A 124,943-nucleotide genomic window follows, 5' to 3' on the forward strand; every position below is an offset into this window, starting at 1 on the left:
TGGGGGTGCAGATATGCAGGTTTGACCTTTAAATATCCTCTTGAAGATAGGAGGAATGACTCAAGAAACCTGACAATATTTCATTCCTCTCAGGTCAACCAGACATCAACCCTTTGTTAAGTAGGGACACAGCCATCAGTAATATACTTTTCACTTATTCACCTGTGCCAAACGATTTGCAACAATGCATTCCACGTGGATTCCGTAATTCATATCTCCATTTGATGCCCTTGCTCCATATGATATCAATGATTTATTGACTCCCTGTTGTGTGGTTGGGCGTCCGCTCTCTGCTTGTCCTCCTGTGGTGCCTTTGAAAATAATCTCTAATAACTGTAAACCTTTCTGAGGTACAGTTTTTAGGAGATGATGATACATTGCAATGTGTGTATCTTTAGAGCTACTCAAACCTCGAGTAATTTCATGCAACTTTCTTTCTGTCATGGTGTTGAATCTAACATTCTGCGTCAAACATGACAATCTCCAATAGTTACTGAGAACCTTCTGCTCCTGTATTCTTCCTGTTGTCATTTGCACCACTACAATGCTCATTTCCTTGTTTATATTGTGCTATATATGTAATGTGAAGGTAGTCATCACACAGGGAGATAAAGCCTGCCATTTCTCTAATGATATAGTCGTGAAAAGCAACCACACCCGGAAAACTGCTCCCTTTTGTCACCCTGTGTGCACAACAAACATACTGTGAGAGCCTGGCCTCAAGGTGAGAGGGAGTCCTTCTGTTCCGGCCTGCACAGATCACTAGTTCCCACATCCGAAACACATCTCTATTCTGATTCACAATAAGTGTGTTCACCACTGATATATGCCGTCTGATGAGAACTCTCCAACCACCTCACCGTTGCACCTCAGTGGCACAAATCTGCATCTTCAGCCCAGTATCTTAGATGATTCAGCCTACAAGAATGTAGCATCTGAATATGAGTTATGTGGTTTTTAGCCTGTTTACAACCACCATACAGCTTCATAACCATAATTTAGTGTAATTTCTCTTGATTATAACAGCTACATATTTCCATTAATTTCTTGAATATAATGCTTTGTATTATTTCTGAGTGAGTCAACTCCCATCAGTTGTATCAAAACAGAAAATTGAGCAAATGTGTCAAACAGCATCGGGCGTCACGCTGTACTAGTGAAGGCACAGAGAGGAGCTGCATCATTTTGTACCAGGACTGTCTTAGTTTTTAACAAACCCTAGGTCAAATCATCCAAATAATATGACGGACGGTGTGATAATCCCACGCAGACAAGTTCTAAAGGCTTCGGAATGTAAGTACATCTGGCAGCTTAATGATTTCCCAAAATTATAAATAGACACATTAATTCCACTGAAATAAAAAGCACGTGATTTGGTCCATGTCTAGAAAAGAAACACAACTACTACTAAAGATTAAAGTAGTCTCTTTGATTATGATTATTTCTGCACTCTATTAGATCACATCATCTCTATTGATTTAACTAAGGAAGTAAACACATTAGCAAGGTCCAATATTGACTTTCATATTTAAAAAAGATATTTCACATCACGTAAAGCATCAGATTCAGTTTTTGTTTGTTTTATCCACACTGCTAAATTATATATTTTCTTTGTTGACTTATTACCGAGTGTAAACCCAGAAAAATACTCAAAGCCATGACCCCATGAGCAGTCAAATTATACATTTGGCATTATGAGCCTAACATGTTGGAAACTGGCTCCCCTCCGAGAAGGTAAGACAGGAGGGGAGGAGTTATACTCCTCCACTAGACACAGGGTTGTAAGAGCCAGCCTATTGTCTTTGTCTGTCAGGGTCAAAAGGGTTAATTACTAATTAACCCTAAAGCCTCGGGTTATAACGCTCTTTATCCAAATATCTTTCTCTCCGCCTCACAGACCAATGAGGGAGCTTCAACAACACACTACTGAGCTCAATACCATATTAAGACATTACTTTGCTTGTTGGTCTCATTTTATGATATAGTTGATTAATAAAGCTATATATACATACAGTATATAAATATATATAGTTAAAGATTTAGAAAATGTTCTTTTACGTCAGTTTTTTTAACCTGACATCATAACTTTAGAGGTGTTGGCAGGGAGTTGTCTACCATTCCATATAACATGAATGCAGTCGAAGAATAGAGCCGAAGCCAACAAGTAGGTAACCTAGCTTAGCATGAACACAGGAAGCAGTTATAACGGCATCCCTCTCTGTCCAAAGTTGAAAAATACACCTTCTAAACCTTTTTAAGCTAAAAAACAAACAAATGCAAAGCTCTACTAATCGGCTTAAACATGACAGTCCCACTCACGTTTCTCCCATTTGGACACATTTATGTTAGCATTAAAAATTGATACTGCCGGTGAAAGTGTGATATTCTAAGACGTGAGCTGCTGCTGAATATTAAGAAAATACATATTTATAATCATGCATATATATATTTTTATTAACTAACAAATAGAGAGGTAGAAGAGTCATTCTAACAAGGATAGAATATACACACAATACAGCAGGACAATCTTTCACGGTAACCAACGTGTCCTTTCCCCGCAGACAAAAGCTCCTGACCTTCACCACTGATGGCACGGTGTACCTTACCGCTGTTTATAGTTGAAACATGCTCCGGAATGCCACAGGGCAGAGGCGTTGCTAACATTCAGAGAAAGGGGGGAGTTGAGCCCTCTTGAGAGTGGTACGTCTGTGTGGCACACCCAAAAATGCAACCACATTGATGGAAATGTAGAATTTAATTTGGTATTCGTTGAAATGTTTAATATTATTTTATTTATTACAACACATTGTAATAATTACAAAATGTCATTTGAACGTGTGAACCGTATGGAGGGACAAGAAAGCGTTGCAATGCCTCAGGAGGAACTATTGACACGGGAGCAGTTGCGCACAGGTTGTTTGGGGCGTGACTCCTGCTCACAACAATATCCGTTGTTTTAGATAACACGAGAGACAGAATTTCAGTGTGAAATTTGACCACTTTGACCAATTTGTAGCCTAGGTCTGACAACAATTCCCTGTACATTTCTACCATAGTAGACCTGTCAATTTGACTCTGTGCATCTTTTACTTTGAGCTAAACTCCTTGTTGTTATGTTAATCCTGGCCGTCATTAAAAAGAAAGACGTTAATTGGTTGAATGAGAAGGCCAGCGCAGCCGGTACTAGTGCCTGGGGTTTCTATTGTTAAGTATTGATGATAGGCTAATGCATGGTACAGATACAAACCAGAACCCACAAATACACATATTTAATGACATTACCAAAAAATAGGCCTATTGATGCCCCTGCCACTGGGCCTCATGTTGGTCCATGATAATTCAGTAGAAGTGCGTAGCTGAGGGATTGGACAAGATGTGGTTTATTTTATGCTCACAAAAACAAGAGAGATTGGAAACATACTATTTTTGACCTTGACAAAACACAATATGTTTATATGGATAGTGTCTTGTAAGCTCTGATGTGGACCTTTATACCCCAGTATGTAACAAACTTCTATGTAACTTCTGATACTCAGCCAAGGTTGAGTTCAAGGTTCAAAAGTTCAATTGACCAGTGCCAGTTGCATGGGTCAGGTTGAGTTGGGTGTCCCTGTAGCTTCCTGCAGCAGTCCCTAGTACACACTTAGCTGCAGCAGCCAGAAGTTCACAGCGATCTGTGATCGGTCTACTGAAGTTCTTTGTAAATACTCTTCCAAGAAATATTGCTTCGCTTTGGATACAGCTAAAGAACAGCTGACATATTGCTGGACAAACGTCACACACCTCAGAAATTGTTTCCACGAGCTTCTACAGATTTTTTCGCCTCTGTAAGTAAAGTAGACAGTAGTCCTGCCAGAACGCCAACTGAACCAAAATGTACCAAAACAAACATTATAGCCACAAGCACGTTGCAATGTTTACAAGATGTGACATTTGGGCTGAAAAGGTTTAAAAATGACACAATTAGATTAGATTAAAAATATATCTAAAAAAACATGGTGTGGTGGTTATCACTGTCGACTCACAGCAAGAAGGTTCTGGGTCCGAAGCCACCCTGTGGCTTTTATCTGTACAGTGTGCAGGGGTTTCTTCCCAGGTAATCTGTGTTCTCAGGGTTAGCTTGAGTAGTGACTCAAAATCGCTTGTAGGTGTGTTATTGTGAGAGTGTCAGCCCTGTCATTAACTGGTGACCAGTCCAGGGTCTATCTCATGTCAGCCCAATGTCAGCTGGGATTGAAATTTGAGGTGCTCACAGTATACATGGATGTTTTGGATGTGTGATTAAACAGTTACAAGATGTGCAGTCAAAGCCAACTCTGTTTATCCCAGAGCTCAGTTGGTGACCTTGACTCTAACCCATTAGCCTGTGGTGATAGGCAGAAGTACAATGGAGCTTCACTTCAAGGCTTTCTACAACCGCTTCTCAGAATTTTAATGTAAATTGTGACCTGCATGGAAACGTCAGCTGGGGCCCCAAGTCACAATGCACGCCCGAGCCACTTCCTCTGACAACAGCAGGACGACCTTCGACCAACAGGCTGTTTGATGCACTATGGAGAGGACATTTTTGAGACCATGGGACGAAGAAAAAGGTCCCACCATGGTCCACCTTGACATTAAGAAACCTCCTTTCTGGAAACCAGCGCTGTGCCAGTGGGGCTTTTATGTGGCGGTGTCCTTCCTAAGCCAGAGAAACTTAGCTGAGAGACCCCGTTGTCTCCATCCCCTGGGAATGACCAGCTGTGAACTACATTGCAACTCTGGAAATGTTGCACATCAGTGAGATACTGGTTTTGCCAAAAGCACCTTAATGCTTGCACCTCCTGGTCCACAACTTGATCCAGAGCTATGCTGGCATAGTCCAATCACAGGTGGATTCTCCGATTATGGTCCGGAAGAGACAGTCTTAAACAAAGTCTTGCTTACTCGATGTACCACATGCTGTACATTGGTTGTAACTTCTTTCAGCTTTATTCCTCTCTGTTAACTTCAGTAACTTCAGTAAATTTCAAGGTTCATATCATTATTTCCTCTTTTGATAATTACTTTATGAGATTCTAGTTCTATTCCTGGTTAAAGGTTCTGATCTCTATTACCTCATTCTTCCTTTTGGAGAACCTGGTGTGACTCTTGTACTATCCTGACTATTAGGTCTCTCCTAAGTGTGTGTAAATGTCACTTGAACTGAAATGTTAATTGGAATACAAACATTTGATTGGCTCAGCTGCATCACATGAGATGATTTACCTGGACCCCTGAACGAGTATGGTTAAGGCTAGAAAAAGATTTTAGGTCCGGGTCCAAATCTGGAATGCGAATCAACTACTAGTGACCTATGCTGTGGATCCGGTGTTGAGGGAGGTGGAGGTTAGTGAACTTTGTAAAAGAAATGTCTCCCTCAGGCCACACAAGTGCACATGTGTGTGTGTGTGTGTGTGTGTGTGTGTGTGTGTGTGTGTGTGTGTGTGTGTGTGTGTGCGTGCGTGTGTGTAGGCAGCCTTTGTTGTCTGTGTGTGCAAATGGAATAGGTGGATAATAGATTAACGAGGAGTCAAAGGAGTCAAAATGCTGCTGTTAATTGTGTACGTTTGGAGTTGCACAAATGTCACAAATTAGCTCACTACTGATTACACATCAATAATATTTTCCCTGCTCCAATTCATTAAAGACACACAAAGGAACCCATTCAACAGTAATGCCCATTAACTGCTTTATATTCTGCCATATTGAATGTCTGAATTCCTTTTCTCAGTCACAACCGAAGGCCGCCCCACAATGCCCCAGAGGTCAATAATTGACAGAGGATCATTATGGAAAGTTGAAATGTCCTTTCTCAGAGGAACTGGTTAATGTGTGTAAGAGGTGCGAAAGAAAGCAGTGGTTTACTTTAACTTGTTCAACCAGCTTCCACCTCCTGAAACCCCCCAGCTCAACAACGTTTGTACTCTTGTGATTTCCATGATGATGTCAATGATCCGTGGCTTTCTTTCTGTTACCTGTGGTCTGCTGGATTCTCTATGGGATCTCACAACAAACCTAGTCATTTGAGTACAGACTGTATCGCCACTCATGTAGGAGGCATACAGGTCTGAATGTCAGGTGAATGTTTGGCCTGATGACGGCACTGAATGAAAAGTCAGAGGTTAACAAAGCAATGGGAAATCCTCCTGTGAATGCCATGAAACAACAAGAAGAGAGCAAAACATTGATGATGTAACAGTAACTCGGCCATGATAATAAATGTTTTCAACATGAGCCATGAACTAGCCCGATTGCATTTTTTCTCAGTCGCTTTCAAAACTACCTGTTCAATATTCACATCATTGTGTCACTTGTGCATATCACAAAAGCAGTTACGCATTTCGTTGAACAAGTTGCAAATGCTTTGGTACAACCATGCAAATGATTATGTATAAATCTCTGCTGTTCCCTACATTATCTATCGCTTATGTCATGTTGATCAAAATGTATTATTATAGTCTCTGTTGAAAAGTCTCACCCCCCACAACATTAGTTCATCCACAAATCTTTTCAATGCAAAATGGTTGCAAAACATTTTGTCATAATTTGTCAAGCATATTTTTATACATTTCCATCAGACTTTGTCTCATCATTCTGATTTTAATGTGGTTTTATCAGTTTTGTTAGGGCTCGACCTGCCAGAGAGTCGCACACCTGACGCCGCTCTGCTCATCGCCACAGCTGCAGCTCGTCAGCTCATCCCACAGGGAGGTTAAGAAGCAGATCTGCCAGTGGCTCGCTGTGAGTTCGTGCTCTGTGTTTCCCCAGAGAGGGTTGATTGTTCTTCCCCTGTGCTCCTCTTGGAAACCCTTCCGGAATTCCCTACGCAGAGTTTTTGTTTTCCCTGTGAGTATCGTGTGAGTTTTCATTTTTTGATTGGACTAAGAGCGCCCACGGACTAGAGAAGTTTTTGGAGTTGCCTTTTTTTTGTTTTTTCTCCCCCCTGCCAATTAAGGAGGCAGTTCTCGTTTTTTGGTTTATTTCTCGTATTTGGTTAATTTGTGAAATAAACTACGCCGTTTTCCGGCTAAACCTAAGCTGTGTCTGGTGTCGTGCACTTGGGGTCAGAGACAATCCATAACAGTACGAACTCACCATGATGACCCCAGCCGACACAGACCGTGGCAGTTTAGAGGCTGCCCTGGAGAGACAGCTTCAGCTGACGGACAATCATACTCACCAGCTGGAGGCGGCCGCCATTGCCGTGCAGAACCTCCAGGCCCAGGTCCAGCCCCTTCAAGCTTCGGTGGAGAGCCTGACTCAGCATCAGGTGGCGTCGGCGGCCCAGCAAGCCGAGATTCTAATACAGCTACGGGCATTGACGGCGGCTCTCACCACCCAGCCGCCGAACCAGCCTCCGCCGGTGAGGGCAGTGATCCCGCCCCCGGGGGATCCCCTCCCAAGTAGCCCTGCGGAACCTGCCTCGTTACCCTGGGAACCCTGCCTTTCCAGCCCACACCCGTTCGGGGGTGACTTCGAGACTTGTGCCACCTTCATAATGCAGTGTGAGTTGGTGTTTACTCACCAACCCAGCCGCTACACCTCCGACGCTGCCCGAGTCGCATATGTGACGAACCTGCTTACCGGCCGGGCCGCCCAGTGGGCTGCCGCTTCCTGGTCCATGGGTGCCAGTTTCCGTCACTCCTACAGGGAGTTCGTGGCCGAGCTCCGCAAGATGTTCCACCATCCAGTAAGGGGTAAGGACCCCGGCGCCCGGTTGGCCAGCATCCAACAAGGCAGCGGCTCGGTGGCGGACTACTCAGTGGATTTTAGACTGGCCGCTGCAGAAAGCGGGTGGAACGACCCAGCCCTTCGGGTTGCCTTCCGAAGGGGACTCTGCGAGGCAGTGAAGGACCAGCTAGCTACACGGGAGGAGCCCGCCTCCCTCGACGACCTCGTCAGTCTCGCCATCCGCATCGATGGACGCCTTAATGAGAGAAGGCGGGAGCGAGTTCCCCGGGGACCCCTCCCTATCCCCCACATCTTCAGCACACGGGAGAGGAACCCGGTCGCCCATTCGACTTCCCCCAGTCCCGTCCGGCCTTCCACGTCACAGACAGCGACCGAGGAGGAGCCCATGCAGCTGGGACGCACGCGCATCAGCCCAGCCGAACGGGAGGCCCGATTCAGGGGAGGGCTGTGTCTCTACTGTGGCCAGAAGGGGCATCGCATCAGCGGCTGTCCCACACGGCCAAAAGATTAGGCTCACCAGGACCCCGGGAGATCCTAGTGAGCCGCCTTTCGTGTTCCCGTAGTCCTGCATCACCTAACCGGCGGGTTAGCGTCACCCTGGCTTGGGCAGATCAACGGATTACGGTAGGGGCCCTCCTCGATTCAGGGGCGGATGACTGTTTCCTGGATTTGGGTTTCGCTGTCCAGGCTAACATTCCAGTGAGGACACTGGAGAAGCCTTTGGAGGCCTTTGCACTGGACGACCGTCATCTAGCCCGCATCACCCAATGCTCCCACCCAGTCTCCCTCACTGTGGCGGGTAACCATGTAGAGACCCGCCAATTCTACCTCATCCAGTCCCCGTTGGCCCCAGTGATTCTCGGGTACCCCTGGTTCGTGCAGCACGAGCCACACATTGCCTGGTCCTCTGGGACTATTCTGGAGTGGAGCGCCTCCTGTCACGCCCAGTGCCTCCAGGCAGCTCCAAGTCCGTCACCCCGCCCGACTCCCCGTGCCCCTTCCCCGGACCTTTCCGCTGTCCCTCGGGAATATCATGATCTGGGAGAGGTTTTTAGCAAGTCTCGGGCTCAGTCTCTACCTCCACATAGGCCATACGACTGTGCAATCGACCTCCGCCCAGGGGCCCCCCTTCCCAGCAGTCGGTTGTACAGCCTGTCCATTCCCGAAAAGGCCGCCATGGATGATTACATCTCGGAGTCAGTGGCAGCAGGGCTCATTCGGCCTTCATCCTCCCCGGTGGCAGCGGGGTTCTTCTTTGTGAAGAAGAAGGATGGGGGTCTCCGACCCTGCATTGACTATCGCCAACTAAATGACATTACGGTCAAGAACCGGTACCCCCTCCCCCTCATGAGCTCCACCCTCGAGCCCCTGACCCAGGCTGCCATCTTTTCCAAGCTGGATCTCCGGAGCGCCTACCACCTGGTCCGGATCAGAGAGGGGGACGAGTGGAAGACCGCCTTCAAGACACCCCGAGGTCATTACGAATACCGCGTAATGCCATTTGGCCTTACCAACGCCCCGGGGGTTTTTCAGGCGCTCATGAACGACGTGCTCCGCGACATGCTGGATGAGTTCGTGGTTGTGTACCTCGATGACATCCTGGTGTTCTCCAGGACTCTCGAGGAGCATGTCCAGCACGTTCGTCGGGTGCTCAAGCGTCTCCTCCAGAACAGACTCTTTGTCAAGGCGGAGAAGTGCCGTTTCCACTCCGCCTCTGTCGACTACTTGGGTTTCATTGTGGAGAGAGGGCAGACGCGGGCCGACCCCCGCAAGATCCAGGCGGTGGTAGACTGGCCGAGCCCTACGTCGCGAAAGAAGTTGCAGAGCTTTCTGGGATTTGCTAACTTCTACAGAAGGTTCATACGGAACTACAGCGTCGTGGCAGAACCCCTCACCAGGCTGACCTCCTCTTCCCAGCCGTTCATCTGGTCCCCGGCCGCCGACGCCGCTTTTCGGTCACTCAAGAGGAGGTTCACTAGCGCCCCAGTGCTGCTCCATCCCGACCCAAAGCGACAGTTCATTGTTGAGGTGGACGCCTCGGACACCGGGCTGGGGGCAGTCCTTTCCCAACGGGCGGTGGGAGATCAGAAGGTGCACCCCTGCGCGTTCTTCTCCCGGCGTTTTATTCCCGCGGAGATGAACTACGACATCGGTAATCGGGAGTTGCTGGCAGTAGTAGCTGCTCTGGGGGAGTGGCGCCATTGGCTGGAGGGGGCAGAGCAGCCATTTACCATTTGGACAGACCACAAGAACCTGACATTCATCCGGGCGGCCAGGCGTCTCAATGGGCGACAGGCTCGTTGGGCCGGTTTCCTCAGTCGGTTCAATTTCTCCCTGACCTATCGTCCCGGTTCCCGCAACATCAAAGCGGATGCCCTGTCCCGACTACATCAGGGGGGGGGACTGGCCACCGAGGAGTCGGCACCCATCGTCCCCGAGACCCGGGTGATCGGCATGGTGGCCTGGGGCATCGAGACTGTCGTGAGGGGGGCGCTGCGCTCCCACCCTGCACCGAGTGGCGTACCCCCACGTAGGCTTTTCGTCCCGGAATCTGTCAGGCCCCGGGTACTTCAGTGGGGCCACGCCAGCCAGTTTGCCTGTCATCCCGGGGTCCACCGCACCTTCACCTTCCTAGCTCGACGTTTCTGGTGGCCCACAATGAGGAACGAGGTGAGGGACTTTGTGTTGGCCTGCCCCGTTTGTGCCCGCAGCAAGGCCTCTCACCAGGCACCTGCCGGGCTGCTGCAACCCCTCCCTGTTCCTAGCCGTCCCTGGTCCCACGTGGCCTTGGACTTTGTGTCTGGATTACCGGCCTCCCAGGGTAGGACGGTGATATTAACAATAGTAGATCGGTTCAGTAAGGGGGTGCACCTGGTGGCCCTCCCCAAACTCCCTTCGGCGTCAGAGACGGCGGACCTCCTGATGAGCCATGTGTTCCGGCTCCATGGCCTCCCCCAGGATGTGCTCTCGGACAGAGGACCTCAGTTCATATCCCAGGTATGGCGGGCATTCTTCAAGGGGTTGGGCGCCTCTGTCAGTCTCTCTTCTGGTTATCACCCACAGACTAACGGGCAGACGGAGAGGATGAACCAGTGTGTGGAGACGGCACTCCGCTGTGTGGCTGCCAAGAACCCGTCCTCCTGGAGTCGGTTCCTCCCATGGGTTGAGTACTCGATTAACTCCCTTGTCAGCTCTGCCACAGGTCTCTCCCCTTTCGAGGTGTCGCTGGGGTACCAGCCACCGCTGTTTTCGGCACAACAACCTGAGGTGGCAGTTCCGTCGGTACAGACTCATCTGGACAGATGTCGTCGCATCTGGGGAGTCGCCAGAGCCGCTCTACTCCAAGCGGCTGAACGTAGTAGCCGGGGGGCCAACCGTCGCCGGAACCCAGCGCCAACATACCACCCCGGGCAGAGAGTTTGGCTGTCCGCCAAGGATCTTCCCCTGCAGTCAACCGCCAAGAAGCTGGACCCCCGTTTCGTGGGCCCCTTTGAGGTCACGAAGGTGCTCAGTCCTGCCGCAGTGAAGCTGAAACTACCGGCTTCTATGCGGATCCATCCTGTGTTCCACGTATCAAGGATTAAGCCCGTCGCCTGCAGTCCTCTGATGCCTCCTGCCCCGGACCCACCTCCACCCACAATCGTGGATGGACACCCTCAGTGGAGGGTTCGCCGACTGTTGGACGTTCGGCGTCGGGGGCGAGGGTACCAGTTCCTGGTGGACTGGAAGGGCTATGGCCCGGAGCACCGTAGCTGGGTATCTCGCCGGCTCATCATGGACCCGGGGCTTCTGACCGCCTTTTATCGAGCCCATCCCGAGAAGCCTGGCAAGTCGCCGGGTGGCTCCCTTGGAGGGGGGGGTAGTGTTAGGGCTCGACCTGCCAGAGAGTCGCACACCTGACGCCGCTCTGCTCATCGCCACAGCTGCAGCTCGTCAGCTCATCCCACAGGGAGGTTAAGAAGCAGATCTGCCAGTGGCTCGCTGTGAGTTCGTGCTCTGTGTTTCCCCAGAGAGGGTTGATTGTTCTTCCCCTGTGCTCCTCTTGGAAACCCTTCCGGAATTCCCTACGCAGAGTTTTTGTTTTCCCTGTGAGTATCGTGTGAGTTTTCATTTTTTGATTGGACTAAGAGCGCCCACGGACTAGAGAAGTTTTTGGAGTTGCCTTTTTTTTGTTTTTTCTCCCCCCTGCCAATTAAGGAGGCAGTTCTCGTTTTTTGGTTTATTTCTCGTATTTGGTTAATTTGTGAAATAAACTACGCCGTTTTCCGGCTAAACCTAAGCTGTGTCTGGTGTCGTGCACTTGGGGTCAGAGACAATCCATAACAAGTTTTGAAAGCAGTGTGTTAGCCTATGAAAAATATCCTGCAAATATACAGTGTTTTGCATTTTGTGGAGTATGAATGACAAAAGTGTTTGTGGATTTTGAAAAATGTGGTGATTGAATTCATTTTGTCTGAAAGCAATGAAATATTATTCACAATTACGCCCGTAAAAGTATACACTTGTGTGTCGCTGAATGTGTGAAGAGTTTTGAAAATGTGGTTTGAGTATTGAACAATGCTTCTTAGCAAAGAGAAAAACACGTTAAAAAGCACCTACATGGCCGCATTCCCCTTTGGTCATGTGCTGTACAGGTATGTTGTATGCTAGGGGTGTCAAACTCATTTCATGTTCGGCCCAGATACTGTCCACTGCGGTCGAACGCAGGCCAGAACATGTAATCATAGGTGAGGAGGTGCCAATGACGATGCGGCCGACGAGGGGGGGGGGCGGACGACATAATGAAGGGGTAACGGCGCGAACGGTGCGTGCAAGGCGAATCGATATGAAAAAAAACAGGCTCTTAGATGCGTGGGGACGTTCTGCAGCGCAACGGGCCGTCCACATTACGGCAGCGGGCCGCTGACACTACAGAGGCGGGCCGCAACGGATGGCCGGTCAGATACCGGCCGCGGGCCGGATGTGGTCCGCGGGCCGCGAGTTTGACATGTGTGTGTTATAAAGCATATACAGAACTGAACCTGATCTGATGACAAAGAGCACTTATCTGAAATGTGGGACCTGTGTCTGCACTTCTGGTTTCTCTGTTTCTGTGTCAACTAACTCAGGTGAATGTTTTTCTTTATAGTCCCCTGTTACCCAATCCCCATGCAGGCAGGCCATAATGTCACTGCAGAGTAAAGGTGGAAAATAGATAGGGCCACTGATATTTCATCAGCTCCTTCACTGTCATTGATATGCAAACTCCCTGCATGTGAAGGAGTATACATAGAGAGATGGATAGATAGATACCTGTGAAGGAAATAAGTATGAAGAATTGTTTATAGCAAGTGGAATCTAGGAGTGAGTTTGCCTACACGATAATTATTAAATTCCAGCAAACAACATACAGTATAGTACAGTCAAAAGTTTGGAAACGTCTTCATAATGAAATGAGTTAGAAGGTGTTCCTAGACTTTTGTCTGGTACTGTAGCTGGATGGTTCAGCTGGAAAGGATGTGCACCTTGTGCGCGTTCTGTCTGAAGTATAAGGTACATCTGATATGAGCAGTGTAATGAACACCGCCTATTAAACTTTCATTGCTTTCCCCTGTGAGCTGTGGACCTGTCTGATTCAGATCACACTTCCACCCGTATTGTGGGGAAACATACCTTCTTGCGAAACTATGGGCTAGTTACAAATTAATCCACATCTCATTCCTGTTTAGCTGCTGCTAAGCTCAGGACAAAGTTTAGTGCTCATTCCTTCCAATAATTCATGTGATGGTTAATATTTGAGCCAAATAGATAACCTGATCTTAAGAAATAGACTCGGCGATGAGGTAGAAGACATATAGCACCACAAAGTCAGACTGCAAAGGTTATGAAACTTTCCGAGACAAATCCCTTTTGTTGAGGAAACACTTCAGCATTTTGTGAAATCTGCTTGTTCGCAGTCTTGCCCAAAGTCAGATGATTGTGGTTTGACTGTTTGACAGTGACTGTATGATGCATTAATAAAAGGTTGTGGAAGGAGGAATTAGTAAGAGCCATGTAATATACTAACACTAGCCGTTAATGTTATTATAATAAATCTGATGCTTTTCTGTTATTAAATTATTTTCCTCTTAGTCTAAGTTAGATGCTAGAACTATAATGATGCTGTCAATGAGCTTCTAAAGCTGTTAATAATCCTCCATAGTATCTGTGGACATTCACCACTCTGCTCTGACGAGAGGGAGTATGCCTTGGCCACTGGAGTCTTGTAGAAAACCACAAGATGATTACGCAAAACAGAAGCACCAACTTTCTTCTGCAAAGGTTTAATTTTAACCAGTATGTTTTTGTACATGCTCTAGGCCAAATGATTTCTTAATTTCAGTCTTTAAACCTTTCTCTGGTACAACTTTATTTTTTTTAACTTTGTAGAAGACTAATACATTCAGATAATTGAAAATTACTTTAACTGGTTGTGTTTAGTTGAAGAAAAGGTTCAGTTTTCTGACATATCCCTCTGCTTATTGCTCTGTGGTTTGAGAATTGTGACCTTGACTTTATGACACCGCTCAATTGCTCATATTATACAGCTGAAGCAGAAAGAACTCAGTGTGTAGCAGACCTGCAGAGCCCTGAAGGTGCAGTGTGACCTTATATTAACACCTGTTGAAAGGTACAACAGAGTACATGAGAACATAGCAGACAATGAAACCTTGTGATTATACCTGAAGCCATTATGTCCTTGAAGCATAAGGTGAGAGTAAAACAACACACCCTGTCATAGCCATATAAAGATCACAACCATTAACTGGCAGATTGATTAAGTATTTTTCTTTCATGACGCGTGGGTTACATTTGAGGTTTACCATTTTTTTACACAGTCCTTTGCATTGTTATTGAAAACTTCAAGGTCTTTTGAGTTGCAAGTTTTGTATAGTAGAGGGCAGACCAGGCAGTGCATAGTATGATCTGCTTCTCCACACTCAGGTGGTTGGGCCAGTTTTGTAGTCCCATTTGACCAGAGCACCTTTTGATTGCCCCGTTCATGTTCTGAGGAGGGTTAAAGTTTTCCATTGAGACCATCGTTCTTCGGTGCCAGCGGGAAGGTTTTTTCAGTATGGGGTATTTCCATGACAGTTGGAGGAATGTCTTTCTCAAGCTGGTTTCTTCCAGAGACTTTGTTAGCGGCTAGACATGGCTGAAATACATTCCTATGGATTTTAGCCGTTGAGTTGGAGGATGACATCCATGGAAGAGATGGCGTTTATCACTTGTAGATTGTAGAACACTTGACATTTTCCCATCTAATATCAGCAGGGGCAATGCCAGGGAGGTGTAGGTTGTGTATCAGGTTGAGCTGTCAGATTTTGGTTTACATCTGTTGCATTGTTGTTTGCATATCCCCATTCCGTGCTGTCTCCTATCACAATCTTAAGTTCTCTGGATGGTGGTATTACAGGTATTTCCATGGGTAAGTTGATCTTTCTGTAGACTGAGTTGATGCTAGCAAATCTGAGCTTAGTGGTTAGGACTTGTTGTTTTCATCGCTCTTAACGATTCAGTGATTTTTCCATATTGTGCTAGCATGATGCTCCTATATTTCTCTAGTGGTCTTTCTATGAGGGTGGTCAGTACCTCTTTGGCTCATGATCCCGTGATTGATTAGGTAATATTATTATAAATCTGAAAACTAAAGCCTTGTTTGCAGACCTCCAGAACTTATTTACATACAGTACATTTTATACCTAAAAACATTTTGAAACTACATTATCCTTCATTCTTAGTCATGGTATCAGAGTGATACAGTTTTTGCATCAGATGTTACATGAAATTGAGTGATGATGTCAGAGTTTTACATGCTGAACCAACAGAGGAGTAGTGCACATCATCGGCTTCTATTGTGACGACAATAGAGCCATCGCTACGGATCGCACATAGTGTCAACAGAGTGTGTTTTTAGAGAGACAATCTCCTCTGGCTTGCCCTTCACCCGACTCACCTGCGCCCGTCTTAATGGCAGCATGTGGTCCAATAACTGTGAAAATCAGTGAAATTGAAGGGCAATCCAGTGGTAAATGGTAGGATTTGAATTTGAAGAAAAAAAACTGATAGCATGTACCTGCCTTGTATCAAAGATTCAGGCTGCTGCTGGTGGTGTAATGGTGTGGGGGATATTCTTTTCCCGTTATAACCACAGTGTACCCATCTTCTGATGGATGAGGAGCAGGATAATGCACCATGTCACAAAGCTCATATCGCCCCCCACAAATTTGGCGCAATAGGCGGCCTTGGTCGCCTATAGGAAGGGCCTGGAGGTATGTACAAACATGCTGCACTGAGTTAAAAGCGCAGACTGCCTGTTGCGTGAACTGAAAAGCTGAAAATGGCATATGCATTCACAGGAGGGTCAAGAGGAAAGTGGGAGTTTCCCATAAAGAAATGGAAGGGGAGACGTAAAGTGCGGGCAATTATGTATTCCGTGGTATGTACAGAAACCGCCCATGAACCCGTGCTTCCATTTTGCAGTGAAAATTCTCCGCCTTTTAAAAGCAGGTGTAAACCAGAATGTGGGTTTTCTTGCATATGCGTCCTGGTGAAATGGCTAAAGTAATCTGAGCCAGACGGTGACATAAGCTAAGGAGACAAGCTGAGTTGAGTGAAATGCAAAATCATTACACGTTGCAGATTAAGCTGCAGTTTATGTATTATATAAATAAATGTATTAATAATAATACATTTTATTTATATAGCGCTTTTCAAAATACTCAAAGACGTCAAATTTGACAGTAACTGGAAAAAACAAAGATGACATTGCATCTGCAACTCAGTGTTCACATCCCATTAGATCTGCTACATTAGAATTATTGGCATCAGGATCATTATAAACAGTCATAGCATCAGCAGTGCATATCGCAGTCTGCACTCAGCTGTATCACAGCACAAGTTGTTTTTTCACTTTTAAGACTTTTCCACTAATGCCAGGATTACACGCATCAAGCAAGATTTCTTTTACATTGTCAACTGTTTTGACTTTGGCTGATCCATGATAGAAAGAGGTGGTTAAATGCTCGCAATGTACAGTATAGTGGACGGAGAAAGGCGCTGATCACCCGATTGACTGCTGGTTTTGTATATACAACGGGTTGCTAAGTGAGCTAAAATAATTTATTGCATTAATCTTGGCCACAATAATCTCATAGGGTAATGCTTTAACTTTGACAGCCCTACTTTTTGTTAAATGCCTGGGTTGATGAGATGGAAATAGATAATCCGCAGTGGGAACCCCTTAAAGGACACACCCAAAAAGAAGACTCATGTGGCATATACAGTTGCACTAAAGATTATTCAACCTCTATTGTTAACTAAACGCATTTACACATTTGCAGATGTATTCAATAAATAACTCAAATGAGGACAATTTAAATAGCTCAATACAACACATGTTACAAGAGGTTTCTCCAAATTCTAAACAAAATGACACAAATGACATCCAGTCTCAAAATTATCCTTTAATAGAATCCCTCTGAGCTGGAAGCCAGTTTTATTTGTTTTATTTTTTATTTGACCTTTATTTAACCAGGTGCAATCAATTGAGAACCAATTCTTATTTACAATGATAACATGGCCAAGAGGCAGTAGCACAGTCCACACAAGAGACACAGACAGTACAGATACGACAAACACATGACACACACAACACAATGAGTTCCAATCATTTGCAGCGGCAAAATGAAAGGAGTTATGACCAAACCCAGTACGGAATTTTGGAATGATGTGCCAAATGATGTCATTAGATCTTGGCGATTTCTGTCAGAAATGTGCAGAAGATTTTAGAGGTAACGAGGACTCATTCCCAAAATGGATTTGTAGACCCCGAGCAGCCAGTGTTGTAGCCGCCTGGTATGAAGGGAGGGCCAATCCACCAATCTGTAAAGATCATAGTGGTGGGTGGTGAAGGATACACTGGACCAAATCGGATTGACTGGTGGAGTGTGTCTGAGGGTGGTCTTTGATGCCATTCTATAATAATATGGATGATGAAGTTTATCCAATCAAACAGCATACATTTGGTCTTAATTACCCATGATGCATCAGTAACGCTGTCAGAACCTTGTGTCTGGCTATCACGATTGCATCAGGTAACTACGTCAAAATAATGCTCTACTAACAATGCATTTTGAGACTGCTATAGTCTGTGATATATGTGCAATGTTGAAGTGTCTCTGAGCAAGACACCCAACCCTTAATTGTTCCACAGGCAAAAATGTAATGCATGGGTTACAATGCAATGTACGTCGCTTTGGATAAAAGCGTTATCTAAATGACATGTAATGTAATGAGAGCAAAGACCTCCTTTCCAACTAGAATTTTTTTAGTGTCACTGTTCACTGATGAAAACCTTTCAAGGGACCCTTCAGTTGGGTATTCAAACCACTCTGAACATTTGTACGCCACTATGGGCGTTGGTGAGGAGAGGAGCCTAAGGACATCGAAGTACAAAACCCACCAAAGACACAGAACGATCAGCTGCTGTGGTATGATACAAGGAAGCAACCTCCATCCTCCCCATGGGTCAATGACAAGGACCTCTGTAATAGAAGAAGTCAAAGGTCAACAACCACACCACTCCTCCTTCTAACTATAAAGCATCCTCTCTACATGTACTGGATTGATTCTATGTATATATGTGTTCTACGGGTTGTGTTCAATCAAGAATAAATTACTCCTGTAACCATGGAATCTTCCTGTCACTGGATAGAATCTCTAGAGTGAATCACATCATGAGATTTGAAATGGCTGTAATCAAACATGTAACCAACAAATATTAATGTACGTACTTGGTGTTTAATTTTGTTAATAAGGGAAATATAAGCATAATGTGTTGAGCCATTGATCTTGAAGCCTGCATTGTGTGAAGTACAAACATGTCCTCTGTCCTCATTCTGATGCAGAGGAGTCACCTTGTCTCTGCCTTCATCTTCCGGTTTCTTAGTCCAGCCCCCTCCTAGCTTCTACTTCCTCTTTATGTCTGCATGACTAACAGCCACTCACCTGCTGACAGCCTGAAATTTTCCTGGATCTGCCTTTCTCACATGGGAGCGGAGACTACACTGACCTCTGGAGTTGGACATAGACACAGGGGACGTCAGGTATATTCCCACAACCAGTTCACTACAGTATTCTGCAGTATTACTCTGCAGGGCTGTTCCACTAAAGGAGCTGCAGTAATCTCTGCCCCGCCAACCCCCCCTCATAGATCACCCGAGCAGTGATCCAGGAAATGATGACTGCAGCAAGTGTAGTGTCCTTCAAATCCTCACCTTCAACTTCACAGACCGGCACACATACCTTACATTTGACAGACAGCTTCTAATGACAACCAGTTCCCTAGTGGTATAAGAGCATTTGTTAATCATACAACACAATATGGAGCAGAGTTATGATGATGAGTGAAATTTACCTTTGTCCCATCCTTCCAGTTTCTCACCAAAGTGACACGTGATGCTCTATGGTCAATGTGTCTGGACGACACACACACACACACACACACACACAGGAAAGTTACCCAGCATGAAACGTGTTATTAGTACCAACAACAGATTTCCACATACAGGACGGAACAAACTGGAAGATTAAGAGAGAGTGTTGGATTGTAGTGGGAGTTGCAGAATATTGGAAAAGGCAAGAAGGTGGAGCTTAAGTAAAGATTATTTTATTAAAGTACAATTTTACAGGTGAATTATTACCTTCATGTTGTGTTAAACCAGAGTGTACCAGAGTAACGTCTCCACCGTGGCCCCATCTGGTACTACTCCCAGGGTCACTTTACTGCATTCTGTTGATAACACCTCAATGCTTTTTCTCAGGTAATGATCAATGCAGGACTTTTACTGGTTAAACTTGCAGTATTTTACATGGTGCTCAAACAAGGTTAAAGTGGATGAATATTCTTTCCCCTTTTTTTTGTTTAATGTGAAGATGACAGAGATATTATCTACACAGTTCATTGTTTTGTTGTGTTGTTTATCTTGTTTTTGTTTTGTAGCAAACTGGAGAGCAGAGGGTGTTCTTTAGGCCTCTCACTCCTAAGTATGAGCATTAAGTGGTGGAGGTGAGGTCTGCAGACACAGCATGTCTGCCACCTAGTGGCGGTCAGACCACACCACATGCTGGCTGAACGCAGGAAGAACTATGATGGCTGAAGGAGGTTATCATACTCATTTATCAGTTGTGTGTGGGGTTTGTCAACATTGAGCCTTCTTACCATTTAACTCCAGGATGTGGGAGATGTGAGGTGTAGTTAACGGGATCGTCAGACTACACACCAGGCGGTCAGCTCATCTCCCCCTCATATATATATATATATATATAAAAGATATGCATATATATATATATAGATATATATATCTCTGCATATCTTAATATCCAATTAAACGTATTAGAACGACTGACGTGGTGACGTCAACACGTCAGTTGCTGTTCCAATTGAGGAAATGACCGTTCTCCCTTCTTCCGACCTATGGTCCGTCTCATCCGTCACCCGAGTCTATTCTCGCGGGAACACAAGTCCGTTCTCGCCGTCTTAGGTGTTGAGAGAGGGCCTGAGATAAATGTGGACAATAATAGTTTCATTTTTTTTAAATAGTTAGAGTATACTTCTAATAAAAGGTATGGATGTAGTCCTGTACCTCATCGCTGCTGTTGTGCTCATTGTGCTCATTGGGTTTGCATTGAAGGTACGGAGACACACACAGCAAGGTAAGGAGCCTGAGAACCTAACGTAGCGTTAACGTTGGCCAATTAAGTAACGTTAACTTACGTAGGCTAAAGTTAGCCAACTATAGCTATGGTAGCTAACTAACAGTTACATTAATTGATCCTAACGTTAACGTGACAACTGCCGATAGCTAATGTTAACCAACGTTGTTAACTTAAGCTAACGCCAGCTAATAATGAGTCGTTGGTGGGCTTTAGCCACCGGGCGCTGTTGGCATAATAGTTAGCCGCAAACAAGCAGTTACGCGTGGTGACGTTTACGACCCGGTATCATATTTGTAACGTCATGTCTGTTCAAGCAGACAGGTTGACTCTCGGCTGTCAATCTGCCCTGAACTACAGAGGACGCAGTGGGGCATGTGAAGCTAAATCATTTGCATCCATGGATATTTCTTAATCAGGACTAAAGTTAGTCTTCTTCTTGGTGGTAGTTGTTTTTGTGCTAGCTAACTTGCTAAACGGGATGGATTGTGCTAACTAACTAACGTTACGTAAGCTAAAAGTAATGTATTGTGCAGCTGCATTCCTGAAGGACACATCAGGACATGTTTAAATGTGTGTAGTAAACCTCGTAGCATTATCTGACTGGATAGAGGAACATATGTGACTGATAGGCATGGGGATGCCCCAGTCTCACTCCAGTAGTAGCGATCACTGACTCACTCTAATACCAGTGTTGTCTGTTTTAACAAGTGTTAGCTGTAGGGCAGGGAATCCTAAATTGGCTCCTAAATGGTGGAATGAGCTCTCTGATGACACCAGGACGGCAGAGAGACTTTACATCTTCCGCCGCCAAACAAAAGACACATCTCTTCAGACTATACCTTAACTAAAAACACTAAACAAAATGTAGCACTTAAATTTGACTTATAATGGCTTATAATTCATAGCAAGTTGTAAATTGGCTTATTTAATGAAATTGCACTTTCTTGTTTCTTTTCATTTGAGTTTTTATCCTTATGGTTGAAATGCACTTATTGTAGGTCGCTTTGGATAAAAGCGTCTGCTAAATGACATGTAATGTAGACAGTAGTATGACATCTTGTTTGGCCTTTCCATGCCTAGCTGATGAAGAGCAGCAGCGGCATGTTATCCGGGCCGTTGGGCTCCCTCAGCGGGCTGCCGAGGACCGAGGGGCCGGGATGCCTCGCAGGCGGAGGAACCTGGCTTCAGTGATGGCCAACAGACTGCCACAAAGAGAAGCTGTGGAGAACGGTATGCGTGGACTGTCAGTCATAACTCTGAGCCAGCATGCACAATAGCAGCACTCATCATCACTTCCAGAGTGAGCTCATCCTCTCAATTTTGTGTTGGATTTCAGAGGAGGAGCAGGTTGAGGAGGAGGCTGAAGAAGAGGTGGAAATGCAGCCCACTGCAAAAGTTGGAGCCAAGAAGCAGAAGAAGCAGGAGGAGAAACAGGCCAAGAAGGCCCAGAGAGAGGTGAGTGCTTCCTACCACACGCTAATTTGTGTCTGTTGTTACCATGTAGAATGTATGCCAGTGAGACCAGTACACATTTTGATCTGTGATTATCATGTGTAATCAGACATTCAAAGCTATATGTGTTGCATCATAACCCATCAGTGTACTTGATCACTGCAGGATCTAACATTCTGTGTACAATGAATACAGAGTCTGAGCCTTCGTCATGCTGGAGTTCATATGATCCAGGGACTTAAATCAAATACTAAATGATAAACAACTACATCTGACTCACACGTTTGAAGCATTCAGTAGAGTGTTGTTGAGTTGACCGAAGGAAAAGCTGTTATCAATAGCATCCCGTGTTGTGTTTTATGTCTAGGCGGAGCTGGAAGAGCGAGAGGAGAGGAAGAGGATGCAGGAGCTTAGAGAGCAGGAGAGACGTCACGAGGACGAGAGAGAACGACAGCTGGAGCAGAAGCAGGTCAGAATTCTGTCCTCTCACCATATGATGTGTTGGCACGAGGAGGTACTGACACTCTGTGCACCTGTTCATGCAGGAGGAGGAGGAGCTCCGGGCCAAAGAGGAGCAGGAGCGCCGGGAAGAGGAAGAGTACTTGAGGCTCAAATCCTCGTTTATTGTGGAAGACCAGGGGGAGGAGGAGCAGCTCACTGAGGACCAGGTCACAACTCTGCTAAGCTCACATCACATTTCATTGACTTGTTTTTACGCTTGCTTGCTCTCTCTCTCTCAATATATATATATCTTGTCCTGTAACCAAGTGTTGTCTTCTTCACTCCTAGTCACGCAACCTGCTGCAGGAGTTCATCCAACACATTGAGGTGAGAGCTTATACAGACATAACCTGAGCTAAAGGATCTGAGGCCAGAGTCTTTACGTTGTCTCCTCTGTCCTGCAGAGATCGAAGGTCGTTCTTCTGGAGGATCTGGCTTCTCATTTTGGAATGAGGACACAGGATGCTATTGACAGACTCCAGGTTCTTTTGGCAGAAGGAACCCTCACAGGTAAATTATTTGGTGCTCCGAAAGAACCGAGAGACACTTCTTTGTTCTTTGAAGAGATGGAAGCTATAGACACTCCTGTTGACAAAAGACTGCTTTGCAGGAATCAGGAACATTTATGGCCAAAGTATGTTAGACATACAATGAATTTGACATGGCAGTTGGCACATAACACAACTGTATTGTCAGTGTACGTGAAAGTGAACAAGTGATTCCACTTGAGGTCCTGGGCAATGATGGAGCCCAGGAAACGGAAGGAATCCACAGCGGTGACGGGGGAGTCACACGGGTGATGGTGGCTGGTGGAGCTGCGTTCTTCCTAAAGTCCACAACCATCTCCACTGTCTTCAGAGCGTTACGCTTCAAGTTGTTTTGGCTGGACTACGTCACCAGATGGTCAGATTCTCACCCCCCCCCCCCCCCCCCCCATCTGCAAACTTCAGTAGCTTGACAGACTGGTTATGTACAGGAAGAAGAGCAGAGGTGAAAGAATGCAGCCTTGGGGGGGGAACTGAGACAAGTTTCCCCAGCCTCACATGCTGCTTCCTGTCAGACGTGGAGTCGGGCTCCTGCAGCATAGATGGGATGATTGTGTTAAGTGCAGAGCAGAAGTCCACTAACAGGATCTTGGTGTAGGTTCCTAGGGAGTCTGGAGGATGAAATGCAGGGCCATAATGACTGCGTTCTCTACCGACCCATTGGCTCTGTAGGAGGGGGTCGGTGAGGGTCTTTAGGTCGGACAGAACTAGCCGTTGAAAAGACCTTCATTCAGGTCGTCTTGTAATTCTTGGCAGAGCGTCCACAACATGCACACCTTCATGTACGTTTAACAGGTTCATGGTCATGGCTGCTTCCTGGAGTAAATAGAACTATTACTAAATGTTATGTGTATACTGGAGGCTAGATTTATCCTTAAAGGACACCCGCCTAAGATAATGGTAGGGGAAACGCTGCTCAGACAGTACCTTCTACCAGCTGACAGTTATGCTCACTTTTCAGTCTCAACATGATGGTATGCTCACCTGTGTGTATGCACACCATCACTAGCGGACAGACCCCCCTCCACCCTTAAAGCTGTAAACCTAGGAGAATCACTGCAGAGGCTTTTGTTGTAATACATATCAGAGGTACATTTAGTAGTTTGTACATCATATCTTTAGGGATTCTTTATACTTCACGGTGTCTTTCTACAGCTCTACGTGTTTTCTCCCGGTTCTTGTGTCTTCTCCACTATGACCTCCTCTATTGTGCTCTATGCAGGCGTCATTGATGACAGAGGGAAGTTCATCTCCATCACTCCAGAGGAGCTGGACTCAGTGGCTCGCTTCATTAGCCAGAGAGGAAGAGTGTCCATCACAGAGCTGGCTCAGGCCAGTAACTCTCTGATCAACTTGATGCCAGAGAGCCTCACCAGTGCCTGATGGACTTCTGGAACCCACTCCGCATGACATTAATTCTCCAACGAGTGAAGAGCTCACACTAGACTGTTGGTCTGCTGCTGTCTGATGTCCTCCAGAGATACATACAGGAACTACTGTGATATTAAATAAACAAACCCATCATCACATCAAACTGAGTCAGCATTATTGTCAACATGTAAGACATAGTTTGAGATCCATGTGGACTAACTGAGACATAACTTTAGTTATTATGTAATATAAAGCTAAAAGCTTGTAAGTAGCTTTTATGGAACAGAACTAGAGGACATCTCGGCTGATTTAAATATTTATCATTTAGCTGATGCTTTTATCCAAAGTGACTTGCAATAAGTGCAGAACAAGAATCAAGAAAGTACCATTTCTTTAACAAAGCCGAGTGCTGTAAGTGCTAATAGTGCTAACTAGTCAAGGTATAGTCCGTAGAGGTGAGTTTTTAGTCTGCGTCATAAGCTTTCTGCTGTGCTGATGCCATTGGGGAGCTCAGACACCAAACAGTCAGGATTTGTTTAGCTCTCTCAAGGAAACCAGAAACATGTTATGACAAAAACAAAGTAATGACCACCAAGCCAAACTCTCCTCCCAAGAGTCCCATTTGCGCTACATGAAGAGGATCACATTTGGATTCAGGTCCCCAAAGACCTTAATACTTGCTAACATTGTTCATGGTTAATAAAACACGCTGGCTCCATATCAATACTAGATTTAATGGGTCTGTAGAGCAGCGTGCCCTATTTAACGGTTCTGGTCCTTATTGTTTAAATATCCACCTATTTTCCCCCAAATGTCAGAACTGTTCCTTTTAATATTCCATCATTTAGACAGTTTTTAAAATGTGGTAGCATTACAGTCCTTTAGCCTGAGCACAGGAGCAACAAGTGGAGATAAAGCCATTTAGCCTTCCACTCCATTCTACATTCCAAAACCTGCACCAACATTATTGGACAGTTATAAAAATCCCTTCTCCAGCTTATGAAACATGAGCTGGAACATACAATAATGAATATTTGGATATACTGGCACATTTTTGTTATAAATCCAGGATGCTTGGTCTTTATATGGAGTTGGATTGAGAAATAAAAAGCTGAAATAAAAGTCAATGTTTCTCTGCTGGACTTCTCCTGGTCTTCATCCTGGACTCTGGCTCGGTTTCCTCTGAGTTAGCTCCCATGTCGAGGAGGCTCCTCTATCCTGAAAAACAAGGAAATCACATATCCAGTTTCATCAAGAATGATGAGATTTGTAAATGCTGCATGTAGCTGACTTGAGTTCACCTTTATCAGCACACCCAAAGGAGCCAGCTCTTTTCTGAGGTTGTCACAGGCTTTGAGGAGAGGGACTCTCTCTGGGTATAGTCCAGGTTTGTTGGGTCCCTCCTGATGGGTAAGAGCAAATGCTCGCACTTCACTTCTAAAATGAGTGAGCTGCTCCACCACAGCCTCCAGACTTCCCCCACTGCTATCCACAGCCAAGTTCTGCACCTGAAGGCAGACAGCACGGGGCAGAAAAGGTGTGAGGGGCCTTTGAAAGGAACAGTGTGGACCATTTAGGGCAGCGGTGTCCAAACCTTTTCCCCCCAAGGGCCACATACAGTAAAATATACAAAGGACCGGGCCACTCACTACACTTGAGGTATACTCCCTCACTTCTAATGCACTAATATTGGAAAAATCATTCAAATGCAGGTAAATTATGTTTGATAAATTGAACATGTTAGAAGAAAAAATGCCATCATAACTCTACATTAGAAGATTTATTTTATTTTTTACAAAAAAGGTTGGCCGCTCATTCTCTTAGTGATAGCCTCAGATTGTCTCTTAGGGTGCTGATCCCCCTTCATTGTCCTGTATGAAGCAGAGAGACAAGAAGATAAATAGGGGAGCGCTGACTGAATTCTTTCATGAAAGATGTCAGACACATATTCTCCCATTTTAGCAGAAAGCTTGGCATACAGTTGTCGTACCAGCTGCTCTTTGCTTGTAATCTCTTGTTCTGTATTGAGATGATCAGTGAGATCAACTAAATAAGCCAGGTCTGCCAAACATAAAAGGTCAGCGATCTCATGGAGAGGTCTACCCTTTTCTTTTAAAAACTCCACTGCAGCACGGAGCCGCGACTGAGCCAGCGCACTTGGTGAATGGTAGAGTAGGTCCTGTATTCAGCATCAACATCAGAGAGGATTGCTTGAAATTCACTGTGGTAAAGCCTTTGTGCCCGAATTACAACATTGACAGTTTTCACAACTGTGTTCAACTAAGAAGCGCAATGCAGTAGAAGTAGTCCATTATATTTTTAGACCTTGATGCAGGCCAATTAAAAATGGTTGGCGGACTGCACCCCTGATTTAGGGTATGGATATTCAATCAAAATGTAAAAGAGGTCCAGTTAGTGAAAAGCTCTAGAAACAAAGGTACGGAAGCTGGTGAAGGAATGATGACTCAACCTTGTTAGTGGTAAAAATAGGCTCCGTCCTCAGACATGTTTACAAGCAGAATTGTTTAACAAAGAAGCTGAAATACAAGCATTCTTGTATTTTAACTTTTTTTTTGATTGATTTTTTTCACGATTGATTTCTCTTCTTCGTGTAATTTGTGTCAGGTTTCATTAGTCACATTTCGTATCTGATGCTAATAGAGTGGTGAACCTGTCAGAAGGTCAGATTTGTTGCTTTGCTGTTATGGTCACAGCTGGAGAACACTTGTGTCCAGGCAGGCGTACTGCTTACATAGGAAGTCTGTATCATGGAGCAGGTTACTAGTACTAACCTTGCTGTGCTGCAGGTCGATCCCAAACACATCCAAAACATCTCTGATATAGCTGACCATGGCTCCAAACACTGCCGGGCTCCGGGTCCCTACCTCACTCTACACAGACACACACATCAGGTCAGTCCTCCATCCATCCATGTTTTAGGGTTCAAGGGCACTGATCACTGACATGGACCTGCATTACGTCACTTATCTACAACACAAGCTACAAGCCATTCTAGTAGTCTGATGGTCCCAAAGTGCGCCACATCTGTGCCTCCTCCCAGGAGCGCTAATGATCAGGGCTGTTACCTTAAGTTCGTTTATCAGCGAGTTACCTTAGCCACAGGCTGGAGCTGGCAGTTCCCGTGATAAACCAGAAGCATCACGGCGCCAATGGCTCTCGGAGTATCAAAGTCATCTGCCAGAGCTTTCACCACGGCGGCTTTAGTCTCAGCCAACCTGAACACAACAACAGTTTTCAGAGATTAGTTTGGCCTTTACTGGTGGATTGATTACAAACAGACATACACAATGAATGAAGTTACTACCTCTCCCAGAGAAAAGCTTCCTGTACAGGTAAACACTGGAGCTGACCCTTCATGTAGGCTGTAGCATCATGGGTGAAGGTGGAGATAGTTCTCAGCGAGGTCCGAGCCTCCAACATGCTGCTGTCGCTGTAGTCTACAGCTGTACAGACACCACAAGAACCCCCGAGGGTTCTCTCATCAGACACAGAAAACTAAACCTCTCCAGCTTGGAGGTATGTTTTTAAAAGACATTGGACAAAAGCACAGCAAAAAGGCTGTCTGATGGGAGCCAGAGTACAACAGTTACTACACTTCAGTCTCCAATTCCTCACCTGATCTGTATCTGGTCAACAGGCAAAACATCCGGAATTCATTGGCAGAGTAAGACAGCAGGAAATCCTGAAGGAGAATCAAAGAGACAACCTATATGATCTACATATTTGTTCTACAATGTGGACTACCCATGGATATATTCTTAAGAGATTAAACAGTAAGTAAGTGAAGCATCATTTAGGACAACCTTACCTTGATGCTGATGAAGTTCTTTAAAGATTTAGACATTTTCTCGGCACTGCCTTTTAGGTGCAAGTGGCCTAAAAACAACAAGGTGCACCCATTCAGGAAGAGAAACAGTAGCTTCATTTTGCGATGAAACAGCTTGACCGGTTATTTAAATGCACCAGGAGATTCAGGACTTACCTGAGTGGAGAAAGTAATTAGCCCATTGTCCACACTGGTGATAGGCCTCACTCTGAGCGACCTCATTCTCATGATGAGGAAAGGCCAGGTCGATGCCTCCTGAGTGGACGTCCAGCTGTCTCCCAAACACTGAGCTGAAAGCAACACACAGAGTACCACTATAAAAGGATAGCAGCAGCAGGGGGGTGTCCCTGCTGCTGCTATCCTTTTAAATTACTGATATTACTGCCACTGCGATGAATTTATGTTATTGGTCTGAAATTACACTGAATGAAGCAATATATATATATATATATAAAAAATATGATATGGCCAAACCTTATTCATACTAGTCGTAGAATATAGATAATATAGATAATAATATTAGACAGCGCTACCACACTACAATCCCAACACAGACTGTATTATTATCATTATTAGTGGTAGTACAAGTATTATAAACCCCTCTAAAATGCTTACAGTTGAATCAACACACTGTGTTGAATCTGAAGGACGCAGATATTAATAAATCCAAACCTAGCAATGGTGGAACATTCAATGTGCCAGCCCGGTCTTCCTCTCCCCCAAGGAGAGTCCCAGTATGGCTCCTGAGGTTTGGATTGCTTCCACAAAGCAAAGTCTCTCCAGGAGCGTTTGTTGGATTTTACTGGAAAACAGTGCAGTTTAATGTCCTTTAGTAAAGCTTATTTACACAACATTAGCCCAATAAGTCTCTTATCCACAACCACGAGCAGGCGAGACATTAAGACGGACAATACACATTCTGTTAGTGAGTCGCTGCTTGAGCACCTACACCTAGTGTAATATAAGATAGGCACTACACTTAGTATTGTATAGGATAGATACTACCAGCTACTTCTTTCTTTGTGAAAAACAAAACATTTCAGAAATAAAAAGTCAAATGATAAGGAAAATAAAAAAATGTTATTCTTTGTGTGGCCCAGTACCAAATGGTGGTTGGGGACCCCAGTTGTATAGGATAGATACTAGACCTAGTGTTGTATAGGACAGGTACTGCCACCTATGCTTTATGTGTTGGGTCCAATTAGACAAAATGACTCACCAGGTTCTAAATGAGAATCTTCTACGGCTCCCACAAACTTTCCGTAACGGTGACCAATGGACTGGATGTCAAAATAAACATCACCTACAGTCAAGACACATCACAAATGATGAATCCGGTAAAGAGCAGACATAATCTATGGCAGTAGGTACAGGAACTGCTACACATTCACCTTCTTCTGTTGCGTACGCGTGTCCGTTGTTGATGATCCCCTCAATAAAGGCCACAATGTGATGGACATTCTCTGTGACTCTTAGATAGACTGCAGGAGGAATCACCTCAAGAACAACACAAGATGAAGTTTACAGATGCACTTATTCAAACCTGTGTAACGCATGTTCAAATCAAATATGGACATGAGAGGTGGAGTAACTAGATGTACTATATGGTTACATTTAGACATGGCACCATTACACTCAAGATATCTATTTCAATTGTGAAACTCGTACCAAAAAAATCAAATGGATGAAGAACACCAAAGGAATGAGGTGAAATCTGGGTTATTGGTTTTGTGATCAGAGATAATTCATAATTTAGGTCTTCCTTGTAGTGTGTTAAATGTAATAAACATCCTCACACACACCTTTAGTGACAGCATGTCCCTCTTGAATTCCTCTTCATACATTGTGGCGATGGTGGTTGTAGACACATTCTCCTACGAAACAAGCCCATCTCCTGAACACCGATGCTTTAACATGATAGATAACACAGCCTTTGTGTGTGTGTGTGTGTGTGTATATATATATCTACACTTACCGGCCACTTTATTAAGTACACCTGTTCAATTGATTGTTAACACAAATTGCTAATCATCCAATCACATACCTGAAACTCAATGCATTTGGGCATGTAGACATGGTCAAGTGACCGAGCATCAGAAGGGGGGGAAAGGGGATTTAAGTGACTTTGAATGTTACATTGTTGTTGGCTGCCAGACGGGCTGGTATGAGTATGTCAGAAACTTCTGATTTTTCATGCACAACCATCCTAAGGGTTAACAGAGAATGTTCTTACAAAGAGAAAACATCCAGTAAGAAGCAGTCATGTTCACAAAAATGTTGATGTGATAAAGATCAGAGGAGAATGGGCAGACTGGTTAAAGTTGATAGAAAAGGCAACAGTAATTCAAATAACCACTCGCTACAACCAAGGAATGCAGAATACACATCTGTACACAGTGGAACCTGCTAAAGCAGCAAAATACCACACCAGGTAGCACTGCTATCTGCTAAGAACAGGAAACACACTTCAATTCGCACAAGCTCACCAAAATTAGACAATAGAAGATTGAAAAAATGTCTCCTGGGCTGATGAGTCTCCATTTCAGCTGCAAAATTCTGGTAGCGTCAGAATTTGGAATTTGTATAAACAACATGAAAGCATGGATCCATCCTGCCTTGTATCAACTGTTCAGGCTGGTGGTGGTGTAATGGTGTGGGGGATACTTTGGGCCCCTAGTACCCACTTAAATGCTGCAGCCTACTTGAGTATTGTTGCTGAACATATCCCTCCCTATATGACCACAGTGTACCTATCTTCGGAGGACTACTTCCAGCAGGATAATGCACCATGTCATGACATGACAATGAGTTCCTTGTACTCCAGTGGCCTCCACAGTCACGCAATCTCAATCCAATAGAGCACCTTTGGGATGCGGGTGATTCACATCACGGAAAGACAGCTGACAAATCTGCAGCAACTGTGTCATGCTATCATGTCAATATGGACCAAAATCTCTGAAGAATATTTCCAACCCCTTGTTCAAAGCATGCCATGGAGACCGAAGGCAGTTCTGAAGGCAAACAGGGGTCCAACCCATTACTAGCAAGTTGTACCTAATTGGCCACTGAGTGAGTGTGTGATATATATATATATATACACTCACCGGCCACTTTATTAGGTACCCCATGCTAGTAACGGGTTGGACCCCCTTTTGCCTTCAGAACTGCCTCAATTCTTCGTGGCATAGATTCAACAAGGTGCTGGAAGCATTCCTCAGGGAGTTTGGTCCATATTGACATGATGGCATCACACAGTTGCCGCAGATTTGTCGGCTGCACATCCATGATGCGAATCTCCCGTTCCACCACATCCCAAAGATGCTCTATTGGATTGAGGAGGCCATTTGAGTACAGCGAACTCATTGTCATGTTCAAGAAACCAGTCTGAGATGATTCCAGCTTTATGACATGGCGCATTATCCTGCTGAAAGTAGCCATCAGAAGTTGGGTACATTGTGGTCATAAACGGATGGACATGGTCAGCAACAATACTCAGGTAGGCTGTGGCGTTGCAACGATGCTCAATTGGTACCAAGGGGCCCAAAGAGTGCCAAGAAAATATTCCCCACACCATGACACCACCACCACCAGCCTGAACCGTTGATACAAGGCAGGATGGATCCATGCTTTCATGTTGTCGACGCCAAATTCTGACCCTACCATCCGAATGTCGCAGCAGAAATCGAGACTCATCAGACCAGGCAACGTTTTTCCAATCTTCTATTGTCCAATTTCGATGAGCTTGTGCAAATTGTAGCCTCAGGTTCCTGTTCTTAGCTGAAAGGAGTGGCACCCGGTGTGGTCTTCTGCTGCTGTAGCCCATCTGCCTCAAAGTTCGACGTACTGTGCGTTCAGAGATGCTCTCATGTCCACCTTGGTTGTAACGGGTGGTTATTTGAGTCACTGTTGCCCTTCTATCAGCTCGAACCAGTCTGGCCATTCTCCTCTGACCTCTGGCATCAACAAGGCATTTCCGCCCACAGAACTGCCGCTCACTGGATGTTTTTTCTTTTTCGGACCATTCTCTGTAAACCCTAGAGATGGTTGTGCGTGAAAATCCCAGTAGATTAGCAGTTTCTGAAAAACTCAGACCAGCCCTTCTGGCACCAACAATCATGCCACGTTCAAAGTCACTCAAATCACCTTTCTTCCCCATACTGATGCTCGGTTTGAACTGCAGGAGATTGTCTTGACAATGTCTACATGCCATGTGATTGGCTGCTTAGAAATTAAGTGTTAACGAGCAGTTGGACAGGTGTACCTAATAAAGTGGCTGGTGAGTATATATATATATATATATGTATAGGCAATATACCTCCAAACTTTTTCTGATGATCTTGTCATCGATGTCTGTGATGACCATGGCATGGATTACCGTGATCCCAAACAACCGGGAAAGAATTCTCTGCAGGATGTCAAACCTGACATACGAGCTGTGATGAGACAGATGCAAAGACACATTACTCCAGACTTGACCGCGTGAGCCTTGCACATGAAACACAACATGTATATGTCATTACCAGGCATGACCAAGGTGTGCATGGTCGTAGACGGTAGGTCCACAGCTGTACCTGTTACACATACAGAGCCGGGATTATCTCTCACAAACACACACGTGCGCACTGTGTATACAGTCATCATCGAACAAGTGTGCACTGTTACCAGGTAGCTACTCCTTCTCTGGCCACAATGAAAGGCTCTTTCTGTTTGCTCAGGCTGTTGAAAGCCTTTAAACCCGTGTTAAACCCGTTCGGGGTCACCCACGTTTTCCCTGGAGCCCTGTCGACGTCACACGATGACTTCGGTCTGGACCTCACTGACTGAGCAGCACGCAGAGCCCCAAGGAGGACCTTTGTTCTGGTCCACATAATGACACCTGGCTATCTATGAAGCATGCTAGCATGTTAGCACCTCAACAGCTCGCGTTTAACGTTACCTCTTCACTTCTCGCGAGAGTCATATACCGGAAGTGTTCCTTCGTATCATGTGATGTAGCTGGCTGTGTGCTCGAGTAGCTATGTTAAAGTAACTTCTACTTTCACCGAACAGTAGAGGATTCATTCAGAGAAGAAGATGCAGAACGTGATAAACACAGTGAAGGGGACGGCTTTGGGGGTAGCCGAGTTTCTCACCCCGGTGTTGAAGGTAAACACTCACCCATTAAAGCGGATAGCTTGTTGACAGCCAACTCATGATCATAGCTACTGTCACACTGTTAGTGCTCCTAACGGTGCTATGGTACCAAGTAAAAGACTCGTGGATGATCCACTCTCCATCCAACAGTGGAAGAGTGCTTAATGTCCAGCTACAGCTGCTCACGTTTCACCTGTGGTTCTGTTGTCAATCATAGGAATCCAAATTCAAAGAGACTGGAGTCATTACACCAGAAGAGGTGAGTTCCAACTAGTTCCATATTACTTCTAACCACCACAGTATACTGAATCCTCTCCCTTTTTTACTGAAGTTTGTAGCAGCTGGGGATCACTTGGTTCATCATTGCCCCACATGGAAATGGTGAGTGTGTCTCACAGATATATGAATTCTTAATTACTACATATGTGTTCATTAGCTCTTTGAAGAATGATTGAAGTGATTTCACAGATCAATCAAATAGGGGAACAGTTTTTTTTAACCTTTTTTTTATATAGTACCACAGAAGGGATGTTTGCTGAGGACTATAAAGAGAACCGCTATAACGTAGTCAACTTGGTGATGTCATACAGTGGTCGTAGTTATGTAGCATTTGGATGAATGAGCACTAACATATAAAACTTTACATTTAAAGGTTCTGCATGTTTAATTCAAATGATCATGATCATTTCAATGATGTTGTAAAGTATGTCCAATTATGAAGATTCTGGTTATTGCAATGATTGCCTTTCACACAAGGCAATAATTCAGAGAGAATGAGAGCGGTCAAACCAAATGGAGGCTGAAGCGATGGCTGCTGATGCACAACCTCCTCTTCTTTAACATCACCGCCAAAGCAGGTTAAAGCAGGTTGAATTAAACCTAATCAAGTAACCATGGAGATTTATTCTTTGCAGCTTCAGAGCAGGCTTACAGCCAGGCCAAAATTAATCCTGGAGTCTCATGTGTTAAATCAGCTGGTGCTCTAACCCGAATTAAACTTGTTTAACAGTTGAGGGTGATATTTAAAGTCCCATTCACCTGCGTTTCTTCCTGCACCATGGCATGCCCATTTCTGAACGACGTTTTGGATGAAGAAGCACTGATTATTGAGACGTGCTTTCAGACGTGAGAGGGAGTTGTGCTTTACATGGTAGGCTACTCTAAGACACTTTACTGCAAAACCAGCGCATTTAGCACATAAACAGCATAAAACCAACACATAAAACAATCATATTAAAAGCAATAAAACTGAGTACAACTTTCTTAGTAATTAGATATTTCTAAATTCTGACGCATTGTCGGCCCGCGATTGTCAGCAGCCTCCTTTCCTTTTTTGCATTTTTTCACCTCCATTCAAAGTTTCCCTAATTAGTTGCTGCTCAGTGGGTGAAAAATATGCTGCACACGTCTTCTCTATACCTGCATCAGTAAATGTGTGATCTGGTTCAGCAAGATCATCGTCTCAAATGAACCCCACTTTACTGATTTATGAACCATGACTCAATCGTCACTAAAATGAATGTGAATTCAGTCAAATCTAAAGTAAAGAGGAGTCCTTTGTTTTCCTTCGGTGGTTCCATTTCATTCAGGGCGTCTGGGGAAGAAGTCAAGGTGAAGCCATATCTGCCCCAGGATAAACAGTTTCTCCTGACACGCAATGGTGAGAGGTTGTTATTTAACTTTTCATTTTTTATCATCAACCAATCTTGTCTCTTCAACTCCACTAAGCCACTTATCAACCATCTGTATTTGAATATAGAAACCTCTCCCCAGTTCCTTAAATATGAATCTTAATTATTTAGCACATCACAGAAAAGGCCCGTTAAAATGAATTTAAAGGTTTTTCAGATAAGTAGTTGTATCGTATAAAAAGTGAGTACCGATACTTTTTAAAAAAGTTTCTTGACTGAACATTTTCAGGTCTTTAACATTGGTTATTGCCTTTGAACAAGTTTCAATTGAAAAGTGTAAACCTTGGTTTATAGCCTCCTTTTAATAAAGGATTTAGTTAGTACACAGTGAAGTTGACTCTGCTGTCTTTGCTCTGCTCCTTTTGTAGTTGGTTTTGTGTTCAGCACAGTGTGTGTGCTTCTACAGTCTATGTTCCAACTTCCTCTTTACGTTTGTTTTGCAAGAGAATGCCACATAGTGCGGCTCCGTACAGCCTAATTTCTATGTCTAAAGCCTCCACAAGTTAATCTATGCAGTTATCAAAGACATTTTTTGTAAACCCCTTGGTTGGTGTCCTCTCTGTCTTTGTGGTCTGCCAGTTCCCTGTTACAAGCGGTGTAAACAAATGGAGTACTCCGATGAGCTTGAGGCCATCATAGAGGAAGATGATGGAGATGGAGGCTGGGTGGACACTTACCACAACTCAGGTTTGACTCCATTTCTCAACATCCAAACTTGCATACATATATGGAGCATGGCTGCATGTGGAACATATTTAATAGACGACACCTTAACAACTCTACTTATCCAGTGATGAGATATCAAAGCATCATTCCCAGAATACCATGCATGTGGTTAATCCCCTGATGTAAGCCCCCACCAGGCTTTTTTTATTTGTTGTTATGATGCTTTTTCAACTTCAGTATATCATGGCAGGAAAACTAACAGTAACGTTTGATAGGTTAAACCATCAATACATTATAGAAAAACTTTCGTCTAAGCCATGAAGTATTCAATGGGTTATACTCAATCCAAACTCAAACTTTGTGCTAATCAATTGCAGTTCCGTCAGATACTGTCATTTGCAATCAAATTATGACAATGCTCAGAATCCTTTCCTGACACTGTTGTGTTCCAGCAGGTTTGTTAGGAGTCACAGACGCTGTACAGGATATTTCACTGGACAATAGTAAGGTATGCTTCAAAAATGTGTTGAAGTGTTGATTCTAGTTGTCAGGACCGTTACGTGTTTGTACCCGCTTTTGTGTCAGGGTTCCTCCCAAAGTCCGAAGACATGCAAGTATGTGATCAATGTTGGCTCTGTGGACTGCAGCCCTCAGCTGGGATCATCTCCTGACCCCCACTAATCTGTTTAATCAAGGGGTGTAATGCATGAGGTATTATAAGATGTAAATAAAGCACATTGCATTCCTACCATCTGAGGAGCATTCCCCCGCCCCAGGTTTGGTTCTTTACTGAACAGGTGCTGTGGATTCCATGACAGTTCTCAGAAACCATTCCACATGTTATTAAACAACTTAATGTATTTGTGTTTAGAAATGTTCACTGTGGGCCTTCCAAAATTCTTTCAAATGGTGATCAATTAGTCAGAACTTCTGTAGATGCTAAATTGATCCTTTTTTAATTTGACTTCCTCTAGGACAAGAATATGAATGCCACATCTGCAGTATATTGTGATGATGATGACGATGATGATGAAGATGGAGATGCAGCAGATATGGAAGGTACTGATGGTAATTATCAGTCCCTTTTGTGGGTCTTTTGGATGGCCTAACTTTAACTGGACTTGTCCTTCATTCTATCTTCACAGAGTATGAGGAAAGTGGCCTTTTGGAAACTGATGAGGTAGGCGTCTCAAATATCATATCTCATTTAATTTCATGGTGGATCTAATATCGTCCTCAGTACAACTGCCACCTCTCTCCTCCCAACAGGCGACCCTGGACACCAGTAAAATGGCGGATGCCAAAGCAGAGGCTGGGAGCGAAGATGCCATCCTTCAGACTAGAACATATGACCTGTACATCACTTATGATAAATACTACCAGACCCCTCGACTTTGGCTCTTTGGATACGATGAAGTATGTACCTGGGACACATGGGGCTTATAGTGCTCTTGTAGAGAATCTCACTCTGTATGCATGTATACGCTCACTTCTGTGGAGCAGTGAAGGCTGCCAACTCTTTAGTCTTAGTCAACACGGATGTTTTTGGTCAATAAGTTGTTTTTAAGCTTCTTCTGTGCTGGGTCACTTATTTAAGAGAAACTTTTCAGCACACCTGTGGTAAACATGAAGTCTAAAGCTGTGCTTTCACACTGTTCTCTGACTTGGAATCTCTTTATTTGAGGGCCGTTCTAGCAGCAGTAATACACAATGAGCTCATGAAGCTTTTGTGGTGTCCTCCAGGACAGGCAACCGTTGACTGTCGACCAGATGTACGAGGACATCAGCCAGGACCATGTGAAGAAGACGGTCACTATTGAGAACCACCCCCACCTTCCTCCACCTGCCATGTGCTCCGTCCACCCCTGCAGGTGAGAAAGAATGGAAAACCACCTAAGCGTCCTCCTTTTGGATGCACACATGCAGCTTTAAGAAGAGAGCCATTCATACCTGACTTTATCTAGGTGGTATTATGATACCGTTGGCTGTAGGTGCTTTTGACGTTACACACATAAATAAGAGATCATTAGTATCATTAGCTCCCTGTTGACCGTAACATCCGGCACCTCCTGTTGGCTGTAGCGTCTGTGACACTCCCTGTCCGCCGCCGTAACGTCCGCCGTCGCAACGTCAGCCACCCCTGTCGGCCGAACCGTTAACATAAGAGATGGTAACGGAAAGCCGACACAACAGGAAGTATAGTAGTTTTCTAATTTTTATCCAGATGTGTTACATTAACTGAGTACTGTGTATAGTGATTGCTCAACGTTAGTATAGGGGTGATTAATAGTATGCCTGTGTGTTTAAACATATCTTCCTTTACTTTCAGACATGCTGAAGTGATGAAAAAGATCATAGAGACGGTGGCAGACGGGGGAGGAGAGCTGGGAGTGCATATGTATCCTTTCATGGTGATAACCACTTATAATGTCTTCAATCGATGTATTTTAAGGCCTTCTTGTTGAAAGACACAAAATATGGGGGCGGCAGACTATCTGCTGCAGTAGAATGAGAGAGTATATCTGAAGGGACTCTGGAGATGGTTCTAATTTAGTCCACAGAGGCTGACAATATCAATACAAAGAGAAAGCTCACAGAGGGCCTCATGTACGTACGTACGTACTAGCCTTATCAGCGCCACAGAAAACACGCAGATCGCGGCCGCTGTGGTACTTCAGTTTACTTGTATTTATGAAACCTGCGGTTCATCTGGTGATCAGCGCCTTTCTCTGCCCATTATATCGCACATTGCAAGCATTTGAATGCGCAAGTGAATGGACCTCCTTCTCTCTATTAACCATGGATCAGAAGTGAAAACAGCAACAACAACAAATAATCCGTCACAACAAACTAATATTGCATGGCTGCTTAATCTGTAACACGTAATGACTTTGAGTTGACTCAACTGAAAATGTTGTGATCCTTTGGCAAAAATCCTGTCATTTTACCAGGAGGCATATGCGAGGAAACCCGCATTCTGGTCTACACCTGCTTATAATAGGCAGAGAATTTTCCCCGCAAAAAGGGAGGCACGTTTCCCATGGTGGTTTCTGCACATAGGGTGGAAAAAATAATTAGGCTCACTTAACACATCCTCTTCCAACTGTTTATGAGAAACTACCACTTTCCTTTCACCCCTTTGCAATTTGCCTTTTTCAGTTTCTGCAACATGCAGTCTGCTTTTACCTCAGTGCGGCATGTTTTTTACGTGCCATGCTTTTTACGCGCACATTGCAAAACAAATACGCCTGAAGTGGGCGCAAGAGTGTTAGTACTTGAGGCCCTGAATGTTTCCACACACTGTTACAGTGTGAACAGGAGGTGTGGAGCTAAATACCCCCCTTGTTTTGGGACCATCAACTACTACTGCTTATGGCGTTCGGTGTGGATAATCCTTTGGTAGGTAGCGATTGCTAGAACTGTCCTCCATAGTGAATAAATGCTTACCTGATGCCTACTCTGTTTCCCTTAACTGACACTTTCAGGTATCTTCTAATTTTCCTCAAGTTTGTCCAAGCGGTCATTCCTACAATAGAATACGACTACACAAGACATTTCACCATGTAGCTTCCTACACCAGCCTCAACTGATGCATCATGGGAAACGTCATCTGTGTTAAGATTATATCGGGTTTGGTCAGATTACAATCAGATAGTGTTTGTGTGACTCAGACACCTTGTGTGGGGAATGTTGGAGCTATGTGACAAACTGTCTATTAAAGCAACAGTCTGAAGTTTTGGGACACTGACCCAGAGTCAGAGAAGAAGATTAGTATCGGTTTCATCTGTGTGTGACATGAGAAGTGCACCTTTCAGGGTAAGACCTGTGTGATCTTACGTGTGGAGAAACAAACCACCTTTGACAGAGCTGATTTGTAGCTTGTATCGTGCTAAGCTAGGCTAACCACAATCTGGACCATCACAAATGAAACAGATATGAATCTTGCAGACAAAGCTTTGTCCCATACGTTGGACTGCTTCTCTGAAGTTCCTCTCCACGTTTAATGTTGTTCAATGTGGTGATTGCTCTCAGAGCCCTCCTCATAACTAAAGCTCTGCCCATTCCACACTGCTCGGCTGTCTGTCATGTAAAAATAACATTAAACCTGGTTTGCAGTCTCAACTTCTTGACTCCTTGAGAACACAAAGTTTTTCTGCATATATAATAAGCATGCCAGGCTGCTGTGTGGCTCCTCACTGCCTCCAGTCAGCTCGTCATAGGCATCCATTTCCTCTACATCTGGGATCAGGTTCAACAGAGGGTCTGTGTTTTTGTACAGCCACGCCAGTGTAGAAGGTGTTGATCTGCTGGACCCTTGTCACTACATGTACTGCTCTCATCATGGTGCTCTTTGTAGAAGGCATGGCTGAACCCTGTTAGTGTTGATGCCAGCCCATTTTAATCCTTGATTCTCTGAATGAGTTCATGGCCAGACCTTTTCATTCACATATGCTTCTTGTGGTTGGTTCACATGTTTGTTTTTTTCCTCCCTGCAGCCTGTTTGAGTTTGACTTCCCCTGACGTATCACCACATGGTGTGTCAAGGATTTAAAATTGTTTTATTGTCAAGCTTCAATGTGTACTCCAATAAATCCTTCAATTACATGATGCTCTGTTTCTAACTAAATGTGTGTCTTGAACTTAGTAAAGGAAAGTATAATCACTATACGTCCACACTCCCAGTCTACTAATTGTGGGTCAGGTGTTCACTCAATCCTGCCTGTAGGCCCAGTCTCCTGACTCCACTTGCTAAGTATATTTAAACCCTTTACTTAAATGTTTAGTAAACAGGTTGTATTGATACTCCACCTTCACACCAGCAGATGGCGAGAGTGAGCCTAGAGGTCGTCCATGTAGCACCACCGGGGAAGAAGCTCATGAGTACCGTAGCACTGAGGCTGTGCTGCCGAGTCCATCATGGCCGTGCTTTACCAAACGCTACTGCTATGTTTGTACGGCTTCTTCTCCAACCTCCGGCCCTCGGAACCGTTCCTGACCGCATACCTCCTGGGCCCTGATAAGAACCTCACCGAGACCCAGGTGAGTTAGCATGCTAGGGTACCTGCTACGTCAGAGAGCACGAGCACCAACGGCTGACTCCCCCTTGCGTCACACCTGAACTTGGTTGTGTTCATTTCCTCAGCAGTACGTGCGTGTGTGCGGTTACTAGTCTACAGTTGGGTCACTAGGCTGTCCTGTGTTCTTGTCAGAAAAAGGCTTTCTCTGACACCGGTGTAGAATCATTAAACAGGAAATGTATTAAATAATAATTGTAAGTAGGAGACTAAAATTTAATAGTAGTAGAAAAAATATATAAAATGAAGGTGAGCATAAAACGAGCGATTTCTACAAAAACAAATTGCCAGTCACTATGAGGTTATAAACGTTGACGCACTTGACTTAACTTCTTGATTATCAATTGATCCAAAACACAAAGGGTCTCTGTGTGAGAGAGCACAGACTTTCGGTCGTCTAAGTAATTTTGACTCCCAATCTCTGGAACAATTACCCAATGCTGTGGAATGTTTGGTTAATCCTAAAATCTGTGTTCCGCGATGAATCTGTGGAGGCCTTTGTTAAAACTAGATAGAAATGTATTTCTCTAAGATAAATAAAACACTTCGTAGTTTGTGATCCACTAATAAAAACATAGTCATAGAGAATACATTATTCTTACCTAGACACTAGATATTTGATGGGACAACATTATTTAATTATTTATATATATATATACAAACATAAGTGAATATTAATATGCATTCGTTTGAATAAAAAAATATACTTTATCTTTACATCCCTAAATGGACACTTCACCCATTCTGTATATTTTTCATACAGAAAAAAAAACATCTCATGAAATAATTTAGGATATACACGTTGCCTATGTAAGACAATGAATAATTTGATATTTTTGTTTCATAATAAATGGTGACTTATTTACAGTAGCTTAACTTTGCTACCTTTTAATATGAAGTGACAAGACTATCTTGTCGAGGACACTTCTTAAAGACACAGTGTCATCAAGTGGATTTCTTTAGAATAACATAGCTACACAAAGTGATCGAGATGGCTCAATCAGGTTAAGTTAAGGTAAATACCTTTTTTATCAGATATAGTGACCCAAAATGTTCTCTACCAAAATGTAGAGCAGACAACAACAATTCATTCTCTGTCTCTGCATTCTTCGTTACGATGGATTTCATTACTCTGGGCCAGCCTGTGCGGCATTAGAGCGCTGTGATGGCCAAGCGTCCGCTTATCTGATTTGTTTGTGGTCTGTGCTTTATGTCCTGACCCTTAACTACTATAAGTCAGCGGACTACAATAGATTGGCTATTACGTGTATAGTTTACACGTTGAGGGGTTATACAAAATATAAAATTGGATGCTTTAGAAACAGTCTGCCATACTCATTCTGCACCCAAATCCTATGCTTGACTTGTTCAAAGGCAATGAAGTTGTCCATGAATATACAGTGTGATTAAAGGCTAGTTAACTGTCCGCGGCACCTTGGAGGACAGTTTGATTCTTCACAAATAAGATCCAACTAGTTTATATACTTGAAATGAAAAACTAAATTAAGATCAGTTATCCACTTGCTCAACAGATTGTAGTCTCAGTGTTTTAAATTACTTCCTGACATGCGTACCTCCAAAGATTCCCTGTAAAGCCACAGCGTTCCTACTGTGGAGACTAAAAGAGGTCAAATAAAGTGAACTGACATGAATGTTCATGTGTGTGTTTGATCTGGTGTCTTCAGGTGGTGAATGAAGTCTATCCTGTTTGGACGTATTCCTACCTGGTGCTGCTGTTCCCCATCTTCCTGGCAACGGACTTCCTGCGCTATAAGCCTGTGTTGGTGCTGCAGGCCACCAGCTTAGTGGTTACCTATGTTATGTTGCTGAAGGTGCAGGGTGTGCTGGCTATGCAACTCCTTGAGTTCTTTTTTGGACTGGCTACGGCCTCGGAGGTGGCCTACTACTCGTACATCTACAGCGTGGTGGAGCCCAAGCACTACCAAAGGGTGACGGGCTACTGCCGCAGCATGGCGCTGTTTGGATCAGCTGCTGGGTCTCTGACCGGCCAGCTCTTGCTCTCTTTGGCCCAGGCTCAGCTGCGCCACCTGGTCATCATCTCTCTAACCACAGGTGCCGTGGCCTTTCTTGCTCCCTGGTTTCTACCTATGCCCAAGAGAAGTTTGTTCTTCCACAAGAGTCCGGAGATGGAGAAGATGGAGGAGAAGCCACCCAGTACAGCCGCTCTGCCAGTAAAGGCCGAAGACTTGGAGAGCCAACTGCCTCTCCACAGCCAGGCCATCTCCACAGTGAGTGGCTGTGTGCTGTATCCAGGTCACACTGATCATGATGGGGATTCATCTGTTGACGTATCATAACTTATAACTCCCCTGCATGCAGATACCCAGGTCCTCTGAGACAGGTCTTCGCAGCGGTCTAGTCGAGGTGCTGCAGGTGCTGCTTGCTGACTTCCTGAAGTGCTACAGGTGTCCTTCCCTGCTGGCCTGGTCCCTTTGGTGGGCTCTGGCCACTTGCGGCTATTTCCAGGTCATCAACTACGCTCAGGTTCTGTGGGAGAACATCCGACCATCCCAGGACTATGAAATCTACAACGGCTACGTTGAGACTCTGGCCACGCTGCTCGGTGAGAGGCTGATGATGTTATCATGATCTGGTGATGTCGGAGTTTACTAACGTGGGCATGGAAAAGAGGCGGATCTTCTCCTAACCTGGTAAAGCCCAGGCCTCAGACCGATGAGGGAAGGGTGTTCCTAACCACTGTGTGTTCTGCTGGTACACAGGGGCTCTAGCGGCCTTGCTGGTGGGCTGCCTGCCTGTGTGCTGGTCTGTGTGGGGGGAACTAGCTCTCTGTCTCCTCTCCCTGCTGATGGCTTTGTGTGTGTTTGCAATGGACACACTGAGGAACATCTGGCTGTGTTACAGCTCCTACGTCCTCTTCAGAGCTATTTACATGCTGCTCATCACTGTGGCAACGTAAGTCCGAGGAGGCAGGTTTAAACGCAAGCTTCTACTCTGCGTATTCTCTAGCGTCACCTCACCCACTACTACAGAAGTAACCGGCCCCCCTGTGGTTTGCTCTTTGACCCCACAGATATCAAATTGCAGCCAGTCTCAACATGCAGCGCTACGCCCTTGTGTTCGGAGTGAACACATTCCTGGCCCTGCTGCTGCAGTCTCTGCTCACGGTGGTGGTGGTTGACTCAGCCGGCCTTGGCCTCGATGTCTTTACTCAGGTGAGGTGCAGAAAAAGCTCCGCTGACTTACAGTGGCCTAACTTCACATGCCTGGAGGGTTCTTTGCTGTTTCCCTCCTCCTCCAGAGTAGATGAGTAGATGTGTCTGATGGATGTCTTATTTCCTTCCCTCAGTTTCTCATCTATGGCGGATACTTTGCTGTTATTTCTGTTGTCTTTCTGCTTGCTGGCCTTTACAAGTTGGCCTCAAGGAGGCGCTCCAAGCAGCAGGAACAGGAGCAGGTCCTGCCCAACAGCCGGGCAGAAAGCCTGTGTGACTCTCCTCCAGTTAGCTGAAGAAGTTAGCTAAACAAAGCAGCATGAGTGAGTAAGCACAGTGACTTCAGAGACGCTCTAAGGAGCCACAGAGTAGCTGAATTAACCTTATTTAGCCACTAAGTGGCCAAATGCCTCCAGAACAAACTGACCAGTTGACGTCATGTTGCTCTACTGATTCATTACGTTGGTGATTAATGGTTTTCAACACGGACTGAACTCTCCAGGAAAGATGATGTAGAGCCACAACAACAATCACAACTATGTTCATACATACCTTGGTCCTCTGATATAAAGGATCAAAGCTTCTCCGAACTGCCTCTCCGCTGATTTCAGACCATCGTCTGCTATTTACCTCGCACAATGTTTCTGTAAGTTTCCCCTCTAATGGAACTTGGTGCCTTAGGCGTGATGTAACGTGAAAGAGACTGTTACCTTAATAGTTCATGAGAACGAGATGTATTATTTCCTGTAACACCGTTGATGGTTTTTGGTACTATAATTGATTGACACTGATAAAGGGTATCCGAATTAGCTATTAATGTGTCTTTGATGAATACCAATGTCTTTATTATTGTTAGCTGCCTTTTATATCTCTACTAGATGTGTATTACTGCAATGAACATGTCAACAGTGTGCATCATTGGGTCCATCCTCAGACTCTCATTGGACTTCTCCACTGGAATAAGAAGTCATTCTGCTCCAGCACAGGCTATCCCAAAGCTTCTGTTCGTAAAACTAGCAGGGATCTCTAAATAGGGAAGAAGGGGGAGAAATCTCTGAGGAATAAGGAAGCGTGAGAGCACCTTCCAGGAAAGGTTTTAGCACAGTGAAGACATCGCAGATTAAACTCTTGTTCTATAATATATTATACTTTTCTGATTCCTCATCTGTTTTGTTCATAGATTTATGCCTGTACAACAAAACAACCTCAATTAATTTATTAGAATTGTCTCTTCTTTACCTGATATTTCTAATGTGTTATAATGAATGCAATTAAAGTCAGACAAGATAGAATACATTTAACATGATTTTTCATACTTTCATTCAGTAACATGAGGACTATTGTTCGAGAGTGTTGGGTTGTGCTTTTTTTAAATTTACCCTCAATCAGATAACCATATTCGGCTTATTTAATAATGATTTCACCATCAGAAATTGTGTGTGTGTGTGCGTCTGTGTGCGTGCGCGCTCGTTTGCGGGATGTGTAGCCAGAAAGGAAAATATTGTCTGACATCAACCAAATTAATTTATGAGAAATATAAGTTGCCACATGTAGACTAAATATACATGAGAAACACGTCTTCCACACACACATGTTGGGCACTAGAAAGCCACAGAGGCAATAATAGATTATGTAGCAACAAATGATAATGCCTTTTGAGTGTTTAAATGAACAGATTAATATATAGACAGCTAGCTGATTGTATTAGTTTATGCCACTGATGAAGTCACTTTTTATATGAATAATAAGTGTTGTAACTGTAGATTCACTTTTACTTTGTTGACATGCGTATGAATGATGTTTCCTCTTTTCCTCGTGTTTGTACAGCAGCATTTAGAAGATTTGGTCATAATTTGGCCTTTTACCCATAAAGCTTTCTTTGTTTAGTTCTGTGTGAAGATGGTTCAGCCTCAGGAGACCCTCATTACACTTCTCTCTAGCTTAATTACTTTTCATTTATCTGCCCTGTTTTACATTGAGGGCATAAATGGACCATTGAGTAGGAAGCTGTAAACACATTTAATGAATCTCCATGTCATTTTTACCAAGAAATCTAAATATTGTGGGATCACATTTTTATGTGATTTTTCACAGTTCCTTTTTTTATTTTGTGATTCATATATAAATTTAGTAAATAAACCTAAATAACCTCTACTTTACATTGGTGATTATTTTACTAGCCCTCCGCTGAGGCTGCACTTCATATATTAGCTAATTAGACTGTGGAAACTATTTTTTAGTTATTCTTAAATATTATTGTTTAATATACATATTTATAATATATTGACAAAAGGCTACTACAAGCCCATGACCCAGTGTGTCCAGCTGAGAGACAAGAAAAAGATCATTTCATGTGCACTGATAATGTCTGAATGCTAAGTAACAATCTAACTGCGGTGAGGATGCTCTCCACCACATCAAAGATACACAACCCGACATGTTCTGAGCAGATGTTGAGAAGCCAGTTTCTAAATGCCCCCCATGCTTGGGTTAGCATGGTTATAAACCCTAAAGCTGCCATTAACTGTAAATATAATCTAAACTTAATTATTCTGTCTCTGAATCGTATATAATATATTCAACAAGTTCAAATCAGATTCACAAAGATCTTTAGATAATTAACTCAATTGAACTCGTGTGAACTGCCGTCATTGAGAATAATCAACATGCTCAAGATTAATCATCTGGAATCTATGAATATATGAACCACATTTGGTTAGGGTCATATTTTTATACATTAATAATTATTGAAGTTTGGTTTATCTTATATATATTTTAAAATGGCTATCTAAATGTGAACTAGCAGCCATGAAGCTCATTATTGTCATTGGGATTATTTTCCTCACAATGTTTTGTTATATAGCCGCCTTATGTTCCCACTTACCTTGTGCTTTGCGTTTGGGTCCATCTGCTGAACTTAACTGTGACAATTATCTGTCTTTTGTGTGGACATAAAATAAAAATGCCAAACGAATATTCACTGTTTATTTGTGCGTGGTTGAACCCATTAGAGGGCTACACCTGTACTCATACAATCTGGAGTTACAATATGTAAATGTTATAAGATTTAAGTCTGACCCACCGGCCATAGTCTGCTACAATTATGCTTTATTGTGACTGTTATATACATACTACATAATAAATACACACCAAGACTCTTCTGATATCAATAACACTTTATTTCCAAAAATAAATGGTGCAAACATGTAGCAATCTGCAAATTCATTATCACCTCAGCCAGAAAAGAAGAACAGTGGAGGGGATCTTAGAGCCTAAATAGATGCGATGCTTGCTGGGTGGAAGGTCAGAAGACGACCTTCACAACCTTTCAGCCTCAGTCTGTTCCTTTGCATATGGTTTGATATTTGGAGTGTACTGAAGAAACTATGAAGAGACATTGGAAGTAAACAGAAGCGCGTTGCTGTCTAACATGGTAAAGCCTCAATCAATCAAATAATTAGTTTCACCTAGTTTTGTTACTTGTAGTGTGAACATAGCAAGTGTTGGTAGAACTGGTGTGTCCAGTGCTCCTGTACATAGAAGACTACAATCCCATATGAGAATTAATAACAGATGTCTTTACAGCACCATATGTTGATCGCTGCCAAGTATCAGATACCTAACTAAGCACCCGAGCCCTTCTCCTGAGGGTCAGGTGAGGCTCCAGATGACAGTGAGCATCGCCATGAGGCCATTAACAACAGCAACACCATAACCCAGGTGGACGTCCTGGTCCGATAGAGCTCTAGAAGAAGATACACACATATACTGCATTAACACATTAAAGGTTCTGCCTGCAGTACTGTACTGGCTGATGGGTTATATGTTGCCTGCTGGACCAGTGTGTTACCTCAAGTGGGTTGGTGTCACCATGGTAATCGGATACGAGTCAAGGCAGGTGAGGGCACATGAGAAGACACAGCAGATACATCCCACTAACAATGACAGCACCAGGATACTCCAGAAACCTGCACACACATTAATAACAAAGGCTTGAGCCCCAACAGAAGTATCAGAGACCATCCACCCTAACCCTAATACTCACCTAACGTCCTCTATTGAAAAATAATAATAATAATGTACATAAAGAAGAGAAGAAGGAGAATATCCTCTGGGACTTGATAAACAGATATTAATACTCACTCAGCATCTTCTAATGAGTATAACAATATAAGTAATGTACATAAAGATAAGAAGGAGCTGGGACTAAATAAATATATATTAATACTCACCCAGGATTCTGTCTTCAGTCCAATCTGCCCTCAGCTCTGAAACAGTGGATTTATTTCAACATGTTGTTTGATTCCAACTCATTGGATTCCTTTTATTAAACTCTCGCGGTGGACTATCAACGTTACCTCATCAAAGTCATGGGCTAACTCACAAATCCATACCACACTTGTCTGCCGCCCCACGTGCACGCGCACCCGCTTACCTCTGAGGATCGGGTAGATGAGCGCACAGAAAAAACCTACAGCGGCAACGGCCAACGTTGAGCCCAGCACCGACAGCACGACCCCCGACCACGGTCTGGACCCGTCGCGGAGGATGGAGTTCCCAGGTTGGTGTCCCGGCATGCTGCTCCTTCAGAGGCTTCCTGCTGCGACCGCGGTGTATTCTGTAACCTTTAACTTCCGCAGCGGGACACCGAGAGTAGACGTCACCCGTGTACGGATCCCCTCTAATAAAGACACATCACGTATCCACGACAACCCGATTATAGGGAGACCTCAATCCTCACACACTCTGCAAAACGATCATCAGTAACTTCTAATGAAGACCAAGGTCGTCCCCGGTATTTTGCAGGGGTGACGTATGTCAGTCAAACCCGGAAGTCAGCAGCCCCACTGGTTCCCTCGACCGAAATATTACAGAAACTCTGTGACAAACATCTTCTGTTCAGCAACGAAAAGTTAACCCTTTAAAGATAATTGAAACTTTAATGAGTTCAGATAACGTTCACTTCTGACCCTTCGTCACTTATGACAAGCAGGGTGTAGGGATGCTTCACGTGCACACACGGAACCATTTGTAGACACACCAAAGACTGTCAAACAGATAATCTCCTCTTCACAAACCTCATGACATTCATGCAACTGCTTTCTCATTGTCTAAATTGTTTTTTTAGGTTCGATTTTGTTAAGCTGTTTGCAGAGCAACGTGTTGTTTACATTAGCTAACTCTTCACTAATGTTAACTATTATGTCATGGTGAACATCAATTTAAGATGGCTGCATTGGATAGTACCAAGAAATCAGCAAATGCGTTAAGAAGTGGCATGAGGTGTCAAGTGAGTTAGACACATGGACATAAAAGGACCTGGTGTCACAACACTTCTGCTGCTTCGGATTACAACAGAAGTCAATGTTGAAACTTTCGACAAAAGTACTTGGTTATGATTATACAAGTTTAAAGTTTGTGTTGAAATAAAAACCAAAGGTATAGCAATAACATGACAAAAGAAAGTTTCTGATGGTTTTTAATCGAACATGATCGTCTGCCTTAGTTCAAAGTAATTTGATCAATCCACCACAGAGACGACTTGGCTCTTCTTTGCTCATTATCTAAATGCATATAAAACTAATAAATCAACAGAGACATGTTCACGTCCAAATTACAACCTTTCTTCTTTTCATTTTCAACAGTCAACTCCACCAAAAAGCAACTGAGAAATCCAGAGCCTGCTTTGAATATATTAATGGTTGATTATGGAGGTTAACCCCCAACTCACGTTTACATACATAAGAGTTACCCTAAACTAAAATGGAACCGATTATTTCAGATACATCTGTCTCTCTATGTTTTTGTGTTACGTGCTTTGCATGTTATGGATACATTGTGTTATATGATGTAAAGTAATAGATAATAATGAAAGTCCTTCCAAGTGGTTGCTTTACAATGAATGGCCGCTTTCCCGTTTAGTTTGTCCACATAATTTCCCCTATGTTTATGGTACCTGCGTTCTACATCAGTATTAGAGGCACACCAAGCAACAGTGTAGTTCCGTACAAAAGAGAGGGAAAAGATGAAACCATAAATAACATCAAGATCCCAAAAAACAAGGAAACAGATCAATGCAGAGGTTTATTTTGAAAATAACCCGCCGGAAAAAGGTGTTGACGCAGTTTGTTAGTGTCAACAGCAGCGACCAGGTGTTCGGTTCCTTCAGACCCCTGCGAGCCCCACAGAGGAAGACGCATCGCCTTCACCACCACGGTAACGAGGAAAAAACATTTTGTTGTTGATGTTGTCGTCAACCCTTCACAATAAAGTAGGACACGCGAGGCTGCCGCCGCCGAACAGCTAGTGCTAACGTTAAATTGGGGAAATGGGTTGGTTGTGCTTTTGTGGTCCGGGATCAGTCCTGGTTGTACACCGTGTAGGAACCGGTCCCGTTGACGTGTGTACCAGTAGCTAGTTACACGTACTGATGAGGCATGTAACTACAGCTAACGTAGCGTGCTAATGGGTTTAGCTCACTGTTCCCAGCTAACGTTGCTAAGTTAGCCCGCGGAGCTTCTCTAAAGCAACAGCATTGGGGGTTTGTGCCTGACTGAAGTACAGGTAGAAAAAACCAGTCACGTGACGGCGCACCGGTTGCTTTATCAGCAGGCGGATCAACAGCTAACGTTAGCTTGTTTGCGCCACTGTACGGATGAGTTATGGATATGTTTATTGTAGAGACAAGAGTATAACATGGTGCCTAAAGACAATGTTATGTCAGAATTACACAGTACGAAGTAGTATGTGAAATGTGTTTTGAGGTCATAAATGTGATAAATGACACTGAAAACAATAGTGATGAGACTGTTTGATGTAGTTGTCAATAGTAAAGATCATATCAGTCAAGGCCTGATCCCAGCTGCTCGCCTTCTGAGAAGCAGGCCAACTGCTTGCTAACGGTTGTCCTCCAGCATCGAGAGAGAGAGCAGATCTCCCTCCCTCTGTGCGCTCTGCTCTGCCACATAACCTTCTAGTCAGTAGCCCTTCCATCTTCCACATGTTGAAGACAGTCAAAGTGATGTAGCCTGATTACTATGCTTCTGGTTCTTTTGGATTACCCAACATTCAAATGAAGAACATCATCACATTATCCCGGTACACTGCACGTTCTGCCTTCCAGCTGTGTAATCATTCTCCAAGGATTGAAGTAATTTGGGACACAAGAGTAGCAGCATTATAATTTGAAGCAGAATTCCTACCCATGTAAAGATAACTAGATGAAGCATCTAGTTCCCTGTTCCTGCTTCATGTAAATAGCTCTTGGTACAGTACAGTCATACATTTAAACATTTTATTCAACATGTATGTTGCACGTTCAGTATGAAATGAAAAAACGCTGTAAAGAATGTAACATCCTTCTTTATAAACTGTTTACAGCTCTAATGTTATGGAAGTTACACAGAAACTCAACAGATTATTTAGTGTTTACCTGCTGATGGATCATATTTAGAGATGCACAATCTAGATTTCTTCAGGGCCAGCATGACAACTGATAATTAGCTCCTTCTCATGACTGATAACATAACCCATCATCATTCCTTGGTGGTTCGCCCGACTAAATGCTCTGTAAAATGTCTCTTCCTCTTCTTAATGGCTGATATGTGGGTCAGGATTGCGGAACAACGGTAGAAGAGAGTTCAGTGTTAGATATTGAAAATATAACTTCTAATAACTCTGCAGAAAAACTGATCCTTACTATTATCTATACTCATATTACAGCCTCAATTCAGAAGGAGTTGGGATTCTGTCTAAAATTTCCACATGTTATTTAAAACAATGAAGTGAGTGCATGTGAAGAGGAGCTCAACATTGGCTGTTTTGGATTCAGTTGAAGATGATCTGGCTCATCATTGTGTTTTGACTTTGTTTACATCCACCACCGCATTCCTGTTCTCTAGCTGGCATTAGTCCACAGGTAGTCTAGATTGGTTACCTACGAGAACCATATCAAAACAATTCCATAATATTTGACATTTAGACAGGGCTCTCTGTCTCCTGCAGGACTCTGGCTGCTACTCTGTCGAAGACTAAGCTTCTTTCATCACTGTACAGACTGAGTTAGTGAGTGGGTGCTGTAGCGCCCTTCTGCAGTGAGCGTCATGTCTTCAGAGCTGCTGGTGGAGTTTGGTGAAGACGCTACGACTGCACAGCTGGGACCACTGAAGCTTACCACTTTGGAGGACCAGCAGTGGCCAGCTGATGAGTCTACTCTCAGCAAGTCAGGTGGGAGATCTAACCTAGTGCCATTCCTTTTACTTCAAGTCAAACCTTAGCCCATAGGACCACCCCAAAGGTCCTCAACTCTAACCCTAACCGATAGGACTGTCCAAAAAGTAATTTCCAAACCTAACACTCTTTACATTACATATCATCTAGGTCAGTGTTTCTCAACTGGTGGGTCCCGACCCACTAGTCGCGGACCCGTTTGTAGTGGGTCGCGGGGCTTAGCATGGAAAAATAAAAAAAATGTCATCCTGTGCTTTTATTTTGAACGGACAGCGGAGTGTCGCTTTTTTTTTTTGGCTCGCCCGTCCATGTTTTCAGTCAGCGCGGCAATTAGAACGCGAAGGCACCACCCATCAACACCGCTACCCCCCCCCCGGCGTTGACCGATTGATTTGGGTCGCGGCTTGTCATTAAGGGGTGATCGGTGGGTCCCGGAGAACCACTTCTTCAAACGCGGAACCATTTAAACTGAATGAAACCAACTGAACCTCCGCACTAGATGCCCCCGAATGTTAAACCTTGCTCCTTTTGGATAACTTAAATAAACAATGTGAAGAAGTGCAAAACTTGTGTTTCAGAGATGGATGTTTCCCAGCGCTTTGACGCTAACTCCCCCCACCTCCCGTGGGACCATCCCTACTATGACATCGCCCGGCATCAGATCATTGAAGTGGCAGGTCAGTCTACTTCTTTATGTGTTTTTAACAATGTGTAATGCAGTGAAATGTTGTGTCAATTATTTCTCTGTGTATCTATAGGTGATGATAACTTTGGCAGGAAGGTGATAGTGTTTAATGCATGCAGGATGCCTCCACATCACCAGCTGGATCATCACAAGCTGCTCATGTAAGGACTAATCCACTAAATATATCTGTACTGCCTTTATATCTATTGTGTACTATGTCCATGTTCCTGCTTGTGTATTGATGGCTGTGTTGTTGGTAAGTGATCTTAAAACAATATGCATTATGAAAGTCCTGCTTTTTCACTAGACAACCAGTTTAGAGGCAAAAAGAAGGTTAGAAACAGGTTTTTAATTTACAGGCCCTAGTCCCTTTGCAGGACCACCAATCCAAAATCTTAAAAGATATCAGATGGAATTACTGAAACATCCGTCTGATGGATATGCTCACATTCAAAACAACTTACTGGTCAATTCTCACATGGTTATTGCTCTCCTTTTGACTCTGGAGAGACACGAGAGACGTCTGAGTAGAGGCTGGTAGGTTTGATACAGGAAGGGACTCTGGTTGGAATCACCAGTTATTCTCTGGTCACACAATAACAATCAATCAATAACTGCTGAAGCATGAGGTGTATAGAGGAATTTCCTTAGGTTAGGGTCAGGACCAGGATAATGATTCCAGGTGATACTCCCCTATTTGTTTAAATGTCAATTGCTTTTGTTGTATTTCTTACAGGTATCTTAAAGGAACCCTGGATCAGTATGTGGAAAGTGACTACACACTGATCTATTTCCACCACGGGCTGACCAATGAAAACAAACCCTCTCTCAGCTGGCTACGAGACGCATACAGAGAGTTTGACAGAAAGTAAGCTCATCAAATCACTTCAACACAACAATTTAAAGTGTGATGTTTTAGGTCAATGCAAATGTCTGGTATCATTCTACATGTAATAAGTGTAACATATATAAGGTAATTAAAGAAAATTACTTGTCTTAAACGTTGTTTAAAGTGGATTTCCTCTTAGTTCAGTGAAATGAGTGGAGCCTTTAGAAAGCTGCATGCTGTGCCACAGAGATGTCGTCAGTATGAACATTTAGTTTGAATCGCCTTCATGTGTTTTCAGGTACAAGAAGAACATCAAGGCTCTGTATATCGTCCATCCGACCATGTTCATCAAGACTCTGCTGATCCTCTTCAAACCAATCATCAGGTTCTTTTCATGTCAAATGAAATGTTTATATCTGTACATTTTCACATGTTAAGCATGAAGTATTTAGATAATTACTGTTCATACTGGGCATGTTCTCAGACCACTATTACTAAATCTATTCGCAATAGCAGGATGAGGATAAGCAGCTTTTCTTTTTGTTCCCCACCATGTTAACTGTTCATCCTTATTCACATACTACAAAAATATAATAAGGGTCAGCTCTCTTTTGATGAAAGTGGCTTAATACTTATATAGTGGGCCACAGATGGGTTTTTGGAAGAACACCAACTGTTAAGCACATATTGATTAATGTCTACTAGTATTGATAGGGCCAAAAAGAAGTACCGTAGGAAATAGAAATGAAAACACTGTTCTGCATGCATTCAGCAATCATCTGGGTAGCTTTGGTAAATTGTAAAAGGTCTTCACATAGTTTCATTGTGGTCTTGCGAGCACTCAAAGTGCTGTACACAATAGTTACATGTGGTGTGATATTTCAGTTTCTGTTGCTTCAGAGAAATATGAAGCAACTTTATTGACGCAACAATGACATACTAGGACGTAGCTCCATTGACCTCTAGTGGCAGCTGTAGAAAACTACAACAAGACTGACACGTGCGTTCATGACCCAAGTGTCATAGGCAGAGCTAAAGAGAGTATGCTCCACATTCTGAGTCTCAGTTTGTTGTGGTTTGTAAAACACAAACGGGGGGAAATGATCAAATCAAATGTAGCTGATTCAGTCTCCTGTTAAGGAATTTTAATTTGGCAAAAATCGTTCTTGACGTGAAACAGGAACATGTTTCGACTGGTGAAGATGTAAAGCTAAGCTGATCTCTCTCTCTCTCTCTCTCTCTCTCTCTCTCTGTCTCTCTAGTTTTAAGTTTGGCAGGAAAATCAACTATGTGAACTATTTGAGTGAGCTGGAGGACGTGGTGAAATGTGAGCAGCTGATCATTCCTGCCCGTGTCAAAGAGTAAGAGCTTATGCTCCACATGTCCTTTTGATATTTTATTCTTCCAACTGCAGGTGTTTGTGTTACAGTCACTGTTACCATATCCACGCCTGTATCCTGTTACACTATCACCATGTCCACCCCTATGTCCTGTTACACTACAAGTTACTGTTGTGTAGGGAAACCTCTTGGTCAGACTCGTCTTTGTTCACTCTGTGAATCCTTCGATTCAATGGCAAGATTGCAGTTAGCTGACGTTCTCTGTCTGTGTCAGGTACGACAACAAGCTGAGAGCATCTCTGAAGCCGAGCGCACAGCCCCTTGTGTCTCCTCTTCACAGCCCCCCCCTCCCCGGGCAGGTGTTTGGAGTGCCTCTTGTAATGTGAGTCACCAGATCCCTGCTGTTTGATTGGTCACTACTACTTGGGGTACTCTTGACTATTTCTCTTAATGCCTATTTCATACTTTTTACTAGATTTCAGGGTAAATAGTCATATTTGTTTGGCTACCTTTGCAGTTTTAATTTTTCTCTCTTTTGGCCTTCTTGTCCAGTGTAAACAAAGTTTTTTTTTAAATAAACTGATGGATTAACAGAAACGCTACAAACCAACACATGACGCTCTTTTAGAATATGATGCATTGAAGTAGACTTAACTGCAAAATAAAGCATTTGAGTGTGTGTTCGCCAGGCTAAGACAGAGGAGTCCAGATGGAGATGCTATTCCTGCGGTGATGAGAGACACCATCAGCTTCCTGTCAGAGCAAGGTAACAGCTGGCAATGGAAACAACGACTCGATGTGCTTATACTGTAACAGAATTGTTCTATTGGTAAGAGGGTCCTCTGTGTGTTTCTCTCAGGTTTGGAGATTGAAGGGATCTTCAGACGCTCTGCTAACGTGACTTTGGTGAAGCAGGTCCAGCTCAGATACAACTCCGGTAGGACCAGTGCTCAGACCTTTTGCTCACACAGTTGAGCACAATCCCCCCAGCGGACAGAGAGTCCTTCCGGCCGAGCTCCAGTATCATAGAGCCTAATGAAGACCATAATCATGTTCTGGATTACTGAATAATGACATCTCCATCATAAGTTGGAGTTCAGTTGAAGTTGGAGTTCATTTTAGTTCAAGAACTGAAATCTAAAAAGGTGCATGTGATGGCATATAAGAAAGTTTTTCTTTCAGTCAAGCAGAATAGCCGATGCACGCACACACACACACGTGCATTCAGGGAAAGTCTGGGTGGAATACCAGTGATGGATTTTCATTTCTCAATGTGTATGTGTGTTTGTTAGGTGAGAAGGTGGATTTCAGAGAGATGGAAGACATCCACCTGGCTGCTGTGATTCTGAAGACTTTTCTGAGGGAATTACCTGAGCCTCTGCTCACCTACCAGCTCTACAACGACATCATCAACTTCAATGGTATGTTCAGACACTTCTCACCAGAATGGGGGGGCGGGTAGTAGCGGAGCCCCCGCTGATATAATGGTAGGGGAAACCCTGGGAAAGAGGTATGAGCCAACCTGCTTCTGTTTGAAAGTCCTCTCAGATTCTTACTTTGAGTTACAACAAGAGCACTTTGGATTGTTTTCCATTCTGCCACAATGTGTTATAACTGGGACTGCCAATAGATTATAAAAAATCACATCACACATGCTCGGTCGTCCGCAGGAGCTAACAGATACCTAAATTTAATGCCAATTAGCGATCCTTGCCTACTAACGGACATACTACCATGTACCTCCTGAACGAGCTCCGAGTCACATGGTGTCTGTGTGTTGTCTTCCAGCTGTTTCCAGTGACAACCAGGAGTCTCTGATGAAGACGCTGGTGGAGTCGCTGCCAGAGGAGAACTATGCAACACTTCGATTCCTCATCACATTCCTGGCACAGGTACAAAAGCTAACCTCCCAACCCACAGTACAGACCCTAACCCCTTAGCCCAGTGGACGAAACCACCTGGTCGTCGACCTGTGCCGGTCCGGTGGCTTTATTTAGAAAAAAATGACCGGATTCTCTCCAAATTACATGCAATTGTCCCTCTTGACCAATTTGCCAATTGTATTTTTTCATGTGTGTGTGTTTAGGTATCTGCCAACAGTGAAGTGAACAAGATGACCAACAGTAACCTGGCCGTGGTGTTTGGTCCTAATCTGCTCTGGGGGCGGGACAACGCCATGTCCCTCAGCGCCATTGGGCCAATCAACAACTTCACCAGAACCCTGCTGGACCAGCAGCATCTGGTCTTTACCTAAATTTTCCTCTTCCCAGTCAGTACCACTAGACACGTTAAAAAGATCCAGTAGATCAGCTATATTTCATTCAGTATCACTTTCCCATTGGCCCATGAGCAGGGTCTCATTGTCATATCAGATAGCCTGCTGCTATCTGCTGGTCCTCTTGTCTACGTAATTGCAGGCATATGGGTGCAACAGGTACAGATTAGACTGCCGCCAGGGGTCACTTTGGTGCATTCCATCTGCTCTTGTTGTTGCTTTTTGTCCTTCCCGTTCACATTAATCTCAGTCTCATAATCTCATAAACAAAGAACTAGCTAACGGTGAGGTGAAAGAGTCACTCCTGGGTTTTGTCTTAGCATTTTATTTCTCCAGAGACCCTGAAAAAAAATGATCACAATTAAAGAACTGGTTGTCAATATCCTGACACACTAGTTCCTACAAGTCCCACAATGCAGCTTAATTTGAGCTGCTTGGTGGATTCGATCTTGTAGTTATTTGTAGTCTCCCGGCCAAGCTGACATCACTTTGACACATGTGATACAGTTGAGGACAAATAAAGGTTTGTCACACAATCAAGGAGTGTCTTTCACCACATCATCATAATCATGTCCACCCCAACAACAGCATTCCTTGATGCATGTGTTAAAATCTCATTGTAATCCAGCTGAGATTTATACAGGCAGACTAACAGTAGTTGGCCTCAGATCTCTGTATTCAGACTGTCTATATGTTGTCACATAGAAAGCAGGCCGATGGCATTCCATCAATAATACGCATATATTTCTCCATTGTCTATTTGTCCCTCTATTATGAAATAGAAGAGCTGAGTAATAATGGAGTAAAGACACAGGCGAGGAAGATGGCTCTGCTGTCCACCACTCGCTCTTTACATAAAACACACTTTTATTTTTGTCTGTCATTGACTTGTGTTTTGATTATCATCCTGTGCCCTGGGACAACGTTATGCACTTTAATTCACTACCCGGAGCAGCAGGGCTGAAGTGGAAACAAATAAAGGCCAAACTAAAAATCCATTTGATTTTGCTGAAAGCTGAGCTGTAGCAATCTGCTAAATAGTTGGTAGTAATCAGGCCATGTATTGTTCCATACATAATAGATATAATACGGGTTCTCATTGTTACTATTATTAGGCTATCATTATTGGTATTATTTCAAGTTTAACATTAGGACTGGATTAAATAAATAAAAATACCTAACAGGGAGCTTTTACAATTGTTTTATCCTAAAGGTATTTCATTTTAGAAACTGATCTGCAACTTTAAATTCAGTTCATTCAGGTGTAAAGGGATATCAATCAACAAAGGCCAGTATATTATAGTCTCACCTTCTAAAAAGATATGTGTCCAGTTACTTTATCAGTGGTTATTAACATCCCTTATTTCAGCTTTATTCCTCTCTGTTTCTTCTTGGTTACTCCAGAGGATGGAGCTCTTATGTTTAGTATTTTCTGTGCCTTTATTCCAGATGTATGTTTGCTTAAAAAGTTGATCTTTTTATCTCTTTAGTGGAGCTTCACATTACCTCCTTTTTAATATTCACCATAGTCAATATGAGAAATTCTGGTTCTATTACTGGTGAAAGCTTCTGGTCTCCATGACCTCATTCCTCCTTTTTGGAGAACCTTGTGTGACTCCTGTGCTATTCCGACTGTTGGGTCTCTCCTTCTCTCTGACTTGTGTTTATCGCCCTAAAGTCGTGGGCAGTAATACAAACATTTGATTGGCTGAGCAGCATCACGTGATGAGATTTACCCGGACCGCTAAACAAGTTCCGTAAAGGCTGAAAAGCTGCACCGGTTAAAAAATAGGTGCTCATTTTAAAATTGAATACTTCTCAATTATGAATCGGTTGTAGGTCTAGATACAATGCGTCTGGATCCGGATAGGATTAGGCCAACTATGATTAAACCCTATTTAGAGCATCCAAGGGTTTCGGTTTGGCTGCAGAAGAGTTGCTTGAATGGAATCGGCTGTCTCCTGCATTGCCTAGTACTTTTGCGTAGTTCCAAAGCCAAATGTTATTTTCTGCAACTATCTCTGTCTGTACTCCGATGCATCCTCAAGTTGATTTAGTCTTAATTCAGTTCCACAAGCCTTGAATTTAAAGAACTTTTTCTTCAAATTCAGCATTGCATTCTGTGTCAAATCAAACAGATTATTCATATTTGAGCTGCTCAGTGTTATACTGTACGTGACTTTGGATGCAAGTCACAGAAACCACATTGAGTCAGCAGTTTGACTTTTGTGACCTTGAACATTTGTCTTCTTTCTGTAGTCATGCAGTTCATGTTAAAGGCGTCTGGCCAAATTATGCTATTTAGTTTTCTGAATGGCCAAAGTACTTGTTATTAGTGTTGTAATGTTTCCAATGTTACTTAATATGATGTGACTGAAAAGCACCAAAAGATATTTAGTTTGACTGACGCTAAAAGCAAAAAAAATCAACCTCCGATGTTAACCTGTTGTACCAAAATGTCGATACTGTGGTAATTGGCATGCTATCAGTGTGTGTATGTAACTAGGGCTCCTGTTAGTTTATATATAAATATATTGTATGTAAACGTATTTTAAAACAACAGAATTGACATGAATCAACATTTTTTTTAAGGCAAATTTAAGGTTACACTGATGTGTGTGTGTGTACGTAAATGTGCCTTATCTGTCGCTCCCCAGTGATCATGTAATTAGCCATCAAAGTGCTAGTGTGCCATTCTGCCATAGATGAACAATGTGGGGTGAATTTATAGAAGCTGAGGGGTTAGCCTCAAAGGGTTCCGGTACTGAACACACAAGAGCACACACAGCTCATGCCGTAATGGATGATCACAAGGCTCGAGAAACATGACCTCATAAATACAAAATATACAGAATATAAGAGGATTGATCGTCACGTTGATGTTCTGATACAAAGTAAGATTTAAATGACGATTTTAGTATTTATTTGTTTACTTAAATGGTAATGTTGCAAGGGTTTCTACTGTGTATCCAGTCAACTAAATATATATATATTCTAATCCCACTTTGAATTATTAGCATCATTGTACAACCTGGATGTTTCGAACATCTGTCCAATCTCATTACAAATCAGATATTCTAATTTCTATAGTAATGTATCATTTCAGTTTATTAAATTATATGACAATAGTTTCTCGTCAATTCTGCTTATCAATTACAGCCCCTTCAAATCTATGGATCTTTGTACTGTAATTGTGGTCATGGTGACAGGGAAAAATGTTTCTCTTAGAGACATTTTTTTTCTTGGCTGATTTATTGATAAATTGTTTATTTCTTCTTTTCCTCCATAACCTTTGATATTGTGGATGTTAGTCTTATGTATTGATGATTAGAATGTCAATAAACTAATGTCTGTGTGAAAACAATAAAGAATGGCAAATAAAAGCACACACATTGAGCTGATGAAGCATTTTCAAATCTTTATAATGTCAAATAGAGCAAACCTGTTATTTCGAGTACAGGGGGCAAGGAAGGTCACAATGAGGTTTCAGGTTCAGAGACTGTTTGGTTCAGGAGTATTGGATTAGTATCCTCTTTATTTGTAAAATGTATTTATTTACTTTCATTTTAAATTTTCAAATAGAGGAAGAGGGGCAGCTATTATTATTTTTGTGGGTGTCTTATTTTGCAGTTTTTAATATAATAAAATATATCCTTTTATTTATTTACAAATATTCCAGAAAGAAAAGACTAACATGTCTACTCCAAAAGGGCTGTAATACAACAAACGCATCGCTCCGAGGAGAGTTACCAATCAGCCTAATCACTGAGCATGTCTTTGGACTATGGGAGGAAGCCAGAGTCCCTGGAATGAACCCACGCACACACTGGGAGAACATGCAGACTCCACACAGAACGTCCACGGGGTGGAGTCAAACCCAGGATGTTGACAACCGCATACAACACCAAGATGAAAAGGGGTGGGAGCGGCTGCATTTACCTATTTTTGTTTTGAATTGCCCCATCTTTTAAATGCTGTATAAAAGGTCCCTAAGTCTCTTCGAAGGAGTCACTTAAGTCTCTATGTGAGAATCTGATCTTTGAGTTTTATATTATTTATGTGCAAATGACGAGGTCTGACACCGAAGGTGAGAATAAGTGGTTTAATAGACCGTTATCGGTTCAGATCACTATCAATAAATGCAAATTCACACAGAAAGACACAAATGCAAAAAGAAGATTCACAAATAACAAATTAGTTGAGTTAACTGCCACCAATGCAAGTTTAGATCTAAAGAAGAAGTTACAACATGGAACAGTAGACATTAGTCATTGATTTATGAGATTTATTTTTGCCTTTTGAACCATTTGGCTTTTACTCCATTCGATACCAACATGTTTCAAGGATGCTCTTATGAACTCTCTTCAGAGTTCATAAGAGAAACCAACAGGATGGGAACTGCCTTCATGTTTTATTTACTTATTTCTGATTACACAACGCATGTAAACAGTGGCAATCCACAGCTTGGAGCAACTGTGTATTGTGGAATGTGCTATGTTCAGAGAAACGCCTGGAAAAGCTCATTACTGGATCGGCCAGGGAAGAAACCCGGTAAGCAGAGAAGGTTTCTCTTTTTTTCCTCTAATGAGTCTGAAAGACGGTATTTTGCATATTTTGGGGAAATTCTCTTTTCGACGGGAAGGGGACGAATCTATACTCAGGACAGTAACCAAGAAAAATGTATATAAATGAGTGGAGCTAAGGTAATTTACGTCTGAGATGCAGTGGAGTAGAAGTAGAGAGTTAAATCACATGAAGGGATAATGTGTAAAATCAATTCAATATACACCTGTAGTTTAACCGGCTTGTGTTGATCGGCCAAAGTGTCGTACTGAGGAAGTAATTCAAGTTAAGAAAATAGGATTCTGACTACTGTGACTTCCAGAAAGTCCCAGTGGTTTTATGTCCCAGAGACAACGCAAACACCTGAGTCTTAACTGGGACAATCAGTAACCAGCTGACAGGGGGGCAGTTAATGTCATTAGGGTTAGATGAGAAGCAGAGAACTTAAGGATCGGATGGGACGATATGATGTGGACTATGGGCTGATGTTATGATGCTTGGTCCAACTGAGCTACTGCATTTTGTTGTGTATCCTTGTTTCCATAAATAAATGTTGAATTACTTAAACAACAGTAAAAACTAACCATGACGCAATTCTCTCTTTATATCAATATTTCAGAACATCTCTGCATTTGTGTGGACCGATGGGACTTCATACTATGGACAATACTATCATTGGGATGGTAACCAGCCGGACAATTTCTTGTTCAGGGAGCACTGCAATGAGATGAACTACTGGAGTAAGCAAACCAAAGGCTCATGGGTAGAGGTTAAAACTTAGTGGAAATTCTTCTGGACTTCTGAGAAGACACTTTTCAGATTGCTGGACGGTTATAATTAAAATAGTTTAGGGAAACCGTCCAGATAAAGATAAAGAAAGAACAGGTGCACAACTCAAAAACGCTTAAAAGCTAGTTATAATAATTAAACAATTTTTTAACTTGATAGAACTATTATACATACCTTTATATCATATTACAAAACGATTTGATTATTCATTTGACCCTGTGGTTGTTCACTGAAGGCTACGAGATGTTTCCATGCCTTGTTTCGTCATGCCAGAAATCAAATGACAACAGCTCATCATGCTGGATCAGAATTCAGAAGTCCAGAGTTTTCTTAACGTGAGAAGAGACAGTAGCTTCAAGACAGGGATAAGGCGTTTCAGGGAGCACGCCTAGGGTTATCATGGAGTGTTTTAGTACAAAGCAGCGCATACTCAGCACTGCGGAAAGACTTGTGAAAGCTATAGGTATTATTAACAGTGAAATCCCACCGAATCACACATCTGTTCTGTTGTGTTTTTCAGGCTGGGGAAACTGGAGCGATGAGCAATGTCATCGAGGAAGGCCAAGGACCGTAAACTCTGATGAGATCCGAGCCACTTGACCAAAGCTATGGAGGAACTTTTCTGCCTGCAGATGGAAAGTGTATGACCGAAATCCACAAACGCATATCCCCCTTCTCTAAGCTATGGAAGACGCATGTGGAAACAAAGCAGTTGATGCTTTTCATGGCTGGATTGGACATGCTGAGCGATATTTCCCCCACTGCTTGGCCAGGGAAAACATTGCTTGTGATGTGGATGAGGTTCTGTGGAACAGACCGGACCAGAAGAGAGGGTGCAGCATAGTTTTTTTACTGTAACTTATACAGTAAATTCTTCTGTTGTTTTGTATGTAGACCACTGTATGTGCAACTCTGTGTTGGTTGGGATGTACACTGTGTGCATTGTTTTCGTGGGGAAAATAAAATATATTTGTTACCGTGTATTTGTGTGTTCTGAGTATAAAATCAATATTCTAAAATATTTTACAACGCATGTATGTACTGTCTGTAGTAAGTGTAACACTGAACAAAAAAAAGGTCAAAGTCATTATGATGAATGGAGAATTGTTTTCCATTCATCATAATGTTTTACATTGAGCACATCAGTGTTCAACTGGTTCTTATAAAAGTCTATTCATATGATGGTTTGTGTTTGTCATTTGAAAACAAAATACCATTTTGAGAAGAAATTACATTGTTTTGAATGTAAAGTTTAATTTTGCAGGAGTATTGAGGGGTTTTGCGCATTGTGTGTGGGTTTTTTGATTTGTGTGTAGAGTTCTGAGAGTATGAGGCATGCTTTAAGAAAATGTGTGTAAACAATCGAGAAAAACTGTAATAAAAAATCTGTAAAATCGGACCCCATTCCATTAAATTTGATCAAGTAATGGGGTTGCAAACGATCTCATACTGAAGAGTTTATTGCATGGCAACCGTGTAAAAGGTTCATCAAAGTTACCATCAGTAAATATTACATACATTTGCAAAACGATATACAGCCACTTCCATCTTCAAACCACTTATTCTGCACTCAGGATTGCGGGGGGCTGGAGTCCATCCCAGCCAACTTCGGGCAAGAGACAGGATACACTCCATATTGGTCACCATGCCAATCGCCTGGCAACACAGAGACAAACAACATGATATTTTTCCTAAAATTAAACATTGTTCACGAACTCGAGTCCCCATCTCTTATCAACGTCCCTTTTACCGTAAAAAAACATACCAACAACTTTTTACTGCTCCTTTACTCTTTACTTAATGTTTTTTTTGTGGTTTTTCCCATAAAATGAAAATACGAAGCGTAGCCGCTAAACCGGAAGTACGTAGATTTTCACAGTAAGAATCGACGCAACCGTCTGTAATGACAGCGGTTACCAGGGTAACGAGGAGAAAAGTTCATGAACGGATATAAATAAATAATCCTGGTCTGACGGGATGTGTTAGCACCAGTAGTTGACTACACTCGCTGCTCTTGGCTCTGATATTTTTTGTCCACGTATTGTTTTGCTCCAGTGAGCAGAACAGAGACAGTTAAAAGAGATGGCAGAGTAAACGGTCCGCCGCTGGAACGCATACGTCCCGACGTCAGCGAACCGTCGGTCGGACCGCCAGCGGCACCCAGCAGCGGCATTCGACATCTTTCTCGTGTGTGGCCGCGCGTGCGCAGCCAGTAACATATGTCAATGTACGTGTTAAGTAGGCAGGTAACGGAGGGAGCGATATAGCGAGCTCATCAGATTTTTCCTAAAATTAAACATTGTTCACGAGTCCCAAAGCTCGAGTCCGAGTCGAGTCTGAAGTCTTTCGAGGACGAGTCTGAAGTCGAGTCGGAAGTCACCGTGTGTGCGACTCGAGTCGCACTCGAGTCCGAGTCTCCAACTCGAGTCCCCATCTCTGGATGAAAGATGTATTTAATATCAAGATGAATAATTGATTCATCAAAAAAATAGTGTGAATCAATAATGAAAACGTTTTAAACAAACATATTGTTCATTTTCTTTTAAAAATACACTCACCGGCCACTTTATTAGGTACACCTGTCCAACTGCTCGTTAACACTTAATTTCTAAGCAGCCAATCACATGGCGGCAACTCAGTGCATTTAGGCATGTAGACATTGTCAAGACAATCTCCTGCAGTTCAAACCGAGCATCAGTATGGGTAAGAAAGGTGATTTGAGTGACTTTGAACGTGGCATGATTGTTGGTGCCAGAAGGGCTGGTCTGAGTATTTCAGAAACTGCTAATCTACTGGGATTTTCACGCACAACCATCTCTAGGGTTTACAGAGAATGGTCCGAAAAAGAAAAAACATCCAGTGAGCGGCAGTTCTGTGGGCGGAAATGCCTTGTTGATGCCAGAGGTCAGAGGAGAATGGCCAGACTGGTTCGAGCTGATAGAAGGGCAACAGTGACTCAAATAACCACCCGTTACAACCAAGGTGGGCATAAGAGCATCTCTGAACGCACAGTACGTCGAACTTTGAGGCAGATGGGCTACAGCAGCAGAAGACCACACCGGGAGCCACTCCTTTCAGCTAAGAACAGGAAACTGAGGCTACAATTTGCACAAGCTCATCGAAATTGGACAATAGAAGATTGGAAAAACGTTGCCTGGTCTGATGAGTCTCGATTTCTGCTGATTCGGATGGTAGGGTCAGAATTTGGCGTCTACAACATGAAAGCATGGATCCATCCTGCCTTGTATCAACGGTTCAGGCTGGTGGTGGTGGTGTCATGGTGTGGGGAATATTTTCTTGGCACTCTTTGGGCCCCTTGGTACCAATTGAGCATCGTTGCAACGCCACAGCCTACCTGAGTATTTTTGCTGACCATGTCCATCCCTTTATGACCACAATGTACCCAACTTCTGATGGCTACTTTCAGCAGGATAATGCGCCATGTCATAAAGCTGGAATCATCTCAGACTGGTTTCTTGAACATGACAATGAGTTCGCTGTACTCAAATTGCCTCCACAATCACCAGATCTCAATCCAATAGAGCATCTTTGGGATGTGGTGGAACGGGAGATTCGCATCATGGATGTGCAGCCGACAAATCTGCGGCAACTGTGTGATGCCATCATGTCAATATGGACCAAACTCCCTGAGGAATGCTTCCAGCACCTTGTTGAATCTATGCCACGAAGAATTGAGGCAGTTCTGAAGGCAAAAGGGGGTCCAACCCGTTACTAGCATGGGGTACCTAATAAAGTGGCCGGTGAGTGTAGTTTGGTTCTGGTAACTGTAATATAGGTCTAGACATGGCTCAGACGAAAGAAGACACAGAGATGACAACGGTCTGTGGACAAAAGCTTTGAATTATTTTAATCACTGGATACAGCACAGCACAAAAAGGAAGGCTTTTCTAAAGAAATGAAATTAATACATCTGGTAAAACCAAACATGTGACTTCAATCCATTGTGACGGACCTCCCAGATCACAGGAGTCTGCATGACAGGAACGCCCGTCAGTGAGACCTGTGTGTGTGTGTGTGTGCGTTGCAATGATTAGGTGATGGGTTTTGAGGATTTTCAGCAATGTTTGTCAATGTGTGACGAAGAGAAAGGGAATTGTTATTTAAACTTAACCCCCCACTGTCGGATCACCTGTCTCCGTCCTGAATAGATTTAAATCGCACTGCATTAGATCAATGTGTCCTCCAAATGGGCGTCTGGAGGGCTGCGTCCCTCGATGACGTTCGGAGGAGCCGACGGAATGGGACCAGTGTTGCCAATAAAGGGGATGTTGCTGGAAGCAAGTCGATTGGTTTCCAAATGGCGTGATGTCATTGTGTGATGTCGCCATTACGTAATAACGTATAGTAATGGTCATTGTAGAGAAAACACAATAAACATTACTCGCATTGACTGTTCTTCTCGTCAAAAAAATATGATTCTTCATTTGTTTAGATTTGTTTGTACAGAATCACATATTATATTCGTTCAAGAAATATAAACACAACATATTTTTTATGATCAGATATATTCAAACACAACATATTGAATTATTGAACAATTACACATTATTGAACATTTTCTGAACAATTAATAGTTTTAAGCAGATGGCGAACATGCTACCAAACTGATCAAAAATTATATACAAGCTAATACAGTAGATATGCTATTTTATTGAACAAGCAACCTAATGTTTAGCATTTGAGTCACTTTTACAAAGTAGGTGCTGTATGGAAAAAAAATAAGCGTACCAAGATACTGTGCAGAGTTGCCAAATTGGCACCACTGAATGGGACAGCCGAGTTACAGCCGCAGTAGCGTATGGGGTCGAAGAATGCGTCCTAAAGGATGCAGCCCAATGAATTGTGACATGCCCATTGACATGCGGGTTAGCAGGGCCTGGGGTCGAAGCCCAATGCTCTGATTGGACGACAACCATGCTCCTCACTCACCCACATTTACCAGTCGTAATAAGCAGTTTAGAAGATGACCTTCAAATCAACACAAAACCTACAACTATTGTTTAAGATTGCACTAGATATGAATGTGTTATACACATAGGCATAAGGGCAATAATGAGAGAGTGTAAAGTTCCGTATCTGTAAATGCATGCGGTTATGGGATTGAATAATTTAACCTGTTTCAATTATCCAGAGCCAAGGTGATTGTAATATAAAAGCATCCTGGGTATATCTGTGAGCTGAGACTTCCTGAGGAAGACAGAGGTAAAATGCAGTCACACTAAGCCCATTTATAAAGTGTTACCATTTCTGCAAAGCAGTGTGCCATGGTATTTCTCAGTTAGAAGTATAGCATGCACACTGAATGATGACATGTAGTGTTAAAGCACTTTGAGTGGCCTAAAGACTACAAGAGATACAAGTACAGCACATTAGTGTGTATTCTATCCAATTGACATGTTAACATGTTTTGGTGTATTCATAATATTTCAACTGCAATTGCAATTGGTGGTGTGAAACAGACTTGGGGCCAAATTAAAAATATGTATAAAATTCGTATTTGCTCTAAAGTCCTAACAATTTAGCGGCAGCTGAGTTTTATGCGCACATGTTTTAGCTGTGTTGCTTTTAGTCAGGAGTATGACGTCTTTATGTTATTGTATTATATAACTAAGCTCTGATTGGTCAGAAAAGGGTGCTTCTATAGAAGTTTATCTGCAGTCTCGACAATATGTGTTCGAGTTACCATGACGATCTATAGATAAGTGAACATACTGTTGGACTGAAGTTACCTCGAGAACTCCAGGTCAATCAAATGTGATTTCAAAAGTGAGGAAGTTCACTACGGTCCCCAAAGTCATTCTTAACCCAGTGAAAATGTAAAACTACCTAGAACACTGTCATTACCGTAGAATCCTGATATGGAATTCATCAACCCTTAAATTATAGATAATGTATTTATATCTTAGTGTTTCATTCTCAGGATGTAACAGTGCCCCAGTACTTTAATTTGACAAAACAGAAACAAATTTACACATCATCTATATCCATTTCACGATTAAAAACAAATTCTGAAGAATATGAAGACACCCTCAGTTTAATATTGGTTTAGACTCATGTGTCCCCTTAGCAGCTTCTTTTGCGTTTTTAAAACATTTGGCCACCCTTACCATTACCCGAAGCAGAACAAAACATGTATTTGTTAGAGAGGTGGCGGAAAACACCTCTTCTCAGTCAGTTCTTCCATATATAGCTGTAATTGCTCATGTTGATGTGAGTCAGGGCCGTCTTGCCCAGGCTGGAAGGCTGCTTAAGCTGCTGGATGGAGAAAGGATGGAGGCCACAGTCGGACAGGTCCACCGAGCCACCGGCACACTGCAGACGCACAGAAACAGCTGGACTGAGAGAGAATCTTTAATCAGAGGACCCGTCCCTTAAGACGGTTCTGAAAAGTGTAGGTGGTGGTTGGAGAGAAGAGCAAGAAACATCTTTCCTTGCTTTCTTCCAATAAGCTAAAGATATTTACATTTCTATTATATAATATATGATTTTTTTTGGGCTAGTGTTAGACAGGTTGTATTTATCTGGTACATATACAGTACAGTATACTTATATATATTCTGACATGCATAACCTCATGATGATCTCACTGCAGCAGGTAGAGCACTCGTGGGATAAAGTTGGCTACAATTTTTTTACATGATGGAAAGTTTTCCTGTCAAAAGATGACTGTTGTTTCTTCATCATACATCAAACAATTAGCTGTACATGAAGCTTGAAGTGTGTCATCCTCCCACTAACGATTTAATGGTCCTTTATTTTTGGCCACTTTGTCCGGCCCTAAGGTGTAGAACAGTGAGTTCTGAGATCCGTTCATTAGATATGCCTTCTTACCTGTGGCTTAATGATGTGTGTGTTCATGACAGCGGTTGGTGTGTGAGTGTAAAGAGCAGCTGAGAAGTTCCCTTTCTGCGCAGGCCGAAGGAGGGTGGTAACATTGTGGAGGGAGGAGGGGAGGATGGGTCCTAGGGGAAGGAGTTTGAGAATGAGTTAAACCTTACAATGCCGCCATCAGTTTCACACCCCAATGCCCATGAAGATGAATGGCTTTTAGTTGAGTAATTTAATAGGAATATAAGAATAATATTAATAGAATACGTTTCATAAGAGAGATGACGGATGAAGTGTACCTGTTATCTCCAGACTGCTGATGTTCTGGTAGGTGGAACCAACCTGGCTCTTCACGTTTACACTGCGGGCCTGAAACACACATACACACAAATACTGACAATTCCTAAGCAACATCAGCGTATGTGTTTAACTGCGAGCACACACACACACACACAGACCTTGAGCGTCTGCATTGTGGCTCCTCTGAATGCCCTGGGGGCTAGCAGTGTTGGGGGTAGCCCCGCCTGGGAACCCGTCGCAGCCACCAGGCTCTTACAGTTGATGAGGAAGTTGATGAGGGTAAAGGTGTGCGGCCCCTCCACACACACCATGGACTCCGGCTTGTGGTCCAGAGCCACGGTCTGCCCTTCCTTACGGCTATAATAGGGGGTGAAGGAGCCTCGACTGGGCTTTTGTTGCCGCTATAAAGCTGAAGACAGTATGTCACACACACACACACACACACACACACACACACACACACACACACACACACACACACACACACACACACACACACACACACACACACACACACACACACACACACACACACACACACACACACACAGAGCAGGAGGATACAGTTGTATGGTGATGCTGTCAGGCTTCTTAATTTTGTCCTGGACGCCCATCTCCTTGAGCCAGGAAAAGCTGCCGTCTTCGTCGTCATTCTCTCCTTCGTCCCCTGTCTGAGTCTCCTTACCCTCTTTTAGCTCAGAACACCTACAATTTGAATCATCGTCCACAATAAGAAGACATGTCATCAAAATCAATCCGTTTGTTGAATTAGGTTAGAACCATGCCACATGCAAAGGTTTTTCTTCTTTCATCTCATGCATTTAGCGTAGTCCTCCTGAGACATGATGCAGATACATTGAATAAGAAATCACATTGGTTTTCTGAGAATAAAAAAATGTAATTGAAGAAGAAGAAGAAGAAGTCTCATGGCGCCTCCTTGTTTCTTACACATAGGCCGACCGCCAGTCTTTTAGTGCGTGTTAGTTCTAGACTGGTTAGCTCACAAACGCAGTACCTCAACTTTTGGTGTCGTCATTCTAGCAGCCATTTAAATTAAACTAATCCACCCACATGCACAAGGGTGTTGTACAGGGGAGAGGACACACTTACTCCTGCTCTTCCTCATCTCCCTGCTGCACGGTCAGGTTCTGCTGCTCCCTGCTCCGCCTCCTCTCCTCCACTAGAGGGAGACTGAACTCGATACCTAAACATGTACACAGGTATTAGTAAGTTCCAAATGGAATACATTAATGATGCAGTCTCGTCAAAAGCTTAAAGCCAAATGTTTACTTAATGTTTGTAGAAATGAAACAGTCACTGCTTTGAAAAATCAGGAATTAAAAGAAACAACAGCTTTACAGCAGATCTCTGTGGACCACTGCGTGCTTGGTCTCTGTCCTCTGGATGTATCTTGATAGAGCAACATGAATGAATATCTGAAGACGTGAAGCTGAAATTGTAGGATTCTGAATGTGTTGCTGTAAAGACTCACCCTCAGCCTTCATTGCCTCTCTGAGACCCCGTGTTGTAGGAGAAATGGAGGCAGTGATGCTACTGGAGCCCCCGAGACCAGCTGCCCTGAATAGCACTGTAAACTGACAAAAACAAACAGATTAGTTTAAGGGAATCAACAGCTGTGCTCCTGGGCGCGATATGGGAAACTAAATGCCTCGTCTGTAAAAACAAAAAGCACCAACACGTACTTGATAAGAGCAGAGGTAGAAGTAAGGACACAGTCTGGCCTTCAATAGACTGTAGAGAGACGACAGGCTGACCGACCTGAGGGAGACGAGCAGAATAGCAATGTACTTGAATGCTGTTTTTGGTCCCAATTAGAAAAAAACAGAGCACAGGTAAAAAAACAACAACAGTTACCTTTCAAGTCAAACTGAAGCTAAATTGCATTGTTTTTTGTTTCCAATGGTTAATCTGTTCAATGTGAAGACACACGTTATTACTGGTCAAACTAACACATCATGTGACTTCACAGAAAGGGAATCTGGCCCTGCGGGCTCACCATTCACTCATGAGATTCTGCTGCAGGACTCGGTCTTGTGCCCACGGGGCGCTCCTCCCAGCGAAGCTTCTCTCTGCGTTGATCCTGGGAAACAGGGTGATCCAGGGCAGGGAGGGGTGTTGCCAGTACACCAGACTCTGCTGGAAGGCCTGTCGGAGCTCAGAGCAAGACCTGGGATCCTGCAAGGAGACACGGGTGGGGACCATCATATGTCATCTCCATACAACAAATATGATTTTATGGTTTAAATTGTTTACTTGAACTGGAGGAACAAGTACTCAACTTTCTAATGTTTTAAGCAGTACTTCCTCTTTTTTGAGAGTCGACCATTATTTAGGTGCGGCACCCTCCCCAAGGAAGGTTTTTTGTCACGTTTGCAAAAAAATACTGCAGTTTCCCCTCACGGCCTACCAATATATTGATAATGTAAAAGGTGTTTTCTATTTTCTAGGATTTTTAGGACCTTAACCGGCCTGATAAACTCTAATAGTATTAACTATTGAGTTAAGTGATTCTGTACTCTGTCCTGATACAGTACTCATTAACGTTGCCATAAATAAATAAATAAATATTATAAAATTATTTAATTATTGCCCTATATTAATATAAGATGTGAAATGTATTTGCAGTAAAAATATGCAATATGCAAAGAATAGAGTAACTAAAAATGGTACAGCGCTTCAGTAGCCCAGTATACTTAGTTACATTCCACCAGACTGATGGATTTAACTTTAAAATGTAAAACATTTGTACGTAGGAGACTCACAGTACAACATAGAGAGCTGAGTTCCAAAGCACCATCAGCACCACATTGAGTGAGCGAGCAAGTGGCTACAGGGCATGTAAAACAGAAGATTTTCTCTGCGACTACCTGCAGGCTGTGAGGCAGAGTGCTGAACTGAGCTCTGCAGTGACGACTGAGCCCTGAAGCCTCCTCCTGGGCTTTGGGCTGCTCAGCCCACGACAGGGTCAGCGGGGAGGTGAAGAGGAGGCGGGTCTTCAGGCTCCAGTCCGCTGGATACTCTGTGCACACGGGGGGCGCTATGGAGGCCGGAGCAATGGCCTGCGGACTCTGGGAGGAGACATTTGTATACAAAGTATTTGAAGAGGTCGAACACAAGTGGCTTTGCTAAGCAGGGAAATGGCGAGGATAAATATCAAACCTTCAGCAGTGGGCTGCCGACATCCGCTGCTTCTTCTTCTTCTTCAAAGAGAGAGTCGTCCTCAGAGAAAGTGAGACACTTCTAAAGGCAGATGACAGAAAAGAAAGTATTGAAATTACACGTCAGTACAAGGGCTCACAATAACTACAAGTATATGGAAAATCATATCAATTTGACTTGCGTTAAACATAATAAAACCATACTACGTTGCATGACAACTTGTCAGGCGGCATCATAATCAAAGTGCAGCCTATGTGATCAACTGGAAATCATCAAATTACTGTTTTTTTCTTTTTAATAACCCATATCATTTGTAAACACTGCAGTTTCCCCTCACGGCCTACCAATATATTGATAATGTAAAAGGTAAAATATGTTCTATGATTATTAGCAACTATTGAGTTAAGTGATCCTGATCCAGAACTTATTAACGTTGCCATAAACCAACCCTGCTGTTGATGTCTTGGTGCTCCTGTAGTTCCGCCTGGGCCAACCGGTCCCTGAAGGCTACCGTTGCCCCCCCGTGGCGCTCTTTTGCCGCTGACCTGTCCTCCTCCTCCTCTCCCTCCTCTTCGCTCCTTCTACTTGAACTGTCCGCAGCTTCCGCACTTCCGTCGTCGTTGTAAATGAGAAACTTCTTCTTGGGGCTGAAGGTATTCTCGATGTTGGCGAAGGGGTTTCTGCGCTTCGTCCCTCCTCCGGGGCGGTTTTGGTTGTTGAAAAGGGGTCCCGGGGAGAAGGGCCGGACACACGCCCGCGGAGAGTCGCTTTGTCCGGGGCCGTTAGGGCTGGCGAAGACACTGGCGTCGCTGCGAGTTCTTTTCCTCCTCATTCGCATTATTTCCGCTGGGCGCTTGAAACTGGGTGAATAGCCTTGCTGTTGAGACATGGTGTAGAAAAACGTTTCCCAAAAACAGCTGAATACTAAGGACTAAGTTATACGGTGAGAAGAGCCGAACCGCTGTCGTTTGTTTTGTTGCGCCTTTCCGCACTGTACAAACTTCCCGCGCAGCTTGCTGACGTGAAGTCTCCCTCGCGTGTTGCGTTTGCTTACTTAGAAAAGAAAACGGAAAATGGACCACCGTTTTTAGAAGGGGTGTCTATCACTTTCCAAAAGATTAAAAAACGTCATTTTCAGTTTTTACCCTGCAAGTGGTGTTATTAAAAATAAAATGACAATAAATCACATCGTTGTGGACTTGTAATCGAAAATGTAAATGAGTGGTATGTCTGGTAACTACAAAAATAACGTTCTTAGTGTTAATTATTACTATGATTCTATTTTGGGAGCCATTCATCCTCTAAAAAATATTATTCAAAATATTTGATGTTTGTTTATCCCATGTAACAATTATCTTTATGGGTAATTTAACTTTTCTATCAACATATTTATTATTCACGAAATCATTTATAATTATAAATTACAAAAGTAATTGTGTTTTCCTGTCACCTTTAGTAATTATGATCATGACAATGATGATGATCTAAATGGGTCAAACACATCGTAAAACACATGATTTATAACCCAAATCTCAAACATCACTGCATTGCAATATTTTATGACATTTTATTTGTGACCTATATATATATACCTTAAATATAAATAATATATAAATAATTATCACCTCCACCACCGCCTCTCACTGTCAACACCACCTCTCACAGTGATTAATAGGACATTATGTAAATGTTGTCTTCTTTAATTTCCCCCTCATTTGTCATTACTGCAGGTCATCAATCTTATCTGTAGCTCAGCCGGGCGTCAAATGATGGCCGCTGTTGCAAATCCATTTGTGTATGTGTTGGGCAGAAGAGAGAACGTGGACTATAAGAGTCTCTTTTCAATCGAAGGCCAACAATTATTGCACAGGTTTTCTGAAATTCTGTTACTGGTGTTCTTTAACTGGTAATAACTCACTTTCCCATTGTTCTACAAGAAGCATGCTAAAGGTTGACACCCTCTCAGGCATCTGGTGAATCCCTGCGCCCCCCTTCTCCCCATGTGCCCCTGAACAGAACTCCACCTAAAACTTGTTAATGTGAGAACCTTTAAGAAAAATAACTCAAAAACTTTGGGACCACATACTTCGTGAAAGCAGAATCCATTGAGCCCACTAGATGTCACCGCTCCTTCAGGGATAAATGACTCTGTCTCATCACTTCAAACACGGGCAGCACTACCTTTTGATATTCACAATCTCTGGGCACTTTTACCACCCTTTGAAGTAATTAGATATGAATGAAAGAGAATTGAGAATCTTTACATTTCTTTTTTGAATTTGAGGGTGTTTTGTAGATCAACTGTAAAGTTTGATTATTTTCCTTTTCATATTGTATGGATAAGTTATGTTACAATGTTACAATGTCCATGTTGTATCTTTTATCTAGATGTTTGTTGATATGTTAAGGAGATAGCCCTCTGTCATGGTTAATGCAGAGCTGAAGTGATCCTGATTTATAATATTTCTCTCACAGAGGAAGAAACGTTTAAATAACGATAGTATAATATGTTACCGGCTGGAGGAACAAATCATGCATTTTATCATCTGTTTGCTAAATTCTAAATCACCAGCAACACGCTGCACCTGTTCCCTTAACGTTTCACTCAAAGTCATTAGTTCCTATTCATATAGAATAAAAGTCAAAGTAGTTCACAGGGACCTGAAATTGAATTAGAGATCCATCATAGTGAACATTTTAGGCCTGCTTTCCTTTTTTTCAAAATAATAGCCACTGAGAAGCTTAAGCCAAACAGGAAGGTATGGCTGTCTTTCAAAACAAAGGCCCGCAACTCTGATTGTATTTTGACAGCAATTAGGGATGGACCTATTATATATTATATATATATAATTTAATTTATAAACCCGAAAATAAATACATTATGAACTATAAACCTTTACAAACCTTTTCCCCATCTTTTATACATAACAGAATGACAAAACAGCCTTTTTTAAAACTGTGTCTGAGCCTTGTTGAAGTCTAAAGCTGTTATTTCTGTGTTGCGTCGATGTCAAGGCGCCGAGGGGTGAACGGGTTGGCCGGGTCTGTTTCGGTATGTTCTTATCACTTATTTGGAGAATTGTCAACACCCCAGTTTTTCTCAACCTTCTCCTACAGGACATCATCTCTCCATAATGTGTATACTCTGCCTTGCTGCCGTTCAACTTTATTTGGCAACTTCTGTGTGCATGTGTGTGCATTTGTGCGTCTGTGTGTGTATAAACTGGCAGACACAACAAGCTCGGGCTTGTCAGTTTGCCTGTTGAAATTCCTACAGTTTCAGGAATAGCACTGGATAAAAGTGTGTGTGTGTGTGTGTGTGTGTGTGTGTGTGTGGCGGGGTGTTTAGGAATACTCATAGCTACAGGTGGCGACATGCAAGAGAGAATTCTATCGAAAGACAAAGCTCATTGAGAAAACACATAGGACAGGAGTTTTATTTCCATTGCAAGAATGTTTATAGAAATCAAAACCAAATGTGCATTATCAACAATTCCAGAATGAAATCATACGTGTGCGTGTTTGGGTGTGTGTGACAGAGAGCAAGAGACAGAGAGGTAAGAAATCGAAAACATGATCAGATCCAGGTCTTATTTACAGTCCTGATTATATACAGTAAAGATCAACAGTGGATCATGGGTAAATGTGACACACATACACACATATGAAATGCTACTAAGATGGTATTGCAAATGATTTTACGCTTGTCAGTGTTTGCAGAATTCTGTGTGCTTAGGGCCGTGAATAATAAATATATAATGAATCGACTAGCTCAACCGTTGTAAAGCTAAGATTTGTGAACTGTTTAACAGCGTTTTCCCAAATTTGTCCCGGTGGTATACAACACACACAGTCAATGGAGTGATTATCATGTTTCTTTCATTTCTTCAGGAGGAAATGGACTTATTTCTGTAAAAAAACTAAACAACCGAGAAGGAGAGAGGAGTGGTTAAGTCATGAGGAAGAAAGAGTTAGAAAGACAAAGGTCAACACAAACAGGCAGTCAGAATGTGTGCCATGAGTCCAGCTGTCTATACACAGCACCACAAACATTAATGAGGGATAAAGACTTCCTATTTTACAATGGAGGCCGGGATCAGTCCGGTGGTGCTGCATTCAATTTGACCCCATTCCTCTCTGTTCATCAGTCCGAGGGACATCTTCTCCCCAGTGCTCTGTCCTGAGAGTGAGGTTCTGACCCAGGTCCACTGACCGCAGTGTGGCAGTGAGTCATTCTGCTTGTTCTACGCTGTTTTGTCAGTAGAAAGCTTTAATCTAGCTCCTGTTGTGAGTGATGATGTTTTATACTGGGTGCTGTTTTTTCCAAATATGACATGACCAGTAAAATGATTCAGGTGACATTTTACTTGTGTGTGTGTGTGTGTGTGTATCAAACAGCTGATGTCTGCTCTTCTTTTGAAGCGCAGAGTTCCATTAAAACCAGCAGGCTGAAACACACTGTAGTTTATTGTGACTCAATCCCACATTAACTTTCCCAGCACCACAAATTATGATGAGAGCCCCAAATGTAGATTGATCTGCAACCAAAAATAGTTCTGAAGAAATTCAGTAGGTTTGACTAACGATTGATAATAACTACAGTGAATGAGCGAAACCTTTAAAAACAGAAACCGATAATTATCACGCGTTTACTTTTCCAGCAGTAATCAAGGGCCCTCGAGCTGAGGACCACATAGAGAGTGCTGATTCATGTGTTCATGTGTTAAGTGTCTGCTGTCTGCCGGCACGTGAACAGGTGGTCGCTTCGCACTCCCTATCCGGGATCAGTAAGGTCTCCAGACCGCTTCGGCGGCCACCATATTTGTTGGGGAGCTGCTGTGGCTGGACTCCACCTCCACCCCCACTCCTCCATTCTGATTTGGCAAAGAGGGGTGTAGAAGGGAGGAGCCTGTGGATGCGTTGGTGCACGGTGGCAGGATCCTCGGCGGGGAGCGTGAGTCACTGCTGCCTCCTCCCCCGGCCATCATGGAGAACTGGTACGAGCCGGCGGCGGTGGAGTAATACAAGTGATACGGTGAGGAGGTGGACTGGAAGGGCCCGTTTTGAGCCTGGTGGGGGGTGTTTGCCGGATAGGGCGGAGGCAGGTAGGTGTGATACCTCCCTGCCGGTGTGGTGGCCATGGCTGTTGCCATGGTAATGCCGAGGGCACCGTTAGAGACGGCATTGTGAGAGGGGGTGTAGGTGAAGGCGGCCGCTGTGGGAGGGTAGTGGACTCGGGGGTCGGAGAAGCGAGAGTCAGGCAAGGAGGGAAGGGAGGAGAAAGGTCGTTCTAAGGTCATCCTGTGGTCACCAAAGGCCGTGAGGTCGGGACCTGAGAGGGGGAAAAAAGTCAGAGTTTACAACGCACTTATTTACTCGATTCTCTATGGTTGTTCTGTGCACACAAGGGCGGACTGGCCAACGGGGATACCAGGAAAATCTCCGATGGGCAGACAGGGTTGGGCTGGTCAAACAACGGCCCACCTCCATTACCAAACGGCTCTACCTCTGACATTGCCGGACCTGATATTCTGTGCTTCAAAGAACACTTCAAATGCACTCTAATGGCTGAAGTAGTTTATCGTTGACTGACATTTATATTGCTCCTCGCGATCTGTATTCGCATTCATGCTTTCTATCTTCTTTACTCATCTAATCTCTTCCGTCAGTCCTACTTTGTTTTAGGTGTTTGGCCCGCGATACAATTACATCCGGCCCGCAAGTAAATATCATTTGCCTTTAATAACTGGCCCGCCATTTAATACTAAAAGTCCCAGAAGGCACTGCAAGAGATACTTGCGACAAGACGAGCTCTCTGGTGGAGAAGGAGGCCGGGCTGCCCAGCACGCGCTCACAGCAGGGGGTTACGAGGGAAACATTAAGGGGGTATTATACTCTACAGTATAATAAAGTATCGGCTATCTTGATATTGATGCCAGTTTTTTATTTTGGCCCTTTGTGATTGAATTTGATAACACTGGTCCAGCCTACTCAAAACTTGCGTCACTCGCTTGCAGAGTGCGAGCCAGCAGCATGGCACCGGCACCAAAAGTAAATCCTTTCAAAGTGGAGCTGAAAAGCTCAGGGAGAAAACAAAGAGAGGTCTAGAGGAAGGTGAATCAAAATATTTAAATATTTTTAAATGATTTGGGAAACCACCGACTGCCTGGTGACACAACTTATTGTTTTGCTATGCAACTTCAACACCCCTTCACACACATACACACAATTACACACCCAGCATGCAACACTACAGATACCACTGATGTTCACACCCAATCGTATGTTCTGTTCTCATTTCTACAATATAGTTCAAACTCATTTTACCCTTGAATTCCAGTGTCTTTATTCTGTGTTTTTTCTCTGCCGACATGCATTCCTTAAGGTATAACCATCTTCATCAAGCAAACTATACCTATATTCAAGTGTTCCAATAGCCAATAACATTTTGTCCATGTGTGCATCCAGGCTAATTAATGCATTCAAATATTATTAAAAAAACAAATGATCTAATTTCATGATCCAAAGTTAAGTGTATAGGTCGATACAAATGATGCATTGAGTGGGCAGCGCGCCGTGTATTGAGTGGGCCGGTCCAACAGTAACTCCTGGGCCAATTGTTCCTCTTAGTCCGCCCTGTTCACATGCTCGTGTGCGTTACCTGCGAGTCGCGACGACAAGTCACTGAGCGACGAGCGGCCAGGCGAAAGCGGATTGGCTGTGTGGACACTGGGCGTGGTTATCTGGCCAAGGTAGGGATAGGACTGGTCATAGGACCATGACGGAGACGGCTGCATCTGTCTGGAGTCTAAGAGAGAGATGGAAGTTTGAAACGTTCAGAGATGTGAGGGAAATAGTTTCAGAGCAACGGGGCCTTCCCTTGGAATCAGACAACCGACACAGGAAAAACAAACAAAACCGATAATACGCGGATAATTATTTGTTGCTAAGGTGATGTCATGAAGTAGTTCTGGGAAATTCTAGCAAAAAGTAAAAGAAAATCTGCCTGATTTAATTTGAATGTAGTACAAGTTGAATGTTGTGAGATGAGTTACGCTCACACATAAGTGTTAACACGCTTACTTCCTCAATGGGGTATTTTAGAGATCTAGCATTACACACGATAAAGTTGGGGGACGGAATAAAATGCACAATATGGAGCATGATGTGTGCAGAATAAAGGCTGATTTAAATGAACCAGCGAGAGAAGGAGAAGAGGAAGCTGATAGCTTTTTGAGGGTTGTATGTTATTACATTCAATCCAGTCTTTTTCCCTTTAGTCCAATAAATGGCACCGATCATACTGAGACTGGCAGGCAAGAGTGTGTACATGTAAGGATTTGTGTGTGTGTCTGTGTATGTGCGGCCAGACAAGGAAGCAAATTGTACACAGCAGCCAAGACGTCAAAGAAGGCTTTTCAAGTCCAGCCAAGAACTCTTTCCAGCACGTCGGTGTGTTAGTAAGTCTGTCTGTGTGTTTTTGTGTGTGTGTGTGTGTGTGTTTGTGATGGTAAAGCCAAGGGCCCTGTGCCGAGCCCCTTCCTTTCTGGCTTCTCTAAACACCTCGACACATTGCTATAACGGTTCATGCTGTGCTCAGTAGCCCACATTACTATACTTGTTTTACTTCTATAGTTCCTGCAGCAAAGTTCACACACACTTTCATTTCATGGAACTAGCTAGTCGGCTGTTGATGGTCACTGTTTAATGGGATCGACCACACGGGATGAAGGGCATTTAACTACTGGCAGTCCCCTGGTAGCATTGATTCGGATATTCCAAAACCAAAACCTCTCCAGACAGACACAGCTCCTCGCTTGGGCACAAGTCGTGTTGGTGCATCTCTGATCTCTTGTTGTCGCTCTTTTCCGTGTTTTCATGTAGCAACAGAGTTACTTCTTGTTGTGAGCTGTGTCCAGCATGCAGTTCAGCGGGATAATTTTTATAAATGTACAATCATTAGTGTTGTTGTTTGTATCACAATCTGTTGTGTTGTGGTGTTTTACCCTGTTAAAGAGTGTTTGTGAGTTATTCATTGTCGGGATAAAGTTATAACCATGACTCAATCACAATACACGTAAGACAAGTACCTCTGACCATTGCGCGCTTCGCGATAAGGTGTAAAAATAAATTCTGCTGCCTGCAAGAGCAACGTTAGTTGTTATGGGGTAACACCAGTCGATACGTGATAAATTCATACCGTACAGAAATCTTACCAGTAAACCGTGCAGCCCTACACAATGGTGATTAATGATCATCCACTTCACCAAACAGACACACAAGAAATAATGGTGATCAGATGAGCAAGTTGATCACCCTGGTGTGCTGCAGTTTTGCTGCAGTATTTCGTAATTACATGCTAGTTCCATTCAGACCCTCCTTATATGCATTTATGTTAATGGTGTAGGTTTTGTCTGTATGAGGTGTGTGCCTGCTAATCTTTATAGTGTTGTGTTGGCATTTATTGTAGAAGAAAATGTATTCAATCCTATTTTTTTACTTTGAAAATGTAAAAATGTATACATCTTTGGATCCTGGTAATCTTCTATTGGGTATTCAGGGATGTTAAAGGCCTCACTTAGACAACCAATATTGATTATACCATTATTACAGCATATATTACAGTGAAATGTATCATATCCAGTCGTGGACAATACTTGAAACTTAAATAGAGGACGTTTTTTAAATTCTGACGGTTATAAGTTTTCTTTTCTTTTTTTTTACACAGTAGCACTTCCTGCCAGCTGACTCTCATTTCCTCCTTCATGACTTGCTTCCTCACTTATGTACAAATACACACACACGCCTACACATAAAAAAATGCACATACAACGTCACTACCACTGAAGGCAGAAGAGGAACAGATACTGTATTTTTGTGCCTCACATAGTATCCACGGCAACCGCAACACACACTCTCACACAGATACACAAACACGCACACACATACCACAATGGATTTCACCATTGGTTGTAAAACCACAACAAGGAACTCTGATGTTTTATGCAAGCTAAATGCAAGTACCGTATTTTCGCGACTATAAGGCGCACTTAAAATCCTTTTTTTACTAAAAAAACGGCGCGTGCGCCTTGTAATCCGGAGCGCCGTATATATGGATCAATTGGTTGATCCATACTGGTTAACGAGGATCCATTGGAGGGAAAGTCTGGTGCCAGCAGCCGCGGTAATTCCAGCTCCAACAGCGTATTGTAACGGACTGTGTTTTCATGTTCTGGAGCGGCGTTGCACTTTACAGAGTTTTGGGATGGTCAGTGAAGGGCGCACAATGTGACGTCACTCATCTTAGTGCCACCTATGGGGACGCGGGAATTGTTGTTGTTTTGGAGAGCGATGGTGTGTTTTTGTTCGGCGTAGGCTACGGCCGACAGTAGCCTGTTTCTCGACAATAAAACCAGAAGATAAGCACATTGTCCAGAGATTCATTAGCGAGAGTCGCTACAGTATATTAAAGCTCGTAGTTGGATGTCGGGATCGCGCTGACGGTCCGCCGCGAGGCGCCACCGTCTGTTCCAGCGCTGCCTCTCGGTGCAAGATGCACCAAAGCATTTGCCAAGAATGTTTTCATTAATCAAGAACGAAAGTTGGAGGTTCAGAGATATTGTTAATATCCACATTAACGTTTGAACAACGTTTCCATGGGAGTGAAGAGTTTTCAGAACGCTTAATAACGTTTGATTTAGCACAGCCCGATCTAGTGGATGCATAACGCAGCCCCAGTCAAACGTTTTACTGCAGTTACTTCTATGCGCCTTGTGATCCGGTGCGCTCTATATATGAAAATAGTTCTAAAATTGGCGATTTATTGAAGGTGCGCCTTGTAATTCAGTGCGCCGTATAGTCGCGAAAATACGGTAGTAGAGAAAGACACACACACTAGATGATATCTCAGAAACAGAAACAGATCCAGAATCTCCCTGTAGCGACAGCTTTAACCAATAACTTGGCGGCCAATACATTCCTATGCAATTGGACAAATGGTTGGCATTGGCCTATTTGAATCCAAAGCTAGAGACTGTAGGTCAGTAGAGGGTGGTCTTGCATAGTTTTAACAATAACTTTGCATTTATAAATCCCCGGACGTTTTGTAGATGGACATCTTCAATTTTCTGCCTTTGTAAGATCCTGGTCTTGCCAGTCTAAATTAGCTTTTTTTCTTTTTCTGACCACCAAAACAGTGTCATTAATATGATGCCGATGTGATTTACTCATACACAATAACTACTGGGTTGTGGCCTCCAAGAGAGTGGATTTCCTTGAACTGCTGTGAGCTAATTTTGCCTTCTGAGAAAGATGAACTGAATGATGGCTTAACTGCTTTACAAATACCCCACCACACTGAACACTACATCTAATGTACTGGCACCACTAAGACCGGTTTCCGGGTAATTCTTAGTACGTCAGACTTTGGAGATAAGGGGAATTTATTCTTTCTTCTCAGATGTCCTTTACTCAACATTGCAAACACAAGCTAACTAGGTATATGCACTGTTTTTTACAACTGACTATTTGAACACAAAAGGTTATTTTTGACACCTTATACTTAGTAAATCCTCTATTGGATAGCTGGATGTTCGCAGTGTAGACACGTCATGGCCTTCCTCATGTGTCACCAGTCAAATCGTCTTCCCTGATCCCTGATTGTGTCCACCTGTTTCCCATTGCCCTCGTATGTTTTATAGTCACTTCTCCCTTTGTCTTGTGCCTGAGTGTTACGATCTCTTGCCCAAGCCTTCCCACAGCCACAGCAGCTTTTGCCTTGCCTTAGAGTACTTAGCCTTTTTGTTTTCCTCTGTTAAGAGTGATTTTTTGTTTGTAAATCTTCTTATGAATAGTCTTGAGTTCTCTTGTAGCCTTTTTGTTTTCCTCTGTTAAAGGTGATTTTGAGTTTATAGTTCGAGTTTATAGATGCCCCTCTGTTAAGAGCGCTGTTGAGTTTATACGTTTTGGTAGATACCAGAGGTGTGGACTCGAGTCATGTGACTTGGACTCGAGTCAGACTCGAGTCATGAATTTGATGACTTGAGACTCGACTCGACAAAACGTACAAAGACTTGCAACTCGACTTGGACTTGAATACCGATGACTCGTGACTTGACTTGGACTCGAGCCTTTTGACTCGAGAAGACTTGCTACTTCCCATGAAAACTAGGGGAAAACATTTTCACACCACCGCGCCGCTCTGTTTATCTGCATCTGTCAAAAAAATATGCGCCACCTGTATGCAGAGAGCGCGCGCTGCCTGAACGTCATCCAATCACTGCAGTCCATTTGACCGTATCAACGAGACAGCTCGTTCATGGTTACAAAAATCGGGATTTTTGAACCCGGATTCAGACTCCGATGGAAATCCTCCCCAACATTATGTCAACGTCCGTTTTAAAGTACTGTAATGAGCTGAGTTAAAGTTATTAGTTAATCAGTTATGCAGATGTTGCATGTGTTCACGTTATGCTCTGTTACCAGCTGTAGTTACGCGAGACAACCCGAGTTTTGGGGGGCCGTGTATGCGGAAGTGTTCGTTCGGCGTGGTGACGGCCAACAGTGACCGAAGTTGAGTTGTTTTATATAAATAAATGCAGCGGAGTTGCAAGCCAGTCATCGCCTCCTTATTTACGCTGCAGCATTGGGGTGATCGTTACAGTACTATAACACAGTCACAGTCGATCCACCGTTACCCTTCCCTTCGTAGTCTAGGTCTGTGAGGCAGCGCACCATCACCCAGGGTTCCCCGTCCCCCCTATAATAAAAGGACTCGAAATGACTCGAAACTGAAATGGTACAACTTGTGACTCGACTTGGGACTTGCTGGCTGTGACTTGTGACTCGACTTGGGACTTGCTTCGTCTTTGACTCGACTTGACTCGGGACTCGAGGGCAATGACTTGAGACTTGCTTGTGACTTGCCTAACAGTGACTTGTTCCCACCTCTGGTAGATACATATAGACGTATATTCATAGCTGTTCATTTTTTGTCATCTAAGAGACTAATAAAGACGCGTCACCCCACTGCATCTGGGTCCTCCTTACAGTCCGGACCTGACAATGAATATATATTGATCTTATCTTATTAGGGTTGTCATTTTAATGTATGTATTGTGCAATGTGGTTCGGCTGACTGGGGGGGGGGAGTATATTTGTTTGCTCGTGACAGAAGTGCGCACGTCTCTTTTGCTCCGCCGTGAGCCATACCGAGCGCAACGGAGAGCGCGACCATTTAGAGACATGAATGTATGCATGTCTGCTGGTATGCGTGTGCGCATATATGTATGCGTACACATGTTGTAACGGAATCGGCGTGCGCGTAAAAAACTTATTCCACAGATTTTAAGGGGGATAATTTCAGCGGGGGGCGCTGTTATAATGGTAGGGGAAACACTGAGTGGTATCCATCGATGACAAAGCAGACAGAGGTTCTGTCATATGCTTTATTCCAATTGTTGTGATCACAAGTTGTTTGTGACTATTTTATTTAACCAGAATGCCTAAAACCAGGGCAAGGACACCTCAAAATAAACTAGAAACTAAAAGATCTAGCTGGTAGTAGTGACCATAACAACACAGGAGCAGCACAGACTGCAGTTCGCCTTGAACCGCTCTATGAACCCATTGCTCTACCGGTCGATTACAACGTAGCCTCTGACTGCCACCAACAATATTTCTGTGATGAAAATGTGTTTACAGAGATTGGTCGTGGACAGGCAAGAATACCAAATCATCTGATTTTCTTTATTAATACAGGTCGACGCCCTTGGGCTCTTACCAGCAGTGATCTGAGCGTGTGTCGGACTGGAGAAGGTGGCCGAGTTGAGAGCTGCAGCTTGCCGGGTGTTAGCGGAGTGTTGATGGTGATGGTGGTGAGGAGGCGTCCCCCTCATAGAGCTCCGTCTCAGCTGCTCCAGCTCTGTTAGCCTCTCGGAGAAAGCCAGGGTGCCGGGTTTGACTTCGTCTATCTTCTGACGATGACCTGGGAGAGAGAGATGAGATGGGGTTGTCTACATATGCAGTTTATTGTCCTTCCAGAAGAGCGTCCCAGAACCGTTTGCTTCTGAAGAGACCCTTTAAAGAAAAGGATTCATCACGACACTAACGGTTCTATTAAAAACACCTCCGTTCAAAAGTGTCCTGGCTAGCACCTTTACTTCAAAGAGTGAGGTATCATTGTCCCTCACTTTTAATTGAAAAGTACCTGTTACTATAACTAAAACGTGTGCAGCACACAGTAGTGAAGAGATTACTTGTCAGCAGATTACTTCCCGCATGTACAAAGATGATATAATCCAGGGGTTACAGTAACAGTTACAACCCAACACAAGCAGCAACAGTGAGCCGACATTGATAACACACTCTGTCTACTAATGCGTTCGGGAATCTGACGACGGGCGCCGCATTGGGGTATAGTTGTCTCCCTGTGTGTGTGTGTGTGTGTGTGTGTGTGTGCGTGTATGTACGGTGGTGGTCTGTCACGCTGTCTGTGGTGTTGGCCTGCACTTCAAAGTATGGAGACCGAGCTCCAGTTACAGGCACTTCCTCCCAATGGGGGAAGTGTGCATGTGTGTGTACTAATACCGAATGTTTGTGTGTGCGTGCAAGTGTGTGTGTGGGCGAGTTAGAGACGAGTGATGGTTTTTCACAGCTGAGCGGAGATGGCAAGAGGCTTCCGCTCTTTCTATCACCTCATGTCTCTTCGGACCAGTGTTGCTCAGTTCAGTACCATTTAACATATATATCACAATTATTCATACGACACACTATATATAAATGCTTATTAGCACTCTTTTTCTCCTGTTTTCATCTGCCATTAGAAATCCCCATGTTGCATCACACCGGGTGGGAGAGGAACTCAGTATTGCATCACGTTCCTTACTGACGCACTCAACTGAGAGTTTTTCTCATGGGATTAGAGGCGTGTCTTAAATATCGGGTCTAAAAACTACAACACATGAAATACATCCTTTAGCGAAAAAACAAACAATTTGTCAAATGTACGTAAAAACTAATATTTTGATAAAAAGTACTACTTTAATTAATACCCTAATTCTAATCTAAGGACTGTCCCTCAAGATACAACGATGTTGGAGTGATTCTACAAAAGCCCATTTTACATCCAATGCTAGCATTTGAACATTCTTGCAGTCATATCTGTACATGGTCACTGTGGAATGGACTAAGGTGATGCCGAGATCATAATTCTGGTACACTGAGCAAAGTATTCTAAACTAGTTATCTTCTTGTACTGTACTACTTCTTGTAAATTTGTAGTGAATTGGCATGAAATGCCATTTGTAGGAATTGTTGAAAGGGATTAAAATTTTGTTTGTACTTCATTCAGAATTCCTCCGATCATTGATGTTGCGTTAGAAGATTGATGATGCCGCTGCTAAAACTTAACATACATGGTGCATTGGTGGGTGATAACCCTGTGGGACGCCACATGTCAACATTTGTGTGTAAGTGTCACTCACGCCGGGGCTCTCTTGGACCATCCACTGTGATCTTAATGGCTCTCTGGTACGTGGCCACCTGAGGAGGGTTGGTGAACACAGTGATTGTCAGAGTGAAACTCTTTCCTGGAGAGAAAAGAAAGGGACAACACGCATGGGATAGTGAGAGAGAAGGAAAAAGAAAGGGGGAAAAAAGTTAACATTAGTATCAAGATCTTTTTTGAGTCATATTCTCCTTTTAATCGCTCCACTACATCTCTTCCCCTTCAATCTGGGTCTGCTAGAAGGCATTAAGTCGGCTACACCATGAACCTCGTTGGTCGCAAGATTACATCCGTTCATTATTGATGCCATATTGACCCTAACCCATGGGACAAAAGGACACATGTCTGTGTGTGCATGTGTGTGTGCCAGCCTCAGTTTTGAAACTACCACTCACTCAACACTATGCCTGCTGCAAACACACATTCTCACACACACACACACACACACCACTGTCGTTGTGTGCCAGGGCCGGAGTAAGGTTTCTCTATGCAGACAGTCTGATGCCACACACACACACACACACACACACACACACACACACACACACACACACACACACACACACACACACACACACACACACACACACACACACAGAGCAGACTATTGTGGGTAATGCCAGGTGTTACTCTCACTTCTCTTTGTTTTCTCTCAGCATTTCTCTATTACACTGTTGCAGAAAAAAGTGATAACCAGTCATAAATTATAGATATTTAATAAAATCCCATCTTTTAAAGAATAACAGTTGAGACCAGAAAAACGTGACATGTAATGTAATAATGTAATGTGTAATGTATAACGACAGTTACAGTTGCCTGACTAAATACTGTTTCCACATCATTTGCATTAATATACAGACGGTGTATTAATTGTGTGTATGTTATTAAATGGACAATGTAGCCTGCAACTGTGGAAGTGTGTCACCTATATCATTTTCCATTATTTTGTCTGTTTTATCATGGATACCACCAGAAAGTAGTTGTGGGCAGCATATGAAAGCAGGTGACGCTGAATCAGCAATAATAATCTGCAGGGGTGGAGATGCAATCTTTTCTCCAGGCAGAATATTGGTGTTAGACTATAGATTTTTTGAGTGCCATCTATAGGGTGAGTTGGGAAGAGATTGTGGTGGAGGTATGGTGACATGCATCTATACAACTTGGCTACGTTTAAGGGAAGATGTGGTTATTGTTACTAATAAAGAAAACATGGGGTACATGGGCACATTCAGTCATTAGTTTGGTCCCAATAATGTAGTGTATGTATGCATACTTCTAATCAAATAAAATGTTTAATTTATATGATCTTACCATGATGTTAATGATGTCAAACACATAAAGGATGTGATTTCACTCATCCCAATGATACTAACATCTGAACGGCACATTAATTGTTTGGCATAACTGTTGCTCTCCGCACAGTTTGCATGTTGTGTAAATAGTACAGAGCACACAGAAACCCTGAGAGCTTCTCTGTGTAGCTGGTTATCAGAGACAGTTTACAGTAAGAGATCTTGGCTGATAGAAAGCAAGCCAGGAGGCAGAGAACAGCTGAGGTCGTAGTGTGTGTTGTGTCTATCAGCCAGCCGCTGGCATCACACACACACACACACATATTTATAGAGTACTATGTCGCAAAGGCGTATGTGATTCATGGCAACAGTGTTTTTCTCTGTGACTTTCTCTTTATACATCCCTATGTCTCTCTCATTTTTGAAAGCTAAGAGCAGATTTCAAACATGAGGTGTGTGTCTGCATGTGTGTGTATGTGTGTGTGCATCATGTCAGCGCTTGTTGAGTTCCAGCTTTCCAGTTTTCTCACAATCAGCCAATCATCTTATTCATACCATCGTCAACAAAGCGATGTGTGTGAGTGTGTGTGCGTATTCACGGATTAAAAAGGTGCTAAGTGTATGTGTGTGCATGTGTCTGTTCCCGGGATAAGGTGACGAGTGTGTGAGGGGGTTTGTCTATTCACAGAGTCTGATATTGTGAAAGAGAAAAACGATGGTCCTGTTGAAAAGGGGAACTATAAGGAACCGAAACCTGGTCACAAACACTGAAGCATATTAGTGGTATGCTACTTTGAAAGAAAGCTCGTCAACGTGGATCCACAAGATACTGGTGGACAAACTCTAGATCAAGTGGACTGTTGTTTTGGAGCGTAAGGTCCTGACCTCTGGGGCTTCCTTCCCCACGACTCGCTAAAATATCAGCTGTACATGGTATCATCTTAAATCATATATAGATACAATCTGAACACAAGGATGTTAGTCCAACATGGGGAAAGGAGTTCCTGGTCACAAGCATTGAAATGCTTCATACTGAATCACCTGACCAAGTTAACTGATCCACCAGTACTAGTAGTAACTAGTCTGCTATAGGGCTGCAACTAACGATTATTTTGATAATCGATTAAGCGGATAAAAAAACAGCATTAAAAAGCTTTCATTTCTAAACCTTTATTCTAAAACAGAACTGCAAATTCACATTGCAAAAATACTTCAGAAAGTACAGGTTGCAGGTTGGAAGATAATAATAATAATCATTCATAAGAAAAATACAAATACAAATCAGAAAATTTAACAGGATTTGTTTTAGTCAGAACTTGTTCTCTATACTACTATCTGTCAAAATAATTTGAGGTTCGGGGCACATACTGCCCACTTCGATCGAACGCGGGCCAGAACATTAAAATCATTGGGAGGGGTGGCGGTGATGTTCCAACGGCGGACGGTACGGCCGACTTTCCCGCGGCGGGCCGCACTGTGTAAATAAAAACGTGTCTTTAGTCTTGCAAACTGCTTGCTGTTATTAGTGAGCTAACGCTAGCTTGATCAGCTGGATGACGAGTAAACAGCAGTAGCAGCAGAAGAGCCGGTCAAAACGGGACTACATGGTGCTCTCGTGCCATGTTACGTTGCCGTTGCATGTTTTGCCATTGAAACACTTTTAGTTTATTCAATGACTGAACTTGAACAGAGGTCTCTGCCTGCATCATGTGACTCACAACGCTGCTGCCTGCTCTTTCCTCTACGTCGGCTCGGCTCTTTATTTTTGCTCCGCGCGCATCAACTCTTAGAATGATGTAATAATTGTGCGACACAACGAATCGATAATGAAATTCTTTGCCGACACGCTTAATAATCGATTTTTGTTGATTTTTATCAATTTCATCGATTTGCTGTTTATTGTTCTGTTTTGTTCCATGTTATCATTTGTCTGGAATTTCACCAGTGTACATCTAGGGTACTCTGACCTCCCTCAGGAAGAGATTCAGAAATTTGGGATCAGGGCAGCATCAAATTGGTGTTGGTTTAAAGAGAGGATTACGCACACACACACACACACACACACACACACACACACACACACACACACACACACACACACACACACACACACACACACACACACACACACACACACACACACACACAGAAGCCGCTAGTCAAACCACTAAACCATACACTGTGGTTGGCAACTAAACTGACCACTTCCCACTTCGACAGTTAATGACATTTTGGAGGTTTTAGAATCTGTTCTCCAGATGTGGTTACCTATGATATTCCCAAAAATCTGTCGGCATTGCATGTTTCTCCAAATCCCTGGTTTTGTTGCAAATTAAAACCTTGGTAAAGGTTGGAAAAAAGGTCATGGCTTAAGAACATCACAAAATGTAACATAGTAACAATCTAACTTGAGAACGTAACCCGACTACTTCACGTAACATAGTAAAAGGAAGCACGTAACAGAACTACTTACAAGAACCTTACAAAACACAATAACTAAGAAATGGGATCATATAACTCCTGTATTAACTTCTCTGCACTGGCTTCCTGTTAAATCAAGAATAGAATTTAAGGTACTTCTCCTCACCTACAAGGCATTTGCTGGTGAGGCACCGTCTTATCTTAAAGAGCTTGTTACACCGTATTGCCCTACAAGGCATCTGCGCTCCGTAGATCCTGGGCTACTTGTGGTTCCTAGAGTTTTAAAAAGTTGGATGGGGGCCAGAGCCTTCAGTTATCAAGCTCCTCTTTTGTGAATCCAGCTTCCACTTTCAGTCCGGGGGGCAGACTCGGTCAGTTCATTTAAGATAAAGCTTAAAACGTTCCTCTTTGATATTTCTTATAGTTAGGGCTGGCTCAGGTTAGCCTGGACCAGCCCTTAGGCTTAGACTGCCGGGGGGACTTCTTAGGACACACAGAGCCCCTCTCTCACTCTCTCCTTCCACAATAAATCACATTTTATTAATGCACGGCCTCTAATGCAAAGCCTCTGTGGATGGTGGTTCTATCTGATGGTGGTTGTCCCTGCAGTGGTCCTGCCGTACACCTGTTCTGCTACTTGCAATTACTTGTATCATTTATGTTAGAGGATTTAAATATATTGTACATCTTTTACATTGTTGATTCTGTTCACATGACATCCATTGCAGTCTGTCCATCCCGGGAGAGGGATCCCTCCTCTGACGTTCTCCCTAAGGTTTCTCCCCTTTTTTCCCCATTGAAGGGTTTTTTCATTTTTTGGGGAGTTTTTCCTGTGCCGATGTGAGGGTTTCGGTACAGAGGATGTTACATGTGTACAGACTGTAAAGCCCTCTGAGGCAAATTTGCAATTTTGGGCTATACAAAAATAAAATGATCTGAATTGAATTGAAATTGAAAAGACCAGCGTAATAGAGCTACGTAACCAAACCAACAAACAAAACCATGTAACAGTCACCGTCTCTTTCTCTGACCAAATGAAAAATGTGCTGGGAAGTGTCCTAAATCAGGAACCTTTACCAAATGCCATTTCACACCTATGATACCTTGAGTTGGAGACATGACACTGTCAGGAAGCCAAATGCTAACAGATACATCTTCTATTCGTCAAATCCCAAAGCAGCAACATGTTATGGGCCCCAATGACAAGTATTGTCTGTATCAAAGCAAAATGTCTCGACTTCCTGTGTGCCATGGAGCTCCATTAAAAACATATCAACGAGTCACTTTTATCATTTTTTCTTCCGGCATTCTGTGGGTAGTTCTAGCAATCTAACAAATAGATGATCTTTGTTTGCTAAGACAAAATATGTTTTGGCTTTTTGGCACATTTTTGCATTAAATTCAATGAGAATGTGTCTTTTGACTGGTACTGAATATACAGTTAATAATTACACAGAATGAGGTTGCGGAACATTGCATTGACTGTAGGGATCCAGCAGTTTTGTTTTGTATGTTAATAAAATACTCTTCAGAGGAGGTGATGCTGGGAGAATGAACCTCGTTGTATTCTGTGCAGTTCAATTTGCATAAAAACAAATTTCTACACATCAACTTTATTCATTTGAATTCAACTGCACATTAATTTGAAGTGCGCTTTTTTTTTCAACGGCAAAACGTTGGAATCTGTCAAATATTGACAGTTATTTTGACGTTTCCATTGAGCTCAGGACTACTTTTGTGCGAGGGTTCTGTCAGTGTGTGTACACAGTATGCCTGTTTTAAATAGATTAGTCTGGACATTTGCCTGTGACTGATTTAGTGTAACTGTGGTCTAGTGTGTCCGTTAAAAAGAGGGAGGAGGGGGTGCAGAGCGAGGTAGACATTGAATGGACTGATAGGGGGAAGTTGTGTGAATACTGTTTATATTCATATGAACTTCCCCTAATTTCTCTGCTGTGCTGTTTGGTTATTCACAGCACAAGTATTAAACTCGAGCCAGAGGGAGGTCGGCTGACACACTCCCACTCATATTTTGGTTGTGATCTTTGAATTTAGACCGCGGCAAAGATCAGCATTCTTATGTTAGACTTCAGTTAAGATCAGCATTCTTCTTTGCATTTGTGTGTCTTTATGCGTGTGTGCAGTCACGTCAAACAAGGTGTTGTCAGTGATAAGCTAAAAGTTATTTTACTCAATGTTTAATGTCCAGCAGCATGTGGGAGAGCCAAAAGGCTTTGCTGGCTTCAGAAAAAATTGTAGTTCAAATAAGTTTGTCACATAACTTAAGTAGTTAAATATGGAACCTATGAAACGAAAGGAAGTTGTACATGTAAATATGTCTGACCTGTCACCCTCCTTCCTCTCCATGTGTACAATGTTGCTCATAATTACCTGGGTTATTCACGAATTATAGTGAACCGTATATGTACGGAGCCTGAATGATTTGTGTGTGCATGTGCTTGTGTGTGTGTGTGTGTGTGTGTGCACGTACCTCTTCCGCTGCGGCCCACAAAGCGCAGGTCGTTGAACCGGGCCACTTGGTTCTTGAGGGCGGCTGTGGCATTGCGAAGCTCCGCCGAGTAGTTCTCATCGTTCCCGGCCATCACCGTCACCAGGGTGCCATCGGGGGTGTCGCCCAGGGCAACCACCTGGGGGCCACAAAGAAGAAGGAAGTAAGAAGGGGAGAGTTAGCCTCACATGTCGTACATAGCCTTTGGTATCAATTTGAAAGACATTTGTTTTGCCCAGGGTTATTCCAGATATCCAAATAATAATAATAACTTACTTAGTAACTTTACTTTTCTATGTATAGGTGTCCGTCGAATGGTTCGAGGATAGTATAACAAAGACAGATACTGATTTGGTCACTTTGGTTGTTTCTTTTATGATGAAGATGTTTGTCTTATACTCCTAGAGCCTGTCGCATCTAAAGTAAACAAAGGCGCTGCTGTTATGATTTTGAATAAACACGCCGAGAAACACAACAGCTTCAAAGCTGTTTGTCTTCTTAAATTTAATTTAAGAGATGCAAATGATGAAATAAAAAAGGGAAATCCTTTTCCCGTAACACACTCAGTGTGCTGGGGAGAAGGTTCTCCACAGGAGGCGATTTCCATATCTACACTAATCACACTCAGCCATCACCCCGAGTAGCCACAGCCTGGGTTCACCTCTCAGTTAAAGGCATCGACCTCTATTGTCCACATTCGTCGCCTGGAGTGTGACTTGAAATATCAACATGCTGATGTTCCAATAATCGACACGTGATCGGACAAAGTTATTCCTTCGTAGTGAAGTGGCATCGTGGCCAGCTTGTAGTTAACCTTCAAGAAGCGTGAAAGGAAGAGGGGCGACACACACACACACACACACACACACAGCCACACGCACGCAGACACACACACATACACACACACACACACAAAATCATGGGAAGACATGAAACCAGTCCAGCAGAGAGAGAAAACTTCATGCCAACGTGTGTGTGTACTTGCATGTACCAAGTTTGTAATCCAAAGTTAACGTGTTTATCTATGAGAATATTGTGGCCAAAGATAATATATTACTGCTAATATATTCTTCAAATATTAGATATATAATGCATATTTTAACGCAGTTAAGGCCACTTTGTTTACTTCCAGTGTGCACAAGGACAGCAGGAAAAATCGATAGTTCAACATGTTCCAATCGGGATCATCTTGAGAGCTCGCACTCTACCAGGCTACACTACATGTCATTTAGCTGATGCTTTTATCCAATGTGACTTACTTTGCATTATAACCCATGTGTTACATGTTTGCCTGGGGAGCAATTAGGTGTCAGGTGTCCTGCTCAGGGACACTTCAACATGGCACATGGGGTAGGCAGGATTCAAACCACCAACCTTGTGGCTCCCAGCGCATCGCACTACTCCATGTGCCACCATCGCCCACCAGGCTCAGGAGAGAGGGCCCCAGCTGGTTATTAGCAGACCTGAGATCAGCAGCTCGGTTACATTAAAGGATCACAGGATACTGCTTGTTATTCAGGTTTAGTTCCAACAACATTTCACTGCTTCCTCTGGTTTTAGTTGATGATGACAGTGCTGTTTACACACACATAGTACTTGTGTGTTTATATATACAGTATATATCCACTACATTCGAACCTGATCATATTTAAGTGGTCATGAAATGTGTAATTGTTCGTTTGTCTTCATGTATATGTGAGAGTGTGTGCATTATAATAGTCCTCCATTATCAGTAAAAGGCAGTGACATCCGCCCATGACACTCATAATGAGGCATAATGCACCAAACTCTCACACTCACACACACACACACACACGCATGCACAAACACAAACAGACACACACACACACACACACACACACACACGCATGTGCAAATACTAATGCATAATGCTCAATAAATCAATCTGTGGAAAAGCGGCTAAAAGCTGCTTTTCCACAAATGCATTTTGTCTCAAAGTGCAGGGAAGCCGTCCTCGTCCGCGGATATTGATACATACGGGAACGCATGAAGAAAATCATACCTTTAAAATACAGAAGATTGATGAATGCTATTAAAATGCTTTAAAGCCCCTGAATGATTATATTTACAAATAGAGGTTCTTGCATGAAATTAATTAGGAATATATTATAATAGTTTATTATAAGAGAGATTTTGGCTTGAAAGAAATTGGTCCTACGCGGTAATTAAAATAAACAATTTAAATACCCACTGAACGATCTAACTCGTCAGAGGGCTGAAGATGCGTCTTATGGTAAGAAGAATATTTAAAACCTAAATTATGATGTAGAGAACATTCTTGCTCTCACTCTGTTAAGTGAATAAAATGATCGATACGTTTACCCCCCTTTACTCCAGATGCTGTGAAACGCCTCCATTAGCTGAGATTGGTGCTGAAATAATGAGTCTATGACATAAATGAAGCTAGAGGCATATCCATTTAGAGAATAGTATAAGTAATATGATTTCTTTTAGATTCAAATTAGTATTACTTGTCTGATTGTGTAAAGTACATTAATGCAATGATCTGAAACTAATGTATGCATGTATACATAAACTATATATATACGCACACACACACACACACATATTCAAAGTATGTCTTTGAAGCTGCATATGTATATTGCTTAATAAAATGTATATATATATATATATATATATATATATAATTATCATGGTTGAAATACTTCATAATAGTTTGATGATCACTATTATAATTAAATTATTATTATATGAATGCATCATGGCTTTAAGTAAAAAATCATTCAATCTTAAATCTTTGATGAATGACCTTGTAAGTGTTATTATGATTCTTATTATCTCTGAGTGCTTCTAACTATAATCAATAATGAAGATATAGCGGTGGGTTAAATGTAGCCATATGAAGGGCGACACCCACCTTGAAGGCAATGGGCAGCGTCTTGTTGCACCTCCAGTGCGTGGGCAGCACTGAGCACAGGAAGTTGGGACTGTCCGTCTTCACCAGCTCGCCCGGATGGTCTGAAATCACCTGGAAAGACGTCCCGGTTACTCAACGAAACACTTAGATTGGGAGGTCAACGCGTTAACTTGCATGCCACCGTACCTCCACCATGCCGCGGTCAGCCATGCGCAGTTTGCCAACCAGAGAAGCCCCTCCGGCCTCCTGAGTGCCCAGAGGCAGGGCCTCGGCCATCTTTCCCCCCGAGGCCAGGGTGGTGGAGGGGGGGGTGTAGCGCCGGCCCGGGGCCGGGTCTGGGAGAGAACACACGCGGGCCGTTAGTCGAGTTAGAGTTCATCTTTGTGCTGCTTTGAAGTTCTGTCTCCATGAATGCAGATTGATGCGAGAGACTCTATGCACAAAGGCTCCAAATGGAAACCTGGGAGTCTGTAGTATGTGATTCTGGGTTAGTTGGACTACACATCACATTAGAAGACCTCCGGTTGGGCTCCTTAAGAGATCTCTGCCAATATTTTCGAATTCAATAGAAGAAGAAAGATTCCGATTCACATGAATTACGTCAATGTTTGAAATGATGAAAGAAAGAGGCCCTGGAATAAGCAGGCAAGCACAAGGATGAGACCCGAAGCCGGGTACAAGTCATGCATGTACAGCGCGTGGTGGCACCAGCATCTCCAACACCAAGTATGTGTCACTAAGTGAGGACAGCAGCAGCATTGAAGAGAAGAGGAACGCATCAACAAAGGAGTTACATGGAGTTGATTCATGTAAACAGATGTAGAAATGCTCAGAGGGAGTGGGATGAACTGTCTGTCTGGGGCTCGGCTGCTTTGTCACTCAGCCAACCCACAAGCAAAGCCACATGCTGGTGGTTTGGAGTTTATCTTCCAGTGTGATAGAATACCTGCACTGCTGCTCATACACACGCTGCTGGTTTCAGAACAAGAAACCCGGGTAAATGCAGAAAGGTCTCCATTCACCTCATTGTCAATAATCTAGGTACATGGGAGCTATATTTTAAAGAAATGTTCTTTAAATAACTGTCCATCTTGTTGAGTACAATTTCCCTATGTGAAATAAATGTTAAAAATATTAAATATTCCTTGTCTTAAATAAATGTCATTTGATTTTGAAAGTGGGAAAAAACTAAAACTAAAAAGTAAACAAGAGAAGCGTCAGTTAACCAATAGATAGAATAGACTAAATTAAGTGAATTATAGAAATCTGATATATTTTAAAAACAGTTTTCTCTCCCAAAACGTGTCTCTATGAAGACACTGGCATAATTACGCGTCAGAGAAACGGCTCGTACCGTATTTTGCGTCCCACAGAAACACCATCTGTGCGCCACAGTGCTTCCGCAGACACGCGGCCGTCCCGGTGTTCGCCGTAAATCTCCCGCTGGGTCTTAGGGACAGCGCGAGACGCGGGTTGTTTCCCCTGTGTACGAGTCGAGGGTTCTTATTGTGGTCCACCCGTAAACCGGAGAGGAGCTGGCGTCCCGGTCCGCGGCGCGTTAGTCCTTTCGGAGCGTTCGGTTCGTCCCAAGCGCGGCTCGGACACCCGGGAGCAGAGGAGAGGAGAGGTCCCGCAGACTTGGGATGGATATCGGGCAGCCTTCAGTGCGCCTCCTGCCTACTGAAGCTACCGCACATGTTTGTAAGAGAAATGGGAGAACAGGGAGGGAACGTGGAACCAGAGCGGAACTAGTCTGAACTCTCAATCTCACTTCCTCCTGATTTCTAATCAAACACGTTGGTACCGTTACAAGCGTCTCTCTCTCTCTCTCTCGCTCTCTCTCTCTCTCTCTCTCTCTCTCTCTCTCTCTCTCGCTCTCTCTCTGCCCGGCTATGTCTCTCTCCCTGCGCGCGACATGAATTGACATCCCGGCTGCCGGCACTGAGCTCCTTACCGGCAGACCTTCGCGTCCCAACTCTCAGCCAATGGAGAGGCTCACCGCCAGCTGTCCTGGAAAAGAATCGACCAATCGGCGTTGTGTCCGTCCGACGGCAGGCGGGGTTTAGGGGGAGCGGCACTTCCTCCTGCGCTGAAGAGGCTCCATTTCTGACCGACAACTCTTTCTCCCAATCGAGATAAATTAAAATAACCACGTCACGGTGAGTAAACTGAGATGTGTACGAAAAAAACGAAAAAAACGAAATTGACATTGCGATGTTTATGCAGAGGTGCATATTTTTGTCCTCAACGACTTGTCTGAACCAAACGGCTATCGGTACCGCAGACTGACGATAGGGGGCAGTCTGTGATCTGGATCACATCGTGGATTCACCGACCACGTTGTTGGTGACCAACAGTCACAGTTATAGAAGCACAGATAGAAGTTTGGTCGTATTCCTTCCAATCGGCTTGAGATATTTAGAGATATATTATGATCAGATAACAATATATAGTAAAAGAAAACTGACAATTCAATATCTGGTTATTGCTGGTGTAGATAATTGTACTCTTCGTCATTTCAATTATTCTAAACCACACCATTTAGAGGAAAAAAAATCATGGGATATTGACGATTTAGTGTAGAAATATTTCCAAAAATTTCGCATGCTTTCTGAATTCAGTTTATTAATTTTCTATGACTTCTATGAATTTTATTTTTAAACATTGTATACACACAGCACTAAATAAAATCCTAACCCTAACCCTTCTAAAATTAAATTAAATTAAATATTGTGAGAGTTGAATAAAAGGATAGTTTTTGTCATTTGATGATATAAATGGATAACTATTAACTATGAATCAGAAGAAGCTTTCTGAAAATATCTTCAGCCATGTTCTATTTGTTCAGTTGCTTTTCTGAAATCCTAATGAAAACCTAAATTGTTGTTTTAATAAAGGAAGAAGACAACATTAGTAGTCAATAGAAACACACTGAGCTTTAAGCCTTCATCCATTGGTCTCTTTGTGATATGATACGCTTTAGAAGCAGGGAAAGGCCATAATGGTTGTAACTTCAGAAGCAACATAACAATTAAATAAAATAACGATGATTAAGTCAATAATTATATACCACTGAATTTAAAAGCAGTGTTATATAAAAAATCTAAAATTGTGGTTTAAATTCCTTTCTGAATTTTCTAGTCTGCCATTTGATTGTAAAATGAATCAGATTTCATTCATATTTGGTTTCATGGTTAACAAATTCAGAAGTTTTCAGACATTTTAATTAAATTCATCCTGTTGCAATGGACAAAACACAACATTATTGGATAGATTGCGTTGCTGCTGTGCTTTTTCTTCCCTATAGTTTGGATTTTAAGATTAAACATCAGAGACGGCTTTTTGTCCAATTTCCCCCTACTTTCAGCCTCATAGTAGAATAGTTTAGTTAGTTTAGTCATTGGCATTATAGGATATTTTCTCTTTGAATTGGCAAATGTAGTCTAAATTAAAACAGATAAACAATTCAGTGAGATCCAGGCCAAATGAATTCACGTGCTTAAAATTATTTAAAAAATTCAATACTTTGGTAGACACTAAAGGTGTATTTTGGTTCGTCCAGCCATAACACTTTTCTGGCTGGGGGTCTACCTGTGGCCCCCCGCCTGTTTCATAAGGCCTTTTGGGAGTCCTACGATTGAATCCGAGTTAAATCAACACGCTGTCGGATGAGCTTTAGCGAAACGCCAGTCTGCCCCTACATCCATGCCCCTGTAGCCAAAGGGGATGATAAAAAATGTAAATGCCCGCTCTCTCGTCCCAGACTCAGATGGACGTGACGTGATTTTCCCTTGGAAATATCTATCTTTCCCTTCCTCGTCCAGTCTTCGTCATTTTTTGGACTTGTTGTCTCAAGATCAGTTTTGGACAAAGTCAAGCACCTCGTCCTCGCTGCCAGAGGATAATCTGATGGTGAGAGATTGTGACATTTTATAGAAATCTGGATAGAAGAGAAGCTATGGAGGCATGCCAATAGCTCGTTCTACTGCTGGTTTGCCTGCATTGAAGCTGCAGCTAAAGGACTTATGTCAACCTGCAGCTTCATCAAACAGTGTCATCAAATCCAACACTGAACATTTTTCCTCATAGCATTATTATAAATAATTCATCACTGGATGATGAAACTATATGAGTGAGGCCTTAAGCAAAGTGCACAAAACAAGTTTAGACGCAAGTCTGGATTCATATAGTTATGCATAATCATACATATGATCCACACTTCCTCTGTAAAAAAATTGTAAAATAAAAAACAAAATGGATGTAATATCCTTTATTTGCATGTTAAAATGTTTTAAAGGACTTTGCAACAGAAGACATGTTGGGTTAAATAATCACAGTGAGATGTGAATGTTTAAAGGCACCAATAAAACCGAGGAGGAGAAGGAAATAGGTAGAGGAGTAGGATTTCACCAAGCCAGTGCTTCGCAGTGACCGATTGGCAATGTGAACCGCTCATTGTCCTCTGATCCATAATCAATACCCAGTCACAATCGCCTATCAAAGTTATTGAAGGTGGTACTGCGTCATACCTTCAGCCGCAGTATATATACAAATACTCAAACTGAAGATATGGCCAACAAATGTTACCACAGAATCAAAGCAAAATGCAGATTTAGGAAGATTACAGAGAAATATAGTTATTATGAATAGTTATTTAGAACTGTTGATCCACAAGGGCCTTTCAAGGAATATTCAGTATTTAGTATGGATACTATAGACCTTTTTAACAAAGGATATTAAACGAAAGACATAAAGATATCGTTTTTTTTAGCATCATTGCAGCAAATCTTGCTACAAGCCTTCAAAAGCACAAAAATTTTCCAATCTTCGTTTCAAAACTCAGAATCTAGTCAAAGTTGGTTTTATATATTCTGAAACACTCAAATAATCACCAATTAATCAATCAATCAAATCCAAAATATCAGAGTGTACAGGGAAACTTGTGGAACCCATTTAGGACTCCTAAATAATAAAATCTAAAGTCTTCACTTTACAAGCTCATCAGAAACATCCCAAGAGAAAAAGTAATATCCCATTTTGTACAGTATGACAAGCATCTCAGAATGAAGTAGCCACAAAGATGTAGGTGGATCATCTGAATATAATGGATCTACAAAATAATAAACCGGACATGATGGGGACAGTGTGAAGAAGAGGAATCTTTACCAAAGAGTCCGCTGCCTGTCCGGCCCTTCCTCATCAGGTACATGGCCCAGGACAGGGGCCCGGAGCCGGAGAACGTCCCGGGGTTCATGCTTCAGTCTTGCGGGCGGAAGCAGCAACAGCTGGGGGCCAAAATTCCAACACCCAGCGGGAAGGGATCAGAGATACAGAGAAGCGTAAAAAAAAACGTCACGACTAAGAGGGTAAGACAGCAGGAGGGGAAAATGGGAAAGAAAAAAAGAGAGGAAGAACAAATAAATAGGGTTTTTTTTAAAACTTTTGGTTTTCCACGGTTCCAAAGTTGAAAGTCAACAGAAAACACTTAAGAGAGAATCAGAAAAGTAATTCGACAAAGAAGAGCTCCAGCCTGTCCTCACGTTCACATTGTGCTTTTATACCCCTCATACACCCCCTCCCTCACTCCCCTAACCCTACATATTAGTGGAAACCAGAAAAGAGTGAGGGAGTAAGAGGCGAGGAGCCAGTCAAGCTGAATTCATTCCCTCCTTCTTTAAAGCGTAGCCACGGGGGACACGACTCCACTTTGCCCCCAGGCTCTTCAAAGCTGCTAATTTCATTTAGCTACTCAAATGATTTTTTCTCCCGTTTTTTTCCCTCCCTCTCGGCCTCCCCTTCTTCCAGCTATTTGGAAGTTTTGGCGAGAATTGAGGTCACACACTTGAGTGACATGAGCGGCTTTTATTAAGCACCGAAGCGGCCGATTGCAGCTTTGTCTATTGGATGTGTGTTGATGACATGGATGCAGCTAGTATCATAATGACATCATGACAAGCTGGCCTGTTATCACTGTTATCACTGTTATCACTGTTATCATTGACTCCTGTTGATAACCCAGTCCCCATATCCCGTTGAGGTCCAACAACAATAGAGATTGGTTGCTTTACCCTTCCAAAGAGTTAGTTAGCTGGAAAAGCTGAAAACCAACAGACAGTTCAATCTATAATGTACGTCAAATAACTAACCATGCTGCCAACTCTCAACATTGAGGGCCTGATTTTACCAACAGAAAGTTAAAACTTGAAACGCTGGTAAAATACCTGTGGATCATTGCTGCATGCAGGATCCACACCAAACCTTTAGCAAAGTCAGCAGGAAATAAACCTTAAAGTATTCAGACTGATGTGATATAGTGGTCACATGACCTCGTACCACCAAACCCTAATCTGACTCCTCTTCATCTGATATACCGAAAATGGGTTTCTCCCTCAGACATATTGTTAGCACAACAGCTGAGATGTAAAACTAAAGTCGAAATGTGTTTCCATCGCTCTCTGCTGGTTCAAGATGCTTTACCAAACCTCAAGGTGACCACTGCACACACACACACACACACACACACACTGGTGGACAGTGAGCTCCCCGCAGGGACTCTCCCGGAGGTCCTTTGCCCGGTGACATCACCACAGTGCTCTCTGTGTGTGTGTGTCTCAGAGTGTTTGTGTGCATGTGTGAGCGACAGCCATGTAACCCTCAATGGCAACCTCACACCCCCAGTGTGTGCTACTAGCTGGTGTTAAGCTGCGTGGTCGTCTGGTGGAGCCCGGAGCCACAGAGCTCAGCTGGCCTCGTATGCGGTCCCGCTCTGGTAGGCCGACACATCTCGCAGTACAGCGGGAGCTTTCTAATGACAATCCATTAGATGAATAAGGACTTTAAGGTGTTTATTGGACTTGAGGGATTTACATGAGGAGGATGACCCCAGAGTCATAACAGGCCTATATGTATAATTAGAAAATGCATTTCCTGCTGAAAATGCGTTGGAATGCTAACAGCTGAAATGAATTTCTGAAAAGTTGAAAGTACAGAAATGGCAGAAGCTGAAGTGAATTTGGGTTTGCCGTAAATGTTTTTCTCTAACTTTATTTAGAATTTGGCACAACACAGCGAGTTTGCAAGTACCGCAGCGTCTTAAATAAAGTTATATACTCATATAGTCTGAAACAGGTAATTTGGCCAATGTTTTGATAACCGCACGAAGCCAGCGGACACAGAGCACCAGCGGACCGACTACCCCCACCCCGCCCCCCCATCCCCATGCCGTCCCTTGTCCGGCCAAACAGTTCGCCCGACCGCTAGCTGTCAGTGGAAAATGGGTCCTCGCTTTATTTGTGCCACCGGCAGGTCGCTAAATCTGAAGGCACCTTCCTACCGTATTATAGGAACATGGTGATATTCAGAGGCATTGCAACGGTAAAACAATAAAACCCTGGGCCTGAGAAGGGAAGAAAAGCAGTGTAAAATGGCTTAAATGCATTCCAAGTGCTGTATTATATCCACTGCAGGTCCATGCAGGGACGGGCTTCAGTGTTTGTAGTAACCTTGTTATATAAGTCACATCATGCAAGTTAAACGTTATGTACAAGTGTGTCACATGTGGCACAATAATGACTTTTGGAAAGTTATAATCGGTGTATGTGACCCAGCTTGTCTTTTTGTAAATAATGTAAAACAATGTCCCATGCTCAACGGTGGTGCAGTTTGTTATGAGCAGAGACTAGAGTGTCAGGGTCACTTGTACCCATTATAATAATATTAATAGTTAAATGTTTTAATTCATGTCTTGAGTATTCAGTACGCAATGCTTACAAAGAGTTTCACTTCTATAGACCATGACTCATGAAGGGGGAAAGTGGATGAAAAAGAAGTGACCCCCCTCTCGCTCTGCCAGCGGCTGTCTGTCCCTGAGCCGAGGCCACCCTGAGGCCAGTGACAGTGGCATGGTACGGATCAATAGCACCCCCCCCACCACCCCACACACACACACACACACAACGCTGCCACCCTGAGCAAAGGGATCGATTGAGGGATGGGATGAGTCTGGGGAAAAGAGGTCCTCCTCTGTGTTAATCTTTGGTTTATCATCAGCATCTTTCTTTCACACTTATAACATATTTTCTTAAGATTATTAATTTACATAAAAGTCTGTTGAGGTGCTGTATGTTCCCTAATGAGGTAACACAGTTGGAATGATGGAATTATTGCAGTGTTCGCAGCATTATGAACTGTGTGTCTCTGGTGATATTCTTAACAGACGTATTAAGCACCTGTTCATGTGAAATAATTTAACCTTAAAGAAACCCTGCAGAGACCACTTGGATCCTTCTGGGAGGAGGTATAAAATATATATATAAATACATTTTTACATATATAGTCACAAGTATAAATGTATTCAAATCAAATCGCTATGGCCCTAATATGACTTGCCTTTGTCTGATTCACACATTTTTACTAATGAATTGTTCGGATTTAAGGACAACAGGAAAGTTATGGAATTCATTAGGTAAATGTAATACTAATTGTAAAGACACTAATTAGCATTTGAGGATTTTGTAAAAAAAATCAATTCACCTCCATTAATCTGTAACAAAATACATCATTCCTTTGCTTAATCCAGGATGAACAAATTATTAAGAATCCACAATGAAAGGTCAATAAATGTCCTTTAATAACCTATTTTTACAAACATCTGTACCATATGTATGTCATTTAATGTCACAGAAAATGTAAAAGGTTTCATTGTTCTTATTTTGAATTACACACACACACACACACACACACACACACACACACACACACACACACACACACACACACACACACACACACACACACACACACACACAGACCTCATAGACGCACACCATAGAAGCAAACATTGATGAGCCAGTTCAGACACTTCAGAGCTCAGTAGATTTGTATCGGAGCACTCTCATCAGTTGATCAATGACGGAGAAGTTAGCAATTGTCTCTAGTTAACAGAGCAACCGATTGTACCACACACACACACACACATACTTCGTCTATAATTCATGGGGTGTATTGCGGGGATGCAGTTAGCTGCCGCTTGAAAGTAATTAATTGATTTTCTGACATATCAGTTAGCAACAGCACCAAATGACACACACTCACACACATGCGCGCGCGCACACATACACACACACAGACACTCACACACTCACACACAACACACTTACACACACAGAATAGAATGCAGACTTGCGCAAGAACGCGTACTGACGCAACACACTCAAATTCATGCTCTCCCACATTACACATGCATACAAACTCTCACACTAAACACTGTTGTATACAACACACGCACACACACACATACTCAACACAGGCCTTCTAAATAAAGTGTTCATTGTTAATGTTGTACGTACGTAAATTGCTTAATTTTAAAAGACCAAACATTAAGTCAATGTGTCAGTATTTTGTCGCTATAGATTGATTTGTGTGTTTTTGCTTATTACCATTGTTGATTGACATGCATTGTTTGCAAACTTCCACTCTTCCCTGCATGGGGCCACTCAGCCTGCTGGATTACTTTATGGCATAGAGGGCTGTTGGTTTATGGCATTTACCGTGAAGGCGGGGAGCCGTAAAGCTTTCAGCGCTTCTAGCGGCAGATGGAGGAAGTAGTGAGGGTGATTGTCACTAAAGGTCAGGAGAGGTCACCATGGCTAACGGATCCTCACTTTTACATTAAGGAGACATGCAGTGTCCTGAAGTTTGAGGATAAGGGAACATGATGGATTGAAAAAAAGTTCTCTTGATCTCTCGATTTGTCTGTCCACACACATGTCTGTGTTTGACCAATAGTCAACGATGCACCCTGCTAACCAGGACTGTCATCCTACAACTAAATATATGCTCCACAAGCAGTGAAAAAGCACTCTGATACACTCAAATGTTTGTTTAAAGTTTTCTTAACATCAACTCCTTTTACGCAGCGCTGTCGTTGGCCGCCGGTACTACCTACTGATCACCCCACCCGTCAGTCGGCCAGTCCTCGGAGGGGAGGGGGTAGATTGCCATCACTTGGTTAGTTAAAAAGTAGCTTATGAGCCTGAAAGTGTGGGTACCCCTGCATTAAGGTGTAACTCTCAATGTAAATTCAAACACTGAAAAGAAACCAGACAGCAATAAGGAGGCGTGTCCATGGTTTTCAGATAGCAAGACATTTTGAGACACAGCTCAGCAGGAGTCCCACGACTGTTCTCTGATTGGCTGCAGGTTCTCTTTGGCTAAACTTCAACGCTGAAAGCATCCACAACTTTTAGTCTGACTGCCCTGAGCTTGAGTGGCGGTTGCATGGCACCTGTTTACAGCATTAGTCCTTGTGTGTGCGTGTGTGCTGAATTATTCAACCAGTCTCTGTGATGAGAGGAGATGGGCTTATTCCTGCTAAACTAAAAATTGATTTTCTGACACAAGAAATGACAGAGAGAAAGCGACAGAAAGAGAGGGAGAGAGAGACGGACGGAGAGACGCACAGAGTGAGTGTGAGAGAGAGAGAGAGAGAGAGAGAGAGACAGAGAGAAAGAGAGAGCACCCATGTAAACATACACACAGTCAAAGTTCCACCGTGAAACACAGAAATGAAAATAGACAAATGTGAGCAGTGTTTTGGAGAGAGAGAGCGGGAGAGAGAGAGAGAGAGAGAGAGAGAGGGAGAGAGAGAGGGGGGCAAGATGAGGAAGAGAGAGAGGATGACAGATAAAGAGTGGAGGATAGAAGAGCCTCGGGCTGTGTTTAGTGCAGTTTGAATGGCTAAGCAGGTGCATTAAAGCAGAAACATTTAACTCTCTCATACACACACACACACATGCACACACACACACACATGCGCACACACACACACACACACACACACACACACACACACACACACACACACACACACACACACACAGAAAGACGGACACACACTGTTGGCTGGACAGTGAACATGGAAGTCATATCTGATCACAAATGTTTACTGTGTGGACGTCCAGTTCCGTCCATCCCGTGTGTGTGAAGTATACGGAGGTGGATTAACTGACGTCTCCCATGTAGACAGGCTCACCTCAATGTAGATACCAGGAGGCAACATCTGGTTCTGAAGAGTGAAGTCAACGCTCTATGTGTTGCATCCTCTAGTTTCAACCAGGGAAACTCCTCTGGTCCTATATAAGTCCATGATAAAATTACTCTACTTCTCTCTTGATTTATTCCCTCAGTAAAAATAGAGAACATGAGTGTATAGGCTCAATCTCTGTCTCCATCTCAATTTCTTCTTAAATACAGCATAATGTTCATTTAGTAAATTATGGCCCATTTAGAGTCAAAGAGACCATAAAGCAGGGGATGCTTAAGGGCAAGGCTACAGGTCGCTGCCACTACCACAGCTGTGCACAGTGTCTCAAACATCAGGACATTTTTTGCAAAATCTGCATCAATTAAGACCTCTACATGTAATCTCACTGTGAAGTTCTCGTTAAAATCCACAGCCAACCTAGCAACTCTTTGAGGCTTTACTGAGTCACAGTGGCGCTATGAGCTAAATGCTATCATCGCGGAACTCAACATTGGATGCTGTTATTATGACATTATTTTCAAGGATCCTTAACCTTTAAATGGCACAGCTTAACCAGTACCTTCAAATTCATCCCAACTACTCAAATAAGCCTCCTGGAATGATTGGATGGTGGGCAACTGTGGCTCGTCCTTCGATTAAAGGATCGGCGGTTCCATGCCCGGCTCCGGTAGTCCACCCTTGGTCAAGGGTGGACTACCGGATTGATTGATTGCTAATTTTATTCAGCGAACCCTGCTCTTTTCTGACACTAAAACTGAGGAAACACCTCGATACACCAGTCTCCATAGAAATCAATGGCTCTTCCATGACCATGATAATTTCTGACTGTCAGGGAAGGGGACACCATTCACACCTTTTGGGCTTTGGTTACTTTATGCTCCTTGTGTGTAGTGTGTACGAGTGCGTGTGCACACGTTTGCGTGCTAAGTAACCGCACAGATTCAAGAAAACAAAAGGGTGGATCATCAAAGTGGAAGGAACCACCCAAAAGATCCAATCAGACAGCCTGAACTCAAACATACGGGGACACACAGAGTCCCAAACGAGCCAATGAATAAATCAGAAGGCTAAGTCGCTGGGTGGAATTTACAATACCAAATAGGAGGTTGCTAATGGGTACAGGCCACACATACACACACATTAAGGCAACACTTTGCATTCACTTGTTAACCACAATGTGGGGACAAATGGAGATGGGTGGGAAGAAAGTGGGTGAGGAGGAGTGAGAAAGGGGTGAGGCGACTCTGCATGACTTCTTCGTTAACCACAGGACTGAAGGGACCTTGCTCGCCTCGCACGGGACAACCGTCCCACCAGACTTTAGACACACGCTCTCACCCTCTCGCCCATTAAGGCTGAGTGCGGTTTGCAGGGAAAACGGGTGGGAACATGGCAAAGCTTCGGATGATCAGAGGCCCCATCGATCGTTGGATGGCTCTTCGCTGTTGGCGGATTCCGGAGACTTCGGAGAAGGTTAGAGTCAACAGGGAAGTGTAGCGAAGCAAAGAGGGAGACCGAAAATAGAGCTGTCTGACGACATCCTTCCAAACCAACAATCCCAACATACAGCGATGTAGTGAAACTGCAAGAAACAATGAGAGGTCGCTCTCTGTAAGCCTTACCCCACTGCAAACCTTGACATGACCACTGACTGCCAAGCCTTGCAACCAACACATACACACACACACACACACACTGCTGGATGCTGAGCCTGGATTGGGTGCATTGTGTGGTGTGGCTCCAGCTTTACTATTCATTTACCCACAAAAACACAAACATAAAGAAGCTAGTTAACATGTTGATACCTTCGTCTGTATCGAGCATGAAGCAGATCACTCATATTTTGCCCAGGGTTTAGCCTCTCAGGCGGCATGCATTGGCGCTACCTTGATGCCTCAGGTTGTGGTGTATGCAGGCACTGCTTAGGGCTTTTACCCTCTGAATTACTTGAGCGGAAATAGCAATAGTTTCTCTTGCACAGCGGGTGTGAAACTGTAACTATGCCAGGGGTCTCAAACTCCAGCCCACGGGCCACAATCGGCCCGACGTGGCGCCACCGCCCCCCCCCCCCCCCCCCGCCCCCCCCGCCGACTGTAATGGTCTGTTTGGTCGAAGTGGGCTGCCTCAGGCCCCGAACCTGAAATGAGTTTGAGACCCCTGATCTGTGCAGTCGAAGAAGGCCGGAGTTCAGGAGCCATCCAGAAAAAACATTGAAGCGATTGAGGAGGCGGTCGGAAGGAAGTGAGAGAGTGGGAGGAGACGGAGGAGGAGAGATGAAGAAAGAGAGAAGGAGAGGAAATGAAGGGATCTTTATTGAAGCTCCGTCTTCCTGCTGCAGCTGACGGAGGCGGACGGAAGGAGAGAGGCGCTGTAAGAAATGAGTCTGAGCTCTTGGCTGAGGAATGCACAGTAACAAATGATAAAATTGTGTTTTGTGATGCAGCACCTCTCTTTTCAGTCAAACTAGCTATCACACTGATTTCCAGCTATTGATATAAATTTGACCTCAAGAACTCTTTTAAAATATTATGATGATATGTTGGAAACATTTAGTATCTACAGTGTCAGTATCTACTAACAAGCACTGTGTGTGTATCACAACCTGATGTGTGCTCTTCCTCTGAGCCGTAGAGCTCTGTTAGAACATTAAAACACACAAGGCTGACATTAGGCTGAACGCACTGTAGGTTTTATGGACTCACATTCACTGCCCTGCTGGCATAAATACACCAAATGAGGATTAATCCACTGCTGAACAATGCTCTTCTGCCTCTGAGTGTCAGAACCACAGCAAGCTGTTTTAGCAAGCAGTTTGTTACAATTTTTTGATGATTTATCTTACACTTTAGGGTCAGACATATGTGTCAGGTATAAGAGAGTCAAGGTGGTAGAGGACCGTCTATGATTGTATTAAGGTTTCAGGGAGAAACACTGCATTTCACCATCCTTCAGATCATATCACTGATACATTTAGAATTGCACTTTTTTCTGATTAATTAAATTCATTCAAAATGAAAACAAACTGGGCGATGTTGGATCTAACAAAAGGGCCCGACTGTGTGATATATGGCCAGATCGCCATATGGCCGTGGGCGTGTGTATGAGTGTGTGAGTGTGTTTGTGCGGGTGTGCAATTCGAAAGGAAAAGATGGATCCACAGAAATCGTCCTGTGCTTATTCCCAAGCTTCTAAATGAGAGTCAGAGAATGCAGCTGGCAAAATGACGCCGAACACAGAGTATATGGGTGTGGGGCATTATGGATTATGGATTGTGTGCTGTCAGTGTGTTGTGTGTGTGTGTGTGTGGCTCCAAAGTGCCGAATCATGGTATTTTGCCTGAGGTGGCAAAATAGCAAAACAGCAGGAAGTGACGCACACATACACACGTGCACAGAAACTTGTAATTTAAAACAAATGTCCTGCATTTCTGCACAACGTATTATCTCGGATTAAACCTCCAGCACATCCCAAGTAATACAATGAACCGGTCTAATTTCTTAGCGGCCATGTAACAATGAAAGGAGCAAACCACTTTGCTTACATGGTCCTGGCACCACATCCCTTTCCAATCAGACAGTTGGTTCAAATGGAAGCGTGCATGAAATGTATGTCCAATTACAGCTCCATGTCCACATGTTGTAAAAGCACAGAAGAAGAAGAAGGTAGTAAGACGAATAAATGAATGATGAATGTTTTCCAACCGTGAGTAAAGCGAGACCAGCTGACGACAGTTATGGGAGAAAGGGATCTTTTAGATTCGTCAGCCCTGCAGTGTGAACACAGTGGGACTGGTTGAGAAATAGTTTTTCACATTCAATTGTGGGAGGGGTTTATGGTAAAACCACACGACTAATTTCTCATAAGTCCATCCTTCCTGTCTTTCATCTACTCCATCCCCTTTTCCATTCTCTTTTCACTGACTTCCCAACATCAGCAGCATGCTGGAAAACATACTGTCATCTTCTTGTGAGCAGATGTGTGTGTGGGAATCAAACAGCAGGAAATATACCCTCCTAGAACATGTTATTTTGGTTCGGTATTATGTTCATATATGTTCAGTGATTACAGCCCTCCCTAATTCCTACATCCAATTGTATACTATAATGTGTCATCATAATCTATATAATATATAACAGTAGAGAACTATGACTATGTACCAATCTATTCATATTAAAAAGTGAGTAATGTAAAGTAATGTGTGTGTGTGTGTGTGAGAGAAAGAGAGAGAGATAATAGATAGAGGAGATAGTGAGAAGGAAGCGAGGAGGATGTGTGTGGCAGAGCGGCCGTTAAAAAGACAAGGCCTCACATTCAATACATACACACACACACACACACACACACACACACACACACACACACACACACACACACACACACAGGGCCAACAGACATTTTGAAAGAGTGAAACAGCGAACTGTTAGTGAAACAAGATTAAGCAAACTGCACTGTCTTCTTTAAAGGAACATTCCAAACTGTTTCCTCCAGCTAATAGTGTAACTGACAAGCAAGTGGTCTTGAAATTCCTCTTTCATCTTCAACTAAATGATTTCAAACGTAGTTTTGATTGGAATCTTTTTTTCATGACATTTTTATGGATGACTTTCATAAAATCACAATTTTTAACTTGTTGATAACATTGTACTAATGTTCACATGACTAGGGCATGTAAAGAGAAACAGGATGTGGATATAAAATAATACTCATCTAATAAGTAAATCTAGCAGGGAATTGGAGGGATAGATCAAGCTTATGCACAAACAAATAGAGAAACTTTACTTTAAGATTGCAATCTAGTTACGTAAAATACTGCTGTATTAAAAGTCCTGCAATAGATGGGGTATTGTCAGCTGAAGGTACAATTATATATATATATATAGTTCACAAAGGTATTGTTCATTTATGAAAGGGAGAATAATTGTATTCTCTGTGGCATACCATATTTCTATTTTTAGTATTCTTACATGTTTCATATAATTCAATTTAATTAGTTATTATAATGAATAATCTATTATTAGAATATATTTTTAAGATCAATATATTAATACTAAGTATTAAACCAAATAGTGTTAATTATATATCTATTATTATTATATAAATGTCCCCTTATTCATCTTTTTGGGGGGCATTCATGCGTGTGAATGTATGTAAAGATATGCTTAAAAGGCCTTGCATTCATTTTTCCTCTTGGATTTATACACTTAAAAAAGAAAAAATCGAAAGAAAAAAGGTTATGGTTTGGCCAAAACAAAACCATGCTTTTAACAAAATTCACCGTGTGAACTTGTGGCTGCATCAGTGTAATGTCACGATCTGATAACTAATGAATCACTGGATGATATCCATCTTCTGGAGCCTGTGGCAGATATCTGACTTTGCTGCTGTGGAAATGACCTCCATACACCGGCAGTTAGCTCATTATCCACTGAAGTGTGCTTTGACACGCCGATAAGTTATGAATGTGAGAAAAGCCTATATGAGAAAAGCCCATATATTAGGGTTGTGTGAGAATAAGTGCTCTGTAAACGTGAATGGGGGTTCCGCACGGCCTCCGCTCTTTTAGAATCAGCCTGAAGCAGACCTGTGGAGTTTCCTCTGTTCCGCTTTGCCGCCTCCTGATAACACACTCTCGCTCCGTCTCCGTCACACACACTCAGCAGGTGGAGCCTCCAGATAACCAGAATCAGCTCTGGACAGGCGTAAAGCCACGACCAACCAAAGGCCAACAATGTAGTGCAAAAGAGGCTGATGCAGCGTGATGGGCTCGGACGTGGAAGGAGAAGTAAACTAAAGGAAATAAAGACCTACTGAAAAGCATCAAAACCCACTGGGAATCAGTTTGATATGTAAACGGAAGGGAACAATGCAAATTCAACAGCGAGATGATGGAAATGCACAAAAACTACTTGGAGCAGCTCTGGTTTTAAGACATAAAGATATACTGTACTCTATGCAGCGGAGAAGGAGGGAAAAAAATTACTTCATTCAAATTTGTGTTCTGAACAATTTATATTGCATTTGTATCAAAACAAATTCTTTTTTTTTATGAAGTCATTTTTTATATTAGACTTTAGCTTAAATGAGTACAAATAATATAACCTTTTAAGTTTTCACTTAACCTATTTAGCTTCCCAAAACCAAGGTGCTCACTGATTTTCTGGATTTCTGTATCAGTTACCACTTTGTCACCTGGATCAGAGGTCAGGATGAAGATGACGATTATTGTGAAATACCTTTCAAACAAATCTTTAGCCTCCACAGAGTTGGAGGAACTGCATAGTTTTCAGTATGCTGGTGATTTACCTGTCGATTTAAGTTTGGTCCAGAAATAATTAAATGTAGGTCTCATTTCAGGCTCCTTGCTCTGAGAGACAGGTGAAACAAGGTCCTCCGACATCTAAAGCTTAGTACACACTACACAACCCAACTCCTGATTGTATACTCACTCTCCCATTTTTCAGCTCTCTGATAAAAACACCGGATCACCTGACGCCCCTCAACAACTTCAGCGGTTGTTTAAAGTAATCGGTGCAGTGACACGATCCCTCTGGAGGTCCAATCAGAGCCAGAATCACTTTACCTTCAAGTATGGTCACACGGTATCTTGTTTGGTGGTTGGTGCACAACAGTAAGCACAGAACAGTAGTGTAGAGACATGCTTCAACTTTCAAGATGAGCATTTACAATAGAGTGTAGCATTAGCATTAGCTAATCACATGCCACAGTCCCTCTCCTGCACCCCTTCCTACTAAATAAGAGGTGGGTAAACTATGAATATTGTGATCAGGCAGACCACAACGCGTCGCAATGCAACCCGACCCAGTCCTGGCTATATTCCATATTAAAATAATATCAGATGAATGAGAATGGATACATATTTTTGTAGTTCATCAGTTTACCACTAAAGCCGTTCGGAGTGCTTGGGTCGAACTGGAGTAAATGCAGGTTGTAAACTGTCTTGTGTTGCATATGACCAAGCTCAGATAAATCAGAGCAGATAATCTCCACAAGGGAACAACTACGATAACAACACACACATACACACCCACACCCACACACACACACACACACACACACACAGATGCTCACTGAAGTGGAAAAGCAGCAGTGTGTTCAATGTGTGTTCAGCACGTTCAGTATGTGTTCAGTAAATGCTGTACAAGTGATAGATGGAGGAGAGTTAAGCAATGAAAGTGATGACTCATTTACAACCAATAGCATGGCAAGAGGTGGAAACCAATCAAATGAGTCACATTGATTGTTAACCACTAAGGGGCTAACCACATGTGATTTGATCAGTTCACACTGGTGTAGATGATACATTCTGTGGTTTGATTGGAGTTACACAAACTCTAAGGGCTGTGTTCTTTCATTGACTTGGTACTGAGGTTCGATCACAAACCCCAAAAATCTGTCACACCCATGTGGTTATGTTTTTGCAGGTCCCAGTGACTGATGGAGGGAAAAAAGCCTGTTTGTGTGCAAGCATCCGGTGTCAAACTGGTGCTCACCCGCCTCTCCGACCACGCAACCACAGCACAGGGGCGGGGAACACGCAAGCTCAACTCTTAGAACTTGTTCTTCCTACTTTACAGTGCATTGCATTGATCTTCATTCCCCTAACCTTAGCAATAGCTTAAAAACAAGGAAGCAACTTCTTGTCCCCAAACACTATGTAGAGTAATTTTTATTAGATCGTTCTTTACAATCAGAGGACTCGCCCCCTGCTGGTCAGTAGAGAGAACTCAGGTTTAAAGCATTAACATTGGCGATGCTACAATGCAGACATTTTGCAAAGGTATTTTGAGGTAAACAATATTCACAAATGCTGCACAAGCAGATAAGACAATTGATTGATACATCCAGCCCTCTAAAGTTCAAGGTGTGAAAAAACACAACGTCCTTCAACAAGACACAGCAGCAAATGCACATGGAAGTACACAATGTTTAGTTGTGTCTTGGTGGACAGCCAAGGATTTATTTGAGTAATTGGATGGACCTTCAATCAATTAAATTTCTTCTGAAGCAAGTCAGGAGAAGTCTTCAGTGTCCCACCTTGCTCTTCTTTCACTGTGTGAATATCCTGTAGTTCTGATAGAACTCATGCTATATCAGCATCTATGATAACCTCTTGACATCCGACAGTTATCACCAGGTGTTGTGAAACACTCTGAAGCCTGCTGAAGACCCTTTTCAGGACTGATTAGATCTTTGTAATTTCCTGATTGTGAGGCTCCTCCATTCCTGCGAGCGGAAGAGGAAAAACCAGATATTTAACAAATATGACGTTCACGCCTTACAACGGCATTTTAAAGTAGAGCTAATTAGCATAATTACGGGAGCAAGACCACGCCTCCAACACGCCTCTTCCGGTATTTCTATAAATACAGCTCAACCCACTCTTCTTGTTCTCGAGTACGCATTCTTAAAACCCCACCCTCCCAACCACTTTTCTTTTCTTTTCTCTCCCTCCTTTTTCCAACTTTTTGTAGGGCCCTGAGGGGGTTTGCACTGCACTGGGCTCACGGCTGATCCTCCGACGTAACTCCCCACAACCCCTCCGATCGACCAGACTAAATCAATCAACGACACGTTCACTCACGTTAAAGGCCTTCAGTGGGTGGCGTGGTCTTAGCTAGTGAAGCGACACCAATTAAAGATGAAGCATGCTGTAATGTGAGTGAGAATAGATTACCTGTATACTATTCATTCAATTCAAAACATGGCAGAATGTGATGGGGCCCTTCGGTTGTCACACCTTATATACGCTAATATAAACTTTACATATCTTATTGAGTGAAGAGCTACAAATGTTTGTGTGAAAAGTACTTATATAAATAGAGTTTATGATTGGTATTGATATGGTAAATGGTATTCAGTGTAAAACTGAAGTATCAGCTGAATACCATTAATACTTGTGGTTAGAGCAGTGTCTGATGAAGAGTATGCCGTGATAGGTGATCAGGTAACACACATTTCCTTATGAGATCAATCCGTTTTCTTTTTGCACAACACTAACTTACACACTGACGGTGGAACATCTCGCCGTGCATGCCACATACATTGGTAGCGTGAGGGTTGTAGCACTGTGCAACATTTGCATTTTTCATTCAGCTTACTATAAGTAAGTACAAAGATTCAACAGGAAACACATACACACACCTACGCACTCACAGTGTCCTTTACATCTTCCGCAGCAAAGACAACCACCGCTGCAGACAACCACCGCTGCAGACAACCAATACAGGGTTTCTGGAACATTTTGTCACCAAACCTCCACTATATCTCATGTGTTTAATGTTAATGTATTAATGAAACCACTTATTGTTTAGTGTCCAAGTAACGGTTGGAGGAAACACCACGTGGGAGTTAAAAGTTCTAGCGTGCTCAGCAGCTGCTCTCTAATTTGCTGATCAGCTGCTCTAGACCAGGGTGGAGAAGTACAGAGTTGGCCGCCTAAATACTAAAACAAAGAGCTTAAAGAGGTCGAAAGCTCCACGTGCTCATCATGACCTCTTGGTTGAGCAACAGTGCAGGGAAAATGAGGCAGACGAGTCATTCCCACAGCTGCTGGTTGATGCAGCAGGAAGGAATGCCCTCCTCCCTGTTCTCATCCTCCCTGTTAGCTGGAAGGCTGCAGGCTCCCACAAACCAGTGTGAGATCTGGAATTCACTGCTCCAGGATATTCTCTCAGGCTAGCGAGACACCTCAGCGTCCGAATGCAGGGAGGACGCTGAAAATAGTTTAATATGACATGTGCGTCATATTCACTATTTTGTACATTTGTACTGTTTTATTCTCTACGCCAAAATACTTCACACCCCCTGGATTAATGAGTCTGTGGCTATTCCATCAGAGCGTTGTCTTCTGGACCTGGGTTGGAAAATAAAATAGATCCATGAATTTGTGAATGCCATGGGCTGCCCTACTCCTTAATTCAGACCACCAACTTAACACTCCATATTCCATAACCTATTGTCCTAATCAGCGGAATGTTTGTCTCAAAATGAGCAATAAGTTATAGAAAGTTGTGCGCTATTATTTAGTAAACATTTGCTTCCGGTAGGTTCAAATATAGGTTAACTTATAAACAGAAGCTCTAGGTACAAAGAGTTCTGAAGACCTACCAAGGTAAAGAATGCCCATCAAATCAATTCCGACAAGTATTATAATACAACAGGATCGTTTCGACTCTTTATGGGTTTGATGCATGGTCGAGATGAGGCTGACTCTAGATGCGACTGGATCATTCAACGACAAAGACCATCAGTTTGACTCAGCAAGATTGAGAAGGAAAATGGAAGTGGGCTGGCGGAATCCACAAGGAACTGGGGAGATCCTTTTGGAATGGACTTCTAGTTTCTGGAGGACACCTTCCTTAAGTAGTGTTAAAGAAGAAAGGGGTAAGGATCAAGAGCCCCGTGATGTTATGCAGACTAATTATCACATGCATCCACATTCTCCACTACAATGCAGCAGCAGCTGTGATATAGCAAAACATATCTACATGTTTTCTTAAAAAACAGCTTATTGCCGTAGCACCCCTGCATGGTTCTACCAGCTTACTGATGATGGTTTGACATTTTTCAAAGTTCACAACTAACCCTCCTGAGAAACATTCAAGAAAAATATTTTACAGAGAAACTTTTCAAGCAGTCAACATTTAACATGATACACAGGTGAAATAGGTTTCATTCTATGCATCCATGAAAACCAAGATTGACCCTGAAACGCAGCAATAAAACAACACTCACCTCGTCTGAAGGCTGACTGGTAGGAAGACCGTGGCTCAAAGATACTGTTGGATGCCATGAAACGATTTCTTCCTCTCCAACCGACTGCAATACAATAAGCAATTATGATACCAGCTTTTCAACATGTGGGCTTTGAAGCCAGGTCTATATCCAAACAGTGGAATTAGATTACTTCTGGGTTCTCTAGAACAGTGATTCTCAACTGGTGGCTTGCGACCCACTAGTCTTTTTTTAGTGTGGTCGAGGGCCTTTGCATGGGAAAATAAAAATTAGAAATTAAAAAAATAAAACACTAATTCCTGTGATTTTATTTTGAAGGGACTTTTTAATGCAGCGGAGTGTCGTTTTTTGCCGGCTCGTCCGTCCATGTTTTCAGCAGCGTTTTCAGCAGCGTGTGCCAGGTTGGGTCAAACCTTTCTTAACTAAGGTTTCTTCCCTTTTTTCCCCATTGAAGGGTTTTTTCATATTTTGCGGAGTTTTTCCTGTGCCGATGTGAGGGTTTCGGGACAGAGGATGTTGCATGTGTACAGACTGTAAAGCCCTCTGAGGCAAATTTGTAATTTGCGATTTTGGGCTATACAAAATAAAATGAATTGAATTGAACTAATTAAATTTCCTTATAGTTAAAGGGCAGGCAGGTGAAGGTGAAATACAGCCAGGTAAAGGTGACATACGGACAGGTACAGGTTACATAAAATTGAGCTGGAGGACTGATGGGAGCCCTACTCTCGCACAATTTTATGTGAGCAGGTGGCAGGGGAGGGTCAGGTGACCGCCAGGTTGATTAAAGAAGAGGGAACAGGTGGGTAGATGGGTTGAGGCAGTCCAAGGATGAAGAAGAGGACAGAGGGACCGACTGTAGCCCTTTTACAAATCCCTTATTTTCCCTTCTATACTTTACATACGGTAGCTGAGCTCCCAAATACATACCATTGCATGCAAGCTGAGTTCCATCATGCTAACTACTTCCTCACAACATGGCACAAGTGGGTACACACTTTCTGGCACACATATAATAAGGCGGTGTTGGCATTCGAAGGCGCAGTGTGACAAGTATGTCACCAGGTTCTATCTATAATGAGCTGTGATTGGTTGACTATTTCTGCGAATAGCAGACACAGCAGCCAAAGAATAAAAGTACAGGAAGTACAAGTACTCCGTCCTTCAAGTGCCGTTAAGTAAAGCTTGTAGTTTGTCCAGCATACACTAGGCCACAAGGACAAGTAAAAAGCAACACGCAGATAGTCGTCACCTTCCACGTGGGCGGTGAAAAAAACCCTGTGTCATGCAAACTTAGTTTTGGAAGTAAAGTTTGAATGATCTTGCCGAAACTCATGAAATGACAAGCTCTTAAAAAGACTAAACTAACATGCAGGAAAACAAGTGAAGAGAAAGGCAGCAGATTGGGGTAGACAGATGGATCCAATAGAAGACTTTCAGCCAGGGTACCTGTGTGTGTTCTGTGTTCTGTGTAAAGTTGGTACCAGTTTGTACTAAACATACAGTACAATAACACAGGACTGGACATAATCTGTTCCGTACTAGTATCTTGTGGGGCGACACCAATTTGACTAAGCGCCTCAATTCGAAGAGGCAGTTGACCGGCTTTGTTAAACGCTCTGGAGCTCCATCTGTGATTTAAGCACTCCCCTTTGCCCCCTACAAAGTAAGGAGGGGGGCGATCAGACACCGAGGTGTCCTATAACGTCAGTATTGTGTTAAGGAATCACATTCAACAGCAGAAAGTTATATTTGTGTATAATAGAGCAAGTACAGAGGGTTCTTTGAAGAACACAGGCAGATGAAAAGGCTGTGGCAGTAGTACTCTTACCCGAGTTGAGGTGTCCCAGTTCTGGGCAGGTGGTAGAAAAATCTGCTTTTTTCCAATTTTTTGACTCCAGTCAACCATTGACTCAAATGCAAAGTAATCCACCGAACTCTCTACGTCTTTCTAAAACCACTTGACGTCTCTTCACTTACACGCATACACTTCTTCTCTGCTTCCGCTCTTCAGTTTTGGTATGTGCTTCTCCGAATCCCTTGTCGATGACTTTTTGTCTCCGGAGTAGAGTCTTTCCCCGACATTGAGCGCCACCCAGGAGAGATTGATTAACTCTTGCATTAATCTGGCCCTGCGGCTTTGAAGTAAGCGTGCATCTGTGTATGTTTTGGTGTGCAAGTGTAATCATACTAACCACCTGCCCCCCTCAGCCAACAGTTTTACCGAGGAAGTAGCTGTGGTTAGAGTAAGAGAAACGGACGCAGAGGGCGTTGCGGTGTGTGTTTTTGAGCGCCCTTATATGCCTTAGTGGTTTGGTGTGTGCGTGTGTGTGAGTATCAGTGGATTGGACAGGGCCAGTGAGTCACCTTAACTTCATCAAGACTCACTGCAGGTCAAACTGTTAGACCGCCGTCACCACGATTTTGTGTGTGTGGTAAAGGTCCAGCACTGAGATTGTTAGTGATACATTAAAAAGTAGAACTGCCATCATGCTTGATACCCCGTGTGATTAGCAAAAGGGTCCAGGGTGGATGGGTCAAGGACTTTCAGGACCCTCACTAACCACAAGCTTCTTGTAACTACTCAAGTAGTCGTATTACCTTGCCAAATGGTTTCCTGTGAATACAGACATACTATATTGAAAGGACAGCATATGACACTAAAACTGATGCTAGTGTGTGATCATGGTTTATCACCTGTAGTATCTGTAATCACCGTTTAGATTGGAGCGCAAAGACACACACACGCCCCAAAGGGGCAACCTGACCCTTAATCCACGCCTCTTTACACCCCAGCACCTGCACTGACACACTTCTACTCCGCCCTTACTTTACTACCAACACCTCGACACACACACCCACACACACATACACACATGCACAATGAAGGGCAGCTGTTACTCCACCTGGGGAGGTTTAGGTTTCTGTCATGGCAGAACGTGGAACATTAAAGAACCTTTTCTTCCCTTTTTCCTAATAAAGTGGATGAAAGCAAGTGGTCAGGTCTGTTGGTGTCACATCTCGTCCTTTTAGATTGACTGAAGTCTTTCCGGACAGGAGGGAGTTGAGGACTGCTTTGGGAACGCGGCCGGTGGATGTCCTACTGTAAGTCCTGGGAGAGCTCAGTGGGAGGCTGTTCCCTGCTGACCCCTCCCAGACACAACATGACCTCCAGCTGCAGCTTCCTGGGTACAGCTGGGGTCAGACAGCGACACTGAATCAGCTGGGACTGAATCAGCTGTCATTATGAGGAAGAGTAATGTCAACCGATTATTATTATTTCATTTTCCAGTTGGTGATCTTCTGACTTCTCATGAGGTGTCCAATACTCTCTTTATGACCAAATGAATGGCATTCCCATCAGCCTGTTGGGCTTTCTCCATAGGAAAAAGATATACTTTTTCTGGAGGTGTGTGCTGTAATCTGAGTTATTATTCAAATTGGACAAATAGACTCAACAGTTCATCTTCTTTTTCTTCTTCTCCTCTTATTACACTTATTGCCCCCCCTTCCTTCATCTCCTCTTTTTTCTCCAACTTCCCCTCGTTGTCCTCCTCTGCCTCCCACAGAGCTCCCACGACATCAAGTCCTATCATGTCTAGACCCTTCTCCCGTGTTTGTGTGTCAGTGGGTGTGTGTTCTCACCAGCTGCTAAAATACAACAGTTAAAGTGGCCTTTGAATTCATCAACAAACATAATGAAGAAAACTGGATTCTATTCTTCTTTGAATAATAGTTGGGCCTGAGTCATTACACCACAGTTGCCTGTGCTCACTGGGGCTCCTAGCACAGGGTGTATTAAGTTTGCTGCTCTGAGCTTCATGAAACCTTTCAATCTGTAATGTAGTTGCATGTACCCTGTGTAGGCTATATCACATACTTATTATTATGTATTCATTATTGGTTTATATGTTTTTCTATCAAGCACTTTGATTTAGAAAGGTGCCACATAGATACATTAATAATAATAATTATTGATAATAATACTAATGTAAGCTTGCTAACATTTGGGAGCTATACATATCTCATTCTGAGTGAAGACGAGTTAGAAGGAGTATTATTTATTATAAGTTAAAATGACCTCTTAACGCCACTCTATGTGTCGTAACGAAATGACACCACAGCAAACAGAATTACTTGTTTAGGGTTAGTGGAGAAAAAAATGGTTTGGGCTAAAACTGCTATATTTGTTATTTAACCCCAAGAGTTTAAAATAAGTGAATTTTGATTTCACACAGGACATGAACAACTGTCATATATGTAAAAGTTCGGTTCCAAACATACCGCCCCTCCCCTCTCACAGAGTTTAATTATACAATTTCTGTTGAATCTCAGAATTTGTATATCGACCAGGACAAATTATTCTGATTGAGTTTTCATTGCCATTGTTTCAGTGAATGTAATTCTGACACATTCAGAGGTTGAGCTCATTTCAAGTCTTTCTGTGGGATCAGACTCAACTTGTTTGAATGTAATCTTATGAAGAATGCTCTCCTGTTTCGGTAGTTTCTCCCCTGGATGGATTGTACCTGTTCTTGCCTCAGCTTCCTAGCCTGTTTTTGGGCCTCTACTTGGAAAAAAGTCATACCCATGATAAAAAGTGTAATTACTCTGTAAATAATTTCTCTAACTGTACAATTTAGAACAACCAAATTGCTTTTGATGCGCATACAATGGCGGCAGCACGTATCTCAATAAAAAAAACAGATTCATTTCATGATTTGATTCAAAATGTCAAACGCAAGGGGCATTTCCGATTCAAATGCTTTGATGCTTGGTGGTTCATTTTGCTCTGGTCTCGGCAAGGTTTGACGTGAGAGTGATAGAGACTCTCGCTTGGAATACCAATAGAATACCAATGTACGATAATTTTGTAATTTCTCTTAATTTCAAATCAAAATGGTCTTTTATTATTGACATTATTGACCCTCTCTACCACTGAACATTCACAATCATCCATTTTCATGGATGAAATGACATCTGTGTGTAGCTGTGCCGCCAAGGAGATCCTGTGGTCACTTTCTTTAAATGGACTCGGACTAAAGGAGGAAGTCAGACAGAGGAAGATAAGGAGGGACAGTTGGAGAGAATGGATGAGAAGAGGCAGAATGAAGGGGGAGACGGACCATGGAGGACGAAAAGGGAATATGAAGGAGAGATAGAATGGAGGAGGAGAGGGAGTAGAAGTATGAGAGGAAATATGAAGGAGAGGGGGGATGGAGGGGTAAAGGGAGTAGCAGGAAGACAAGGAGAATGGAGGAGTAGAGAGAGAATGGAGGAGGAGAGGGAGAGGAGGAGAGGGAGGGAGGGTAAATGTGCAAACATACGTTGCAATAAACTGACTCCAGTTGTGATGGCCCTCCTCCTCCATCCTCCCTTCTAGCCCCTCCCTTTCCTCCATACTCTCTCTCTCTCTCTGCTGTTCTCCTTTAGTTTCAACTATCCTGATGATCAAATTTCAGAATCATCCACTATATTTATTAGGAGGAGACCTTGTGTCTCTGGCTTTGTGATTGTGGTTTTTAAACACTTACTGCACAACTTATTATGTGTATCGGTCTGTTGGGTCCATTCAAAGCGACAATGCACACACACAAACACACGTGCAAACAAACTCACACACAGACACACAAAAGGACTAGAGGAGGTATAGAACGGTGTGCTGACCATCACATCAAAAGGTGTTAACTCGGGACACACACACACAGACACACACACACACACACAGACTGACAGGATGAACGGGGTTCTTCAATTTAGCTTTTACGATGTCACGGGAAAGCGATGATTTAACCAGTGGACAGCATGTGTGTGTCTCAGTGTAACAGATGTCAGTGATGAGGCATCGTCTGCCATCGAAGGATCAGTAAGACCTCTTTTGTTCCACCACTGGGAAAAACATGACTGTAGAGATCTGTGTGTGTGTGTGTGTGTGTGTGAAAAACAATCTAATAATCAAAACTTCAAAAGTTCAAAAGGAAGATATGAAAAGGAGGATCACGAGGAGACACACAGTGGACTAGTGTGATCATGTCTGTGTGTGTACTTGTCTCACAGAGAGATGTGAAGGAGATTCCATCACCTTCATTTTGATGACTCAGCTGCAGGAGGTGGATTCTTCCAGTAAAACACCTCCTACCGACCACACTCACACACAAACACACACGCAGTCTCCTTTTCTTCACACAAAAACTCATACATGCAAGTAGAGAAGTGAGATATATTCCTTTAGATGCACACACACACAACAGTGAGTCACAGACACAGCTGTCATTCCTCTTGTTCATTGTGTCAGTTAACATGAATATACAGAAAATGGACATGAAGCTTCAGAAGTTTATATTTTAGTTAGTTATATATATAGTTTATATATATCATGTAATTATGTAAATATTCAATATTGATCAAGACAGAAGCAGATCAAAGCAATATACTTGGATTATTAGATTGACCAGTATTAAAAACACACTGGACAGGCAGAATATTAGAGCTGTGGAAAGTTGAGCTGTTTCATCCATCCTCAAAATGATCAAACAGTAAAAATACAGCGGC

At 43.0% G+C, this 124,943-nt stretch overlaps 8 protein-coding genes and 1 long non-coding RNA gene across 13 annotated transcripts; 5 read left to right on the forward strand and 4 right to left on the reverse strand.

Moving 5' to 3' along the window:
- Window positions 1–20,215: 20,215 nt before the first annotated feature.
- LOC119213341 (DDRGK domain-containing protein 1-like) lies at window positions 20,216–24,483 on the forward strand. The gene is made up of 8 exons (XM_037464580.2): window positions 20,216–20,448; window positions 21,532–21,681; window positions 21,788–21,906; window positions 22,271–22,372; window positions 22,449–22,571; window positions 22,693–22,731; window positions 22,809–22,914; window positions 24,172–24,483. The coding sequence occupies exons 1-8, from the start codon at window positions 20,361–20,363 to the stop codon at window positions 24,330–24,332; spliced, it is 888 nt and encodes a 295-aa protein (XP_037320477.2). The 5' UTR covers window positions 20,216–20,360; the 3' UTR covers window positions 24,333–24,483.
- An 854-nt stretch (window positions 24,484–25,337) lies between these two features.
- Window positions 25,338–33,058, reverse strand: cars2 (cysteinyl-tRNA synthetase 2, mitochondrial). Its single transcript, XM_037464522.2, has 15 exons — window positions 32,830–33,058; window positions 32,688–32,738; window positions 32,483–32,600; window positions 29,970–30,041; window positions 29,559–29,664; window positions 29,387–29,470; window positions 28,840–28,969; window positions 28,324–28,457; window positions 28,150–28,217; window positions 27,957–28,023; window positions 27,646–27,784; window positions 27,433–27,556; window positions 27,113–27,211; window positions 25,622–25,828; window positions 25,338–25,538 (listed from the first exon to the last, which is right to left on the reverse strand). The coding sequence occupies exons 1-15, from the start codon at window positions 33,033–33,035 to the stop codon at window positions 25,476–25,478; spliced, it is 1,668 nt and encodes a 555-aa protein (XP_037320419.2). The 5' UTR covers window positions 33,036–33,058; the 3' UTR covers window positions 25,338–25,475.
- A 113-nt stretch (window positions 33,059–33,171) lies between these two features.
- atg3 (autophagy related 3) lies at window positions 33,172–40,163 on the forward strand. Its single transcript, XM_037464570.2, has 12 exons — window positions 33,172–33,312; window positions 33,518–33,559; window positions 33,632–33,681; window positions 34,890–34,960; window positions 35,571–35,678; window positions 36,113–36,165; window positions 36,632–36,716; window positions 36,803–36,837; window positions 36,927–37,073; window positions 37,401–37,528; window positions 37,987–38,055; window positions 39,143–40,163. The coding sequence occupies exons 1-12, from the start codon at window positions 33,241–33,243 to the stop codon at window positions 39,222–39,224; spliced, it is 942 nt and encodes a 313-aa protein (XP_037320467.1). The 5' UTR covers window positions 33,172–33,240; the 3' UTR covers window positions 39,225–40,163.
- A 312-nt stretch (window positions 40,164–40,475) lies between these two features.
- Window positions 40,476–46,944, forward strand: slc19a2 (solute carrier family 19 member 2). The gene is made up of 6 exons (XM_037464537.2): window positions 40,476–40,697; window positions 42,418–42,981; window positions 43,073–43,316; window positions 43,474–43,666; window positions 43,785–43,926; window positions 44,061–46,944. Exons 1-6 carry the CDS (start codon window positions 40,575–40,577, stop codon window positions 44,220–44,222), a joined length of 1,428 nt encoding a protein of 475 aa, XP_037320434.1. The 5' UTR covers window positions 40,476–40,574; the 3' UTR covers window positions 44,223–46,944.
- Window positions 46,945–47,122: 178 nt separating this feature from the next.
- Window positions 47,123–48,803, reverse strand: arl6ip6 (ADP-ribosylation factor-like 6 interacting protein 6). Its single transcript, XM_037464600.2, has 4 exons — window positions 48,362–48,803; window positions 48,159–48,194; window positions 47,777–47,894; window positions 47,123–47,671 (listed from the first exon to the last, which is right to left on the reverse strand). Exons 1-4 carry the CDS (start codon window positions 48,501–48,503, stop codon window positions 47,578–47,580), a joined length of 390 nt encoding a protein of 129 aa, XP_037320497.2. The 5' UTR covers window positions 48,504–48,803; the 3' UTR covers window positions 47,123–47,577.
- arhgap1 (Rho GTPase activating protein 1) lies at window positions 48,397–60,685 on the forward strand. Of its 2 annotated transcripts, none has more exons than XM_037464559.2 (13): window positions 48,397–48,487; window positions 51,931–52,152; window positions 52,734–52,832; window positions 52,914–53,001; window positions 53,577–53,708; window positions 53,968–54,054; window positions 54,932–55,030; window positions 55,284–55,391; window positions 55,699–55,775; window positions 55,869–55,946; window positions 56,302–56,430; window positions 56,798–56,901; window positions 57,096–60,685. In XM_037464559.2, the coding sequence occupies exons 2-13, from the start codon at window positions 52,029–52,031 to the stop codon at window positions 57,261–57,263; spliced, it is 1,293 nt and encodes a 430-aa protein (XP_037320456.1). In that variant the 5' UTR covers window positions 48,397–48,487; window positions 51,931–52,028; the 3' UTR covers window positions 57,264–60,685. The 2 variants fall into 2 exon arrangements, with proteins under 2 accessions (XP_037320456.1, XP_037320447.1); XM_037464550.2 differs by lacking the exon at window positions 48,397–48,487 and adding an exon at window positions 50,014–50,142.
- A 1,096-nt stretch (window positions 60,686–61,781) lies between these two features.
- LOC119220717 (uncharacterized) lies at window positions 61,782–63,976 on the forward strand. The gene is made up of 3 exons (XR_009955892.1): window positions 61,782–61,835; window positions 62,467–62,587; window positions 63,157–63,976. It is a non-coding gene; the product is annotated as an uncharacterized LOC119220717 (long non-coding RNA).
- Window positions 63,977–66,673: 2,697 nt separating this feature from the next.
- On the reverse strand, window positions 66,674–73,996 carry LOC119223486 (protein downstream neighbor of son homolog). Its single transcript, XM_037480818.2, has 12 exons — window positions 73,414–73,996; window positions 72,966–73,046; window positions 72,674–72,874; window positions 71,803–71,981; window positions 71,489–71,564; window positions 71,278–71,380; window positions 70,896–70,989; window positions 70,350–70,490; window positions 69,944–70,142; window positions 69,785–69,854; window positions 69,489–69,619; window positions 66,674–68,969 (listed from the first exon to the last, which is right to left on the reverse strand). The coding sequence occupies exons 1-12, from the start codon at window positions 73,852–73,854 to the stop codon at window positions 68,829–68,831; spliced, it is 1,857 nt and encodes a 618-aa protein (XP_037336715.2). The 5' UTR covers window positions 73,855–73,996; the 3' UTR covers window positions 66,674–68,828.
- Window positions 73,997–76,396: 2,400 nt separating this feature from the next.
- Window positions 76,397–120,554, reverse strand: runx1 (RUNX family transcription factor 1). 4 transcript variants are annotated; one of them, XM_037478071.2, is made up of 9 exons: window positions 120,223–120,554; window positions 118,392–118,475; window positions 96,779–96,927; window positions 96,593–96,703; window positions 93,676–93,832; window positions 87,449–87,553; window positions 85,747–85,950; window positions 79,627–79,773; window positions 76,397–78,297 (listed from the first exon to the last, which is right to left on the reverse strand). In XM_037478071.2, the coding sequence occupies exons 2-9, from the start codon at window positions 118,447–118,449 to the stop codon at window positions 77,750–77,752; spliced, it is 1,479 nt and encodes a 492-aa protein (XP_037333968.2). In that variant the 5' UTR covers window positions 118,450–118,475; window positions 120,223–120,554; the 3' UTR covers window positions 76,397–77,749. The 4 variants fall into 4 exon arrangements, with proteins under 4 accessions (XP_037333968.2, XP_037333959.1, XP_062417307.1 ...); XM_037478062.2 differs by lacking the exon at window positions 120,223–120,554 and adding an exon at window positions 101,759–101,877 and having other exon boundaries at window positions 118,392–118,476; XM_062561323.1 differs by lacking the exon at window positions 79,627–79,773.
- Window positions 120,555–124,943: the final 4,389 nt, after the last annotated feature.

The sequence above is a fragment of the Pungitius pungitius genome, chromosome 3 (assembly GCF_949316345.1).
Source record: "Pungitius pungitius chromosome 3, fPunPun2.1, whole genome shotgun sequence".
Classification (NCBI taxonomy): Eukaryota; Metazoa; Chordata; class Actinopteri; order Perciformes; family Gasterosteidae; genus Pungitius; species Pungitius pungitius.

Coding starts and splice junctions, on each gene's coding strand:
- atg3 (XM_037464570.2), top strand. CDS start 33,241: ATGCAGAACGTGATAAACACAGTGAAGGGGACGGCTTTGGGGGTAGCC. Junction 33,560..33,631: donor GAGTCATTACACCAGAAGAG/GTGAGTTCCAAC, acceptor TTTTTACTGAAG/TTTGTAGCAGCTGGGGATCA. Junction 34,961..35,570: donor GTTTCTCCTGACACGCAATG/GTGAGAGGTTGT, acceptor GTGGTCTGCCAG/TTCCCTGTTACAAGCGGTGT.
- LOC119213341 (XM_037464580.2), top strand. CDS start 20,361: ATGGATGTAGTCCTGTACCTCATCGCTGCTGTTGTGCTCATTGTGCTC. Junction 22,732..22,808: donor AGTTCATCCAACACATTGAG/GTGAGAGCTTAT, acceptor TCTGTCCTGCAG/AGATCGAAGGTCGTTCTTCT. Junction 22,915..24,171: donor GGCAGAAGGAACCCTCACAG/GTAAATTATTTG, acceptor TGCTCTATGCAG/GCGTCATTGATGACAGAGGG.
- slc19a2 (XM_037464537.2), top strand. CDS start 40,575: ATGGCCGTGCTTTACCAAACGCTACTGCTATGTTTGTACGGCTTCTTC. Junction 40,698..42,417: donor AGAACCTCACCGAGACCCAG/GTGAGTTAGCAT, acceptor TGGTGTCTTCAG/GTGGTGAATGAAGTCTATCC. Junction 42,982..43,072: donor ACAGCCAGGCCATCTCCACA/GTGAGTGGCTGT, acceptor CCCTGCATGCAG/ATACCCAGGTCCTCTGAGAC.
- LOC119223486 (XM_037480818.2), bottom strand. CDS start 73,854: ATGTCTCAACAGCAAGGCTATTCACCCAGTTTCAAGCGCCCAGCGGAA. Junction 72,875..72,965: donor TCGGCAGCCCACTGCTGAAG/GTTTGATATTTA, acceptor GTCTCCTCCCAG/AGTCCGCAGGCCATTGCTCC. Junction 70,491..70,895: donor GGAGATGAGGAAGAGCAGGA/GTAAGTGTGTCC, acceptor TTCAAATTGTAG/GTGTTCTGAGCTAAAAGAGG.
- cars2 (XM_037464522.2), bottom strand. CDS start 33,035: ATGTGGACCAGAACAAAGGTCCTCCTTGGGGCTCTGCGTGCTGCTCAG. Junction 32,739..32,829: donor AGAGAAGGAGTAGCTACCTG/GTAACAGTGCAC, acceptor TATGTGTAACAG/GTACAGCTGTGGACCTACCG. Junction 27,557..27,645: donor GAAGCTTTTCTCTGGGAGAG/GTAGTAACTTCA, acceptor TGTTGTGTTCAG/GTTGGCTGAGACTAAAGCCG.
- arl6ip6 (XM_037464600.2), bottom strand. CDS start 48,503: ATGCCGGGACACCAACCTGGGAACTCCATCCTCCGCGACGGGTCCAGA. Junction 48,195..48,361: donor CATCTACCCGATCCTCAGAG/GTAAGCGGGTGC, acceptor CCACTGTTTCAG/AGCTGAGGGCAGATTGGACT. Junction 47,895..48,158: donor GACTGAAGACAGAATCCTGG/GTGAGTATTAAT, acceptor ATGTGTGTGCAG/GTTTCTGGAGTATCCTGGTG.
- arhgap1 (XM_037464559.2), top strand. CDS start 52,029: ATGTCTTCAGAGCTGCTGGTGGAGTTTGGTGAAGACGCTACGACTGCA. Junction 56,431..56,797: donor CGACATCATCAACTTCAATG/GTATGTTCAGAC, acceptor GTTGTCTTCCAG/CTGTTTCCAGTGACAACCAG. Junction 56,902..57,095: donor TCATCACATTCCTGGCACAG/GTACAAAAGCTA, acceptor GTGTGTGTTTAG/GTATCTGCCAACAGTGAAGT.
- runx1 (XM_037478062.2), bottom strand. CDS start 101,846: ATGAACCCCGGGACGTTCTCCGGCTCCGGGCCCCTGTCCTGGGCCATG. Junction 96,928..101,758: donor GACAGGCAGCGGACTCTTTG/GTAAAGATTCCT, acceptor GTTCTCTCCCAG/ACCCGGCCCCGGGCCGGCGC. Junction 87,554..93,675: donor TGTGGGCCGCAGCGGAAGAG/GTACGTGCACAC, acceptor TTTTCTCTCCAG/GAAAGAGTTTCACTCTGACA.